The sequence below is a fragment of the Artemia sp. Qi Xiang Cuo genome, chromosome 10 (assembly GCF_049724085.1).
Source record: "Artemia sp. Qi Xiang Cuo chromosome 10, ASM4972408v1, whole genome shotgun sequence".
Classification (NCBI taxonomy): domain Eukaryota; kingdom Metazoa; phylum Arthropoda; class Branchiopoda; order Anostraca; family Artemiidae; genus Artemia; species Artemia sp. Qi Xiang Cuo.
Genome location: NC_142803.1, coordinates 38132575 through 38245106, shown reverse-complemented (window position 1 = coordinate 38245106; position 112532 = coordinate 38132575). Strand labels below are relative to the sequence as shown.

Below are 112532 nucleotides of genomic sequence, written 5' to 3'. Positions count from 1 at the left end.
TTAACATCCATAAATATGAGAAAGTTCCTGTTTTTTCATTCTCACTGACAAAAACCATAAAACAGACATGAATTGCTGTTGACACCCATGAAAAACATCAAATAAATTGACCAACACTCATAACCGTCCAAGAAAACAACCATAAAAGTGAGAAAATTCATGTTTTTTTAAGTGAGAAAATTCCTGTTTTTTCATTCTCACTGAGAAAACCATAAACCACGTGGTCCTCGTGGGAGTATAAGATAGCCTTCTACTCATATAGGGCTTTTATAGAAGGCGTTGTCGTAAAAACTTCAAAACAGGTTCATTCGATTGGAACTTCGAAGGGCTAGTACCCTTTTTAATAGTCGAAAGTGATTGGGGGGCAACAAGCCCCCCCCCCACGCCCGTCATTCCCCCAAACGCATCCAATCAAAATTTTGAGATAACCATTTTGTTCAGCGTAGTTGATTTCCAAATAGAATATAGGTTTTTGAGGAATAAACTCCCTCACAACCCTCAGGGCCAGGGTTTTAGGTTATGCCCTGGGGGAATATAAGGTTTTTATAGAAGGCGTTGTCGTAGAAACTTCAAAAAAGGTTCATTCAATTGGAAATTCAAAGGGCTAGTGCCCATTTTAATAGTCGAAAGTGATTGAAGGGCAACTAGCCCCCCCCCCACGCCCATCATTTCCCCAAACAAATCTAATCAAAATTTAGAGATAGCCATTTCGTTCAGCCTAGTTGATTACCAGATAGAAAAAATGTTTTTGAGGAGGACACTCCCCCATATCCCTCAGGGCAAGGGTTTTAAGTTATGCCCTGGGGTTATATAAGGTTTTTAAAGAAGATATTGTTGTAAAAACTTCAAAAAAAGCTCATTCGATTGGAAATTCAAAGGACTAGTGCTCTTTTTAATAGCCAACAATCATTGGAGTGCAACGAGCCCCCCCCCCCCCACGCCCATCAGTTTCCCAAACACATGCAATCAAAATTTTTATAAAGCTATTTTGTTCAGCGTAGTTGATTTCCAGATATAAAATATGTTTTTGAGGAGGACACTAGTAGAAGAAGGAGTGACAGTACTGACGGGAGTCCATATATGGGCAATGACCCACTTTCAGGGGTGACACAACACGCTCAGTGAATACTGCCAGTACACAATCATTAACCTCCAATGAGTTAGAATCCGTTTACGAACAAGATCACGAACCTCTTTCTAGGTCAATCACCGGTTAGAAATACTAACGGGAAGTGACATCAGACCAGATTTCTTTTGAATTTATGTAATTTCTGTTATATCACAATTCCACCATGAGACATGTTTATAAATCTGGAAGGCTTCATAGAAATTTAAAATATATCGGTGCACAGTTGCCAGAACATAGGAAACGTCAGTTTCCTATGTTCCTAAAATCAGAGTCCAAAGTCTAAGTTTCCTAAAATCAGAGTCGAAAGAAAGATAAAAATAGGCTCAAAATCAATCACATAAACGAGAATATTTAAATAAAGAAGTCATCTCGTTACCCCAAATTTACATGAGGCCAAAAATATGTCTTTTTAGACATTTCCATGTCCCCTCCCCCCTATTTTCATGTTTTTGCAATACCTTAAATTTTGGTATTTATTTACATGTTTTAAATGCAATTAATCTGAATTTTAAGGGGCCGATACCTCAAATTATATTTTGGATGGGTCCGGGTATGATTCGGAAAACAACCAGAAGTTCTAAAAAATAGAGATTAATTATATTTATTTTAGGTTTTAAACTTGTTCCTAGCTTTAGCTGAAAAAACCTTTTCTATTTATTTAATTACATTTCATAAAACTATAAAGCCTTAAGAATCCATTACTTTTGGTAACTTCTTTATTTGAATATTATCGTTTACATGATTGATTTTGAGCCTATTTTTATCTTTCATTCAACTCTGATTTTATTCAAATAGTAATTACAGCTAAGCACAGTTACAAACACGATTCATCTACAAAATAGGTTTGAACCATCAAGGACCCCAATCATCAATGAAACTCACCGCCAAGGACCAAAACCTCCAAAGGTCCCCTACCCCAACCACCAAGGGCCCTCCCATCAACTTTTTGGGCACCCCTCCCCCATTTTTTTATACTTTTTTTGAAGTTTTTTTGAAAAAATTGCAATTTCCACGCTTAATTTGCATGCAATAGATACCGAAAGTTTTATGACTCCTCCCTGCGATGAATTTGACGAATTTTATGACTCCATCCTACAATGAATTCAGAAGCTTTTAGGACTCATCCCCCCTAGCCATAAGTCCTTTTAACCAAAGCACCGAGGACAGTGAAAATAAAATATGTTGTTCAAATGGGTTAATGTATTGTACGCTAATGGGCTATTGAATTGGCTTTTAGCTATCCATGAAAAAGTAACATTGCCTTTTAGGTTACCCCCCTCCAACTTTTTCTCAAAATGAAATGAAATATGCTTGCCACTGTACCAATCATACGCTATGCTTCCTTTTAGACACGATACGGTTTTCCCTATCGTACTCTATGGCGGATTATTGACACCACACGGCTGTGTCACTTGAGAACTAAAGTTACATCAAACAACAACATAGCAGATTATAACATGGATCAAAGTGTAGACTTAGAAATATCTTTCTGTTGTGAGTGTGCTATTTTTAATGGTCACTATCAATACTTCAGTAATTCGTACGAGAGTAATGAAGCAAATTTAGAAATCATGGGAAATGAAATAGAAGAAAACAATCTACGTGAAATGAGAAGGAGAATCTTTGATGAATTGGTGAGAAAGAGGGTAGGCTCATCAGTTTCTGCAGTGGAAGAGAGTGACAATTATCACAAGAAACAATACAGACAATGGAAATCCTCTCCATTACAAGGAAGATCAGGAGCACAGGGAAGCTCTCGCAAAAGGAGGTACAATATAGCAGAAAAGAAAGATATAAAGAAGAGACAAAGACAAGATGGATATCTCTACAGAGGGCACTATCATGGGAGACCACGATGAATTATTTTATGTTGCAGATTCAGAATTCCTAAAGTTGTTCAATAAAGTTAATAATGCATAATAATGTATGAAACATATTTTTATATTAATATTCTACATGTCATTATTTCATTAAAAATATACTATACATTACTTTGTTATATTTCCATTATTTTAGAGTACGCTACCACCACAGACACTTAGAATATCTATTAAAAAGTTGGAGATATATAATATTAACAAACTTGCAATATTTTACAAGCTAAGTTACGTAACAATTTTTATCTTTCATACATAGTTTAAGTTCTGGAAATTAGGAATTACGTAACAATTTCCATGTTTAATTTGCATGCAATAGACACCAAGTGTTTTATGACTCCTCCCCACAATGAATTCTATGGGTTTTATCACTCTCCTACACAATGAATTCAGATGGTTTTAGGACTCCTCCCCCTAGTCATAAGTCTTTCTAACCTTGAGCAAAGATATAAAAGTTTGATGAAGTACTTCTAAGCTCAAATATTACATTAATAGCCTCCAGAATGTTAGGAATATATGACACTGAATTTATTGGTTTGAAAAAATCATCCTATGGTGTTATATTTGAATGTGCATTTTTATTATTGTCAATGGAACTCGAATAAATTGACTGTTATCATTGGATGGTGAACTATAACTTGTTTGATTATGATTAAAGCCTATAGAGTCCTACATTACGCCGTATAAACAGACTGGGATTCTACGATAGAGTGATTACACCATACAATAAAAGTATTCAAGAACTGAAAAATTTTCAGGAAGAAGTCAGTGAAATTTGCAGCTTTTTCGGGGTTGATACACTTTATGTAAAGGGTAATGTACCTACAGATAAAGTTTTAATTCGAAACTGTAATCCTAGGATTCCACTTTTCAATTTAGAAGAACTTAAGTGTCCTAAATTTGAAGGAACTTATCACCATCCTGAAGAGGACGTTAGGTTCTTCGCGCAGTGGTTACCTAGGGACATACCTGATCGTGATAAGTGCATAAGATATGGTGAAAAGTATTCTATATCATGGGATCCTCGTTTGTGGATGTTTAACAGTGAACTTTCATTATTATTTTTATGTAAATATGTATTTTTACAAAATCTTTTTAATATGTTTAAGCAATAAATATCTTAAGCCTCAACCGTCTTTATTCTTTAGACTAGTTCATCGCCATGAAAATTATACTTTCAGATTCAGCGTGTCAGGGAACACACTTTCAGGTTCAGCGCGTTGGAGAACCCTAAATGGTCATCCCTAAAAAAGGTAAATTAACCCTAAAAGGTTTAAGAATTTCTCTGAAATTATACTTTCAGATCTAGCATGTCGGAGAAGTCCAACATTACTTTTCAACTTTATGTATATTCCAACACAGAATTTTCGTAATGAAAAAGAAATATGCTACAGATCAATTCTAATTTTTTTCCAAAGAAAATAAAAAGGTTCCACTTCAGTTCCGATTTTTCTCAAAGAGATGAAAAATTTAAGGTCTGTTCCAAATTTTTTGTAGAAGATAGAAAAATTTATACCTTGATTATGAATATTCGTCATGAAGATAAGGAGCTCCACTTTAATTCTGAGTTTTCTCAAAGAAGTACAAAAATGTTCAAGTTCTCTTCTGAATTTTCTTATAGAAGAGAAAAAGTTAGCTCAATTCTGAATTTTACCAAAGAAGAGTTACAGTTTAAATCTAATTTCATCAAAGAAGATAAAAAAGCCTCCACTTCAGTTCTTAATTTCCCAATGACATAAAAAAATTTAAAACTATGTTCTAAATTTTTCTGTAGAAGATAGGAAAAGCTATACTACGATTGTGAGTATTTTCCACGAAGATAAAAAGTTTCACTTTAATTCTAAGTTTTATCAACGAAGTGAAGGAAAGTTCAAGTTCTCTTCTGAATTTTCTCAATTAAAAAGAAATTAGTTACAGATCGTTTCTAATTTTTTCCAAGAAAATAAAAAGGCTCCACTTCAGTTCTTAATTTCCCAAAGACATAAAACATTTAAAGCTCAGTTCTTAATTTTTCCGTAGAAGATAGAAAAAGTTATACCTTAGTTGTGAATATTTTCCATGAAGATAAAAAGTTCCACTTTAATTCAAAATTTTCTCAATGTAGTGGAGCAAAGTTCAAGTTCTCTTCTGAATTTTCTCAATGAAAAAGAAATTAGTTACAGATGAATTCTAATTTTTTCCATTAAAATAAAAAGGTTCCACTTCAGTTCTGATTTTTCTCAAAGACATGAAAAAATTTAAAGTTCTGTTATAAATTTTTCCTTAGAAGATAGAAAAAAATATACTATGATTGTGAATATTCGCAATGAAGATAAGGAGCTCCATTTAATTCTAAATTTTCTCAACGAAGTGAAGAAAACTTCAAGTTCTCTTCTGAATTTTCTCAATTAAAACGAAATAAGTTACAGATCAGTTCTAATTTTTCCTAAGAAAATAAAAAGGTCCCACTTCAGTTCTGATTCTTCTCAAAGAGATGAATTCTGAATTTTTTCAATGAAAAGAAATCAGTTACAGATCAATTCTAATTTTTTCCAAGAAATAGAAAGGTTCCACCTCAGTTCTGTTTTTTTCCAAAGACATCAAAAAATTTAAAGCTCTGTTCCAAATTTCTGCGTAGAAGATAGGAAAACTTATACTATGATTGTGAATATTTACCATGAAGATAAAAAGTTCCACTTTAATTCTAAGTTTTCTCAACGAAGTGAAGAAAAGTTCAAGTTCTCTTCTGAATTTTCTCGATGAAAAAGAAATAAGTTACAGATCAATTCTATTTTTTCTTGAGAAAATAAAAAGGATCCCACTTCAGTTCCGATTTTTCTCAAAGAGATGAAAAAATTTTAAGTTCTGTTCCAAATTTTTCGTAGAAGATGGAAAAATTTATACTTTGATCGTCAATATTCCCCATGAAGATAAGAAGCTCCACTTTGATTCTGAGTTTTCTCGAAGAAGTGCAAAATGTTCAAGTTCTGTTCTGAATTTTCTTAAAGAAGAGAAAAAGTTAGCTCAATTCTGAATTTTATCAAAGAAGAGTTACAGTTCAATTCTAATTTTTCCAAAGAAAATGAAAAAAAGCTTCTACTTCAGTTCTTAATTTCCCAAAGACATAAAAAATTTATAGTTCCGTTCTAAATTTTTCCGTAAAAGATAGAAAAAGTTATACTATGGTTGTTAATATTTTCCATGAAGATAAAAAGTTCCAGTGTGCGCACGTAACCTAGTCTAAATTCATTGGAAAAATTAAAATTGAACTGTAAATCTTATTTGGTAAAATTCAGAATTGAGCTAACTTTTCTCTTCTTTAAGAAAATTCAGAAGAGAACGTGAACATTTTTGCTAGGAACTTTTTATCTTCGTGTAGAATATTCTCAATCAAAGTATAACTTTTTCTATCTTCTACGGTAAAATTTAGAACAGAACTTTAAATTTTTTCATCTCTTTGAGAAAAATCAGAAAAAATTCAGAAGAGAACTTGAACTTTTCTTCACTTCGTTGAGAAAATTTAGAATTAAAGTTGAACTTTTTATCTTCATGGAAAATATTCACAACCATAGTATAGCTTTTTCTAACCTCTGCGGAAAAATTTAGAACAGAACTTTAAATTTTTTATGTCTTTGGGAAGTTAAGAACTGAAGTAGAAGCTTTTTTCATTTTCTATGGAAGAATTAGAATTGAACTAACTCTTCTTTGGAAAATTCAGAATTGAGCTAACTTTTTCTCTTCTTTAAGAAAATTCAGATGAGAACTTGAGCATTTTTGCACTTTTTCAAGAAAACTCAGAGTTAAAGTGGAGCTCCTTATCTTCATGGGGAGTATTCACGATCAAAGTATAACTTTTTCTATCTTCTACCAAAAATTTGGAACAGAATTTTAAATTTTTTCATCTCTTTGAAAAAAATCTGAACTGAAATGAAACCTTTTTATTTTCTCAGGAAAAAAATAGAATTGATCTGTAACTTATTTCTTCTTCATAGGGAAAATTCAGAAGAGAACTTGAACATTTTTGCACTTCATTGAGAAAATTTAGAATTAAAGCGGAGCTCCTTATCTTCATTATGAATATTCACAATCAATGTATAACTTTTTTCTATCTTCTACGAAAAATTTGGAACAGAACTTTAAATTTTTCATCTCTTTGAGATAAATCAGAACTAAAGTGGAACCTTTTTATTTTCTTTGGAAAAAAATTGGAATTGATCTGTAACTTATTTCTTTTTCATTGAGAAAATTCACAACAGAACTTGAACTTTTCTTCATTTCGTTGACAAAATTTTGAATTAAATGGAGCTCCTTATCTTCATTGCTAATATTCAAAATCATAGCATAACTTTTTCTATCTTCTATGGTAAAATTTAGAAAAGAACTTAGAAAAGAATTTTTTCATTTCTTTGAGAAAAATCAGAACTGAAGTGGAACCTTTTTATTTTAATGGAAAAAATTAGAATTGATCTGTAATTAGTTTCTTTTTCATTGAGAAAATTCAGAAGAGAACTTGAACTTTTCTTCACTTCATTGAGAAAATTTTGAATTAAAGTGGAACTTTTTATCTTCATGGAAAATATTCAAAACTAAGGTATAACTTTTTCTATCTTCTATGGAAAAATTTTGAACAGAACTTTAATTTTTTCATCTCTTTCAGAAAAATCAGAACTTAAGTGAAACCTTTTTATTTTCATGGAAAAAAAATTAGAATTGATCAGTAACTTATTTCTCTTTCATTGAGAAAATTCAGAAGAGAACTTGAACTCTTCTTCACTTCGTTGAGAAAATTTAGAATTAATGTGCAAATTTTTATCTTCATGGAGAATATTCACAATCATAGTATAACTTTTCCTATCTTCCACGGACAAATTTAGAACAGAGCTATAAATTTTTTTAATGTCATTGGGAAATTAAGAACTAAAGTAGAAGCTTTTTTATTTTCATTGGAGAAATTAGAATTGAACGGTAACTCTTCTTTGGTAAAATTCAGAATTGAGCTAACTTTTTGTCTTCTTTAAGAAAATTCAGAAGAGAACTTGAACATTTTTGCACTTCTTTGAGAAAACTCAGAATTAAAGTGGAGCTCCTTATCTTCATGGCGAATATTCACAATCAAGGTATAACTTTTTCAATCTTCTACGAAAATCTTGGAACAGAACTTTAAATTTTTTATCTCTTTGAGACAAATCGGAACTGAAGTGGAACCTGTTTATTTTCTTTGGGAAAAATTAGAATTGATCTGTTGCATATTTCTTTTTCATTTCGAAAATTTGGTGTTGGGATATACATAAAGTTGAAAAGTAATGTTGGACCTCACCGGCATGCTGGATCTGAATGTGTAATTTCAGAGAAATTCTTTAAGCTTTTAGGGTTAACTTACCTTTTTTAGGTATGACCATTTAGGGTTCTCCAATGTGTTGAACCTGAAAGTGTGTCCCTGACATGCTGAATCTGAGAGTATAATTTTCATGGCGATGAACTATTCTAAAGAATAAAGACGGTTGAGGCTTATAGATATTTATTGCTTAAACACATTAAAAATATTTTGAAAAAATACATATTTACATAAAAATAATACTTAAAGTTCACTGTTAAACATCCACAGACGAGGATCCCATGATATAGAACACTTTTTACCATGTCTTATGCACTTATCACGATCGGATATGTCCCTAGGTAACTGTAGCAATAAAGTTTTTCTGGCCATCCTAATAGTGGTAACGAAGATTGATCGCATCAAGTCTAAAATTATACCTTTAAAGCCGTGAAGTTACACCTTATAAGTTCTCCGATAGCGCCGCTTATAGCGCTAAAGATTGTGTCAACTAGGCTAGTACCAGCCTCAATCCATGGGAGAAAATAGAATATGTAGACATACAAACGTTGCCTTTTTTTTCTTGAGTTATCTGGAGATCAGATTCCCTGGGAATGTTACCTTGGAGATTTTTTTTGCGAACTAATTACCTATTATTAGGCTGGATACGGACATATAAAATGAAATAAACACAGATAAAAAAGCAATAGATTTATTGGGACTTACATATTTAGGTGCACAGCAGTGAGTCACTTCAAACGACAACAATGGTGACTGAGATACACCATGAAAGAATTGCCAAGCTTGAATGGCCAAAAAATTCTATCTGAATGGTCCTGATTCTGATTTACGAATCTTTCAAAAAGTGCTTTTACCCCACTAGCAAACGCAGTTCTTTCGTCCTTCGCTGTAGGGACTGGCTTGCGATCGGCTTACGTGGCCCAAAGATGCAAGTCCTTCGTCCAATAATCTTTCTTAACTATTTTTGATGATTTAGGCGTTCAAATGGCTCTTATAGTTTAAACGTCCTGAGAAATATTATGCGTTGCATCTTTTTTATTACTAATTTTCTTAGCGAAATTCGAACCGACTCGTGTCGTGTTTTGACTAATTCTAGAACGCAGGTTTTTTTTTAGCTTATTAATAATTTATACTCTTTAAAGTGGTATTTAAAATAAATTAGGGAAAGTTTAATTTCTGTCCGATTAGTATTTATAAGGACCAAACATCTTTATTATGAACACTTTATATTTTGCTAACGGTACATATCACCCTTCCCATTATTTAATGACTTCCCGCCATTATGACCTGCTTGCCTTTGGGCTTTTGAAATGTTCGCAATTTATTAATTATTTCTTCTACATAATTATTTTATATTTATGTTATGGCCTAATCAGGAGTGCTAAAAATTTTCTCTATTACTTTTATTATTTTATTCTACATCCCTATCTAAAATTCATCTACCGGACTAAGATTATTCATGGTTCTAGGCAAACTACTATACTAAAGATTTTTTTTTGAATTCCCTTTTTACAAGGCTTTTTTTTTGCTGTCTATATGGCACACTACTTTCTATCTAGCTATATTAAATGAATGACATGATAATACTACATCTAATTCTACTTGAACATCTAGCGGTACATACATGAATGATTTATAACACACAATATTATGTTTACCATATTCACTGGTAAAATTAAAACACTTTCACTATTGGGATTTTTGAGTTATCAAAGTTATCAAGAAGTAACATATGTAAATTCTCATCTATTTCATTACCTTTGAGTCCTTAGTGTAGTCAATCCTCCTGTTGTAAATTATTGTCCTTCACTCTTTTCGTCTTGGCAAAATTCTTTAAAGCAGTTACGTTATGGTTTCTTCATGGGACAGTTCAAGGACGATTGTGTTCACACGACAGGCTTTATCTAATTATCAACTGGGAAATGATGCTTCCAACTACAGGTGTGGGAATATGCCATCAGAGTTCATTCTCACCTGCTTTTCGATAGTTCATGAGTTGCCATATCTTTTGCGATACTTTGAGGCACTTAAAGAATGTATTCTGGTATGAAACTGTTCTTATGTGTCTCTCGTAAAATTGTTAGCTCATGGCTTGCGTTTATTAAACTTTGTGGTGATTCCTAGGTTAATCACGGTGGAATTGAAGTTTGGATTTGGACGGGTTGACATCAAACTATAGTGACTCTTTTAACATATTGTCTTTAACTTCAAATATCTTCAATTATCTTCACATGTCATTTAACTTCAAATATCGTTAAATATCGTTTAACTTCAAATATAATCACAATACAGTCAAATGATTCTGGGGTCAATAATGATTATCAAGGGCAATATTTCTGTATTTATATCTTGTACTGATCGATGGGGTTCTCAGAATTAAACTTCAAATTGTCTTTAACTTCAACTTCAAATATTTTCAAATATCCTCAAATATTATTTAACTTCAAATATCGTTATCATCACTATACAGTCAATTGATTCTGGGGTCTATAATGATTATCAAGGGCGATATTTCTGTATTTGTATCTTGTACTGATCAATGGGGTTCTCAGAATTTATGTGACTATATAGTTCGATAATTCGCTGGATACTGAGATTCAAATATAGTGTTACCTGATACGTAATATGGTTCATGGTCGAAGAAATAACGATCAAAGGTAACTGTTGTTTTCGTGGACGAAGCTGGGATGAAAATTGCCTGGAGTGCATGGAGAGTATTCTTCGTTGGTTGAGGTATGATGAAAATAGAGGCTCCTAGGTTGTAACTGCATTGGGCAACTCGTTTTAATGCTCGATATCCGATGTATCAATCTGCTTCTTGTAATAAAAATATCAAAGCAGGATCACACGTTCTTTAAAGTAATTGCTTATAGTAAAATTAAGTCACGTATTGATCGGGTACATGAATTTTTACGCTATGAGACAGAGTTAAATAAACACACCAATGTTAGTACAGAAAACTAAATTTTTTATCGTTTTATTTATAAAAAAGCGCCGCGTTTCTTCTTGGAAAATTCAATACATAGACGTTTCATCTAAATTCTTATAGCCTACGAATGATAGAAAATAGTTATTTTTTAATTTTAAGTATGGTCTCTTATCGTACTTTCTAATATACACTACTACATACACTTTATTTTAACTTCTTTCAACACTTAGTTAATTTTACATTAGATTTAAAATAATCATTTAAACAGAGTTCTTTAAGAGAGCTGCATGGTTAATTTTGAGGTCTAACTTTACAACATGTTTCATGCCTGCATTGTTCACGCCCGTCCGCGCTGTTTAAGACACGCATGTTGCAGTGTCATAACCACACGGTTTTACGTAAACGACACTACAATGAGGGAACAAGACATAACAAGGACGATTGGAGACCTCTATACCCACTCTTTTTCTATTGTCTTCCCTATTTCTTGGCTTAGACGTTCTCATAGGGCTCCGGGTTTAACCTCCGCATTTCAGCTATTTCCCTGTGTTCTTCTCTTGGTTTTCGTCTTCCGAGTCTTAGGCTTTTCCCGTAATTAAAAGTCGATAGGGTTCTTATGGTCAGGGAGGTTGCGAATACGAAACATACGGCCAATAGTATGTTCCACCAGAAATTGGTTGAGAACAATCCGTATCTATTATCCACATACGTTAATCTTTGGTATTCATTTGTAAATAGGGGAATCTGTGAATCTAATGCTTCGCTTATTTTTATAAGCCTTATTGTCCCTTTATTCTTTTCTATTTTTGACCATATCGAGGTTTTTATTTCCTCGTTTTCTATATTGGGAATAGTGTACGACAGGTTGATCGCCGTGAAGTTAGTTATTTTTGGACATATTATCATTGTTCTCGTTGTAATTGACGGCGTTCGGACGGTTGACTCTTTAGTTACGAGTCGACACCCTTGTTTTATGGTTATCGTACCCACATTTTGTAACAGTAATTCTGTTTTGTAACTTGGGTATATTCTTTCTGTATTATTGTAACAAGACAAAGTTCCAACAGTTTCTCTTGGAAGAAAAATCATGATAGTGTACATGAATATGAACAAGATCAGCTCATAATTAGACGCTTCTGCACTGGAAGGTTGTTTTTTTTTTACATCAATCTTTGTTAGGACCTGGGTCGATTTCTTATAGAAAATCCGAGGGAACCGCCAAAACCCAGCAATTTAAACGCTGCGTGGGCTTTGAGTTCCTCCCCAGGCTTCCCACAAAACGTGGTCCATCTATTTAGATTTGATTACACAACTTAATACTGAGTAGGGGATCATTTCCATAGTTCATTTGTAGAATATAAGTTGAATTCCATGGAGGAGTATGAATTCGAAGTATGAATATCATCGATTCACATATAGAATCGATGATATTGACTTCGAAAACACGACCTCGCCTCTCCATGATATAAGTTCCGTTATTGATCTCAATAACTGGGTACATTATAGGTTATCCAACTGATTAATTCACATTTAGAGGAATATAGTTGATTTTCGTAAGGTACCTACTTAGTTGGCAGAATGTGCTACAAATGACCTAAAAATACTGTTTGTCCCCATCGGTCGACCATGAGCTTTCGGCCTTGGGCCTTTCCCCCTGATTGCCTACGTTTTGATATCACTCATATTAGTATTATTTTTTTTTCATTAATATTTACTTGGTTAACTTTACTTGCACACTTTCAAGTTTATTATGGTGGATCACACGTTGATTTTCATAAGGGATTTGAAATTTTTCTTTACATTAATTAGGGATACTTCCATCTGTCAGGTTTTTAACCGTTCTGCCTGACTCTGTCGTTATGTTCTTCTCTGTTTTTTGCGGGGTTTTTTTTCGGTTTTTCTAGCGACATAAGGTCTAACTTTTTGTATTGTTTTTTCAAAAACTCTTGCCCTTTTAATTTCGTTTGTTTCCCTGTGCGGCTACTGAGGTCGGTCTTGATTTTCCTATTTGTTTAGGTACTATAAGGTCTGATTCACCGTCAGACTCTTCAGAACTAGTTTCCGACGAATCCGGATTAGAACTTTTAGAGGTGGCATATTTTGAGGTATCACCTGCCCTTCCTTCGTAAATTTCTACTCCTCTGGAAGTAGAAGGTTTATTCTCTAAGTCCTCGCCTTGAGTTCTCAACTCGGGGGATTTGAACGATTCTTGAGAGCTTTGGGAGGAATCAAGAGTTTTTGTGGGGTTCCTCCCCTGTTTGAAGGTCAAGTCCTCAGGGGGATGGGGCATTTTTTGCACTAAGCTTTCCCTCCATGAAGTCCACTGTTTTGGTTTGACCTTGGACACAGTTATATCAAGATATTGACCTTACTGGTCATCCTTGACAGTTTTATTCTCGGGCAATTACTTTGACTCTTTTTTATGGGGAAATTTATTAAATCCATAGCTTTTCGCAGGTTTGTTTTAGTTGAATCCTTGGGGGGAGTTTTCTTTACAGTAATACCGGGGGTTTCTACAGCTCTGTTTAATTCATCTTGTAAAGACAGGGGCTTTTCTATTGGTGATGCAGGGGAAACCATATCGTCTGGAAATCTTTTGGGGGACAAGGGCTCGAAATTCTATGGGTAAAAAATTGGGTTTTTGGAGATATTGTATAGTCTAATTCTCCTGCGCTCACCGATGAATAACTTTTTGGATCTTTTGGCGTTTTTATTTCAGGAAAAAATCCTGGTATTAGGTTTTTTTTCATTGGAATAACAAGATTTTTCATATCTAAAAATTCTTCAAACTTTTCCTCATTACCGTCATTTTTAAAATAGTCTTCCTAGAACTTAAAGGATCTTAGCTCTGCCAATCTTTATCTAGGGGGCTCATTTTCTGTATCTGACGAATCAGTGGAGGAGGGGTGTGATACCCATCTCTCTGGAAATTTGGCTCTTTTTATTCAGCTAACATGCGTCTTGTAAGTTCTTCCACTATCGGGGTTTTCTATTTTAAAAGTATATTCGTTATCGTACCTTTTGTACTTTTTGGCTTCGTTTTTTAGGTAGACACAGTCTCCTACTTTGAAAACTATACTCCCCTTGACTTTGGGTTGGTTTCAAAGCTCTTGGTTTATGTTACATTTTTCCAGCTCTTGCCTATCTATTTTATAAGTTTTTCTTGTTCTATTTATTATTTTTTGTTTATAATTTTCCGAGCTATTATAATACTGCCGAGATTCAATAATCTCATTATACGGGATTCTAAAATAACGACCAAAAAGTAAATAAAATGGATTGTCCTTGGTTGTTTCTGAATAAGCAGTGTTGATTACGTTAGTTAAATAAGATAAGAATTGTTCCCAGTCGCTCCTATTATTTTTCGTATAAATACTTAATAAGTTTGAAAATATTTTATTCCTATTTTCGATTCTACCATTAGCTTGTTGATGGTACGGAGCTGTCACCATTTTCTCTATATTAATAAAACTCATTAAGTCTTTTGTTACCTTTGAAACAAAATCGCTCCCATTGTCACTCAAAATTTTATTTGGAACGCCATATTGTAAAAATAATTTTGCTAACGCCTTACTAGTGGCATAAGCACCTTGATTTTTTAATGCTTTTGCAAAAGTAAATCCTGAAAAGTGGTCTATAACCGAAAGAATACAAGTATGGCCTCTGCTAGAGACAGGCAAGCCTCCACTTGTTCCGTATAAGTCAAATGAGATAATATCGAAGGGGTACTTTGCTACCGGGATCCTTCCCATTGGAAAATTAAGATAAGCTGGGGGCAATTTTCTTAAGTTACACGTTTGGCATGTACTTACAAATTCTTTAAGTTTTGTCATTGCGGACGGCACGTAAAAGTATTGTTTCAATTTATGGAACGTTTTCATTACCCCTAAATGTCCACCTGTGTCTGAATGAAAATATTCAAATGCTGGCCCTATCAAGTTTTGTGGTAATACAGGTATTATTGAAGTTTGGTTTCTTTTTGTCTCAGCAGTCACGATTCTACATAGTATTTCCTCATCCAGATCATAGTAAAAATTATCTATCTCTTTTCTAAGAGTTTTGAATTTATCCGGTAACGCATTGTCATTCACAAAATAATTAATAAGCGCGGAACACATTTCGTCCTTTTTATGCTTTCTTTTTATATTTTCTAACGACAAGGGACAATAGCTAATCTTATTTTCCTCTACTGCGTGTTTGACTTTGTTTTTCTTACATCCATGTTTGCTCTTAGCATTTATAGCGTTAACTTCATTTTCTTCAGCTTCTGACGGAATATTTTCTGGGTATCTACTCAAAAAGTCTCAAGCTGCGTTTTGTTTACCTTTTAAATGTTCAAATTCGTAATCTAGGTCTTGGATTTTCATAATCCTTCAAGCTAGAATGCCCATGGGGTTTTTAAATGTGCGCAGGTACTGCAAGCTTTTATGGTCTGATCGTAGTATAAATTTTCTACCAATTAAATAATGTCTAAATTTGTCCAAGTGGTGGATAATAGATAATAATTCTAAGTTTGTGGCGGAATAACTACTTTCGCCTTTTGATAAAGTTTTACTCGAATAGCATATAACTTTTTCTATTTGTTTTTGCTTAGGCGTTCCCTCTAGAGGATTAGGGTTTTCTACCGGGATTATTTGCGAAAGAATTGCGCCAATGCCTTTTGAACTAGCATCGGTTGTAACCACAAATTTTCCGTTTTCGAAATCAGGGATTGATAATATTGTTTCAGAAGTGAGTGCCTTTTTGAGACGGTCTAGGGAAGTTTGAGCTTCCTGGGACCAAGTAACATTATGGGAGTTCCTTTTTGTTATTTCCGTGAGGTGTTTCGTAATTTCGGCATAAGTGCGCACGAATTTTCTAAAGTAGCCAGTAAGACTTAAAATTCTCCTTAATTCTTTCATATTTCTGGGGGGCTTGAGGTTTTCAAAACATCTTATTTTATAAGGGTCTGGGGATATCTCTCCTTGGGTTACTACTACTCCTAAAAATTTAATTTAGGTTGAAATAAATATACTTTCTCAGGCCGGCATTTTAAATTGCCCTGTCTGAATTTCTCGAACACCTTAGCTAATATTGCTAAGTGTTGTTCAGTGTTTTCTCCCACGCATATAACATCATCAACAAAATGAATGATATTCTTTAATCCTCTTAACAGGTGTAATAGGGGTCTACATAGCGCGCTTGAACTTGTTTTAAGTCCAAATGGTACCCTTAAGTATTCATATGAACCACATTCAGTTGCTGAAAATGCAGTTTTATGGACATCCTTTTCGGCTATTTTCACTTGGTGGTAGCCTTGGGTAAGGTCCAAAGAAGTAAAAATTTTGTTTTTGCTTGAAATTTAGTCAAGAATTTCATCTATTCTTGGTAGAGGAAATTTATCGCTAACTACTTGTTTGTTAAGGGCTCTCTAATCAAGTACAAGTCCAAGATCACCATTCTTCTTTTCTTCCATGTTCACAGGTACACTAAACAGAATTACACTATGGCATATAATTTAATTTTTTTCTAATTCATGAATCCTATTTTTTAACAACTTTGTGCTTATGTGGCACTCGATATGGCTGTTTTGCTACGGGATTACCAGACGTTAAAATTGAATGTTCGTAAAACGGTACTAGTCCGATTTCCTCTTCAGAAACGGAAAACACAACCTAAAAATTCCATTTCAATTCGTATAATTTGTTCTTGAATTCCATGTCCGTAATACGATTCACATTAAATTTGTTTAAGGATTACGATTTAGTTTGAATGTAGTCGCTCCTTTAGGTGCTGATACTATTACCTAGGATTCTTTTAAAATTTTCCCATGTATTTAAATCATTCTCCGTTAAAACCTGGATTTGAACTAAACAAGTCCCCTTTTTAATTGTATTTTTATAATTTTCATGGTTATTGGTTACCCAAATAAAACCTTCTCCTTTGTCATAAGATATAATCTGTTCCTCGCATAGCAGATTTTCGGTAATTTCAGACGGGGTCGCAAACTATATTTCGCATTTGCTAACCACTGGCTCAATCATCTGTGATATTTGAATTTTTAGCATCGTTTTGGGAGGGACTTTTGTTTTCCTTATCGCGAATCCGTAATATTGCTCTTTATTTTCATTATCTATTAGATTCAAACTGGCGCTATGCTGCGCCATTGCGGCATCTTGTGGCGTCACGTTGGTTTTTACTATGTTTTTCCATAATTCCACTATTTTCTTGATTTCGTTTGACCTGTACTGTCGCATATCTCCTATTTTTATTTTCGCAGATTCAATACCCTTATTTTTTAAATTTACTTCATCTCTGCAATGTTCTTCAGAATAATTAGACAAGTTTCTAATTAGGCCATATCCTTTTTGCGAGACATGAGGTTCAAAATATTGCGACATTATACCGTCAGAAATTTTGTTTACTGTTACATTGTCTTCGTAACCTCTGTTACAATTTCTTAGGGTAGAAATTTCTTCCCCCACCTTAGCCGGATAGACAAGCCTCTCATTTGCTACGTCTAATAGTATTCTATTGGACCTTAAAAAATTTGCGCCTATGATTGCTTCATATTGAAAGTTATCGCATATTATAAAATTTGTCATAAAGGTCCTATTGTCTCTTTTTACGCTTAGGCAAATTGAACCTTTTGCGTCTAATTTATGGCCTGTTACACTAGTCAAATTTGGATTATTAGGGTTCCTCTGTCGCCTAATATGCAGAGGCAACATATTAAATACGCAAGAGTTTATGATACTAATCGTTGCACCGGAGTCAATCAAAGCCTTAAAATAAACATTTTCTACACGAAATCATTAAATATAGGTAACTTGTTATTAATATCACTACAAGACGGCACTACCATCGTTTTGGACCTATTAAATATTGCGGGCACCCTCTGGGTCCAATTTATATTTCTGAGGGGCCTGAAACGTTTCCCTGAAGATTTATTCCATGTGTCGGTGCCTGTAATAGATATTCAGACGTATGAGTTTCCGTAGGCATATCTAATTGATTTACGTCTGTCTGCCTTCGCCATGTATTATTACGGTAAAGTGGATGTCCTGTGTCAGTGCCGCTTGCTGGTGTTCACTGCCAATGCCGTTGGCTTGCAAAATTTTCATTTCCCATCGGCAAATTTTCGTGATTTCTATATTGCATTCTCGCATTATATTGGCTTTGGCGAGTATTTGGGTTTTCAAATCGGTAATTAATTTGTCTGTTGGGGGGAGGGTTATACAAATTTGGTTGGTACGTGTTTTAAGGTACTGATTGGCACAATCCACCCATGCTATAGCCTATTGCACGACCGGTGCTAAAATTTGTTCTTCCGAACAAAAGGTTGCCGTAATTTTGCGTATTACCGACAGCAATTCTTGGTATGCGATTGGGGACATAACGGCACATAAATGCGAACATATGGCCAACACGATTACAATTATAGCACCTTATTATTGTAGGGTTACTTTCTTAATTGGATTGTTTGATAGGCTGAAAACGTACTGTTTTCTGCCTAGCGAGTTCTTGCGTTTTATTTCTTTGTGGTATTGGGGAGTTATCCCTTGAAAAGAAATTGGGGAACGCCTGATCGCTCTTGAAATTTATGTTTGCATTTGAATCACTTGGGCTATTTATTATTGCTTTACTATGATTTACGACCATCGTAATGACTTCGATCAATCGCTCTACCTCCTGAATTGCAAGATCCAACGTCTGAATATTTTTGGATATTACCACTCTATATAGTTTTGGGGGTAGCCCTTGCAAAAAGTTATTTAGAATGACTTTTTCAAACAGTTGCCCCGAACCACTTCCGTATTTTGCCTCTAAAGAAATGCGTATATTATCAAGGTATTCTCTTATATTCTGTGAAAAGTCAAAGCTCCCTGTTCCGTGTTTTAATTTGTTTATGGAACTTGTTTCTATAAACCTATCTTTCAATGCTTTTAACAAGTTATCAACCGTATTTATTGGCAAGTTGGTGTTATTGCCTATGGTACGTTCAATCTGTTTTAGAAAGGTTAAGGCCTGGCCTTTTAATCGTAGTAGGAGCATGTCTTTTAACGCTCCTAAGTCTGTTTTTGTTAGTTGTACAAACTGGTCCAATTGGATATTGAATTCGTCAATATCTGATTGACCATTGTACTCCGGGATAGATTTCGCTATTTCTATATTTTTCGCGATCAATTTCTGCACTATTAATAACTCGTTAAGGTCGTTCGACATATTTTTTTTTTGCGTATTAATCAACGTAAAATAAATTTTATTTTTTCACTTAACCTATTTTGGGGGAGGCTATTATCTCCTATGAGATATCTGAAGGGTTTCCCTGTAGTAGCTTAGCGGCAATAGGCCTAATCACTTTACTTATATGTCTGTATCGTTCCTAATAATTAAATTCAAATTACAAGGTTTTATAGCCTAATTAGTTCGCAAGTTTTCCTCCAATTTCCGACTCGTGCCATTTGTAGCAATAATGGTTTTATGGCCATCCTAATAGTGGTAACGAAGATTGATCGCATCAAGTCTAAAATTATACCTTTAAAGCCGTGAAGTTACACCTTATAAGTTCTCCGATAGCGCCGCTGATAGCACTAAAGATTGTGTCAACTAGGCTAGCGCCGCCCTCAATTAATGGGAGAAAATAGAATATCTAGACATATAAATGTGGCCTCTTTTTTCTTGAGCTATCTGGAGATCCGATTCCCTGGGAACGTTACCTTGGAGATTTTGCGAACTAATTAGCTATCATTAGGCTGGATACGGACATATAAAATGAAATAAACACAGATAAAAAAGCAATAGATTTATTGGGACTTACATATTTGGGTGAACAGCAGTGGGTCACTCCAAACGACAACAATGGTGACCGAGATACAACATGAAAGAATTGCCAAGCTTGAATGGCCAAAAATTCTATCTGAATGGTCTTGATTCTGATTTACGAATACCTTTAAAAAGCACTTTTACCCCACTACCAAACGCGCTTCTTTCGTCCTGCGCTGTAAGGACTGGCTCGCAATTGGCTCACGTGGCCCAAGGATGCGAACCCTTCGTCCAATAATCTTTATTAACTATTTTTGATGATTTAGCCGTTCACACGGCTCTTATAGTTTAAACTTCCTTAGAAATATTGTGCGTAGCATCTTTTTTGTTACTAATTATCTTAGCGAAATTCAAACCGACTAGCGTCGTTGTTTGACTGAAGCTAGAATGCAATTTCTCTTTTTGCTGATTAAGAATTTAGACTCTTGGAAGCGGTATTTAAACTCAATTAGGGGACGTTTAATTTCTGTCCGAATCATCTTTAGAAGGAAAGAATATTTGTATTTTAAATATATCGCATTTTGCTCATGGTACATAACCACTGCGCGAAGAACATAACCTCCTCTTCAGGAGGGTGATAAGTCCCTCTAAATTTAGGACACTTAAACTCTTCTAAATTGAAAAGTGAAATCCTAGGATCACAGTTCCGAATTAAAACTTTATCTGTATGTACATTACCCTTTGCATAAAGTGATTCAACCCCGAAAAAGCTGCAAATTTCACTTACTTCTTCCTGAAGATTTTTCAGTTCTTGAACCCCTTTTATTATATGGTAAAATCACTCTATCGTAGAATCCCAGTCTGTTTGTACGGCGAAATTTAGTACTCCATAGGCTTTTATCATAATCAAACAAGTTATAGTTTAGCATCCAATGATAACAGTCAATTTCTTCAAGTTCCATTGACAATAATAAAAATGCACATTCAAATATAACACCACAGGATGCTTTTATCAAACCAATAAATTATGTGTCAGATAGTCCTAACATTCTGGAGGCTATTAATGTAATATATAGATAATTTTACCAGTTTTACCACTGATGACGGTCACTGTATATGTGACCGAAATATCTGGTATTTTTGTGAATTTCTATCACTGTTATAAAAAACACTGTCTATTAAAAGGATTTTATCCCTATTTGAACTTTTATTTATCGTAATGTAATATATAAGCTGAGAAGTACTTCATCAAACTCTTATATCTTTGCTCAAGGTTAGAAAGACTTATGACTAGGGGGAGGAGTCCTAAGACCATCTGAATTCATTGTGTGGGAGAGTCATAAAACCCATAGAATTCATTGTGGGGAGGAGTCATAAGACTCTCGGTGTCTATTGCATGCAAATGAAACAAGGAAATTGTTACGTAACTCCTAATTTCCAAAACTTAAAACTACGCATGGAACATGAAACTTGTTACTTGACTTAGCTTGTAAAATAATAGATGTTTGTTAATATCATATATCTACAACTTTTTAATAGATATTCTAAGCGTTTGTGGTGCTAGCGTACTCTAAAATAATGGGAATATAACAAAGTAATGTATAGTATATTTTTAATGAAGTAATGACATGTAGAATATTAATATAAAAAAAATGTTTCATATATTATTATACATTATCAGCTTTATTGAACAACTTTAAACATTCTGAATCTGCATCATAAAATAATTCATCATGTTCTCTCATGATAGTGCCCTCTGTAGAAATATCCATCTTGTCTTTGTCTCTTCTTTATATCTTTCTTTTCTGCTATATCTTACCTCCTTTTGTGAGAGCTTCCCTGTGCTCCTGATATTCCTTGTAATGGAGAGGATATCCATTGTCTGTATTGTTTCTTGTGATAATTATCACTCTCTTCCACTGCAGAAACTGATGAGCCTACCCTTTTTCTCACCAATTTATCAAAGATTCTCCTTCTCATTTCATGTAGATTGTCCTCTTCTATTTCATTTCCCATGATTTCTAAATTTGCTTCAATACTCTCATACGAATTACTGAAGTCTTGATAGTGACCATTACAAATAGCACACTCCCAATAAAAAGATATTTATAACTTTACACTTTGATCCATGTTAAATCTGATATGTTTTTGTTTGATGTAACTTTAGTTCTCAAATGATATAGTCGTGTGGATTCGATAATCGACCATAGAGTACCATAGGGAAAACCGTATCGTATCTAAGAGGAAACATAGCGTATGATTGGTACAGTCGCAAGGATATTTCATTTCATTTTGAGAAAAAGTTGGAGGGGGAAAATCTAAAAGGCAATGTTACTTTTCCATGGATAGCTAAAAGCCAATTCAATGACCCATTAGCATACTAAATTCAAACAATACATTAACCCCTTCGAACAACACCCCCCCCCCCCTTTTGGATACCACCTTGATAAGGATGCCGTCTCTGCTTTAAATAAAAAAATTAACTTCTTGTCATCCCTGCTTTCAATAAAAAAAAGTTTCGAGATATTATCATTTAAGTGTAATACCTTCCTACCCCCCCCCCCTCTGGATACCACCTTACTAGGATACCGTCTCAGCTCTACATTAGAAAAATAATTTACTTAATAATTAACTAGGTCATTATATGGTTCAAACAAACACGCAAAATAACGTTAAACAGCTTAGTATTCCTTGAAAAAAATATTGAGGGTATGAGTAAAGGGGTACAAAGACAACAACAAAAATGTTAAAATTATTCAGATATACCTCAAATTATTGGAAAACTTATTCATAGATTCACCGTGGCATTCAATAGGATCCAAAGAACCTAATTAAAAGTGACCACACACATCCGCAACCTGAGGCCAGTAGCCTATGAGAAACTGCAACATACACAAGACACTGACCTAGACCAATTGTGGGGTCCGGGGTCTAACAAAATATTACACTGGGTTCCCAGTGACTATTATATCATTTTCCTCCGTCTCCGCTTCAAATGAAAATAAAAATATATCTTTTTGATATCCCTGCTTTCAATAAAAAAAATTAGGTATTATCATTTAAAAAATGATTGCCCCCTTTCCCCCCCCCCGCCTATTGGCAATAATTTACAATTTATTTATGAATCATATTTTGGAGTAACGTTCGTTTCAATCTTTAATTCCCCAACCTTGTACATAGCTTAGTCTATAGCTAAATGTTGTCTCAATAGAAGGTTTTTTTTGGGGGGGGGGGTTAAAAAAGTTTCAGAAAGAAGATTGTATTTTCTATCAGGCGTTCAACAATTGAGTATTAACTATTAAGAAAATCTTATCTAAAAACATGCAAAAAAAAAAAATCTGCAAACTTACAATTCAGCTGTAGAAACAATCTGTCGGCTGTCAATTTCAAATCCAACTGAAGGCTGAAGCTGTATAGTAGTGAATGCGTTCTATAATTCTATTCAAACTGAAAATAAAATTCTTGACTACGAATGATGTAAGAAATAGCGATTGGGAAACTGCATTCGAAATGATTTAAACTCATCTCATAAAGACGACACTTTTTTTGTCAGCATATGAAGAACTGTGTATATTGCAATTTTGCAATTGCATAATGCATCTGTCTGGTTTTTATGCAAAGTAACAAAAGAGACGAAAATTAATGAACAAGATAGTAGTGAAGAATTATGGTATGCAAAGTAATATTTGGCAGGGAAAGTCACTGGTGATAAATCGCTAAGGGTGACACCGTGATTGCGTGATTTTCGGGGATTCGGGGAACCAAATTTTTTTTTTCAGGGTGACGCATAGATTTTCGGGGAAATACCCGAAAATTCGGGGATAGTACAAGCCCTGCTTGATTTCTAATCTGGAAAATCGAAATACTAAACCACACGAGAAAGAAAAGCTCCGACTTTGCGGTTGACGCAATAAAGAATTGCTGCAAAATTAATTTAAAGTCGACCGAACGCCACCGCCTCTGCCGGTGGCGTTGTGACTTCGGCGGCGGTCAACCGGTCCTCTCGTCCGTGGCGTTCAGTCGATCTGCCGGCGTGGCACCGGGGTTTAGTTAGGGGTATTGTCAACCCTAGAGGTAAAGTTATTTGACCTTTTGACTGTTTCGAACTTAATGGCTCTCCTAAAATGTGTGAAATCAAAGCAGTGTAAATATTACTGGTGGGTGTCAATTTCTTTCAAAAACTCTACTGTTTGCTTTAAAGACTTCTCTGTGGTGATCTTGGCAATTTTTGCCCTGAGGTCAATTTACTCAATTGTATTTGCAGCTTTGGCTCTTATACGCCTTGTAAAAGCTTTATACTTTCTCTACTAGAAGCGGGCAACTGAGCAAGATATGCTCAAAAGGCTGGGAAGGAATCTCGCCAGGTAGAGTTGAATTAACAGAGATATTAAGGAGTTTTTTTCATTTGATATTACTAACTAAAAATTAATTCAAAAAATTCTGAGCAAATGTTGTTATTAAATGTCTTTTAAACGGTAAATAAGAAAATAATGAAAAATTTGGCATTTGAATGGCAAGATGTTGCTTAATTAGTTTATTTTAAAGCGGTCTTTCTTGTTTAAATTTTTAAAACTTCGGGAAAAGGTTTGGATTTGCGTTGTGAAGATATAGAACTAATTTGAAGATAATTAGAGTCAAAACTATTGAAATGATTTCAGCCACGACATTAGCAGTTTTTCTCAATATGAAACGTAAGAGCTATCAATTATTTTATTTGGGTATAAAGAGAGATACTAATTTTGTGGTTTATAAATTCTTAGACAGTTTTTTTTATGATTATATCGGATGTACATCACAATTCTGAAACGAAATCTATTTAATTCAAGAAGGTAAAACGGTACATGATTCGTCAGCTGAAAGTAATCCGTGAATCGAACTCAATTTTTCACTCTTTCAGTCCTTAAGTTAGTTAGTACGAACGGGACGAACAACCAATTTGAAGTTGACATTATTAAGACCTTGAAAGGATTTTCCATCCCTGTATTCATTAAAGAAATTTACTGAGCATCTTTTGCAGGATGTATTTTTGATAATTCTTCTTGAAATTATCTATTCCAGCCTTCCTTTTATATTAAAATATTTGAGGTATTGGCCTCAAAGATATTGCTTTTGTCTTTTAGACAATTCTAGCCGAAATGCAGTGATACTATTTAGGGGAACCCCCAATTCCTCCAGTCTGCTAGATTTTGGAAAACAGCATTTGTGGTATTCTCATTGAAAAAATCGAAAAATTCTCCTCTTGGATTTTAAGAATACCCTCCTTAAAAAAAAAATTAAGAAGTCCTTTCACTCACTTACACTTTCGTTAATTGATATTCCGGCGATCAATCGGTTTGTCTATGGGGGGAGGGGGGTTTTGAGATGAAATAGAACACAGAAGAGGGTGAATATCAGAGAAAATAACAATAATCAGGGGAAATAGCGCTTTTTCTTTTGTCTGTGCTACTGTGATGATCTGTTAAAATAAACCTGATTGACATAAATGTCTTCCCTCTAAGCACTTTTGAGTTTTCTCTTCTAAACTTGGCTTATACTAATGTCTTTTAATAGGCTTGACAAAAAAGGGAGCATTTTGAAAATATTTGTCTAACTCAGGGAAACGCATATGACAGTCGTTACTGTGCTAGCAATGACGATTGTCTTTTGTGTAAAACAATAGCCCAGTTTTGTTTACGCAGCAGCTCTTGTTTGTGCCAAGTTTAACCTGACTATTCATTATTTTTATTGTATGCCTTCTGGTGTCTTGTTTAGATTTTGGTGTGCTACATGATCGTTTGTGTTTTTTCATAGTAAATTACTGTGCAAGTACTTGAAAATACCGGCAGTTTCAAAATATGAACTTTTTTCTCATGTTTTCCCTTCTTCTATCCCATATTTTTGTACAGTCACTATCGGGTGCAAGTTTGATACATTGGGCGGTGCAACTACCCACTCGGCTACTTTCTTTGACAGCATATTATTTCCGAACAGTGTTGACACTCATGCCGCATTTCCCGGCATTACGCCGCGATTCTGAGAGAAATGCCGCATAAAATTTTGATCATGCCGCACGCCGTGATTATGCCGCGAAATGGCTTTTTATACCGCATTTGTTCCCGTATGTAAAATTTGTCCAACTTTAGGTTTCTTATCTTTCGCAAATGTCTTTGTTGCATAAAATAGGGATTTCAAAGACGCGTCCGACTCGTTTCGCGGAAGTCAACTACGGACCTTAATTAATGACCCGTCGGTGACGGCAGCTTGTCCCCTGGGAGGCTAGTGTGTTCGAAGGGGGTTGAGTTATTTTTGCAGGTTTGACGAAACTTCAACGTTTGAGTTTCTCTGTTCATCTCATGACTTCATGACCTCTGTCAGCTCAGCCCAAGTGTTTTCAAGTTAGCAATAAAGACCAGACAGACTTGTCTTATTTAACATGATTTTCTGATGGTATTGATGTCTAGTAGTAACTATATTTAGGTAGCCTTGGCGTCGTAAGAATTGTCATTAGCCAAACTATAGTGGGGGGAGGTATTTATCGACTGACTGGTCATTTTTACCGACTGTTTTATGCAGACAAAAACGACTATTTTTGAGAAAAAACGACTCTGTTGACAAAAACTCGGCTTATTTTAATAAAAACAACTATCTTCAAGAATAAACCTACTGTTTTTAAGAAACTTCTACTGTTTCCAACTAAAAAATTGACTGCTTTCACGAAAAAAAGCGGCACTGCAGTTTGACTCGACTACTTTTTAACGACCGGCCGACAATATTCGGGGGGGGGGACGCCCCGCCTCCCCCCTTGTCGCTATTGCCCGGGATGTAAAAAGGTCCGAAAGAGTTTATTGTGCCAAAAAGTAATGGCCAATCCGTGGGTGGCTTCTATGATTTGTTTTCTGTTTACAAAAATGCGTGTTTTAACTAGTTTCCAGTTCGTTACTTCATCATTTTAAAATTCGAATTCATCATATGGCATCAACGAGAAGTGTAGTTCTTACCGAAAGTTTTGAAAGCCCGATCTCCCTAGAAGAGATCATCACAGTCAGGATGATGAAACAGCTAAGAAATATTATTTTTTTTCGAAATTAGCAATTTCCTTGTTAGCACTTGTCGACTGTGTCCAGCCTTTCTACTCTCCGACGCGGCTGGCTGGACGCAAAATATCTGATAACTGAATGTGCCTCTGTGAAAGTGAAAAACAAGACCAAAGGTTCTATGGGATCCCAAAAAACCACATTGGGTTTTGTCTCCGCTAGATCCAGTCTTCGCCAGACTCCTTGAACATTTTTACTCTTAAACATCTAGAGACAGATTAAGGCCAAATGGCTAATCCTGTGAGGAAACTAAGTTCAGAATTGGATTCAGCATGTTTGTTCACCTTTATAAGTCATATCTATTTTAACGATACTGATCGACATGACCCTGCCTTCTGCCAATTTTCCGGTTTCGCCGAAATTCCGGAGCTACTTGCCTGGCAAAAAATTGAAGCTCAGAAACGAATTTAGTGTATGTCCTTACCCCTATTTCCAACATCTAGTCAACTTCAAATAAAAAATATACGTATAACAAATTATCCGGTTTCAGCAGGACTCCGGACGAAATATATGTCCGGCTAAAAAACGATTGTCATATACGGTTTCAGCATGCCCTCTTACCCCGAAATTGAACATCTTATCAACTTCAAATAAAACTTTGACTTTTAAAAAACTTTCCGGTTTTGGCCGGATTCTGGGTGAATAACTTGTCCGGCGAGAAGATGGTTTTCATTGCCGTGTTCAGCATGTTTTCTTACCCCATAATCGACTATCTCATTAGCTGTTTAAAAATATTTTGTCTGTCCCTTAATTTGAATCCCCACCCCTAAGTGTGGGGCTACAGAGCCCATCTACGAACTCGACCTTTCCCTTGACCCAAAGGATCCTCCCACCGAGTTTCATCAAAATATCTCATTCCCTTCGAAAGTTATCGTGCTTAGGCTACAGACGGACAACTTTTTAATGTCATAGGTATCCCTCCCCTTACGTTTTGGGATCCCGACAAGCAAAACAAAAGAAGTCCAAAACAGATGATAGTTGAACAGGCACCCAAAATGAACAAAACCAAAGGTTTCTGTGGAATCCCAAAATTTAATCTGTGATCCAAACAGTTGGCTCTTGTAGGTATCCTTTCTTCGCTGGACTCCTTAAAGTTGAACTGAAAAGCAAAATTTTGTATGTGTATTTTAAGTGTATACAATGCAATATCGGATTGTGTTAAGAGGAGTTTTGACATTTTACTGTTTTCTCTAGCATGATGTTCAGAATATTTAAGGCCCTGCCCACAGCACTAAGTTCTACTATGACGCAGAAACTTTGAACCCCAATACAAACTCGGCTTTTCAGTGGCCCAATCAAATGAGCTTGGTTAACACTATTCAGTGCGTAAACACCTATTTGTCGTACATCGTTTTCGTCAAGCTTGCAACACAGTTACTAGCTGTAGAGGTACACCAAATCTGACAGAGAATATCACTGTATGGAATTTTATTAATCACAAATATATTCAAGTAATGAATACAACGGATATTTCGGACCGTCTTGGCGAGGGTCCTCGTCAAGCTGTCAAAATTCATAATCAACCTCAAGGTAGGATACTTTCTCTGAAGAGGATCGTTACTGCCGTATCCGTTTAATTCGCTGCTTGAATGTGTGTGTCCAAGTCAGCCAGGGCCCAAGTCATAGCGACGAAGTTACGCATTTTCATTTGGTCTTTCAGCCCTTTTCGGTAAACAAATTTTACTATTCAGATTTAGAAACAGAATTTTTCATTGAGTGGTTTTTGTTGTTGTGTGTTTTATTTTGTACTCTCTCTATTTCTTCCCTTTGATTACTCCACTATCTTAAACCTATATAGTGGGTCATAAATGTTATTAATATATGACAATAGTTGCATTTTTGCAGATACCATGGTATTCGACATACGGTCTAAAGTCGTTTCTGCAGCTACCGTGGTATACGATACCACGGTCAAAAGGCGTTTTTTTCAGTTGTCATGGCATCTGGCCAGCTCCCACGGAAACTGAAATTCATAAATCACGGTCTTGCCGTGGTAACTGCTAGTGGTATCTGAAAAGTTATCTCATTTTCATCAAATTTTCTCAAATTGGTGAGAAAGAAGTTCAGCATAAAGTTATGTAATTAGATATCAGTTTTTCTTTTGGGATGAGTTTTGAAAAGTGCAATTTCGGCAATATAATAGTCGTTTTTGCAGTGGACCGTATATAAGATATAACGGTAAATGTAAAATGACTAGTAGCAGATCCGCAGTTACCATGGTAACAGGGGTATCAGCGAAAACGCAACATCTCTGTGTTTACGTCATAACTACTGTGATTTGACGTCATATCTGCTTTGACGAAACTGATAAAAACTTCCTGAATTACATCTGCCAAATTTCTAACTTCAGGCGGATTTCCGACAAAGGATTTATCCAGAAAAAACAAAGGGTTCTCAGCAGGCTGACGCTGGAAGCAATTAAACTGGTACAGGTTCGTTTCTTCCACCAGCAAGTCAATCCATGAAAGAAAGGACATAATAGCTAAATATTTCTCTTGTTTATAGACCAGATTTGTTACAACATAATGGCAGAAGTGATAGATATCGATCAGGAATATGAGGACGGTGATAAAGACTCGAATGATAGTGCACCCTCCAACAAAAAACCGGGGATCACAAATAAAAGGGCAGACGAAAGATACAAGACTGAGTGGGAAAGAGAATCTGACTTTAATGAATGGTTACGAAAAGAAAAGGTACAGACCGGTAAAACAGTGGATATTTAACTCACTGTCTACTGCAAAAGGGATTCCGTTTGTAAAAAAGGGAAACACGACACAAAAAGGCACAAACAGACCAAAGCTCACGAAGAAAATAAAAGAGCGTGGATAACTTCGTCTTCTAAGACCATGCCATTGAGTCTTCATTTTTCTGGTGATTCAAAAATTGAATCAGCGGCCACTGTTGAAGTGAAGCTAGTGACATTTCTCATTAAGCACGATCTACCCTGTTCACTCTCTGAAGACTTGTGAAAAGTATGCCAGGCCCAGATCTTCTAAGCCAGGCCACTCTTGGTAGAACTAAAGTAACTAATATTACTCGACAAGCGTTGTCCCCTCATTTTCATGAAAAGCTTCTTGAAAACCTGAAAACGAATCTTTTCTCCGTAGTAATTGACGAGACCACAGATTCCTCTGTAGCCGAACAACTTGCTGTTTGTGTCAGCTTTTGTGACGAAGCAATGAATGTGCAGGTAGATTTGCTCGCTCTTGTCGAATACAGTGACGGATCAGCGTCTGGTCTATTCAACCAGCTAGTGAAGGTGATGGATGATGTCAAGAAGGCGGGTGTTCCTCTACAAAACTGGGTCGGATTTTGCTCTAACACAACGAATGCTATGATGGGGATGAACCACTCAGTCAAAACACTTGTTGAAGGGAAATATCCCTGGGTTACAGTTGCGAAATGTGGCTGCCATCTGTGTGCCCTAGTAGCAAGTCATGCTTGCAAAAAATTGTCCAAGAGCCTCAAAGATCTATGTCGGACTGTGTGCAATCACTTCAGGCACAGTGCAAAACGCCAAGATGCATATAGGAAGGAATTTCAAGTCTTTAATCAAGTGGAACAGCACAGATTCCTTGCTTTGGCTCCAACACGCTGGTCGTCCTTTCAAAACTGGGCAGGCCGTCTTCTCGAACAGTGGGATACTCTTACGTTGTACTGGGACTCGTTGGTACCTAATGATCCCTTGCATGCTAATGATAATGTAAGAATGACACTAAACAACCCATACTCGAGGGTTATGATGTTTTTGTCGAGTACGTGTTGGGAGAGCTGAACGAGTTCAACACCAACTTCCAGTCTGAAAAACCCCTATTTCACATCATGAAAACCCAGGTGGAAAAACTTCTTCGGACATTGGCCATCAACTTTATGAAGCCTTTATATGTTAGAACAGTCAACCCTTTTGACATCAATCTTCATGACGAAGTGAACTATCTTCCCGACGAAAATGTCTATATCCGCTACAAAGGGTACGATTTCCTTGTGGGTCTCGAAACGAGAGAAGTTACCAGTGGCCGTTTTGTAGCGGAAAGTCTCCATATTCGTCGCTCCGCGAGGGATTTCTACGTCGAAGCTGTTCAACAAATTCTTGACCGTTTTCCATTCTCTGAAAAGATCTACGACTTGGTACACTTGCTTACACCAAGCTCTAGTTATGAACGGAAAGTTCACAGTCTTCGTCAGTTCTTCGACTACTAAAATTCTGCGCTTTGGAATAAAGCAAAGCTAGAGCAGGAATGGCGGTCTATACCGAGTGTTGCTCTACCTAGTACTGTCGATCTCCCTGACGTAGATAACATGGACATTGTCATGTACTGGTGTCACCTCGTGCAATCGAAATCACCAAATGGTAGTCGGATGTTCCAAATGTCGGGAAAATGGTTCAGTACGTTTTCTCACTCCTTTTCTCAAGCTTTAGTGCCAAACGTCACTTCAGTTGGGTCATGGAATCAAAAACCAATAAGCCAAACCGACTGCGTGCAGTGGCTCTTTTGGCAACACTGAAGACCAAGTGTGGTCTTAAGCGCACTTCTAAAGGAGGGCTTGATTCGGGCAAGTCAGTGCTAGAGCTAAAACCCGGACTAGTCAAGCGTGTACTCAAAGTTAAGGCTAGTGCCTCTTCTCGTGACTGTAACGTTTTGAACCAAAGCATTGTGTATGTTCTGGCCAAAGACATTGTTTGTGACACACGTGAACAGTCTGATTCCGATTAACCTTGTCTGTTTGTCTTGTATTATTTATTTGAAATTAATCTTGTCTGTTTGTCTTGCGTTATATGTCTGAAATTTCCTTCTTGAAGATTTTAATATTGAATTTCACCAAACATTAATAGAAAAAGATTGAGATACGAGAATCTAGTTACCCATTACTTTTTCAATTGGATAGGCTTGAAGACCCAAGGGAAAATCGCTTTTAATTTCTTCCATATTCACTTCATATTCATACGGTTTTCCCACCGTGGACTTTCCCTGGTGTGGTACCTCTGCACTTTTACTTCTGTTGCGTGCTTGACGAAAATGATGAACGACAAATGTGTGTTCACGGACTGAGCTGACCATGCTTACCTTTGACCGCTGAAAAGAAGGATAGAAAGCAGGTTTTTTCTCCAATTTATGACAGATCTTCACCACACTTCAGTTGACACTGAATCAACATTCATATTAAAGCGAGACTTTTCACCCATTCTTTCTCAAAAATACAAAACACAGCTTTTCCGAGAATTTCGGGCATGCCGCAGTTTTTACCGTATTTTGGTTCAAGGATGCCGCGGAAATGCCACTTTTTGACGAGGCCGGAGGCCGAGGAGTGGTACCAGTCGAGTGGCAACACTATTTCTGAAGACAAAACATCTTGAAGGGCAGGAGGGTCTTATGCTTCTAGTCAGTGAAGAAGGGAAAGGAAAATTATCAAAAAATGTAAAATAGCATAAAACAAGGAAAAAGATGGTACTACTCTTTTGTTTTATATTTTTTCCTTAAGAGGAGTCGCACTTATTCGGTGTTACTAAAAATGCTAAAAACTATTTTAAAACAATCACAAATAGGCTAGGTATAGCCTATCAATAGGCCTAATAAAAGTGCATTGCTTCTTTTAACCTCTCTCCCCACTTCCTAATGGATTAAATGTCTGGTAAATTTTTTGTAGTAGACTTAAAAATAAAGTAAACATATCACTTGATGCCTTTTTCATGGTCTTTCCAAACATAATAATCATTTTTGTCAGAAATGAATTTTACCCCCACCCCTATATATTCCAATTTAGGGCATATATTTGCACACTGGGGGGGGGGGGTGTTGGTAAATTTTATTTATGATGTAAATGAGAGGTAGGTTTAAACTTTACCTCCCCCCCCCCTGAATGCAAATATATACCCTGAATTGGTATAGGCCTATACAGGGGTGGGGGTAAAATTCATTTCCAACAAAATGACTATTATATTTGGAAAGAGCATAAAAACGAAATCAACTCGTATGTTTGCTTTATTTGTAAGTCAATAATATGAACTGCAAAAAATTTACCAAAAGTCTTAGGCCCTTCTTTTGGTAAAATTCTACTTTAACCACTTTTGGCTATCTCGGAAAGGGGTCAGGCTAGGAAAATAAAACTTTCAGGGATGGCTCTACAGGCTAAAGTAGCCTATATCCCAGAAAAGTATTTCAAAGGACCTACTTCCACTCCTCCCTCTAGAGGGTACTGACCTTTGATGACTTTTGAAAATCTGTGCGTTATAAAAGTAAAACCTTGCAATATAAATCTTGTGCTTACATAAAGTAAAACAAAACTATTTTCAGCTTCACAACTTTACTCAATCCCAATTTAGGCCATAAAGCTTTAAAGATATGCAAATACATTTCCTAAACTTAAAAAAAAAAACATTGATATGGCTTAAAATTCTGCTCAAAATACAAGAATTGCATCTTCAAAACTATAACTAAAAAAAAAGAGACTAGGCTAATAACTGAAAATTAAGGTAAAATGTTACTTTGTCAAAATTTCAATAGGTATAGACCTGTCATGTAGGCTAGGCAAATTTAAGGGCCCTCTAGAGAGAAGGAGTAGATGTAGGTACTTCAAAATACCTTCCTTGGACATACTGTAGCCTGTAGACCCATCCCTAAAAGTTTCATTTTCCTAACATAACCCCATTCCAAGATAGCCAAAAGTAGCTAAAGTAAAATTGTGCCTTACTTTTTTAGAATTGTGTAAAACATTTTTCTTCCAAGTAATTAGTTAGTAATTTGTAGTGTTTGTCCTCATCTAAAGAAGATGCTAATTATGGAGCAGTCCACATTTCTAATGTATTAATAAAGTGAACAATCCACTTGATGCTATTTTTTATGTTCTTTTTTAATTTAATAGTCACTTTTGTTACAAATTCAATTTTAAGCCCAGTAAAAATTGAACAGATTACGTAATTGATTCGCTAGCACAAGGAGCACACCAGTAAATGTCATTTTTCATGTTATTCATAACTATATAAGTGATTTTTCTTACAAATACCAATTTCAGCCTGTTTTGGACCCTTAAAAATGACGATTTCTTTCTATATTTTTGGTGTGAAAAGGGTTAAAATATTGGTTTCAAACTTATTATTTCAATATAAAATTTATTTTGTTAATATTGTATAATCTGCAAGCATTGATTTGTGAGGATTAAGCTGGATAAAAAATTCAAAACAATTTCTCCATTTTTCCATGTGCCATGCTTCTTCTGTCAGCTTTGATATCTTTTTTTTTTTTTACAAAAAGGCGAAACAGCAGTTTTTAAGTGGCCTAACAGAATAAGAAGAAAACATGGAAGAAATGTTTTGAAATTTTTTTATTCAACTTAATCTTGACAAATCAATGTTTGTGAATTAGGCTAGACAACTTTTACAAAATGGATTTATAATGAAATAATAAGTTAAGTTTGAAACAAATGTCATAACCCACTTTTATATCCAAAAAATAAAGAATTAAAATATTATTTTCAGGGGATTTTACAAGGGCTTAAAATGTAATTTGCAAAAAAAGTAATATATTTAGAAAGTGCATAACAAATGCCCCCTAGTGGTATATTCACATTATTTGTAGGTCAATAATATGAACTACTCAATATTTACCTTAAGCCCTTTTTGGATGCTTGAAAGTGATAGTTTTTTAAAGGAACATGATAATTTTTTCTATTGTTTTGGGTATAAATAGGGTTAAAAGATTGGTTTCAATTTAACTATTTCATTATAAATCAATTTTATAAAAGTTATAAAATGGTTATATACCATTTCACAACTGTCACAACTAAGTTAAATAAAAAATTCAAACAATTCCTCTATGTTTTCTTCTTATTCTGTTAGGCCACTTAAAAACGGCCATTTTGACTAAATGTTGAAAAATATCAAAGCCATCTGAAGAAACATTGCAGATAGAGAAATGGTGAAATTGTTTTGAATTTTTTTTATCCAACTTAATCCCAACAAATCAATGCTTACAGATCATATAGATTTGACAAAATGGATTTATAATCAAATTGTAAGTTTAAAACCAATGTTTAACCTTTTTTAGAAGACCCAAACCCATATTGAACATTGCTCTCAAAACAATAATCTGCACAACCCATATCAAACTCCATGTCAGAAGTAGGTGGCCTAAAAATTGAGCTCTGGTATATATAAAAGATATTATTTATCACAAGATAAAAAAGTGAAGAAATATTTTACTCTGGGCTGTATTTAGGACCATCAAGGGGGGGGGGGGGGTTAAGGGGCAATGCCCCTTATATTTGTTTCCCCTTATATATATATATATATATATATATATATATATATATGTATAAAAGTAACCATGATATTTGGAATTACTAGTGCCCTTTTTAAGAGTCAAAGTGATGAGATGGCAGGTACCCCCCCCCCCACACACACACACACACACAAGGGCGCTGGCAGAAAATTTTTGGGGGGGGGGCGCAGACGCCAAAATAGCAGTGGTGGTTGGGTGACAGGGAATATATTTTAAGATTTTTTGTAGGAATAAGTTTGTTTTTAAATGCCTTTAGGAAAAAACTCCAATAAAAAGAGAAATTAAATAGCATGCAAAATGAAACAAAATAGGCTACAGTAAATTTTAAACAACAAGGATTCCTGGTAAAGAGATCAATTTATTTAATTAAGAATATATTTAATCATTATTATATTTAAGCTTAAAAGAAAATAAAACTCAAATCAAAATTATAGAAAGATTTATTACTTCCATAGATTATAACAGATGTAGACTTGTCTTTTTGCAATTTCCTATGCTTTATAATAGTTTACAGAAAGAGTAGAGATACTAAAAAATCATCCTGCCTGCATAGATGCCATGTTTTGATTTTATAACAGCTGTGTAAAATGTACATCTTTCATACCAGGACAATTCCCCCCCCCCCAAACTTAAATCTCTTATATATTCAGACATTAAAATAAAAATAGAATAGCAAAAGAAAAACATAATTTAAACTTACTATTGAGCTGTCAAATCGAGCCTCTTTCTTTTTATTGTTCTATTCAACTAAATAAAATGAACCAGTTCAAAACAAAATTTTGTCACAAGAGAATCTTACAAAATAGTTTGTGATAAAAAACTGGAAGTAAAAAGTAACTTAGGTCAATATTCACCAAAACTGAAAATGGAATTTTCATGACAATTGCTACACCAGCAGTATTGGCTTTTTTATACTGATTCTAAATATATAAAATTCTTTCAGTTTATTGTTACCCACCCAAAACCAAAAATCTGAGAAATGTGCCTGATTTTTGAAGTAAGGTGAAACACCACCCACAGACCAAGCGATTTTGTTGAAAATCCCTTTATTAGATCCATCATATCAGAGAACCCTACCATAGAAGCTTCAAGCTCCAATTTTCAATGTGTGGAATTTTGCATTTTTTTTTTTCAGAAGAAACATTGTTGATGCATGTTTATTTGTTGTTGTTTTTTTAGGGGTGATTGTATCAAACTAAAGGTCCAAAATAATTAGGAGGGAGCTCATTCAAATGAAAATTCAAAGCTCTTTTTTATGTTACCATACAGATTGGGCCAGGGGAAAGTCTTGTTTTCTGCCATTTTAGGGCACCAAACTATGACTTTACCCCAAAGAGGACAAATTTGGAATGAATTCAAATTCTGAGATGCTAATTGATTTAAAATTATCAATAACTATATTATATGCTTCCCAGTTGTAAAAAAGTAATGCCACACAATGGCAGTACTTAATTCAACCAAGTTGATTTTCTTTATTTTGTAGTGAAATTAGGCTATATTTGAGGATCTGTAATTGCATATCTGCTATAATGAGAAGGGGTGAGTCATTGTTTAGGTGAGGGTAGGGCAGATTCCTAAAAAATTACATTTCATTGGACAAACTACTTACTCTTCACGAGGCTTCATATAAATGTAGAAAGAGGCAGGGGGGAGTAGGAATTAATTAAAATGTTTCTCTATACAGCTAAAATGTTACATTTCCATATCTACAGAAATTACAATAAATAACCGAGTCAAACTCAAAACGAGCAGAAATTAACATAAGTTGGGCACAAAACCCCTATGCCTTCCCAAGGACAGAACAAAATTTCACTTTACTGAAAAAAATACAAATGTTTTTACTTTTATAACTTTAATAAATCAAATAATTTTAATGTTTTTATTACTAAATATTGGTATATGTATATTAAACTGACAATGCACATTCATTTGTATTTTTTCAGTAAAGTGCAAATTATGATTTGGGCTTGGCATGGCATAGGGGTTTGAGCCCAAATAATGTTAAATTCTGCTTGTTTGGAGATTGACTCGTTTATTTATTGTAATTTCTTTTTGTTTTGGGTTTGATTTATTTATCAATGCTGATTTGTGGTAGTTTCAAGCTTGGTAGATTATTCGATTTTATTATCGCTCATTTTTGTTTAATGGAGTGCTTTACTTTTCTTTGAAAAACTTATTTTGTGGAAAGAGTTTTTTTAATTAATTTCTGTTTGTTTTATATTGACATAGTCTTTTCAGAGAAAAAGAAAATAGTACTTTAAATCGTTTCTTTTCTTTAGACTTTGTAGTTTGGCCTGCTATTTTTATACTGGATAAAAATTTTCAGCAATTTTTAAACACATACACCCTTTTAAATATCTGGACACAAAGAGTAATTTTTAATTTAGTTTCATACCTCTTCAGGTTGACCTGATATAGAAAACTTGACACCATTGGCAAAAAAATTTGTTTACTGTCATTGATAGCTTTAATGCACTTACACTATTCTGATTTGGTTAAATTTTAAGAGCAGAAGTAGCCCCGAAAGTTTGAACATAATACCCTCATTTGTTCTTGGGATACTGCTGAGATGCCTTATTGGGAATTAGCATTATCACAGTGCATTTTGATTTAATCTTAAGGCAACATTTAGTTTTTAAACATAATGGGCCAATGGGAGGGTGGGAGAGGAAGGGGGTTAGTTGCCCTCCAATCACTTTTGAATGTTAAAAAGGGCATCAACCCTTTCTATTTTCAATCGAATGAGCCCCTTTCGAAGTTCCCATGACAACTCCTTTGATACAAAGTGCCCTGGTCTAAACAACAACAACAACAACAACAAATATTACTAATCACTTTTGACTATTAAAAAGGGCACTAGCCTTTGAATTTCCAATCAAATTAGCCTTTTTTGAAGTTTCTACGACAACACCTTCTATAAAAACCTTATATGCGCCAAGGGCATAACTTAAAACCCTTACCCTGAGAGTTGTGGGGGAGTGTCCTTCTCAAAAACATATTTTCTATCTGGAAATCAACTAACCTACACTAAACAAAATGGCTATCTAAAAATTTTGATTGGATGTGTTTGGGTGAATGATGGACGTGGGGGGGGGGGCTAGTGGCCCTTCAATCAGTTTTGACTATCAAAAAGGGCACTAGCCCTTTGAATTTCCAATCAGATGAGCCCCTTTTGAAGTTTCTATGACAACGCCTTCTATAAAAACCTTATATACCCCAGGACATAACTTATAACCCTTGCCCTGAGGGTTGTTGGGGAGGGTCCTCTTCAAAAACAGATTTTCTGTCTGGAAATCAACTACGCTGAACAAAATGGCTATATCAAAATTTTGATTGGATGTGTTTGGGGGAATGATGGGCAGGGGGGGGGCTAGTTGCCCTCCAATCCCTTTTCGACTATTAAGAAGGGAACTAGCCCTTTGAATTTCCAATCAAATGAGCCTGTTTTGAAGTTTCTACGGCAACGCTTTCTAATAAATCCTTATATGCCCCCAGGGCATAACTTAAACCCCTTGCCCTGAGGGTAGTGGGGGAGTGTCCTCCTAAAAAACATATTTTCTATCCGGAAATCAACTAGCGTACACTGAACAAAATGGCTATCTCAAAATTCTGATTGGATGTGTTTGGGGGAATGATGGGTGTGGGGGACCAGTTGCCCTCCAATCACTTTCGACTATTAAAAAGGGCACTAGCCCTTTGAATTCCCAATTGAATGAGCCTGTTTTGAAGTTTCTACGACAACGCCTTCTATAAAAACCTTATAAGCCCCCAGGGCACAACTTAAAACCTTTGCCCTGAGGGCTGTGGTGGAGTGTCCTCCTCAAAAACATATTTTCCATCTGGAAATCAACTACGCTGAACAAAATGACTATCTCAAAATTTTGATTGGATGTGTTTGGGGGAATGATTGGCGTGGGGGGGGGCGAGTTGCCCTCCAATCCCTTTCGACTTTTAAACAGGGCACTAGACCTTTGAATTCCCAATCAAATGAGCCTGTTTTGAAGTTTCTATGACAACGCCTTCTATAAAAACCTTATATGCCCCCAGGGCATAACTTAAAACCTTTACCCTGGGTTTTGTGGGGGAGTGTCCTCCTCAAAAATATATTTTCTATCTGGAAATCAACTACTTTGAACAAAATGGCTATCTCACAATTTTGATTGGATGTGTTTGGGGGAATGATGGGCGTGGGGGGGGGGGGGGTGCTAGTTGCCCTTCAATCACTTTCAAGTATTAAAAAGGGCAAACGCCCTTTGAATTTCCAATTGAATGAGCCTGTTTTGAAGTTTCTACGGCAACGCCTTCTTATAACAACCTTTTATGCCCCCAGGGCATATCTTAAAACCCTTGCCCCGAGGGTTTTGGGGGACTGTCCTGCTCAAAAAGATATTTTCTATCTGGAAATCAGCTACGCTGACAAAAGGCCTATCTCAAAATTTTGATTGGATGTGTTTTGGGGAAGGAGGGGCGTGGGGGGGGGCTAGTTGCCCTCCAATCACTTTCGACTATTAAAAAGGGCATTAGCTCTTTAATTTCCAATCTAGTGAGCCCGTTTTGAAGTTTCTACAACAACGCCTTCTATAAAAGCCTTATATGCCCCCAGGGCTTAACTTAAAACCCTTGCCCTGAGGGTTGTGGGGGAGTGTCCTCCTCAAATAACACATTTTCTATCTTGAAATCAACTACGCTGAACAAAATGGCTGTCTCAAAATTTTGATTGGATGTGTTTGGTGGAATGATGGGCGTGGGGGGGGGGCTAGTTGCCCTCCAATCACTTTCAACTATTAAAAAGGGCACTAGCCCTTTTAATTTCCAATCAAATGAGCCTGTTTTGAAGTTTCTATGACAATGCCTTCAATAAAAACCTTATATGCCCCCAGGGCGTAACTTAAAACCCTTGACCTGATGGTTGTGGGGGAGTGTCCTCCTCAAAAACATATTTTATATCTGGAAATCAACTACGCTGAACAAAATGACTAACTCAAAATTTTGTGTGAATATGTTCGGGAGACTCAGGTGCGTGGGGGGGGGGCTAGTTACCCTCCCATCACTTTTGACTATTAAAAGGGGTACTAGCCATTCCAGGTTCTAATCAAATAAACCTTTTTTAAAGTTTCTGCGACAACGCCTTCTATAAAAACCTTATATGCCCCAAGGGTATAACTTAAAACCCTTGTCCTGAGGGTTTTGGGGGAGTGTCCTCCTCAAAAACACATTTCCTATATGGAAATCAACTACGCTGAACAAAATGGCTATCTCAAACTTTCGATTGGATGTGTTTGGGGGAATGATTGGCCTGAGGGGGGGGGGGGGCTAGTTGCCCTCCAATCACTTTTGACTATTAAAAAGGGCACTAGAACTCTCGATTTCTAATCGAATGAACCCCTTTTGAAGTCTCTATGACGACCTATTCTATATGAAGTGCCCTGCTTTAAAGAAAAGAAAAGAATAAACTGTACATTGTCAACATTGATCTTATATGCCCTCAGGGCATAACTTAAAACCCTTGCCCTGGGGGTTGTGAGGGAGTTTTCTCCTCAAAAATATATTTTCTATCTGGAAATCAACTATGCTGAACAAAATGGCCATCTCAAAATTTTGATTGGATGTGTTTGGGGGAATGATGGGCGTGGGGGGGGGGGTGCTAGTTGCCCTCCAATCACTTTCAACTATTAAAAAGGGCACTAGCCACTCCAATTTCCAATCGAATTAGCCCTTTTCGAAGTTTCTACAACAACTCCTTCGATACAAAGTGCCCAGGTATGGAGATAAAAAAAACACATTGTACCCACATCGTTCTTTACTTAGGCAGTGCTAGCGCGTTGCCTATGATACAAAGGGCATTAAGATGAGTCTTTCAGCAGATGTTGAGGAGAGTGTTTGAACTAAATCAGAACATGTTATGCATATATGGGTTGTCAAAAGGGTGTAACTTAGAAATGACTGAGTATATTAATTTGGAATTTTCAGGAAATGATAAGGGAGATGTTTTTGGTCAAATATTGACCAAAAAGGTAATATTTGCATGCTACTACTGCTACTAATACTGCTGATACTACTAGTTCCACAAGTACTATTACTACTACCAGCATTACCACTACACCTGCAGCATCTGTGGCGAGTACTACTAAGGCTGAGGATATTGAAAAAATATCTGAGGAATTGTTGAGGGGAAAGTTGAACTAAATCAAAACAATCAATGTGTATACAGATTACTGATATGGGCATATCAGCAATATATTTGGAATGGCTTATCATATCAAGAGGAAACTTCAGGGGTATCATGAGTGGGATGTTCAGTTGACCAAATGCACCATTTACTACTGCTATTAATGCTGCTGCTACTACTGTTACTACTAATAATTGTACATTGTTACTACTACTACTGTTCCTGCTAGTACCACTAATACTATCAGACTAGTACAATTAAGGCTACATGTATGAAGGTGAAAATTCGACAGAATATTGAGGGGGAATTTGAACTAAATCAAAACACACCATGCAGATGCAGATTGTCAAAAAAGTATATCTCAAGAACTGATTTGGGTATTAAGTTGGAACTGTCAGAGAATGCTTAAAGGGGAAGATCAATTGACAAAAAGGTAATATATGCATGTCACTACTAACACTAATACCACTGCTGCTTTTCTTTATGCTACTACTGTGACTAAACTACTCCAACTACTGCTTCAATTGCAACAACTTGTAAGGCTTAGAGTATTAAGATGAAAAGGGCATCATAATGCTACTACTGCTATTAATACTGCTATTACTACTGCTACTACTACTACCAATACAACACTAACACTGTAACTACTTTTACTACCACCAAAACTACTGTAATAATAGTACTACTAAGGCTAAGTCTATGAAGGGAAAATTTGAGAGAATATTGATGGTAAATTTAAATTAACAAAAGACACTATGTGCATTTGGATTGTCAAAGTAGCTTATCTTAAGAATTGATTTCTGTATTAAGTTGGAACTCTTGGAGAATATGTAAAGGGGAAGATCAATTGACCAAAAGGCAATATGTGCACACTAATACTACTGCTACTGCAACATTTACTAGTTCTACTACTACTATTGCTCTTGCTCCTATCACAACTACTTCTATTGCAACTACTTGCAAGATGGAAATTTCAAGAAGTATATGAAAATACAGGTTATCAAAAGAGCAAATTGACAAAATCATAGTGACAGGTATTTGGATTATGCTGATCTGTTTTAATGTCAAAATAGCTGCTATTAAAAGTATACCTACGGTTAGGAACGTGAAATTTTCAGAAGGTATTTTTGAAAATTTATGTTGCACAGATGACAAACTGCCCTCCATATGCAGGTTATCACATGGGCATATCTGCAATATCTTAGGAACAGTTTTGTGTGTGAAATTAAAACTTACAATTCTTGTTGTGGGGGATGTTGAACTAACCAAAAGACATCATTTGCATCATAATACTACTGCTTCTACTCCTACAACTACTACTTCTATTATTATTACTGCTACTGTTACTACAGCCACTAAAGCTAAGATTACTACTATTAACTCTATTCCTACTGCTACTAGTATAACTAATGGTGCTACTACTACTACTAATAAACCTAAGGGTATTAAGGTGAAAATTTGGGTAATATTATAACTGTATTGAAGTAAATCAAAACACACTATGCCCACATAGGTTGTTCAGAGGATGTATGAGCAATGCTTCAGGGCCAGTTGATGGTATTAAGTTAAAAATGTCACATGTGTTGAAGGGGATGTTGAAAAAAAAGGTGCTATCTGCATACTGCTACTAACGCTGCTACTGCTACTGCAACCATTGCTACTACAAAAGCTAAGGGTGTTAAGGTGAAGCTTTCAAGGAATATTTAGGTGGATGTTGAACTAAATCAAAACAAACTATGATCATGTACATTGTCAATAGAGTGACAAAGTAATATCACAATAACAGCTTACATTATTAAGCTAGACCTTTCAGGGTAAGTTGTGACAGATTTTGAGCAAGTCAGAAGACACTATGTGTATTCCTTTGATACTACTTCTACAGTTACTGTAACTAATGACACTAAGGGCATTAAGTTGAAACGTTTAGGGGGAGTTTCAATTAAACAAAAAAACTATATGCATGAAAGTATTAAAAGGGCATATAAGCGATATAATAGGAAGCACTGCTCTATCACAGCAAGTAATATCATTGATTTTTTATAGGAGCTAATTTGACTGGAAAATCAAAGTTCTAGTACCCTTTTTAAGAGCCAAAAGTGATTGAAGGGTAACCAGCCCTCCACTTTAGCTCACAATTTTCTAAATACTTCCAATCAAAATTTAAGATAGCCATTTTGTTCAGCATAGCTGAACGGTTTTATAACTGTATCTCTAGGGCTATTGTGCATTTCAACCCCTGACAGTTATGCAATTTGCCCATTATGTTCAAAAACTAAATGTTGCCTTAAGATTAAATCAAAAAGCACTGTGTGTATGTTAATTGCCAATTAGGCATCTCAGTAGTATCCCAAGAATGACTGATGGTTATGTTCAAACTTTTGGGGCTACTTTTGCAAGTGTATCCACGCTGTTAAAGAGCATAGATAGATTTTTTTATTATTTTTTTTTGTGTGAATGGTATCAAGTTTTATTTTTGCAACTCCTATTTTTAAATGTTTTCACTTTTATTACTTTAATAAATCAAATATTTTTAACATTTTAATGAATAAATATCAGCATATGTATACTAAACTGATAATGCAAATTCACTTGCATTGTATTTTCAGTAAAGTGCAAATTATGTTCTGGGCTTGGGAAGGCATAGGGGTTTTGAGCCCTACTCATGTTAATTTTTGCTTGTTTTGAGTTTGACTTGGTTATTTATTGTAACCAATTTCTGTTCATTTATGATTTCCTTTACTTATCAATGCTGATTTGTGGTAGTTTTATGCTTGGTAGATTATTTGATTTTATTTTTGCTCATTTTTGGTTTAATGAAGTTCTTTACTTCTCTTTGAAAAGCTTATTTTGTGGAAAAAAAGTTTTTTTTTTAATTAATTGATAGTAAACATTGTGTGAATAAGAAGATTTAACTTTTAACGCCATAGATTTAAAAGAACAGTTTACAAAAGCTATGATCTCATTCTTCAACCTAATGATATTTTCCGATTATTTTTTTTCAGGCAATGGATGTGAGACATGTGTTTCAGAATAAAGTGCAAGTTCACAACTTCACTAAGTGTGTTCTTGATTCAAGTGGCTGCGTTGATCTTAGCTCAATTGTAAACATTTTTAACAGTTCTATAAGTGAACAACAGGCTTGGGCGATATTGTTCCAGGTAAAAATTTTCCATTGCACCGTGTCTTTTTCTTTAATGTGCTGGGCTGGGCTCTATCTTGAAATTCCTAATTTTGATTGGGTCCTTGTGTGTACAAAAGGAATAAAAATGAGGAATTTTTAATTTAACAAAGATAATACAATAAAAATAAAAATGGTGATGAAATAATTAAGAAAAACTAGCATTTCTTGCTATTTGCACTTATCAGGAATGAATTATCTAATTTAAGCATGAAGTGTCATTTTTTCAAGTTTCTTGGATTTATTTGTGCTTTTGAAAACAGTACACATGGCAATGTTTAATTATTTGGATCTTCTACCTAATTAATAGGTTTGACCTTAGAAGCTGTTTTGCCAATGCATCAACATTGAGAGGAAACTAACCAGTTATAGGTACCTACATTGTAACCTAAATTATGCATTGAGTAACAAGCAAATAGAAGTTGCATTTTTGAAAGTGATTATGATTGCCTTTACTTACTTGTACTTGTGTCAGCACACAAGCTATGTAGCTTTCCTTGGCAACAGGATCTGGCAGACTGTTGAGTTCCACAGGCGATGGTCTTGAGTTAATGGGGTGATGATTTTGAGCCATGAAAGGTTCCATATTTGTCCATCCCTCTAGAAATGTCTATTTGGCTTATACAACAAGCCATACGACAAGACAGCCTGGCATTCTGACTTTGAAGTTTTGTTCCTCTGTGGATTTCATTCTTATTCCAAAGCAGCTTTTGCAGCTGTGCAGACACAGCAGCTGTATAGGTGTGTGTGTATAGGTGTGTATGTGTGTGTATAGGTGTATGTTAATAGGTGTGTGTATGTATTGGTGTTTGTGTATACAGGTGTGTGTGTGTATAGGTGTGTGTGTGTGTGTATAGGTGTTTGTATAGGTGTGTGTAGGTATGTATAGGTGTGTGTGTGTGTGTGTGTGTGTGTGTGTGCGTGTGTGTGTGTGTACGTGTGTCTTTATGTGTCTGGTTCTCAGTTTACACTCGTGAAAGGAATAAATTCACTTATTTCCGTCAAAATTTAAGACCACTTGCATCATGGTCTGAATATTCTTATTTAGACTGCTCCAGATGTAACCATTAGATAGAAAAAAAACACTCTGGCTTTGGCATTTCTGACGTGGAATGCGTCAGAAGGTTTGGTTACCCCAACAAAATGTCAACAGGCCAATCACCTTTGTTGACAATCCCTTATTGTTGGGTCCTGGGTCGTCTGTTCAATGAAACGTCCAACAACCCAGAACTTTATAGCAGGCAAATACGAAAGATATTGAAGACATTCTCTTTGTATCCAAAACCCAGCTATTAAGAAAATCCGAAACCCAGCTATTTCCAATCATTAAGAAAAGTCTCTAATGGGGATCTATTAATCCTAGGAGTCGAATTTAATGCTTATGTTGGAAGTCATGAGGCAGCCATGAAATAGCCGTCAAAATATTTGGATTGGGTAACAGATGCAAGGGTGGAAGGAGACTCGTATAGTTTGTCCAGCAGCATAACCTTGTACTGACAAAAACGTTGTTCTAACACAAACCATTCCAGAGGATCACCTGGCGCTCTCAAGACAGGAAACTTCAATCTCAGCTTGACTACCTTCTGATATTGTCCTGGTGACAAAGATCTATATGGAACTGTAGAGCATATTGCGGAGCCAACATGGGGTCAGTGAACGGATCTGATTATATGTTGTTAAAAGCTTACCTAACATTAAAGCTCGCTTTCAGAATGTGAAGGTCATCTCAGACGAGATATGATGTAGCACGTCTTCAGGAAATATCAGTCGCAGTCGATTTCCACATGGAATTAGTCAACCGTTTTTGGCATCCTGTCAACAGACAATGACAAAGGACCCATCAGAGTCAAAATAGAAGATGAGTGGAGAAAAATCAGAGACATCTTAAGAGAGACGCCTGAAGAACTCCTCAAAAGGCGAAAATAGATGTGAAGAAACTGGATCTCAGTTTTTTCACTGCATTTGTCACTGCAGTTGCGAGGTGACAAATTCATTCTTGTAAAATATTCTCGTCTGCTAGCGCAGACTGAATTTCCAAATTATGATTCTATCTGGCATTATTTTTTTCTCTTTCCTCTTAATTTATCGGTGAAATTAAACGAACAGTCTTCAAATGGGAATTCGGCTCTAGTGCCTGCTCTCTCGATCTGAATTTTTAAAATGAAATATCGCGTCGCAGCTCTTTTCTCTCTTTTATTTATCTTTATTTTTGCTGAGGATTCAAGTGGCTACATTGATCTTAGCTCAATTGTAAACATTTTTAACAGTTCTATAAGTGAACAACAGGCTTGGGCCATATTGTTCCAGGTAAAATTTTTCCATTGCACTGTGTCTTTTTCTTTAATGTGCTGGGCTGGGCTCTATCTTTAAATTCCTAATTTTGATTGGCTCCTTGTGTGTACAAAAGGAATAAAAATGAGGAATTTTTAATTTAACAAAGATAATACAAAAAAAAAAATAAAAATGGAGATGAAATAATTCAGAAAAACTAGCATTTCTTGCTATTTGCACTTATCAGGAATGAATTATCTAATTTAAGCATGAAGTGTCATTTTTTCATGTTTCTTGGATTTATTTGTGCATTTGAAAACAGTACACATGGTAATGTTTAATTATTTGGATCTTCTACCTAATTAATAGGTTTGACCTTAGAAGCTGTTTTGCCAATGCATCAACATTGAGAGGAAAGTAACCAGTTATAGGTACCTACATTGTAACCTAAATTATGCAATGAGTAACAAGCAAATAGAAGTTGCATTTTTGAAAGTGATTATGATTGCCTTTGCTTACTTGTACTTGTGTCAGCACATAAGCTATGTAGCTTTCCTTGGCAACAGGATCTGGCAGACTGTTGAGTTCCACAGGCAATGGTCTTGAGTTAAAGGGGTGATGATTTTGAGCCATGAAATGTTCCATATTTGTCCATCCCTCTAGAAATGTCTATTTGGCTTATACAACAAGCCATACGACAAGACAACCGGGCATTCTGACTTTGAAGTTTTGTTCCTCAGTGGATTTCATTCTTATTCTAAAGCAGCTTTTGCAGCTGTGCAGATACAGCAGTATAGGTGTGTGTGTACACACACCTATACACACACACACACCGATACACACACACACCTATACACACACACACACCGATACACACACACACACCTATATACACACACACACCTATACACACACACACAACTAGGTGTTTTTCAAGACATAGGGAAATTTTTCAAGATATAGGGGAGAGGGCCAGTTTGTTGTATTGTCAGTTTTTTTCCATGAAAACAAAAAGAAACTATGTTTTAATGAAAATACCATCTCCCTCCAGTTGAAGCCATTGAGCACGATTCGTTTCTTTTAAAATTTTCTGCTTTGTTCAAATGTCTTCTTGCCTTGTCCAATTGGTTTAGTTGAACTCTCTGTACTGTGCGTGTCTATAATTATTCAATTCTAATAGTTGTAATAGCTTACGAGGGCAGATCTGTGCATTAGAAAAATAATTCGTGGCTTATTGAACGTTCAGGAAATAATTGTTCCCTCACACTACCACGCACCTGTACTATCTTTTTTCATTAATCCTGTTAAAAAGGAACAAAAGCAGAGGAGAAACCTCTTCTTACAATTTTTTTATCCTTTTGAGTGCAATTGATTTTGTTGTAGGCATCAAAAACTTGCAGTAACCTCCTCAAGAGAAACATCGCACTTTTCTTGACCACTGAATTAAAACACATCTTAATAAAAAAAGATGGGACAATCAGTGAAGCTACATTCACTGCTCAAAGTGTCACAATTAGCCAAAGAAGGAGTAACAGTTCACGTTTAAGAGCTATCACAGAAACTGAGCTTGTTTCCTGTCTTGGCAATGCAGTTTACAAAGCACTCGATTTTGGCTGTTCAGAAGAAGAAGAAAGAGATCTTTCCTTGCCCTTAAGTGAACTTCTTGAATTTATCATTTCAGATGGTGAGTAATTATTGTTTCATTCTTAAGGTGTTTCTTGTTGACAGTACAACTACGAGAACCAGATTTTGGTTAACCTGCCTGTAATTCAATTACTGCATAGATTGTTGAATTTACAATTTTACATTAGACTAAGATAATTAAGCTATTGCGTATAAATGTATACAAAAGTCAAATTTAAGTGAAATGATTAAATATTTTTTTAAAATGTGGGCATACTAGCGATGTAAAAGAAAAAAAGTGAAATTTTTAGAGGTAAGGAAATAAATTACGCTTATGAACACAAGGACTACCGTCGATCAAAATGTAGCTTTTAAGTTCCAAGATTTTGCCAATATATCATTTTTACAGACTATTGGATTCATAAGAATTTTGGGAGACCAAACTAGTATGACCTCATTACATACTATCGCTCTTGTCCCCGGGAGGCCTCTATACATCCTACCGCCCCTATTGCAATCTATTCCCCTATAGTCATAATGTTTACTACCGTCCTCCCCTGAGCGTCTTCTATCTGTAGCTATTACAGGTACTACCGAACGCCCCATGCCTACAGTGATACTACCGGTTGCCCCATGCCTACATTAATACTACCAGTCGCCCCATGCCTATATTGATAGTACCGGTCACCCATGCCCTAAATTGATACTACTAGTCGCCCCATGTCTACTTTTAAACTACCCGTCGCCCCATGCGTATATTGATACTTCCGGTCGCCCCAAGCTTACATTGATACTACCAGTCTCCCCATGTCTCCATGAATACTACCAGTAGCTCCATACCTACATTGATGCTACCGATAGCCCTATGCCGACAAGAATTCTACCGGTTGTCCCATGCTCACATTAATAATATCAGTCGCCCTATGACTACATTGATGCTACCGGTCGCTCCATGCCTACACTGATACTACTGGCCGCCTCCTGCCTACATTGATACTTCTGACCCTCCCAATGCAGTCTGTTGGGGGCAATGAACTCTTAATGGAATCGCATACTAGTTGCCGCTATTCCTGTTTTCTTCTTTACCATGTTAACGGTATTTCTGGCAGCTGATTCAGTAAGCCCCATAAAAGTTCCCTATACTCCTATGGGGTCTCGTCGATTTTTGAAGCTTTCGTTTATTGCCTGGGGGCTACCGTTACTTGGTTTTAAAAAAGTATCGAAATTGGGAGGAGTGGGAAGGATCATATCAGTTACAGGATACGAGAAAGAGATATGGGGATTTAAATCGATTAATACGACTTTCAAAATGATGCATTTTTTGCAAATGTATTTTGTTTTTACAAAAACTGTCTTTAATTATTTTTTTTACACTCCAGTTTGAACGTTTTACACACCAGTTTCATGGTAATGAACTTTGGCTTAATACAAATCATGGTTATATGAGGTTTTACTAATTAGCTTTGGTTTAGATCTGCGTGATGATGCCCCCCTTTAGCCAAAACTAAGCCGTACTGATTTAAAGGCACACATTTGAATCATAAAAACGTATTTTCTTTACTTTTTAAGTATAGGATGCCGTTTGAGGTATAAAGGTACATTTTTTCTCAAATCTGAAACCTAAATTTATTAAAACGTTCTTAAAATGTAATTCTCTCTTTAAACTGTATCTCGATAGCTTTCACCATGTTTGGACCATTCAAAACTGAATTTATCGGCTTTAAGAAATCATCTTACGGATTTATATTTGAATATGCATTTTTATTATTGACTGTGGAACATAAAAAAAAGTGACTATCATCATTGGAAATTAAATTATAACATGTATCAACATGATAGTAAACGTGAGTATGCTATATGACACTTTAGGAACCAAAACGGATTTTATGATAGCTGTTACGCCATATAATAAAAGTGGCAAAGAACTGAAGACTGTTAAGTTGTCAATAAACTGAAAGTGCTATCAAAAAAGATATTTGGAGTAAATTGACAAATTTCAGTCCTTCCAGAAGGGTGGTGAAGAGTTTGTATATTCTATTTGTTTTATGCGAATCTTCTTTCTCGAGTAATGGAAAGAATTCCTATAGGGAGAATCATCTTTTCTGAATCTTTTATTTTGCTCTTCGTGACCTCTTTCTATTATTCTGAATCTCCTTTTCCAAGAGCTTTGTTATGCTCTTGACCTTTTTGCTGGTAATGGTGTCCTTTCTTCCATTAGTTTCTTTCTTGGTCAATATAAAGATGAGTTTCTGTCCTTTCTTAGTATTTGTAATGAATTTAGCTCATCTAAGATTTTTCCAGTAATCTTTTTTAAGATTCTCTGCATCCATTCTAGTGCCCATAAGTTCCCTAAGAGCCTCTTCAGAATCGGTGACCTCATGAATAAGACATTTGCAGTTTAGTTTTCAGAAATGAGGATGCATACGCTTAAAATAATCTGATTTCATGGACATTCTCAACCCCCATGTGACACTCCACCCCTCGTGGTTCATCATGGTACCGTCGCAATCCGTGGCATCCTAGTGACACCCCCCCCCCCAAAAAAAAAAATTTACATAAGACGATTTTTGTTCGTAACATTAGTTTTATCTCTTTTTTTAATTTTGCACACTTTGGATTTCATAATATAATATTTGTCATACTCTATCCTGCTTTGTTTGGCAATGCGTTAACTTAACATTTTTAGTATTTAACTTTTGTTCGTAACGTTAGTTTTATCTCTTTTTTTTTATTCGTGCACATTTTGGATTTTATAATATAATATTTGTCATATTCTCTGTTGTGCTTTGTTTGGTAATACTTTAACTTAACATTTTCAGCATTTAACTCTTGTTTGTAACGTTAGTTTTATCTCCTTTTTTTAATTCATGACCTAATATATATCATGATCTCTGTCTTGCTTTGTTTGGTGATGGTTCAATTTACGCATTCAGTATTTAGTTTTTGTTCGTGATGTTAGTTGCATTCTTTTTTTTTAATTCATGCACACTTTGAGTTTTATAACATAGTATTTATCATGCTCTCTGTGATGCTTTGTTTGGTAATGCTTTAACTTAACATTTTCAGTAGTGTTTGTAACATTAGTTTTATCTCTTTTCTTTTCAAAAGTCATAGACACAAGAACGGGATTTGTTTTCAAAAAAAAAAAAAAAAAAAAAAAAAAAAAAAAATTCAAAGTCAGAGGTACATGAATGGGGCGTTTTCAAGAGTCTGAGGCGTGAACGGGATTTTTCGAGAGTCAGTCGGAGTCAGTTAATGCGCCAAATTAACCTAAACTACCCTAATTTAAAAGCGATAAACCTAGCCTAGATTAAAGAAAAAAAATCGATACTGCTGCCACCTATAATTATAGCAGAACAGCTGGCAGTACTAGGGCAATAATTTGAATAGGTTTCAGCACTATGGTGCCAGGGAAGTGTTTCTTGCGAATTCTTCTAAACTTACATAACATCAAAGCGGTGAACCTAACTATCTTTTGGAAACCCAGAGTGGGCACAAATTAAACAAAAGAGATAAAACTAACGTTACGAACAAAAGTTAAATACTAAAAATGCTACGTTAACGCATTACCAAACAAAGCACGACAGAGAGTATGGCAAATATTATGTTATGAATCCCAAACCGCGCACGAATTAAAAAAAAGAGATAAAACAGACGTTGCAAATAAAAGTTAAATTGTGGAAATTTTAAGTTAAAAAAGCATTACCATACAAAGCACGACAGAGAGTATGCCAAATATTAAATTATGAAATCCTAAGTGTGCATGAATTAAAAAAAGAGATAAAACTAATGTTATGAACAAAAGTTCTCTTATCTAGTTAAAAACAATTTCTTGGGGGGGGATCACGAAGTGCTACCGTACCATGATTTTGTTTGGGGGGGGGGGGGGAGGTAAAGGTCGCTTGGAGGTCACGAAGTGCCACCGTACCATGATGAAACACAAGGGGTGTAGTGTCACAGAGAGGTGGGAAGTGTCAATGAAATCAGATTATTATAAGCGTATGCGCCCTGATTTCTGAAAATTAAAAGCAATACGCGGTGTGGCTATTATGCATTTTGTTTTGTTTTTTTGTTTTGTTTTTTGTAACCCCATGATAGAAGGATAGGCGTCGGTAGGGGATAGACCAAATACAAACAGACTGTTTACCTCATACAGACATTTGTTATCAGTTTGCTACAAGTTGACGAATTCGGTTTGAAAAAGAAACTTGTTGTGTATGGACAGTGGCGCCCATAAGCTGAATTCCAGGAGGGGGGATTACCTGGTTTAATTGGCACTTTTAATGCTATATAATAGAAATCTCAAAACAAAAATATAAAAATAGGGCAGCATCATTCAGCCAGGAGGGGCTGGCGCCCCATCTGCCCCCCTCCTCCCCCCCCCCCTTATGGGCGCCCATGTGTATGGATCAACATATTGAAGTAGAAATATCTTTTACTGTGATTGTAGCATCTACAAAGGTCTTATTTATAATATCACCGATTCTGAAGAGGCTCATCCAGTAAATTTCGAACTTATGGTTGATAGAATGGATTCATAGAATCTCAAAAGGATTAGGGAAAATTCTTAGATAAGCTAAATTCTTAGATAAGCTAAATTCATAAGGAACACTGAGAATGGATATAAACTCATCTTTATATTGGCCAAATAAGAACCTAATGGAGGAAAGGGCACCCTTACCTGCCAAAGAAAGCTCAAAAGCACAACGAAGCTCTTGGGAAAGGAGATTCAGCATACTAGAAAGGGTTCACGAAGAGCAAAATAAAAGATCCAGTAAAAGAAAAGTCTCTACAGGAATTCTTCACATTCCTTGAGAAATAATACAGAAGATTCATATAAAAGAAATAGAATAAAAACACCTTCATTATTATTCTAGAATAACTCCAATTGATCAACTTACGCCAAATCTCTTTATTGATAGCTTTTATAAGAATTGTTGGCTTTATATTTGCAATAAATCTGTTTTTCGTATTAATATTGTCTTAGATCTTCGACAAAGCTAGGTTTAGGGTTAAAGAAAACATTTATTTCTTTAAAAGCACATTTTGGTGCCAGAGTGACGATGCGCTAGAGGGCACTGCGGGAGGAGGGGTGTTAGACGGGCGGGGGGACGATATACCTAGATTAGGGTCTTACCTATGACCTAGGATTCTAAACATAAAGACTGGGTAAGCCTAAACATGTTTATTGCTTAAATGTATTCAAAGAAAGAAAAAATATTTGGAAAAAAAACACATTTTCATAAAACAATGCATAAAATATACTACTACCCATCAATACGCGGTGATTCCATGGTATGCATGGCATACTCTTTTTACTGTGTCATATTAACTTATAATGATCAGGTATATTCTTTGTTGAAAACGCTCAAACTTGAGTGTAAAAAAAATGATTGAAGACAGTTTTTGTAAAATTCATTTGCAAAAACTGCGTCCTTTTGATGGTCTTATCAATCGATTTAAATCTTCATGTCTGTTTCTTGTATCCTGTACCTATTCTGACCCTCCACCCCGGTTTTATGCCTTTTTTAAGACCGATTAATAGTAACCCCCTGACTAGGGCCCGACCGATATGAGGGTCAGTGTCATTATCGGATATCGGAAAAAGAATATCAAATATCGCAGAGCTACCAGCTAAGTCTCTATGGTGGAGAGAGCAGCATAGATGAGTCAAATGAAATCAAAGTATATTTGTTATCAATACACACCTGGTGCAGCAATGCTCGAACTGTGTGGTGATTCAAGAACGTACATCTTCTACCAAAACAATTGAAAAGAATACAATAAACCATACCTTTCAGTTTAATTAGTGTTTACTTGTGTGGGTGAATGATCCAAGATTCAATCGGTTAAAACCATGATATGCAGTCAGGGGCACAGCTAAGGGGGAGAGCGGGTGTTGTAAGGTGTGAAGGGGGTTCCAAGGAGCAATACAGAAGATTCATATAAAAGAAATAGAATAAAAACACCTTCATTATTATTCTAGAATAACTCCAATTTATCAACTTACGCCAAATCTCTTTATTGATAGCTTTTATAAGAATTTTTGGCTTTATATTTTCAATAAATCTGTTTTTCGTATTAATATTGTCTTAGATCTTCGACAAAGCTAGGTTTAGGGTTAAAGGAAACATTTATTTCTTTAAAAGCACATTTTGGTGCCAGAGTGACGTTGCGCTAGAGGGCACTGCGGGAGGAGGGGTGTTAGACGGGTGGGGGGGGACGATATACCTAGATTAGGGTCTTACCTATGACCTAGGATTCTAAACATAAAGACTGGGTAAGCCTAAACATGTTTATTGCTTAAATGTATTCAAACAAATAAAAAATATTTGGAAAAAAAACACATTTTCATAAAACAATACATAAAATATACTACTACCCATCAATACGCGGTGATTCCATGGTATGCATGGCATACTCTTTTTACTGTGTCATATTAACCTATAACGATTAGGTATATTCTTTGTTGAAAACGCTCAAACTTGAGTGTAAAAAAATTATTGAAGACAGTTTTTGTCAAATTCATTTGCAAAAAATGCGTCCTTTTGATGGTCTTATCAATCGATTTAAATCTTCATGTCTGTTTCTTGTATCCTGTACCTATTCTGACCCTCCACCCCGTTTTTATGCCTTTTTTAAGACCGATTAATAGTAACCCCCTGACTAGGGCCCGACCGATATGAGGGTCAGTGTCATTATCGGATATCGGAAAAAGAATATCAAATATCGCAGAGCTACCAGCTAAGTCTCTATGGTGGAGAGAGCAGCATAGATGAGTCAAATGAAATCAAAGTATATTTGTTATCAATACACACCTGGTGCAGCAATGCTCGAACTGTGTGGTGATTCAAGAACGTACATCTTCTACCAAAACAATTGAAAAGAATACAATAAACCATACCTTTCAGTTTAATTAGTGTTTACTTGTGTGGGTGAATGATCCAAGATTCAATCGGTTAAAACCATGATATGCAGTCAGGGGCACTGCTAAGGGGGAGAGCGGGTGTTGTAAGGTGTGAAGGGGGTTCCAAAGAGTTCGAAGGTGTCGCCGCGGCATGGCAACACCTTGGAAAATTTACCTGTTCACCTTGGAAACTCAGCTTGTGTGTCCGCATTTGTCGGGATACTGGACGATTTTGTCAACATATTCTTTAAATCCCTCCTCCAAACTGAAAACTATATCTCCGCCCCTATATCCAGTGTACCTAACATTGATTCATTAGTAAGAGTCCATATCATATAAATGTAAAGTTTTCACGTTAATATGTAAATGATTAAAATTCATATTCGTGCTATTGGAATCTGGGTTTTGAATAATCAGTTTCAATAATTATCTTACGCTTCTTTCAATCAGATTTTCACGTATTTATGCTTATGTAACTAAACCAGTTTCTTATTTGTCTTTTTCGCAAACATCCGCCATTTCGTTTGTGTGCCCAAAAGCTGCTGATCAGAAGAGGTAAAGAAAATCAAACAATTCTCGTAAATGGCCTAATTTTTGGAATCCACAATGAATTATCGAGGCCTTTCTTTGGTGTGTAATAGACCGGGGAGAAACATGTGAGTATGAAGATTGCCAGAAAAGGGGAAGGAGGGTTTAAACTTTTGGTAATGTTTTTTTCTGGACGGGAATTTATGGGCAAATTATATCGGTATCGTATCCGTATGATATGGATATATCAGTATCGGTATCGGGCCCCGAAATGTAAATCGGTCGGGCCCTGCCCCTGACAATAAATAAAAGCTATAAAGATCGATCAGGCCCCGTAGGAGTATAGGGAACTTTATGGGGCTTTCTGAAACAGCTGCTGAAAATACCGTTAACATAGTAAAGAAGAAAAACAGAAATAGCAGAAACTAGTACACGAGTCAATCAAAAGTTCATTGCCCCCAACAGAGTGCTTTGGGAGGGCCTCTAGCATCTATGTAGGCATGAGGAGGACCGTAGCATCAATGTAGGTATGAGGAGGACCGTGGTATCAATGTAGGCATGGGGTGACGGGTTATATTCATGGAGGCATGGGATGACGGGTTGTATTCATGGAGGCATGGGGCGACTGGTAGTATCAATGTGGTTATTGGTTGACCGGTAGTATCAATGCAGGCACGGGGTGCATTATAATATTCATGGAGGCATAGGGTGACCGGTAGTATCAGTGTAGGCATAAAGTGACCAGCAGTATCAATGTAGGCATGGGGCGACCGGTAGTACCTGTAATGGATGCAGATAGGGGAAGCTTGGGGGAAGATGGTAGTAAATATGATGACTATAGGGGAATAGATGGCAGCAGCAGGGGGTGGTAGGACGTACTTATAGATGCCATACTACCGACCAACGAAACTCGAACAATATATTTTTCACAGCCGCTTTAGGACTTGTATCATTTTGAAATAAACGTGAATGGGGACTTGTATCCCTTAAATAACGGCTGAAGATTGCTTCCTTCAATTTTCTTGCTGCTAACTTGTAGTCTTTTCTTATAACTTTTCTTTTATGTTTTATGGCATAGAAAAGATGTAATGATAGAGCAGTTAAGCTCCCCAGTGGATTGGGACTAGTCAAAATTCCTATTTTTAGTGCAAAAATTAGGCTTGGCAGGTACATACGATGAAGAGGGGGCTGGATGTAGCCTCCATAGATAGATTGTTTTCCCTTCCTGGATATGAATTTTACTACATTTTTTTTATTTGGCCTCTTTTTTATTTGCTTCATACAGGAAGGTAGTTCGAAAGCTGTTCAGACCAAATTAATTGCCTTTAAAGTTCTTTCTTCTAAATAGATTTTCGAATAATCAGAATTTTGAAAAACAAGTTTCGAATAAATCAGAATTGTGTGTCACACAAAGGATGGCATCGGATTTTGGATATCGTTAGATTGTACAAACTTGAAGAAGGACTGGCAACCACTGAGTAGTCACATCCAAGAACAGCCACACGGCACCTAACCACAGATGTGATAGATGGTATCGATATTAGCCACTTGTCGTGTGCTGATGATATTTTGTTTTTGGACAGTATAGTATTTATTTGTTGTTTTTGGACAGTATAGTATCATTGCAGAATGTAATTAATGTATTACAATCACATCTACGGGAGGTATGATTAGAGATATAACCTACTAAAACAGAATTCTTTGTGGCAAATAATAATAATAATTTCCAGCATCATTCAATTTGGAGGGGGATCACTGAACATTTTTAATAAAAAATCCATTAAATACCTTGGCTTGCCTTTCGACCCGACAGTTAAAGGTACGCGTGAGTTAGTGTTATCCTGTGAATTGGAAAAACTTTGAAATACCTATGGCCTTTTAGTCAGGGCGAAAGGTCTTTTTTATAAACGGCTAAAATTTATAATTCAATGTTTGCACCTCAAGTATTTTTCTTCGCTCCATTTTTGAAGATTTTAAGTAAAAGAGATGGAAAGCGTATCCGCTTGCACTTTTTCCAGTTCTGTAAATGTTTTCTTGGAATCCCACTATTATTCAGAAATAGGTGTATTATCCGGAAATACGGAATATTGAATATCATAGGCGGCGCATTAGCGCTGCCTAAGTGAGGAGCGATATGGGCACAATTTATTCTTCTTTTTTTTTTCTTTTTTTTTTAGACTAGGGCACTTCGTATCGAAAGAGTTGTCATAGAAAGTTCGAAAAGGGCTCATTCGATCGAAAATTGGAAGGGCTTGTTCCCTTTTTAATAGTCGAAAGTGATTGAAGGGCAACTAACATCCCTCCTACGCCCACCATTCCCCCAAACAAATCCAATCAAAATTTCAAGATAGTCATTTTTTTCAAAGTAGTTGAAAGGTCCGGAAATCATATTTTTGAGGATGACACTCCCCCACAGCCCTCAGGGCAAGGGTTGTAAGCTATACCCTGGGGGCATGTAAGGTTTTTTATAGAAAGTGATGTCACAGAAACTTCAAAAAGGGCTCATTCGTTGGAAATTGAAACGGCTAGTGCCCTTTTTAATAGTCGAAAGTCATTGGTGGGCAACTAACCCCCCTCTCACGCCCATCATTTCCCCAAACACATCCAATCAAAATTTTCAGATAGCCATTTTGTTCAACGTAGTTGAAAGTTCTGGAAATTAGGTCTTTGAGGATGACAACCCCTCACAGCCCTCAGGGCAAGGGCTGTAAGTTATGCCCTGGGGGCATATAAGGTGTTAATAGAAAGCGTTGTCGTAGAAACTCCAAAAAGGGCTCATTCGATTGGAAACTGAAAGGGCCAGTGCCCTTTTTAATAGTCGAAGGTGATCGGAAGCAACTAACCCCCCTCTCACGCCCACCATCTCCCCAAACACATCCAATCAAAATTTTGAGATAATCTTTTTGTTCAACGTATTGTAAAGTTTATGAAACTATGTCTTTGAGCATGACAACTCCCTCACAGCCCTCAAGGCAAGGGTTGTAAGTTATGCCCTGGGGTCATATAAGGTGTTTATTGAAAGCATTGTCGTAGAAACTTCAAAAAGAGCTCATTCGATTGGAAATTGAAAGGGCTATTCCCCTTTTAATAGTCGAAAGTGATTGGTGGGCAACTAACCCCCCTCTCACGCCTACTGTTTCCCCAAACACGTCCAATCAAAATTTTGAGAATGGCATTCTGTTCAACGTAGCTGGAAGGTCCGGAAATTATGTTTTTGAGGATGAAACTCCCCCAAAGCTTTCAGGGCAAGGGTCGTAAGCTATGCCTTGGGGGCATATAAGGTTTTTATAGAAAGCGCGGTCATATAAACTTCGGAGGGGGCTCATTGGATTGGTAATCAGCACTTCTAGTGTTCTTTTTAAGAGTCAAAGTGATCGGAGGACAGCTACCCCCCCCCCTCCCCACACACACGTCGTATTGTTCCGAGCTGCATCTAATAGAAATTTTGAGATAGCCATTCTATTCAAAAATAGTCCAACTATCATATAACAAGGCTTTTGGGGTTGAAACAAACCCCAGAGATTAGGGGCAAGGGTTGTAAGTTATGCACAGGGGGTATTTAAGGTTTTTATGAAAGAAATGATTGTTTAACTTTAGAAGAGGCTCATTTGGTTGAAAATTAGAAGTCCTAGTTCCTTTTTAAGCTTACAACCCCTCCATTCATCAAATGCATCTGATTGAAATTATGAGATAGCGATTTTTTCTCAAAATATTCCAAAGAACATATAATAATGTCTCTAGGGATGACACAGCCCCCCAGTGCTCTGGAGATAGGGTTATAAGTTATTTTATGAGTGCATATAAGGTTTTTATTGAATGGGCAGTCGTATAAACATCAGATGGGGCTTGTTTGATTTGAAATTGGACGTTATAGTGCCCTTTTTAAGAGTCAACGTGATTTGAGAACAAACAGCCCCCCCCCCTTCACGCTCAGCATTTGCCTTAACACCTCCAATAAAAATTTGGAGATAAATGGTTTCATTTGGGGATAACAACTTTATTCATCGTAGTTGAAGGTTTTGAAAAATATGTTGGTGAGGAAGACACCCTCCCCCCGCCCCCCTACAGCTCTCAGGAAAAAAGTTGTAAGTTATGCCTTTGGGGTATTTGAGGTTCTTATAAAAAGGGTGGTCGTATATGCTTTGGAGGGACTCATTGGATTGGTCATCAGAAGTTCTAGTGCCCTTTTTAAGAGTCAAAGTGATCAAAGTGCAGCTACCCCCCCCCCTCCCCATACACACACACACAAACATGTCGTGTTTTCCTGAGATGTATCCAATAGATATTTTGAGACAGTTTTTTTATTCAAAATAGTCGAAATATCATGTAACAAGGCTTTTGAGGTTGTAAGAGTCAGAGGGCGAGGGTTGTAAGTTATGCCCCTGGGGCATTTAAGGTTCTTATGGAAGGGATGGTTATATAAACTTTAGAGGTGGCTCATTTGGTTGAAATCGGAAATTCTAGTTCCCTTTTAAGAGTCAATAGTAATGGAGGTCAAGTAGCACCCCAACCCCCTCCCACCCAACAACCTTTCTTTTCAAAAAATGCATTTGATTGAAATTGTGCGATGGCAATTTTGTTTAATATAGTCCAAAGAACATATAACAGTGCTTCCAGTGTTGGCACCACCCCAGAGCCCTGGGGCAAGGACTTTAAGTTATGCCGTAGGATTTGGGACATATAAGGTTCTTTTATGGAATGGGTGGTCGTATTAAGTTCAGATGGATCTCATTTGATTTTAAATTGGAATTTATAGTGCCCTTTTTAAGAGTCAACGTGATTTGAAAGAAACCTCCTCCCCTCCCACGCCTATCATTTCCTATAACAAATATCCAGACAAAGTTTTGAGACATAAATTTTTTCAGCATTATTGAAAGGTTCAGTAATTATGTGTAGCAATAGTTATAGTAGCAGTAGTAGCATTAGTAGCAGTATGCAAATAGCACCTTTTTTTCAACATCCCCTTCAACACACGATGAAATTTTTAACTTAATACCATCAACCGGTCCTGAAGCATTGCTGATACGTCCTCTTGACAACCTATATGTTCATAGTGTGTTTCGTTTCATTTGAATACAGTTACAATTTTGCCCAAAATTTTCACCTTAATACCCTTAGGTTTATTAGTTATAGTAGTAGCACCAGTAAATATGGTAGTAGCAGTAGGAGTACAGTTAATAGTAGTAGTCTTAGTTTTAGTAGCAGTAGTAGTAGTAGCAATAATAGTAATAGTAGCAGCAGTGTAGGAGTAGAAGCATTAGTATTAGGATGCAAATATTTTTTTTGGTTAGTTCAATATCCCTCAAAACAAGCGTTGTAAGTTTTAATTTCACACACAAAACTGTTCCTAAGATATTGCTGATATGCCCTTTTGACAACCTGCATACGGATGGCAGGTTGTCATCAGTACACCAGAACAGAAATCTGAAAATTTTACCTTCATGCCTTCGTAGGTTGTGGATTTTGAGCTAGCCAGAAGACAATGTGTGTGTGTTCATTTAATGCTGCTTCTACGGTTCCTGTAACTAACGATACTAATGGCATTAAGTGGAAACTCTTAAGGAACGTTTAGGAGGAGTTTCAATTAAATGAAAAACCTATATGCATGCAGGTATTAAAAGTGTATGTAAGTAACGTAGAACACATAAGGACATAGGAAGTGATGCTCTATCATAGTCAGTAGTATCATTGAAATACTTGAATGGAGTTAACTTGATTGAAAATTAAAAGTTTTAGAGCCATCTTAAGAGTCAAAAGTGAGTGGAGGGCAATCAGCCCTACTCTTTAGCTCATATTTTTCCAGAAACTTCCAATGAAAATGTTAGGACAATCATTTTGTTCCGCATACTTGAATAGTCTAACAGCTACATATCTAGGGTTATTGGGTAGGTCAACCCCCAACAATTATGTAATTTGCCCAATATGCTTAAACACTAAAGGTTGCTGCAGAATGGAATCAAAAAGTATTGTTTGTAGGCTGTCTAGCAATAAGATATTTCACTTGCGTCCCAAGACCACCCAAGAGCATTAAATTCGAATTTTTGAGATAATCTTTGTAACTGTGTTTGTTCTTAAAAGTGTTGAAAATCAAAAGAATGCGAGTGTATTCCGGCAGTAAAAGAGCGAATATATATTTTTTGGGAATGGTGTTAATTTTTATTTATCAGGGCAACTAGAGCATACATATGACTAAATTCAACACTACTGTGTGTGTCATAATTTTCAAAAGAGTTTATGTTGTTAAAAATTGCTGAAAAAGTTTCTCATGCATGTAAGTAGCAGGCCAAACCAAAAATTCTTAAATGAAAACCGGAAAAATTCTAACTATTATTTTCTTTTTCCCTGAAAAAGACTATGTCAATATAAAACGAACAGAAATTAATTAAAAAAAATACTTTCTTTGCAAAATAAGTTTTTCAAAAAAAGGTAAGAACTCCATTAAACCAAAAATGAACAAAAATAGAATCAAATAATCTACCAAGCATACTTGACTTGACATTTATTTAGCGAAAACATGTACATAAATTTTGTACAAAGGAGAAGAGAGGACTATCATAATGTCCACTTTATCAAAAAATAATAGGAAAAGTATATTACGCTTCTCGCTAACATAGCTCCAAAAAAGAAAGGAAAAATTTATAAGAATAGAACAAAATTTAAAATAAATCTAAAGAAAAAGAAAGCATAACTTAACTATCGACTCACGGAGATAGGGATGGGATTTACTTAACAATTTATAAATAAATCAATCCCCGCTACTGTAGGCTGAAAGGACCATCTTCGTTGCCCGCCTTCAAAGTAATCTCTGTATCATCCGAAAACAATATTGGTAACTCATCACCTGAAGGCATGCAATTTGGAAGATCATTTATATATATCAAAAAAAGTATCGGCCCCAATACAGATCCCTGCGGTACGCCTATATTTTCTAACGGAAAAATATGAGATGATTCTTTACAAACTTGGACTTTAAAACTTCTTTCAGATAAATACGATCTCATTAAATCCAGAGCTATTTCACGGATTCCTATACTTCCAACTTATCAAAAAGAATTGCATGATCTATTGTATCAAAAGCTTTTTTTTTAAATATAGTTGCCGGCAAATAACTATCATCCATAGCATCTGATAAGGAATGATGTAAAGCAGCTCTGTTGATCTACCACTCAAAAAACCAAACTGATTAGGAGAAAAAAACTTATTCTTTACCAGAAATGAAATAAATCTACTTTTTATTATCTTTTCAAAAACTTTAGAAACAGGTGATAAAATTGTAATAGGTCTATAATTGTTTGGATTATCTTTATCACCTTTTCTAAACAAAGGTAAAATTTTGGCTACTTTAGGACAAACTGGGTAAAATCCATTTTTTATACAAGAATTAAAAATATATAAAAGCGGCTGAAGAAGTATACCAGCTAATTCCTTAAACAAAGAAGTCGATATACCATCACACCCTGTCGAAAATCCATTTTTCAAACTAGTAACGGCTATTTGGTACTCCGAGAACCGGATAGGGTACATAAATATAGTCTTATCTACTTTATTTGGTAAATATTTTCTATGATTATGTGTTCCAGCAGAAATTTGATCCACCAGACCATGTCCAACTTTTCTAAAATGGTCAGCAAATGCTTCCGCCATCCCTCTCTCATCAGTTATCTTAACTCCTTCATGACTTGTAATGTGAGATGGAATATTTCTTGTTTTAACATTATTTATTTTTTCATTTATTATTTTCCATGTTTCCCGAGGTGAATACAACTATCACAAATCAGTATCAATAAATAAATGAAGCCCAAAACGAACAGAAATTAAAATAAATATCAGAGTCAAACTCAAAACGAGCAAAAGTTAATATGACTAGGGTTCAAAACCCCTATGCTTTCTAAAGGCTAAAATATAATTTTTACTTTGCTGGAAAAAGTCTTTTAAATGTTTTCACTTTTATAACTTTAAGAAATCAAAAATGAATTAAGATTTTAAGGAATAAATATCAGCATATGTATATTAAAATGATATTCTGGCTTTTAGAAAGCATAGGGGTTTTGAACCCTACTCATATTAATTTCTGCTCGTTTTGAGTTTGACTCTGTTTTATATTTTAATTTCTGTTCTTTTTGGGTTTCATTTATTTATTGATACGGATTTGTGGTAGTTGTATGCTTGGTAGATTATTTGATTTTATTTTTGTTCATTTTTGGTTTAATGGAGTTCTTTACTTTTTTTTGAAAAACTCATTTTGTGGAATTTTTTTTAAATAATTACTGTTAAAACGGATCAACAATACGATCGAGTTCATAGACAATCTAGAGAAAATGGAATCGATTTTTCTCCTTAACTGTCTCGTTTGATGAATAAATAGCTATGTCGCCATAGTTTTAATAAAACTGAGCTGTTTATTATAAGTGTTTATGTTTTATGTATTGTGAGTGTTTTATTGTTATGTATTATCGAGCTATTATGGGCTAATTATTATTTAATCATTGAGCTATTATGAGTTATTTATTGTCTCTTTTTCGTCAGAAGTGTTATTTTGTGGTTTTTAGTTTTCTTTTCGTTTGTTTCTTATCCTCCTCTGTGTACATGCATTTATGTATAGAGAACATAAATCAATTATTATTATTATTAAATGGTGGCTTGTTGAATAATGTATAATTGATCGTAAGTTAGTTGAAGGTTTTAAAGTATAAAAAGTGAAATAATGCAGGACAAATGTATATCAATCTTCTTCATATTAGTAAATTGTGTAATTTTCAAATTTATCACTCATTGTGTTGCAGACGAAGGCGTTGAGCGCCCAGAAACGGATGATGAAGGCATAGAAAGAGACTCAGGGGAATCTGAAGACGAGTTGGGAAATAATTCTTGCACTTTTCAGTACATCATACAGGTGAGGTATTTCAGTTATTGTCTTTTAGAAAAAAAATTCAACAATAGTTTATCTCAATTTCAGTCTTTTAAGTTTCCAAAAAATGGAATTAGAAAATTTGAGAACTCCTTGATCTGAAGGGGCCTCAGTTATTATTTATAATGTTTGTCTTATGACTGTGGCTGCCATTCTTTTTTTCAATCGAAGCGTCTACTGCAATCGAAAATTAGACGCTTTCAGAATCTGTGCCTTGAGAACCAAGGGATTTCTGGTTTTCAGTTACTTTGCCACATTTGGGCTTCCATGAATTCAGTAAGTGGTATGGAGGCACCAAGAATGTCAACATGGCTAGCTCGTCACTTAGGTAGTTTTGGCTGTCAGTCAACGCAAGAAAAGGAAAGTGGAAACAACAATAAGAACGTCCTTTCAGACCTTGCGGTATTTTAGATATGGCATAGTACTACCTGTCCATGGAGAAGGTAGAAAAGAGGGAATCCCACTGCCAATTAGTTTAGCTTTCCAGGAAAGAAATACATACATAACTGTTACTCAGGATTGGACCCCCTCCCCTTTCTCCTTTCTCAGTGGTTGGACGTATGTTCACCGTCGATACCAATTTTAAAAGATATGTGTGCATAAGTGTGCCTAGCCAAAGATTTAGGGGGAGTCGAAGGGTTTTACAGCGGGAAATTATTACTGTCCTAGTCAAGATTAATGTGCCGAAAGTATGCCTCAGGGGTCAGCATAACCCCCGGAGCAACTCTAGTAATGGCCCTAAATTATGTAAATTACCTAATATTCACGTAGAGCTTTTAGTAGAAAAGGTGGGCATGTGTGGTGTTGGTTGTTCAACCAGGTTGAAATTCTAAGGGATCGTCCAGTAGACCAAGATTTCCCTGAGTTTTCGAAAGTTGTATTCCTAAAACAACGCACTCATCCGAGTAAATCAGAAGACTTTATCTAATATGTCTCAGAAATGGCTTTGGAGGTCAAGTTGAAAGTTTCAGGAAGGGTCAGGGTGTCAAGTGGACTTCAAATTTTGACTTGGAGGAAGGGGCAGAGGTAAACCCAAAGACACTTTATACATCCAGGTAATCGGAATAGTATATCTGCAATATCTTGGGAAGGCCTTGCAGGGGGGGGGGTTGAAAATTGCAGGTAATTTTGGAAGAAAGACGGAAGATTTCAAGTTTCGCATTGGGCGAAGGGCAGCTTGAATTATTTGTCTCCAGTCCAAGTAAATGTCTCTGCACTATATATCTCTTAGGGATTAATTAAGACAGACGTCGTGCTGCCGGGTGATCAAACTACCGTACTGCATTATCTGGGGAACAGCTTATTATTATTAGTATTGTCAGACTCGCGAAACTGAGCCGACGCTCATTATCTTCACACCAGAAAAAAAAATAAAAATAAAAGAAAAGCCTTTTTTGGTAGTGTCAGGATGTGGACCATTGTCTCCCATCCCAAAAACCCACCCACCAGCTTCGGATTGGCTTGGCCTGGCAACACTCGCCTTTCAGAAGAGAGAAGAGAGCTATCCACCACTTCCAGTCACCAGCGGCAAGCAGCCGAATAAGAGAACAAGGTACTAACAAGGGAAGGTACATGTGAGAATAGTGTGTTTTTTTTGTGTTTTTTTTAATGCATTGGTTTTCACTAATTTGGCCATCATATTATTTAAAAGTGGGAAGAATTTTATGAGCCCAAAAAAATATTCAGGACAGGCTTCCACGGGTTGCGTGTTGATCAATTCGACTTCGACTTCTCAGAAAAATGCCCTCCCCCTCTCCCAAAAAAAAAACTTGATGGAAGTAAATTCCTCAGTCATGAGACAAAACACAGCAGATTGATCAGAACATTGTACGAAATTTGTCAACTTTTAATGAAACCTACTGAATTTATGCGATTTTAAAATAAAACATGCTTGCTTGCCTTCAAGCTTTATTTACCCGTTGTATCAAATTACGCAGTCTGTGTCAGAGCTGAAGATAAGTGATTGGTTGGATGTTACGGGAAGTTATTAATTAGCCTATACAGGTAGGGATCGTTTCAGACACTTTGAGCTAGAGACATTGAAACAATTTTTGCTTTAGTCGTTGTCCGTCTTTCCTATCCATAGTGTCCGCATAAAGTTTTGGGCGAGTGGACAAACTTGCTAATTTTTTTTAGGGAGAAGGTTCCAAGATTTAAAAAATTGCCAGAGAAAGTGTCAGGAAAGTTTTGCCAGGAAAATGTTATGTATTTAATGAATGTTTCAAAATGTTTACATTTTTCTTTTGCTAAGGTTGGGGGGGCGTATTTGTAACCATTTGTATGTGCTTTAATTTTTTAAGAAGTAATATTTGCCTCTAAAAACGCGCTCGCAGGATGAAGATACATTGGAGGGAATTTAGGAGTACAGTAATTCATTTTTGATAATAGTGTATGATTCAACTGTTGGTTTGGTCCAAGCTCGACAATGTGTTTATTGACATTTTATTAAGAAGAGTTTCGTAGAATCTATCCTTCATATTTTTTATCAAATAGGTTCAAAGTTGGACTGAACTGAAAATCATCCTTATTAATAAATTGAAAGTGAAAATTGACACCATAGCGATATGTATCTTGAATTCCTTAGTCGGGGTAATTATATACTACCTGAGAAGAAATCAGGATCTTTTTCTTAGTTATTTTGTGAATTGAAATTGCAAAGAATGTGTGAAATTAAGTGTGAAAATCGAAACCTGAGCTCCTTTTCTTGTTCTGAAAATGGAAAAGAGGTATGTTTTGCACGAATGTCAAAAAGTTTTAGTTTTTGTTTTATCGATTGCAGTAAAGTCAATTCACAAAACTTTAGGGGGGTTGGGCAAATTTATCTTTTTTTCAATTATTTTGATGAAAATATAAAAAAAGGCATTTTCAATGTAAATATCCCCCAAAAATGGTATTCTTCAAAACCTAGAGGGGAGGGGGGGGCAAAAACAGCATTGGCCACGGTAGACAGAATCCATGCACCTAAAATCATACATTTGCCCACGTATCAGTTCTCGTAAATTTGCTATCTTGTGCTAAATACAAATCACTTTAAATATTTGCGGAGAAAATGCACAAGACAGAAATGTTCACTTTGCATTCTATAGGCGGTGCTAAACACAAAAGTAATTGAAAAAACTAAAAGCTTGACCACACAATCCAGGCAAGCAAGTTTCTGATTTTTGTATCCGTCCCCCCCCCCCATCCTTTAGAAAAATAAGGTGAATTGTACGGAAAATACTGGACAAATGTATCATTTGGAGATTCTTTGAGGAGTGGGGTCCAAAGGACTCATATGCGAATTTTGATGAAGGTTCAGTACTTTAAAAAAAATTTCAATTAGGACTGCCTCTTTTTTGAGAATCTTTACTGAAAACTACCAGAGAAACTATCTAGTAAACGGCATTTTTCCACCCGTTCTAAGTTTCTTCTGATACCAATATGCGCATATAATTCAATAATATGTTAATACTACTAACTACTCACCGCTGCAACAAGCCACCTGAAGCCAACACAGCTACGCACGCTCCTCCTCAGTCCCATTCTATTTAAAGCTTCCCTCTTTAAACCCTTTCAAGAAGTTCACATTTCCCTTAAATCTTTTCTTACGATTTATCGATATATCTGATATATCTATTGCTATCAAAATTCCGTTTTTTAGAGTTTTGGTTACTATTGAGCCCCGTCGCTCCTTATTCACAGTTCGTTAACACGAACTATCTGAAAAGGGTGAACATTCCCTGCACATTAGGTGACTTCTGTATGAAACAAATTACTCAGTATGACGATACTTTTCCGACTTAGAGATGCTGTAGACAGGGCTTCCACTATCCCCGAATTTTTGGGATTTCCCAATCAACGACCTCAAAGATCAACGACATATTGCTTTGGGTACACGTACCTACTCTGACTCATCATTTATCAATGGTGAAATTCGTTCAAACTTGCTTTAGCCTTTGTAAAAAGTGCTAGTGCCCTTGGATCATGGACAAATTCTCCCCATAAATTTGAAATGTCTTTCATCTCTTTCATCTCTTGCATGTAAAGTAAATGGAATTCCACTCTACAATTTATCCTTTGATAAATCATACAGGACCTTATATGAATTGACAGTGCAATCCTTAGATCGAGATTCATAAGTATTTGAAAACGGTATAACCGAAGAAGTGAATGCGAAAACTCATGGTATCATTATATTGAGTTTTTTCGGTACTCAAGATATGACTATTGTCCGAACAGGCACAGTTCGATTAGAGTGTACCTTTGCCGAACCACTCGAGGAGAGTGTTGAATTAGTCTCATTAAATCAGTTTGAAGCTTACTTGAAAATTGCTCCAGATTGTAATGTTCCATCAGACGTGGCACCATGAACGCGAATGAAATAATCAATGTCGTGCGTATCGATCCTTAAATTTTCAATTGGAAAATCGATTACAAAACTCTGGATTTCCTCGATCATATTAAGTTTTAACAATTAAGTGTTAACAGTACCCTTATCATTGTTAACAGTAGCCCATCAAGTGCAAAGACGGGGCATTGGCTATGCATCTTTCAGACAACGAAAAATATTGAATTATTTTATCAGTAGCCATTGTTAACAGTAGCCCATCAAGTGCAAAGACGGGGCATTGGCTATGCATCTTTCAGACAACGAAAAATATTGAATTATTTAATCATCTTGACGTACAGTATACGTTCTACACACCTCACATTAAAAACTTTCGTGAGCAACGTGGAAAATCTATTATTCAAAATTGGACACGAGTACAAGATTTACAAACCAAAAGCTGTGATTTTCTTGCACTATTATATGTTGTTTTCCGACTTCGTAAACAAACTTACAGTGAATTTCTCAATATTTATGGTGACGATCCTCGATTGAACGACTATTTAGTTGAAAATACTCTTTCCTACCTGTACAATATAAATTTTAGTGCCCTAAGAGTGAAATATTTTTAAAATGTTTGTAAATTTGTTTATTAATAAAATGTGTATGTACAAAACACTGTGTCATTTAAATTTCTTCTTCTACGCATAGGTAATCATCGGAAACGACTAATGGCAGCAGCTCGTCAGGATTCAACTTGTATTCATCTTGGCATGCAAAGTCAGAATCACATATCCTACAATATGGTGTAACTTCATTTTTATTATATCTCTTTGTAAAGTCAATAACACTATTCTGATTCTTAATGTAAAATTCACTTGTTTCAATTTGCTTAATTGAAGCTGTCACACACAAAATTTTTCTTATGAAGAATCACTTTCTGTAACAGCCATATAGAAGTCTGTAGGCTTATAATCATAGCAGTCTCTATCTTCACAGCCATGTCGTAAAAACCTGACTCTTTTATTATTCCAGATATTGAAGTGCAGACCAGGTTCTTCTTTCCAAAACAGTTTAAAATCACGACGATACCAGTCTCTTAAAATTAATCTGAAATCACGTTTAGGTTTGTTTTGCAATTATGGCAGGGTAAGTATTTTCCCATTGATCACATTTATCATAGTGACAATTGGAAAACAGGAAATATCTAGCATGAGAGTCACAAATCTCTTCAAGGCAGGAATTACAGTTCTTTAATTTGCACAGCATATCCTCTGTGCAATTTACACGGATTGCATAACCTACACTTTTCATTATAGTCATCAACAAAGTACAAGTACAGTTATCACAGGATGATCAGCTGATCAATGTATACAAGCAAAATGGGCATGTGTAAAATATTCTCGATGTTGACTCTCATCGCCAAAAAGGTTAGGTTATGTTAGGTTAGGAAACTGACTCGCGATCAATAAAATGAATCTCTTCTAAGAGGTGTGACGTCACAAAACTTGTTTAGACATGATTTTTTTTAACTCGATTTTATTTCTTGTTGCCTTACAAAATGGGGCGTCTAAGTAGTAGTTAAAAGGAAAATCACAATATCATATTGTTTTGTCTCAATTAATATATCTATAAACTGAGTAAATACGTTTGACCCGTGACGAAAGATTCATACAATAGTTCAATGACGGAGAATCATTTCTCATTACATCGTTAAGTATTTCTCGAGAAAATATTTTCCTTTGAAGAGATAACTCTTGAAAGTCATCATCTAGAATCAAACACTTTTACAATTTTACAAGATTCTTTAAGATTTTTGTTTCTCAAATCAATCCATTTTTCAATCCCAACTCTCACTGCTGACTTTAGACTAATTAAGATTCTTTCTACTTCAAGAATATTCTTAGAGGAATGGAATCTACTTAAAAAATATCTAACAAGAAAAAACGTTTTCTATTTAGAAACCTTTTATTACACATTTACAGCAACAATATATCACTCACTTACTGATTCAACTTATTGTCCTCGATATATTTTATTATTGCATTTAAAGCAGCTTGGAGTCTATGTATATGTATTATATTAAGTTTTGCTGCAAAGCATAACTGCTCCTCCAATTTGAATTTGCTCAATGATATTACATATCTTCAATACACATCATCCCATTCAAGGCTTAGTCGAGATCCTCTTGTAATTTTTACTGCTACACTTGTCTTTGTATCATTGCTGCTGCTGTTAACACCTGCAATATCAACTTCTAGGGGGTTCTTCAGGGTTACCTCCTATCCTCTCATCTATTTAATCTCTTTCTAAATGCAGCTTTATCAGTTGCTAAAATCACAGAAGGTGCATCCATTGGAGGAAAACTTGTCGACAAATTAGCGTACGCAGACGACATCGTGAGTATTAACAGTCATAAACATCTCCTCCAAACAGGCACAAACAAGATAGTGTCAGCAACCAAAGCCCTTTTGAGGATTACCAACACAACAAAAACGAAATTCATACGGGTATTCAGAGACTTGACACCTAGAGCCATGCACCTAATCGTAGACGGAGAATCAATTGAAAATGCAGAACCTTTTGTCTACCTTGGCAGTCTTTTAACCTCTAACAACGATCGCTCAAAATCGACTAGGTGTAGACTGGGCCTTGCAACCAGCAGCTTCAAGAGCCTATCATTAATTTGGAAAAGTAAATTACTATCAAAACTCTTTAACTCTCTCATAATCCCCATTGCTATGTATACAAGTGAAATGTGGTCAATTAAAGCTAATGACGAAAGGCGAATCTCCGCATTTGAAACAAAATGTCTCCGTCGCATAGCAGGGATCACCTACATCGGCCGAGTATCCAATGAAGACCTCCGTAAACTCCTTCACTGCTCACACACTATCATGGACCGAATTAGAAGTCAGTAAATCTGCCATATCCAACGAATGTCATTAAATCAACTCCTCAAAATCACGTTTGAAGGACGGATACATGGCACACGACCTCGTGGCCGACCCCGCAAGATATGGTACGACAACTTAAATGGCCAGAACCTCCCCCAACTCCTGCGTCTTGCACCAGATAGAACCGAATACCGTCGCCCTATTCAACGACTAGTGAAAAGAGAAGAAGCCCCAATACAGCTACAAAGGTCGGATGGGATATAAGTCAAAGTCAAGATAAAAGAGTATATTCAAACTGTTCTCTCTCTCTGAATTCTATTCTCTCACTTCTAGGAATTACACTGAAAATCCATCCTTATATTGGATCCGGTTGTTATGGTTGGTTGCTAGGCCCTCATAGCTATAGTATCATGTAAGTAGGTCATTGCTCTAGTTTAGGGCATGATCTTTAGAGCCCTTAGGTGTCATGACTAGTTTATGCAACTTGTACTCAAGTATGGCTATATCTTTTCTACTATGGCATGAAGGCTCATCTGGCTGGGGCCTATTTAAAAACCTTCCTATGTGTGCGTTTAAAACAAGGTGTCATTGGAATTCAGGGGCGTGTCTTCCGGAATCCGGAGTGTGTCATGGGAATTCGGAGTGTGTCATGGGAATTCGGGATATGTCATGGGAATCCGGGGTATCGTGGGAGTCCCAGGTATGGGTCTCATGAAATCCACAATGCCCCCACTACTTATTTGTCTTACTTTCTCTTCGCCGACTCAATTTTACGCGTGAACATTTTAAGGGTAATTTTCCGGGGTAAATTTTCCATGGGATTGAATTGTCAAAAGAATCTTTCCTCGAGGAGGGGGTATTATCCGTGGAGGTGGAGTTGAATTTCCTGGCATCATTTAAAAAACGATTAAAGATTAAATAAAAAAAAAGTTTTTTCAACTGAAAGTAAGGAGCAACATTAAAACTTGAAACAAACAGAAATTATTGCGTATATGAGGGGGCTTGCCCCCTCATATACGCAATAGAGTTTCTTTACAGAAGAAACTCTACAATTGAGTTTCTTTACAGAAGACAAAATGCGTTCAAATTTTTTCACTTTTTTTTACTTAAATAAATACAAAAAATTTAAGATTTTAAGGAATAAATATCCATATAGGTATATTAAACTGACAATCCACGGTAATTTTTTTTTTTTTTTTCAGTAAAGCCTAGAAGGCATGGGGGTTGTCAGCCCTACTAATGTTAATTTTTGCTCGTTTTGAGTTTGACTCGGCTATTTATTGTAATTTCTGTTTGTTTCTAGTTTAATTTATTTGTTGGTAGTGATTTGTGGTAGTTTTACGCTTGAAAGATTATTTGACTTTATTTCTGCCCATTTTTGGCTTGATGGAGTTACTTCTCTTTGAAAAACTTAATTTTTGGAAAAAGTTTTTAAATTAATACAAATATAAGGCAATGTCATTCATCCAAGGAGGGGGTCTGGAGCCCCGCCCCCCTTATGGTGGCCCATTGCATTGGCTCATATTTCATATCGTAAAATGTAGCTTTTTTGGGTATATAGCCCACGTTTTTGACTTTATCCATATCCTAAGGCAATTTTGAACATGGCAATACCTCTTACGTAGAGACTTACCTTGAGCTTCTCCCATAGCTTCTAAAACGTATATGCATTTGCTTTTCTAGATTTAAAAACGAGTCTCAGTTTATTCAAAAGTCCTCTGTGTGTTTTTCTATGACTGTCTGAATGATCGTCTTTAAGAGTTAACCCATTCTATTGTTCTGTTTTACAGCAAAGACACAAACTGCAAGCTGATTCTTGGAAAATTTTAGTTTCTAGGACACTAGGAAGCGGGTAAATAAAACTAGATTAGCGTTTCTCCTGGATGCTTTCCTTGTGATTACGGATACTGGACTGCCATCGACTCGGCACCGAGTGCTTCCCTAAATCGTCTCTAAAAGTGTTATAATAACGCTTGAACATTTTAAACGGGGATATGTCTATAACACAGACATTGAACATATACAAATTTCGTATTGGAAAAAGAAATGTTGAAAAACGTGTGTCGGACATTAAACCTGCCTTGCAGCTATTCTTCATGACGATGATGTATGTTTTTGAAAACAGTGTTGCCCTGTTGACGAAACGATCAGTTTATTCGAATTATCCATGTTTATTAACAATATTTACTAAGCGATCATAGGTTTAAAACTCATAAGTAATCACCAAAAAAGTGTGATTATTTCAAAATTTACACTTGATTTTCTTGATTTTTTTATAATGATGAATTGTCCTGAATTAGATTCCTTTAAATAGGCAACAGTCATAACAAAAAAAATCTTTGAGAGAATAACTGAAGACAGACGAGCACAAGCATCGAATTTATCGGTTACCAGAAATTCTTCAGTTGGACTTTTCTACTATATTCCATATGTCTGTGGTCTATAGTTTATATCGAAAATGTGTAATTTTTTTTAGAAATGAATCAATTTAACAACCATGCTTCTTGTACAATTAGAGAAAAACATCACATTCCAAGGAAGACAGGCTCTATGACTAACGTTTATCTATTTGTTCCTTTTTAGGTGTGTGCTCAACAGCTACAGCTAAATTTGAATGCAGCTGACGTCCATTATGCCAACATATGCCGTGCTTATGTATCTGAAGCTTTAGAATTATCTGCATCTTTGGCCCTTTTTCGAGCTGGCTTAGATGACCATACAGATTCACCTCTATGTTCCGAGGAACTGGTAAAGTAGCCTCAGTTAATTACTTATTTATTCTACTGAGCAAGTTGAAAAATAAAATTGACAAGGAAATTAGAATACACCTGAAACTTGACTTGTGTTTCGTGAAGCGAAACTCGTCATAGTGTAGTGACCAAGACACCGCTAAGAGAATGTCAGAGAGAATTACAATCAACGTCAGATATAGGAAACGAGAAGGGGATATATAGAGAGAAGGAATACAAACGGACTTTTCTATCGAGTCAAAAGAAGGATAGTAGATTCTTATGCAATTAAATTGCATCAAGGTTACTGTAAAATTGAAAGGGGTAAAGTAAAAATGATATGGAGAAATAACTGAATTTAAAGGTCTAAAAGATTTCTTAATGTACTGTACATAAACCACTTGCTTACCTCTTCTTTTCGCTCATACTACTTTTTAGATTTTTGAATTTGTAATAATTTTATTATATAGCCTAGACTTGTCAACTCTGTTTAGTTTTAGATCAACCTGTAAAATTGACACAGTCATCTTATCAAACATCTGAGCTGGCTCATTTTCCCCTATTTATTATGGTGAAATGATACTTCTACAAGAGCCAGTGCTCATAGAGCCATTCTGATCCATTTTTAGTACAATCTTGAAATTAGATCAGAGCTGCTTTAGATTTTTTTTTCTTTTAATTTTTAAAGTTAAAAAATTTTGATGTTTCGGAAGTAATAAGAAATACACTACAAGAGTGAGAAAAAAAAAAATAAAATAAAAAAATAAACAAGCGAAAAGGTCCAAAGAAGTGCGACAGTTTGCAACCCTAGCGGTTTATTACCAACATGCCTTGCTTGTAAAATCTAAATTCTGAAACGTCCCTTATGTTTCAATTAATCAAACAGTCAATATCCATGGCATTGCTTTATCTGATGGATACCATACCTGAAAATGGGTGTTTATTTCCTCGAAGATTGTTGTCTTTGACCGTCGAATATCTGAAGATTTGGTCCTCTGAAGTTTAAAGTAATGAACTTCAATGGAATGTTTACCCTCTATATGAAGTTGAACTTAGACGCAGTCTTCCAAGGGTCTCCTGAGGAGGGGATATGGCGTTTGCTGACTTTTGATGAAAAACTGTGTGCAACACAGTTTGGCTTGGCATCAAAAACATTTGATGTTTGGCTTTTTAGTTTTAGCCAACGTATTGTAGCTTATTATTGACTGTGAATGCGATCCAGATCTCACATTATACGCTTGAGACCTATCAACAATCGAAATCGTGGTGTGGAAGCAGGATGAGAAAAGCATTACTGAAAAAGTAGAGAACCTATTTAGGTTCTCTACTTTTCTCTATTTAGGTTCTCTATTTTCTCTATTTAGGTTCTCTATTTTCTCCATTTAGGTTCTCTTTTTTTCTCTATTTATGTTCTCTATTTACAACGTATTTAGGTTAGATGACGTAAAGTAGCTGAATGCCTATTTAGAAGCAGTTGGGCATCAATAACACAAGTGTATAAATTATAAGGGAATTCTGGAGAAAATTAAAATAAATTAATACAGCATTACTTTATTTCGTCATTCTTAGGCTGAAAAATTTTAATACCACCCTTGCAAATTTTTGCAGAAAGACGTGCATGGAAATCCTTATGCTCTTATAAGAGAAAATCCACCTTCTTCTTTCATTCGCCATTGAATTCTACACGGTATAACGTCTAAGCCCTCCTTGAGATCTTTGGAATTTCACATTCCCCGTTTGCTACAGAATTTACTTTGAACTTTTTTTTTGCAGCTTTGAGCATTTTCATCCTTTTCTTCTCCTCTTGGCTAGTAAATGTGCTATTGTTCCGAGGTCCTTTCTATTTTTTGTACAACATTTTGAAAAAATATCCTTGAAGATACTCAAATGAAGGAGATAGGGGTCTGGGTTTTGCCCCCCCCCCCCAAAAAAAAAAATTTCTAGAGTTTCGGAACTTAAACGCAGTCTGAAAAAAAATGATCAGGCAAGGTTTTTTTTTCCAAATCATCGATTTTAAAACAGTCTTTAAGCCTGAATATCTATAGCTACTAAGGGCAGGTTGGACGCCATTTTAATTGCATGAAAACTAGCTAAGGACCCTGTCAAACGAAAGTCATAATAAAGGAAAAGAAAACCGTGGCGTATACTTTTTTTCTTGAGGACCAGATAAAAAATTGGTCCCTTTCTCCCAAATATGAAATTTTAAGTCTCCCCCCCCCACCTAAAAAAAGGCTTTTCCTGAGAGTTCAAACTCAATCCCCGAGTCTTGAGACAAAACTGGCTTTACTTACCAAACAACGTATAAAATTTGGATGGTCACCTTTGGATGGAACTTACTGACTGTATACAATCTCTATAACTACATATAGTGGTTGTCCTTTAGGTGTACAAAACTCATACTTTCTTGTGAGCACAGTAGAAGTAACGTACAGTAGCAAAAAGTACTATACTCTCCCTGGAAGATTTTTGAAACATATCTAAGACCACACAAGCTAAACCACTCTTCATGACCTCACCTTCGCGCACGGGCACTGACAAATGTTTCGATAGAAAACCAAGTAGAAACTGAAACTATGGCTCTGACGGTCTGGGAACTTCCCAAATTGCGCGCTATGACATGTGTGTCATGTTTGGAGAAACATGTTGCCACTGGTATATAGTTATACTGTGCTTGTTTAGTGTCTGAAAACCAACTGTTACCCGCTCTGTAGCATTAACCTACAGTTTTAGGTTAACTCTTGACTAATAAGTGCTGCTGACGCTTATGAATCATATAAAAAAAATGTTTTTGGAAGAATATACACTATTCAGTTGTGTCAGGGCTAAGAAGAATATAAGGAAAAAAAACCGCTGTTGAATGTCCCTTTTCTTTTTATCTAGATAAAATCTTGGATGGACGTAATGCATCAGCTACGGTGTGGCGTTCGACTCCGTCATGTTGAACTTCGAGAAAAAGAACCTCTTACATTTGACTTAACTCCTTATGAGGCTCTAATGGAAGATATAAAGAAAAAACGCTACTGTCTGAACAAAGTTGAGCCCCTCTCATTGAAAAAGGATCCACATGCAGCCTTACTTGAAGTTATTAGAGCAAGACCGCTTTTAAGAAAGGTAAAATTACTAAACTGTGCTTTTATAAATCTGGCTTTTGTCGCCTCACTAATCTAAACAGAACCATTGGTGTTTGTTAACTTATAATTATTTTTCGTTTTTGACAAATCTAGAAATTCTGGTACTTTCAGAAAGCTGAAGTTTATTGCCTCTCAAATTTATGTGTAAAAAATTATATTTATTTTCACTAATACAATTATAAATTAATTATGATATAATAGAAACACTAAAAAAATAAATCCTCTTTCCCTCTTTATTTTATTATTTTTGGACGCGCTATTTTTGTTTGCTGTATTTTAATAATTTCGTTTAATCTTAATTCTGATAATTTTATGTGTTTGACACAATGGTGTGCGTTCACGCTTTTTTAAAGTTAGTTTTTAAGGTTTATATATTGTTTCTGAGTTTTTTTTGTTTTTTTTTTTTGCCTGACGCTATGAGGATATCTGGCTCTCTCAGAGCTTATGGCATTCTTATGAAATAAATTTTATCTCATCTTAGGTTTCGATGAGGGCTTTCTCTTTTTCGCCAAAGCCTATCATGTCCCTTTATAATAGAACCCGATATTTTGTAATTTCGAGATTAATTTTGCACTTTTAGGCTCCCTTTTTTTGCATATTTTTTTGCTTCTTATTTGTGGATTTCAATAAACTTTGTGTTTGGTTCCTGTGCTGGCGTCCTTTTGAAATTTAAAATCGAAGTTGCAGTTTAAAAAACACAAAGAAATGAATATAAAGACGACAAAAAGGTCTATGGCCTATAAATGAAAACGAAGAAAAACAACAAAAATCAAACGAATATTTCGCCCGTATCTAACAGGACGTCTTCAGTGTAGAAAAAAAAAAATATAACTAAAAAAAATACATATATATATATATATATATATATATATATATATAACTAAAATAGATTAACCTAAAATATATCTTTTTGTAAGACAATGAAGATAATTTGAATGAACATTTCGGCCCTATGTCCAAGGGCCGTCCTCAGCAAGACAAAATATATAAAAGAAAAAACACTCACAACAACATGCGACCAATCAAGCCAAAAATAAAAATTTTCAAAGCAGTCCCAGCATCCTTACTTCAGCGAAGTTCAACCAGGACTAATAAAAAGTGAGGTAAAACAAGGCGATTCAATGAGATGAAAGAAAAATAATTTAAAAACACGTTCTTGTTGCTAATCCAGCCTTTTTGGCAGCTAACCTCAAAGGTCTTTTTGTGACCGGCTCTGTGTTAATGTCTATTGTTATTTTTTTTTAATATTTTGTAAGATCATTTTTAATTAAATCTGTGTATAGAGCATTTAGTGTATATTCCCCCAAGTCCCTATTTAAGGAAATATTATTATTAGTCTTAAGTCTGATTTCATTTGCTTCTCGAACTACCTGTTTTATGCCTAGGTCATTGCTAATAAGGGCAGATTCATCGAAAAGTATGTTTTGGCTAGGATTTTCAAACACATGGCTGCCTAAAGCAGAATCAAATGAAACAGTAGAAATATTAGAGAGAGAGAGAGAGAGAGAGAGAGAGATTTATTCTAAACAAACAAACAATTTAACATAAGTTTAGTGGCTTATGCAAGAAGTAAAACTTCTCCAAGGAGGTGGCAAAAATATACTAACATAACAAACCGATAAAAAAACGAAAAAAATAACCTATCTATATCACAGTCCCCAAACAGCACCACAAACCTTACACCTTAAAATTTTAATTAAATTTACTATCATAATAATAATCATCACCCCCAGGAGCCATAAATATTTACCAACATCATTATAAAAAAAAAAAAAAAAAAAAAAAAAAAAATTCATACTTACTAAAAAGCATTCCTTTAATTACTATCTTAAACGAAGAAATATAACCTATATTTTTTATATTCTGATCACGATGGTTCCAACTTCTGATCCCCCTATGAAGCAAAGAAAACATCAATCAGGCCGAAACAACCAGCGAAATATTAATCTCTACAGATGACCTAGTATCATAATCATGGACGGAAGATCTCAGGTTTGCCAAGCTATCAAAACACGCGAGGTTTGTACCCTTCTGAATTCTAAAAATGAATAGAACTGTATATAACTCCCATAATCCGGAAGCTGGTAATATCTTTACACGTTCTTACGCTTTTCGTACTGAATCCCGGGGTTGTAGGCCAATTTAAGAGCCAAACAGCGTTGTTTTGTAGAATTCGTATTGACCGAACAATAGAAGGAAATGTTCCAAGCCAAACGCTACTACAATACAATATATATGGATGGATAAGGGAATAATAAAGAAGGCGCATAACAAAAGGAGGAAAAAAATGCTTAAGTTTTCTCATTATACTCAGGTTACGAGACACAGTTTTACAAACATAATGTACATGGCGCTTGAATGATAAAACATCATCAATATTAGAATTTAGAGCTGTGACAATATCATCTTTATGCTGTTGCATGCGTTTCTCTAAATTCTGGTGTGTTCTACCTACATAGTATTTGCCACAATCGCATAGTCTTTGATAGACCCCTCTTTGGCGAGTCACTGGGGTTTTATCTTTACCAGAATTTAGGGAATTTATGATTGTGAAATTATTGGTAAATACTACATACAGATTATTTTGTGTGCAAACTGTTTTAAGATTTGTAGTGATTTTTGGGATGTAAGGGAGGTAAATTATGTTTGAAGGTTTGTCGGAAATCTCACATGGTAAACAATAATAAATGTTACAGGAGTGTTTTTTCAGTCTACAGTTATTTACGCTGTTAATAAATAAAATAGGATACCCATTTCAAAAAAATATGTCCCTGATAAAGTTTAGTTCTGCTGTGATGTGGGAATTTGAACAAATGTTTATGGCACGATCGACGAGAGGGATTACGACAGCCCTTTTAACTTGTGGGGGGTGGTTTGATTTAAAATGCAAATATCTGTTATTTTGTATCTGTCTTTTTTCTTTTATATATTTACTGGCCGTAGACCCGTTTGTCACCTTTATACTCATTTCTTTGTGTGTTTTTTTTTTTGTCATGGCTGCCAATTCTGCTTTAGATCTTTTATAAGTTGCAGTTTGCTATTTCTGGCACTCTACGAAAACAACAAATCAACAGTGAGTATGATAATATATCACTGAAATGTGGATGTAAGGAGGTCCTTGAGGCTACTTGGGAACCGTATCGATTAAATAATTTTTCACCTCTGGGAAATTTCCTCGTTCTTGTTTCTCCTTTACAAAAACCATGGATACTTCACAGAAAAGGTAACTTTAATTTTTACGACTTCAGGTTTTTGTTCTTAGGGGAAAGAGGTTGGATTTAGTGCATCAACGAAGAATTTGTTCCAAGTCTTATTCATCTAATGATATTATTGACATGTGTTTTTTCCAACACAACGGTCTCAGCAAGTGATGATCCATCCGGTATGCTTTGCATATTGATATACTACCAAGCGTTCTAATCTACATAGATAATTTCGGAGACCACACTGCCTTTCCATGACGAAAAAATTTAAGTTTAAAATACAGATAAAATCTTTTTTAATATACAGTGTATAGAAATTCACAAAAAATACCAGATATTTTGGTAACTGTATACGTGACCGAAATATCTGGTATTTTTTGTGAATTTCTATACACTGTCTATTAAAAAGGATTTTTTCCCTATTTTGGACTTTTATTTTTTCGTTCTAATCTACTTTGTTGAATGTTCAAAGCACCAAAATTAACAATTGGCGTTCCCGATTTTTAAAACTTTTAAATTCTCATGTACCGAAATCAGCAAGTTATTGCCCCGAATTTCGATCCATCAGAATCCGACCGGAGTACCGAAGAACCGACTCCTGCTTTACTGCTTGACTTTTGCTAAAGACTAGACACAAAGCAGATGTGTCAAATTTAGCGGACGAAAGGTGTTGTTTACTGCAGATACATATACTCAAATGACAAGAGACAAATTCCCATCTAAAAAAAATAAGGCAAGGTTCATCCACATGCTCTTGGAAATTTTTTGTGAAAGTGGTGTCAAATTTATTTGTGCAGATGGGAATGTGAATGTAAAGATCGATAATTGTTTGCACGGTTTTCTTCCCTTGTGTTTTTTGACAATTTTATTTTTCATTCCTCCAATTCTCCTTATAACCTTGAGAATAAGATGTTAAAGATGAGAGATGCTAAAGTTAGGAGATGTTAAAGTTGAAAATGGTTTAACTCAAAAAGCTTATTTTAAGCCTTTTATTTCATCCCATTGAATATGACATTCTTTCCCAAGTAGTTTAGATAGACTTTCTATGACAACAGACTATAGACTACCTCTCTATAGACATAGGCTATCTCTGTGTTCATCTAAAGATGTTGAAATAGTATATCGACTCCCCTCTCAACTCCCGAAGAGATTGGTCGCTTAGCCGAACGTGCCACCTCTGAAATACTAGAGACCGTAAATGACATCCTTGGCAGAAAGTTTAAAGATGAAAAACCTTGGATCACTGAAGACATCATACGACTGTAAAAAATAAGTATTCCTTACATCGCGCGAGCGATGTAAGGTATATTTTGAGAAGAAATTAAACCCACAAGTAGTGACGGAACCCAGCATCCTAAGCTGCTTCCCAACCACTAAACGTGCTACCCCGTCCCCCTCCTAATATCTAAGACCAAAGAGTCCATTGAATCACTGAAGTGAGGCAAAGCTTCAGGACCGGGTAGTGTCGCTGCGAAGCTAATAAACGCCGGCTCAAAAGATGTTGTTGACATATGCCACATTGTTACATCAACCACCTGGTCCATTCGATATTCGGTAGTGCAGCAAGGCAAAAATAGTCCCAATCCATGAAAGAGGCTGAAAGTAAGAGCTTGAAACCGGGACATCAGCCTGACAAGCCACCAAACAAGAATCCTGAATAAGATCCTCCTCCGTAGAATCCTAGCAATCGCCGCACCTGTTGTTGGCAAATATCAGGCTGGCTTCCGACCTGTATGATCAACTATTGAACGAATTTTTACTGTGTTTCAGCTGATGGAATGATGATTTAAGTTTAATAGAGAGGTCTATCAACTATTTATTGACTTTCGCCTGGCCTTTGACCTCAAATAGAGGAAAGGTTTGTGGCATATTTTAAAACGCTACGATATTCCAGGGGAAATCATCAGAATAATTAAGAACATGTAAAACCATTTTAAAAGCCAAATACTGATTACCGATGGAATCTGGTGAACTCTTGATAACTTCCGGAATCCTCCAGGGATGAATCCTCTCCTCACGTTTCTCCTCTTCCGTTGAATCCTCTTCCTGGTACCCGCCGAGCATTGGATGAAAATAGATGGGATTCTGCTTGACAAACTAGGTTATGTTGATGATATCGATCAGCTAGTTGTGACCGCCCAAGAACTCTAAAGCCAGGCGGACAACATCTCTCAAGCAACGAAACCGTTTGCGACGCAGATTAATGCAAACAAAACTAAAATCATGGTTACATCACCTCATGGCACTTTCAACCTCCTTTCTATAACAGTTGATGGTAAGCAAGTAGAAACAGTCGATCGATTGCTTTACTTTGGCAGTCGCTTAACGGTTAATAATTGCCACACTACAGACATCAGACACTGCCTTGCCCTCGCTATCTCTAGTTTCAGAAGACTCTCAAAATCCAGCCACCTTTCGAACCATCTGAAAATTTATCTTTTTAATACCCTGATAATACCCAATGCTCTCTATAGGTGTGAATCATTGACGGGGAAAGCCGAAAACCTGTATACCTCTCGCATTTGAAATGAGATGCCTATGCCGGATAGCAAAGATTATCTTCAGTGACCTTGTTACAAATAAAGAAGTCTGAAAAAGTCCCCAGACACGATCCTAAACAAAGTTAGAAGACAGTAACTGCACTGGCTCGGCCATGTAAAGAGAACGAATCCTGCTCTTCTATCCAAGACCTCCTTCGAAGGGACTATTGAAGGACACCGACGACGGGAAGATCTCGCAAGAGGTGGATTGACAACTTTGCAATCCGATTATCTAGAACTGCACCTGACAGAGCAGCATATCGAGTACTGGTCTGTGAAATATCGAAAAGAGTTGTCCCAAAACGCCCAAGAGGATGGACGGGACTTACGTAAAGTAAAGCAAAGCAAGTTACTCCAATTGCTATTCGGATAAATATTTGAATCGTACTTCGGGCCAAGTTTATAAATGCGTATACACTGACATGCTTATATTTCTGGGGTTAATTCTCCTCAAGGTTGATCAAAAGCTCTTCTCCGGGATAGTTCGAGTAGTCTTAAATAGTCTTAGATAGTCATAGATAATCTTGATCAGAAATATTTTTCTAGGCCTCAGGTCCCACCCTCCTCTCTTTCCCTCCCCTCTTTCTCCAGAAAAATATTAAAAGCCCCTTTGAACTTTACGCTGGATATAAATCTTTAGTCATTAATTGTGAGGTGTCATTTACGATCTGGCACAGTTCGCATAGCTCTTAATACAAGGAAAATCACTTTCTAACAATTTCCAGGATTGGATTTCGTTGTCCCCAGGATTGGATTTTTTTTTTTTTTTTTTTTTTTTTTTTTTTTTTTTTTTGATTAAAGGCTTTGAAGTTTAGTTGAAACATTTGTGATTACCTATAAATGTGTAAGCTTAATCGCTAAAATGATCCTTTCAAATAAGCATCAATAGCCTCAATATATGCTTGGGTCAGTGTTAAATACATTTTACCTATTCTTCTACCTATACTCCCCTCTTTAGTTTTTATTATATTCTAATAACTAGTAACAATTTTGATACATTCTACCGGCTTTTCTACATTCTGCCGACTCACGGATTTATTTGTGCTAAAATTTCAATAATATCTGTGAAACGAAAAGTTCAGTTTTAGCAACATCTAAGTGAAAAAGAAATGTAAAGGTTTGGATAGATAGTTCTGTAATCACTTGTTTACAAAAACAAGTAAGAGTTTCAGTTATCGAATTAAAATACGCTTTTGCTAAAAGATGTGTCATCTCCTAATCCAGATCTAATTTCAGAATTTCTGTATATGCCTGATAATCCATTTATTACTGATTTATATAAATTAGGTACGATTGTAGTCGGACAGCGTTACAGATCTAAAGATATCCGTTGAAAAGTCCAAATGGACGTTCAAGAAATGTATCCTAAGTGAAATGTTACATCCACATGGGGTTTCATGTCAATAGTTGTTGTACATTATTGCAGTAATCTCTACCTTATGGTTGCCTAAAAAGCTCTTATAAACAATTATGGAAGATACCCGTGCTGTTTTTTCACGTCTCTCAATAAGTCTTGGAAATGTTCATCAGCCTTTTTTTCTCTTGTTCGCGGCATGACGAATGCTCTCTCTTTATTTTTTTCTTCAATGATCTGTGTGAATTTATTTCTCAAATACATGAATCCATGTTATGTTGTATTCATAGTTTTCAAGAAAAATCTCATAGGACTCAATCATTGGATGTAATGGAGGTAGATACACTTTTTTCAGGTGGAAAAGAGGATTTTTAACCATATTCTCCTCGTGGTCTCTGCTGTCTCACTCCCATATAAAACAGCAGTGCTTTGTTTATCCGACCTGCAAGTCCGTTAGAATTCCCGTTGTGGAGAGGTACTGCTTTTAGACTAAGTTTTCTAAGGCTGCCCTAGCCGAGTAGATGACAAACTGGGGATAAAAATCCTATGTCCTCTGGGACAAGAGTTCAGGTCATGGTGTAGCAAATCCTGTGACTTGGGGTAGGAGTCGGTGGTGTGACTCTGCAAGCTCAGCTGCCGTTACACGTAGAGGTTGAAAGCCGAGCATATATGTCTCTAATCTAATCTATTAACTTTGCTATAATCTATGACCAAGCACTAATCACTTACAAATAAATCATTTAGAGTTTGTCGAAACAGTCACAGCGTCGGTATATTTGAAGTGGAACTTCAAATATACCCATTTGTTATAATTCGACGACAAATCAATTTTACAGGAATTGGAAATGTTCAGGTCTTCAAGGTAAAAATGACTAATTGTTATTTTTGAGATGGAAAAACTTAAACAATTAAGTAATTATAGAATTAATCAAAGTTTGGTAAAGGATCCTTCTTTGAAAGTTTTTTATCCTTTCTTGGTCTTATGATTTTTTTTTTCTAATTTTTGTACTTCTTCTTTTTTATCTCTTTTTTCATCTCCAAAGATATAAGCTTTAAACGTGTAATACTCTCTCTTCAAGCTATCATAGCGTTCTTAAAAGAAAAGCTAACCGCAAACCAAAATTTTATAAACATTTCTCACATCAGATCCAAAACATTTTTCGGAATAGCTAATTTTATCTTTTAACTATTTGCTTCTCTTTTTTCGTCTACAAGGATAGAAGCGTTATAAGTATAAGATAAGATTTATTGAAAAAAAGCCTGCGGGCCATAGCAAAACAGAATACAATCTACAAACAAAGCTCAGAAACAAAATACAACTTTAGATAGTATAAATAAAAAAAAAAGAACAACAAAAAGACAAAAAAAGAAAAGCACCAAGGTTCAACATTTTAACCGACAAACACCAGTCATAATAAAATTCAAAACCGTAACAAGCTATCCCCTCAAACATGGTTCCCTATGTTTAATCCCTAAACGAAGAAACTTACACAACTGTTTAATACCACATGTGCTCCTCTCGGCCATCCGCTCAATTAACCATCATTCACTCCCAAACACTCGCCCAAAACATTCATTCCGCAACTCAGACAGCTCTTCACACTCAGATACAAAGTGAAATAAATTCTCATTCTCACATCCACACTTAGGGCAAAAATAGGGGCTAGCCTAAACTTTCCCAAAAATTTCCTTCTCTCACCTGAATCCAAACTATCCCCTCTTAACTCAACAACAAACTCTTCAAGCCCTCTTTATTCAACCCAAATTTAAAATAAACCTCCTCCCCAGACAGTCTTTAGCTTGGGAGTAAAACCTCAAAGACACAGATTAGTTCTTATGAGCTTGCCACTCTTAGATGTCTTGGTCATTTATGGTTCGCTGGACTTCCTTCCATACTGACACGCTTTCATCTATTGGGCCTTTTCCTAATTCCTTCATTCCACATATCCGAAAGGGCACAAAGGTCCAGTATTTTCTTGACCTGATTTGGTCACGAATCACATCTACCGTCCTTCCTGCTCTCCAAATAAGCTGATTTAAGAAGCTGAGCTCTAGGTAGGCTAATTATTTTCTCTCGAAATTTCACCATTCTAACCAATCTAACACTCCTTAAAGTGAAAAGCCTCTCCTTTCAGCACGACTGAACTAAAGGAATCCTTCAACCCTAAAATTCTCATAAAATATCTTAGCTGAACTACTTCTAACTTAGCTGCTTTAGCAAAACCACAAACCTCAGAACCCTAATGTACACTAGAAGCTACTTTTGTCTGGAACACTCTTTTCTGGATCCTCATGTCAGCTAGCTGATCTAAATTATTCCTCAAAAGTATATTTATTAGCCTATTACCCATTAAATTACAATCATCTACATGCCTAGACATCCCCCCTTAACGCACTAAACTAAACAGCCAAATAAACAAATTCTTCTTCAACCTCTAACATCGTTCCTCCAAAGTTAAAAGCAATCTCAGAATCAACATCTCCTTTGCTTCTAAATACTAATACTACTGACTTCTTAGCGTTCAACCCAAAATCCTTCTTTTCTAAATATTTTTTTATTATATCTAATTGCTTCTGAAGATTATCTCTACTATCTCCCACTAGAGCTATGTCATCCGCGAATAACATACATGATAGCCTAAACCAATCCAAAGATACATAAGAGACTCCATTGCTCTTAATAAAACTATGTAAGTCATTAACAAACGAGGAGAAAAGCATAGGAGATACAGTACATCCTTGTTTCACACCCACATGAGACGTAACCAGCCTAGAAATTTTTCCCATAACCTTCACAACAAACTTCACCCTCCGATACATATCTGCTATTATCGCTACAAAACAAGAAGGTAATCCTATTTCTAACAGACTTTCAATTAACAATTTCCTATTTACCGACTCAAAAGTATTTTTCAGGTCTAAAAATGCTACGAATAGTCGACCATTTTCCCTCTAGCATATTTCCTTCTCAGCGTATCCAAAGTAAAAATATTGTCAATACTTAGCCTGCGCCGGGCTAAGTATTTCCTCCTTATCTACCCAATCTCTTAGCCTAAATTCCAGAACCATATAAAACAATTTACTTACTACATTTCCCATAAAGATAGACCTAAAGTGTTCATGTAACTTTTTATTACCTTTCTTAAAAAGAGATACTGCTACCAAAGTGTCTCATCAGCGAGGCCAACAAGCTTTCTCCGCTGCAAACAAGAAATTTGCGGTCAACATGGGTATTAAAGTTGTCCTTCCTAACCTCAGGGCCTTGGTAGATATACCATCTGTTCCTGGACGCGGATCTCTATTCATCTTTTTCAACTGATCCCAAATTTCTTGTTGAGACACAGGCCTAGCTAAATCGTAACCATTTTGTCTTAAAGGATATGTTGGCGTCCCTTGACCTAACTCTGTATGCTCTGAACCATTTGACTCTTTCGCCCTGATATATTCTGACTCCCAATTTTCAAAATAATCTGGCCACGTCTCAACTGGCGGGACATCTCCTCTTATTTTCGGGCCCTGTTTTGAACATTTAACTACCGACCAAAACTCTCTGAGGTTATTCATACTATAAGCTCTTTGAATTTCTTCATTAATCTCCATCTGCCTCTCTCTCTCTTTAACTCTTTTAACCTTATTGTAATCTGACCTTAATTTCCTATATTCAGCTAGCCTGCGCAAATTCATTTCATGATCCAATGGGTCTGTTGCTTTAAGTAGCCTGAAAACTCTAATTACCTCTTCCCTTGTCTGCCTGCATTTCTCATTGAAAAAACTCTCATCTTTTCTGAGATTACCGAAACAGCTTGATCCAGTTCAGCTAGTTCTGAAAAATTCAAAATCGAATGGCAATCATTCTGAAATTCCTCACTTGCTAGTTCCATTTTAACCAATTCTTCTTTCTCCTTGGCTATCCAAACTGGTTTACGGATCCTTTGCTCGGACGTAGACCTTTCATTTACCCTTTCAGAACGTCGAATACACGCTCTCAGCTTAATACTCACTGGCAAATGGTCAGATCCGACCAACTCTAGGACCCTGAGGTCCGCCGCCCGGGGCCAGAGAAATCAACTACATAAAACATATTCAATTAACCTCGGGATAAACTCACTATAACAAGTAAAATCACCCATACCAAAATATCCTCCCAACCTCCCGTTCATAATTAGTAACCCTTCCTTTTTACAAAAATCTAGTAAATTCCTTCCCCATCTATTTATTTTCCGAGACCTGTCCCTACTTTTCCTAATAGGGAAAACGATGCATTCATTATTCAAACAAACATTCTGACCTGGTTCATTTACAACGGGCTACAGGGGGTAACAGCAATTCCCAGTGAACTTCTCAGCAAAATCCAAAGATAATTAACTTTTCGACAAATTTAGAAGGATATATATATCACAAGTCGAACTAAATCAATGCTGGATCATATATTTGCAATTTCAGTCATATATATATATATATATATATATATATATATATATATAATCCGCTTTTTAGATGTTCACAGTTCACTGAATGAGAACTGAACTATTAGAATTTCTCTTCAAGGCATCGGAGCGATCATTAAGAGATAAGCCACCGCAACCCGTGTCTGTTGTTGAAAAGTTGATGGAGTCAATCAGGACACATGACGTCAAAAGACTTCGAAGGTCACCCTTCAAGGACTGGTCATCGCTACCAAAGACGGCACCCAAAAAGATCGAGTGTGATCTCCGCCTATTTGAAGACGTAAGTCTTATATTGTTGCTCGTCCACCATTTCCCTTAAATATTTAACAGTTTTATTTTGTTAATTCCATTGAAGATAAATAATTGTGTGAAAGAAAACTTTTGTTGCCAAAGGGATGAAGAACTATGTCGTGATAGAGCATACAGAGCAATATAACTACTTAAAGACAAAAATAAACAAGTTGCAGAAGGTAAAAGTGGAGATAATAGGGGTATTATACCGCTTTCTTGGCAACCAAATTCGATTTCGTCAATCTCAAATGGCGATTTCAAAAAAGTTATTGCAACCTGAAAATCCGCCATGCAAAATAGTATTTTTGGACATAGATGGCAGGAGCGTTGTTGATATTTCACGTGAACGTGACATCATTTTCCATAAATAGAAAAATAGATTTCCCTGGTTATTATTCAAGTCTTTAGGACTAGAAACCATGCGTAAAAGAATGGAATTCCAGCTGAAGTATAATTATTAAAGAGTAACTACTTTACTTCCTAAAACCATTAACGTTTTCTTTTATTCGAAAATTGTGTATGACTAGAGACGTATATTGTGACTTCACGCTTTGTATAAGAAAAAAAAAACTACAAAACTAAATTACGAGAAAATGTCAAAAGACTTGCCAAAAGAAGAAGAAAAATATAAAACTGAAATTTTGTATCACTTAATTGATACCAAGAGCACATACGGAGGATTCTAGTTTTCTTAGGTGGGTAGAGATAATAAAAGGAACCATTTGATAATTTGAAAAACTGCCCAGGAATTTGGGAAAATTTGTTAATTCGAGGTAGGGAGAGGGGGGGGTGGTTAGTGGTCCCTGAATAAGACCCCCCCCCCCTGTGTACGTCCCTGTTAAAATAGGGATAGGGAATAAAAATATAGCGAGGAGGAATGATTTTTTTTTTTTTTTAATGGCGAGCACCAAAATTGCCGAAATAACCTGGTATGTATAGTAAAAATGAAAAGAAAAGCAGAGCAAATTACGTGACAAACTGAAAACGTTAACGCATAAAAAGAAGAAAACAAAAGCAAGAAAAAACATAATTTTCGGTAGTTCTGTACAGAAGGAAATGAAGTCATTTAAAGCTTTGGTCTAATTGATTTAAGTTATTTTTTCATTTGTGGTGTGGCAGAAGTTTTTTTGAAAAGTGAAGCAGAAAAAAGAATTTGGTAAAGATATTAATGCTAAATTATTTTGCCTTTTGGTAATTCAAAAGGTGTTATGTAAATTTATGGTCTACTAGGGCTTGTATCCTGCCTCTTTATACTCAGTGCCGTCGATCGGCTAGTCCAGTTCTACCGCATATTTTTCGGTTCTCAATAAAATTAGAAGTTTCTATTACAACCTGCATTATATCTCCCTTTCTAAAATGGAGAAACAGTTTGAAGGCAGAGCTTTTGATATCAAACTTAGTTTCTTGTAATTCGAACACTTCTAAATATATACTTGTACGGATATCCAATTATTAAAAGCAGTTGAAACCTTTGCTCTTATTTGAATTTATTTCATGTAATGCAACGTCTATTAAATTGTTGCTGCCAATCAGGGAGAACAACCAAATCAGTCAAAAAGTTTTTTTTTCTAAGTTTCTATTATATAATCACTAGTGGACAATCAAGCTCTCAGTAATAAAGTAATAAAATATCAGTAAATCAGTAATAAAGCTCTCTTCAAGCAAACTTGGCTATGTAGCGTAACCATAAAAGTAAGATATCAAGTATTATAGTTCTAGTGCTATTTCCTCTGGTATTAGAATATTACGAACGTCCGAATCTGTTTTTCTGCTATCAAGAAACAGTTTACTCTTTTTACTGCCACGATTAAAGAATTTGTGTGATTCGTTGAACAAACTTGATTTAATATTTTACTTGTATTGTTTTTATTTTATATATATATATATATATATATATATATATATATATATATATATATATATATATATATATATATATATATATATATATATATATATATTTATATATATATATATATATATTGCCAACATTAAAGAATTTGCGCGATTCGTTGAACAAATTTTATTTTCCCTTTGTTATTGTCTCTATATATATTAAATTAATTATATATCCATCCCTTAAATATTCCATAAATAATTTTAGAACAATTTGAAGAGGGTTTCGTTCCTTGTAAAGTCGTTTGAATTTCAATGATTTTTTTTTTAACTTTTAATTTCTTTAAACATCTTCCTTAGGGTGAGAGTTATGTCTCTGGAAGCCTTCTCTATTTTTTCCTCAATTTTAGTGTAACAACATTCACTTTTCAAAGCGTATGCTGATTTTAAAGTTTGAAAAGTGTAGAGTTTTTTTGTTACTATGGATTCTCTTTTTCATAGTTCTATTTTATTTTTAGTCTTATTCATAATATATTTTATCTTAGGCAGTCCAGTTCCATGGAAAAAAGAGAAGTGACAAGGTATTTACGGGTTGTGTTGTCTATCAAAAAGCTTGCTTTCGTTTCTTTTTTCTATTGTTTTCTTCATTCTTTCCTGTAATTCCAAATCTAAAATAATTGCTGCATCTCTTTAGTGCTGAGAATTTACAAGTTTTTAATACAGCTTGGACCATTTCGGTTTTACCTTTATTTTAAATGATTTTTTACTTTTTGGCTATTAAATAACGAGCTTCAAAAGACACAGAATGTGCAACAAATACGAAACCAAAATTTAGTCCCAAGCTCTTTGGTTTGTATGTTCTTATCATTTTCTGCTGTTTTCTTTTTATTTTCTGTTGTTCTACGGGAAAGAACTTGCCTTTACACATTTTGCTTTTAATGTTTTTCTAGTGTGCTGTAACTGCTGAAGAATACATTATTAGAAGGTATTAAAAAAAATAACAATAGCCTAGTGAAATGGGAAAAAGTTAAATTGCAAATTACAGTCTCAAAAGTGAGATTTCAGATTGCAAAATGTTACGAATTGAAAAATTCGTCAACGGAGAGAACTGTTTCCTTTATTGATGTCACTATAAACCTGCACTTGAGTGAGCATGTATTTGCACGATTGTCCAGCACCAAGGAAAAACACAATATCCATTGAACAATACAGGTGATAGGCATGGTTATGATTAATATGCATGGTCATATTAATGGGGATGGTCAAGTTCGAACAAAAGAAACATATAGCCCCTATAAAACAGAATATTACTCTCAGGGAAAGACCAAATGCTATCAATCAAGGCTCATCGGAGAGATGCTACCAACCAGTGGCGGGTCTGGCCTTTCCTGCACCCGGGAAAATTTTTGTAATTAGTGCTTTAATGATATCCAGGAATGTCACGTATGGGGGAGGGGGGACGCATTGGGAGGTACCCATTGTTTTCAACCTTCCGGTGAAACAGTGTTAGAATTGGTTTTAGAATTATTTAAATTGTGTTAGAATAAAAATGGATTAGTCCACCAAGCCATAGAAAAGGATATTGTTCTGGGTCAACTGCAGTACTGTCAGTACCCCGGTGAAAAACCTGTCAGTACCTCGAGGACACAAAGACTAAAATATACCGATAAAAAGTTCAACTAGACTGCGAAAATACTGCTGGACAAAAAGTCTCTAGATTTGTTGCTGGAAAAATAATTTCCCAAGAAAGAAAAAAAAATCACGAAGTAGGAATAAATCATTAAAGGTTGCAACTCTGGTTGGCACATACAAAGGGTTCTTTTTTCTTTCATCTTTATTTATTTCAATGGTATTAATCTGTTGTGGCCGTTTTGTCCTTGGTTTTGGGTTGTATGTCATTGAAATTGAATATGAGTTGGCTTTCAGGGAATTTCATTATAAATTTTAGATGGTAAGTGAGGGTTTTTGTAAGGATTTTAGCCGGTTGGCTCGTTATGCTTATTTATCTATTGTTGTTACTATCAACTTATTTTCTTCTTTTACTGTAGAGTGCAATAGTAGTTGTCAAACAATTAGTGGTAATAAACTATAAGTAAGAAGTGAATCGGCTGAATAGTAACCGAAACACTAAAAAAGAGAATCTTAATATCTATAGATGCATCAAAAGGACCAGCTCATTATGCTGATTCCAAATATATAAGATTCATCAAGTTTAGTGTTACCTATAAAAAGCTACGTGCCTGACAAATTTTGCCTGATTTTCGAAATAGGGAGGAAACATCCCCTAAAATTCAAGGAATCCTGATGTCACGCCACCAGATTCAGCGTACCAGAGAACCCCACTATAGAAGTTTCAAGCTCCTATCTGCAAAAATGTGGAATTTTGCTATTTTTGCCATAATACAGATCACGGATGCGTGTTTTTTTTTTTTTTTTTTTTTTTTTTTTTCTCACAGTTGGTTGTATCGAAATAAGGAGAGGGTACATTCAGACGTAAATTAGAAGTTCTAGTGCCCTTTTTAAGTGACCAAAAAGATTGGAGGGCAGCTGGGCCCCCTCCCACGCTCTTTTTTCGCTCAAAATATCTTATCAAAATTTTAAGATAGCCATTTTGCTGATTTTAGTTGAAAGATCCAACAATTATGTCTTTAGGTGTAAAATGACCTCCCCCCACATTCTGTGGGGAGAATCCTGTAAGCTATGAAATTCGTCAATTGTTTACGTAAAGTAATTGTTACTGGGAAGTATACAGACATTCGGGGGGGGGATGTGCTTGGGGTGGAGTTCTATAGGGAGAATCTTCCTTTGGGAGGGAAATTTCTGGGGGGAGGGGAGGGTGAATATTTCATGGAAAATGTTACACTGGGGAGATTTGACAGAGTTCATATACGAAATTCTTTTTAATTGTCTTACATTCTCTTGTCTGCCAAATTTTTCATGTGAAGTTGTTCCGGGAGAATTATCCTGGTGCTTTTTCCCGTTTGTTTTGATTTCCTGGAAATAATTTCCAAGGAAGGGGCATTTCTGGAGTGTTCGAGAAACCAATTAGAGATTAAAGTCTTATTCAAATGAAAGAAAACTAAGGAGAATTTTTCAGGCTGAATAGTCTGCAAGCAATTTTACAGGGAGCGAGGATTCTCATCGAGGATGTCTGGAGGGAACTTGACGGGGGTGCACTTTATGTTGGATGAAATTTCCACGGAGGAGTTTTTCGTGACGAGGAAGGGCATATTTCATAGAGGGTGAGCCAGACTTACCAGCATTATTTTAAAAACGAACAGATATTATTCCATATATGAAGGGTTGCCCCCTCCTCAATACCTTGCTCTTGACACCAAAGTTTGACAGTTTGTACCAATTTTTTAAGAGCGTCTACTGAAACACGGGGACCTTTTAATTAGAATATTAATCTTTTAAAGCAGTACTAGGCACTGTAGCGCAAAGAGCAAGGTAATGCGGAGGGGGCAACCCTTCATTTCTGGAATCAATTTGTCAAAGTTGAAAGGCATGTATTGTTTTAATTGGTCATGTACGGTGAGCCTGCATTAGTTGAAAAACGTTCAGAAGTTAAATAAAAAACAGTTTTTTTTTTAACTGAAAGTAAGGAGCGACATTAAAGCTTAAAAAGGAAAGAAATTATTCTGTATATGAAAGGGGCTGTCCCCTCCTCAACGCCTCGCTCTTTACTCTTAAAGTTTTTATTGTTTTAAAAAGTAGAGTTATGACAAAGAGTGAAACTTTTGCGTGAAGAGTTAGGCGTTGAGGAGGGGATAGCCCTTTTCATATACGGAATAATTTATGCTCGTCTTATGTTTTAATAAACATAAAACGTTTTATGTTTTAATAAAGAAAATCTCAGAGACTTGTGGTAACTTTGGGTTAAACATCCACTTGTTGCTTAGCGCTGAATCGCAGTAGCTGTGATTGAACACCATCTGGGCCAAAAACTGTATTTACTCTTAGACTTTTTGTTTATACAATTGTTCTTCTTTAAGGGGAGAAGAACTCAGAGGAACTGGCTTCTTTTTTAGGAAGACATCAGAATCCCCGCATACGGCATAGTGATTTAGTTTCTGATTAAAGCATTCCTTCCATAACTTGCGTCTTCCCTCATTGAGTATGATAGGATATCTAGTTTTACCTAGCAGGGATGGGTCTGTTAAGTGCTTGTTATTTGGAGGTTCACGGATGGCATTAGATTGCTAGACATTAGATTGTTATGATCGTCGTTGAAAATGTCTTTACATTCTCAGTATTTCTTATTACCGTACTGCTTTATTTATCCTGCCTTATTTTAGTTTTATTTTTTTAAAAAGACGTTTGATGCTTCACGCGTAATTCTGTGGATTACTTTCCAGTTCCTCATTATCCGCCCCCTCTCAGTCCCAAAAAGTAAGTTTTTATAGAAAAATTTACGTTGAAGAATACCTTTCGATTTATACCCTTTTTGTCCTGCTAAGTGCCAAATAATTTTTGTTCTTTTATTATTCCCCTCCCTCCGTTACCAAAGTTGCTCTCAGAAGACACGTCAGTTTTTGCTTGAATAAAAAAAAAACTCTTTAGAGTCTAGTCAGTAAGATGAGACAAAAAATTATCCAATACACTAACTTGTAATGACATGTTACTTGTGTGCCACTAATACCCCCTGAGACAATTTTCAATACAATCCATTCCGGAGTTCCGGCGACGTAACGAGAGTATTCCATCGCAATCTCATTCGTACTAATGTCTTGTCACAATAAAAATTTAGTATTTACTTTTTAAGGCTTTTAGTTTTATGATAAATACAATTTTTCCATTTATCCTTTTGTTGTAGGACTCGGAAGATTCAGACTCGGATTTATATCAAACTGAAGCTACCAAAATACATGAAAGAAAAAATGGACAGTGTATGCTTCTTCGGCCCTCTGAGCTAGAAAACTCATGGTGTAAGTAGGATTTGGTTCTTGTCATATTTAATGCATCAATAGTGACTTTATAAAGAACTGAATGTCTCTCCACTATTTTCTCCTTTTTTTCTTCTTTTCTTAAGGGCTATAAGCCCTTAAAAAAAGGAGTAAAACAAGCACCCTTACCGTATTCTTTTGCCCAGCATTTCGTAACCCCTCATGGCCTTGGATCAAGATTTCCAGATAGTCATATATTTCGATAGTGTGCCATTTATTATAGTGTGTCCATTAATTATGCCTCCAGTGATGAAATGACCCATGCAGTTCTAGAGCCAAGAGTTCAAAATTATGCACACTGCCCATTGTTCATAGGCACGTTTTAAGATAAATAAAAGGTGAGCATGGTTGACCTTAGCTGTCCTGTCGGCTTGGAACTTGTAGGGATATTTTGCGGGTTAAAGAGGACCTGAAAGGGTGTTGGTAAAGGGAAGAGTGTTGGATGGGTTAGAAAACTTTTCTTTTCAGTTTGCTTGAAGTTTTGTTTCATAAGTCTTGGATTAAAGGAAACCCCAGCTCCCAAAGTTAGTTTGCCCGGAAAATAACCAGAAAGATTTTGCCCAAACTACTTAAAAGTGACATCCATGATTAACTAGGCTAAGATGACTGATGTGCAAAAATTCTAGGCTGGTGGCACAAATCCCCAAAAATGGGCCTCTCTCTCTCTCCCTCTCTCTCTCTTCTCTCTCTCTCTCTTTCTCTTTCTGTCTCTCTTTCTTTCTTTCTTTCTTTTTCTTTTTTCTCTCTCTCTCTCTCTGTCTCTCTTCATCTCTTTTTCTGTTTTTCTCCATATCTTCATTCCAATTTCACGGCGGAAGTTTGTATTGTATACCTTTGAAGATAAGTTTTCACTGTAGTTGTACATCTTCTTCTAATGATAATATTGCTTTGCAGATAATTCAAGATTTCAAGATCTAAGAAGGCATAGTGCCATGCCTAGTTTAGGGCACAGCTCTTCCATTAGTAGACCAAGAATGTCATTCCATAACGTAAGTTCTTTTTTTTTATAGCAAAGTGTTTTTGGTGTGAAGGTGCTATTAAGTCCAGTTACGTGCATAGCATGTTTGGAAAAATATCTAGTTTTGGTAACAAAATCTTCTTTTTTTCTTTTTTAGCAACGAATTTGCTTGCTAAAGGTTATGGACAAAAAAATATTATGCAAAAAAAAAAAAAATGGTATGTTGTATTATTCCAAGTTTTCAATACTACTCTGATTACCATTGATCAGCAAAATAGGAGCTAGGGTCCCTTTCGTTTGATTTTAAGCATGATGACACCTTAAGCTACTAGCTCGAGTTTCTGTTTAGGTTCTTAGCCCACCCTCTTTCATGAGAATCAGTTTAAGATCATTGCCTAAAGAATTCTTTATTATTGTTGAGGTTAGCCACCCTTCAGCCAGAGACTAGTCGAATATCACCGAATTATATACCGACTTGAAAAATAAGTTAATAATTTTAATGACAAAAAAGTACAGTGAAGTGCCCTTAATTTGTGTTGGGGTTAGCCACTCTATAGTCTTGAATAGCGTAATTGTCTTGAGACTAGTGAAATATCACCAAATGTTTGTAAGCCTTTGAAAATTCGCTACGTGAAAAGTGATGCTGTTATATATTGTTTTAAAGGCCAGTTATTAGCTGAGTTTGACTAACAATAATTTTAATTCCTTATTTCAGGGTTTCTTTGCAAAGCGACGTCTTTTCAATGATGCTGCTTTGAATCGTAGAGAAGTTAATGGCAATAAATGCTTTATTGCTTTATTGCGCTGTTCAGTTTAATCTTAAGTGGGACAAACACACTGATAAGGTCACTAAGTAAGCTAAGTGTTGTCTACAGCTACTCAAGCTAATGGATAAGTTGAATTGCCCTAAATCTTATACCCTTCGTGCTTTGCACCGTTTATGCGTCTCATTTCGGTATATGCTTGACCCACTTAGTAATATGATTTCACTGAAGAAGTCAGTGACAGAATTGAACATAAGTAAGATAAAATAAGATTTTTTTTTCTCTGAAAAATGTCTATTACAAACCCAAATGGGTCGAATTCGCACTTTAGTGTCAAAAATATAAATATAAGTCGAAATTTTCTTTCCAAAAAGTCAAAACGTTGTAACAACTTGTCAAAACAGTAAAAAACTTGCAGAACTAGAAAAGGAATAAGTAAAATTTAAAAAAAGAACCCCTACTAAATTTGAAAGGTGGTATGCACTATGCTTGTTTTTGGTCTGAAAATAACGAGACCTCTCATCGCACAGAAATGCATTTCCCTAGTCCCGATGATCGGGAAATAATGTGACTTCCAGGAGTTAAAGCATAACCAGTGCCAAAGCTTCGTGCCAGCCTTTACTGAAAGTAAATAATGTGCAATCATCACACCCCTTTGCTCACTTTTCTGTCAAGTGAGTCATGCTATTTTTTTTCAGCTTTATGGATTTCATTTTTATTGCTATATATCCCTGTCTTGATGGAACCAAAAATGTTCGATTTTCGTTTGATCATACCGGAACCAAAGGATATTAGTTTGCACCGCACGATCCCGAACTTCATTCATAGAGACAACTCTTTCTTGACAAATCTTTAAAAAAAGACTAATTAAACCCCTACTCCAAATTGCATACCTAACCGTAACTCGGGCTTTTGATTTCTTCCATTGACCTGGATTTTTTCAAGTTTATTCATTTTTTTTATCAGCCATTCGTGATCTGCTCCAGTGGATTTATTTTGTGCAATATTATGTCCCATAATCGTATGGAATTTTTGAACGGTTTCCGCGGAACTTTAACCATGACTATACGTCACAAATATTATGCTGGAAAACCAAAGCACTGCATCAAAACATAACCCTAATGATCAGTGATACCCACTGATCATATATAAAACTTTTACAAGAAATGAAATAACAGAATTTTATTGGATTCCCTTTGCTCATGTAATTAAGACGTAAGTGGTTTTATAAGACATTTAGTAACCCTAATTAGGCAAGTAGGAGAAGGGCACTTCCCCCGTCGGAAGCGTCGTTGTACCTGCTGGGAGAGCCTCCCTTAAACTGCGGGGATAAGGTTAACCGATGGCTAACGCTTCCCTTGTGTTTTGGGGTGACAGCTGGATCAAGAATGACCGAAAACACTGTGGTTTTAAGTCCGGTGTTGAACTTTATACAGAGGCATATGGAAAAGAAAACGAATAAGGATATTGTTATCAGGCAGTCGGAAGTTTTTCTCAAAGGAAGCTCTGAAAGATGCTATTGATATATGCAAAACAGTGCTCGATAAAGACATTAATCAGAGTCGTAGGGGCTCTCACCCGGCTTTTACCTTTTATGACAATATTTATGAGGCTATGTCGGAAAGGTTTGCAAATGAAGTTCCGCACCTTGTTTTGCCATTCTCGACCCAGCTGACGTTCCCGCCATTCCTGAAGATGTGAGTACGATTGTTGCCTCACCAATTAATAATTGTAAAGCGATGCTAAGTTTTCTTGTAGAGAAGCACGAAACCTCTGCAGTACCGCTCAGAGAACCAGCCACCAATGTGACCATCTCTGCCCTGACCAGAAAGGACTATCCCAGTTGTTTTTGTCAAATCTGCCCGCAAGCTTGAGTGCTAATTCCACCAAGCAAAAGGAGTTTTTCAGGAAAATTGGACCCGCTGATAAAATAGACAGAATCGAACAACGAAAAGACAGGCTGTTTGTACATATGAAAGACGAAACATCCGCAAGTGTTGTCACCTCTGGGGCCCAAGGTGAGCAAAATATCCATAGCAAGGTACTGCGTTGAGAATACCTCGGGATCATTTACGTTGACAAAGATTACGACGTTTCAACTATACCCAACCTAATTAGCGGTGTCTCCCAAACCAAGCGCTTCGGAAATTCCTCAGTTAACCAGCTCACGTTCGCTACTAAGATTGACTTCGATCAAGCTCTCAAGTTTGGAATCAAAGTGGAATACATCATGTTTTCTGTGTCAAAGCCCCTTACAAAGCCGCTGCAGTGTTATAAATGTCAAGGTTTTGGTCATCGTGCAAACCAGTGTCAGAAGGACACTAAATGTAGAAAGTGTGCCGGTGATCATAGTTACTCCGAGCGCACCTTAGATGTGATCAAATGTGCCAACTGCGGATCCAACCATGCAAATTAACGCTTTCGGTGCCCGAACCTGAAAAATGCAGCTTGTGGTACAACTCCAGACCAAGCTGCGCCGAATAACTCAAATGGTAAACCGGCTCGATAAATGGTGAACTACGTGTGTTCTGTCAAAACATAAACGGTGCTAGAGAAAAATTAGCATACTTCAAATAGTGTATGGTGCTTTAGATACTTTAGTATGGTGCTTTTAGTATGGTGCTTTAGATAGATAATAGTATGGTGTTTTTAGTATTTAGGTGCTTTAGTATGGTGCTTTAGATAGATAATAGCACAAGACTGATTACTTCTTCTGATCATCAGTTTTTTATCAGCCCAGCTAAAAGTACTGGGGATCGACCCTCGAGGGGCTTAATGATAGCTGTTAGAAATGAGTATAAATGTAATCTGTTTGAGTCTAATGATCTATGTCTCGCGGTAGAATTTACTGGTTTTATTGCTGTTTGTGTTTATATGCCTACAAATTATAGAAATGACCGATCGAGTCAGAAGTTTGCATCTGCTTGCTCGTCATTGTCGAAATTACTTGAAAGAATAGCTCTTACACGTAAAGCTTGGGTTATTATGGGTGATTTTAATATGGACATTAATGATAATACCGGTGGTAGCACTTCTGATCTCGGTTTCGTGTTTACTGATATAGGGGATCTCCAGCGGCAGATAGTTAAAGTTTCTGACGACTTTCTTTTTAAGTGACCATTCGCATCTTGAGCTTCATCTACCACTCAGTTTTTTTAGACATATTCTCCTTCTACATCCAAGTGGTTCACTAAACATATTTACTTACCAGATGATACTTGATTCGTACTTAGATGAGATAAGGGTTCCGTTTCATTTGCTTTCGCGGGTAAAATCTGACCGGCTTCTCAATTTGAATTGTTATTTGCTTGAATTGGTGCTTAGTATGAAAACGGCTGCATCCGTTGCAGTTCCTTCGGAAAAAATAAAACTGAATACCGTAAGAGAGGCTGGTCAGAATTTCCTGGTTTGAAGGTTGAAAAGTCTCGCCATGTGTTTTGGAGACAAATCTGAGTTTATTGTGAAAGACCACGATCAGGATGGGTTTTCAAAATTATGAAGTCGAGTAAACACCAATATCAAAAGAAGGTGAAATCTTGGAAAAGAAGTCGGGTTAAGGAGCTATCGCGGGAAATAAAAAATAATCCTTGTCCTTTCTTCTTCGAATGAAAAAAAAACAAAAACATATCCGTTCTTCTTTGTCACCACCCGATAGCATTGAAATAAATAAATGGTTTGAACATTTTTCTTCAATTTTTGCGGCTGATCCTCCATCATTAGAAAGTAATTTCCGGGACATTCTGATGCAGCATTTTGATCGACTAAACCAATACAGTAACTGGCTTACTATTACCCCGTCGTGTGTTGAATCTTTTGTTCATCGTCTTCCTTTAGGAAAATCGCATGGGGCAGATGGTATTCAGCCGGAACATCTAAGGTATGGTACCCCTAGACTGTTTAGTCACATAGCTTTATTGTTCCAAGCAATAGGATCGCAACAGTCTGTCCCACAAGGTTTGTGTCAGGGGGTCGTTACCAGCATACATAAGAAGCGGAAAGACCCTAAAAATTGTTCTTCGTACAGACCCACCACTATTTGTTCAGTCCTAGCAAAGTTACTGGAGAAGATACTGTGCCCTATAGTGACAGCGCTGGTGGATGTGGGGGACAATCAGTTCGGTTTCCGGTCCGGTCTCGGTGTTCAGAATGCACATGCGATTTTTATTTCAATTGTTGAAAAGTTTAAGAAACGAAAAACTCCGTTATTTGTCTGCGCAATAGACATATCTAAGGCGTTTGATTCTGTCCTACATTCGCAAGCAGTCCTGTCACTACTAAGGGCAGGAGTTGATCCATTTGTCTGTAAGTGTCTATGGTAATGGTATCGAAAATCTCAAGTAAGAATTCGGTCTGCAGGACAGCTTTCTGGACCTATAGAGATACGTAGAGGTGTTAAACAAGGCTCAGTAATCAGCCCCGTGATATTTTTGATGCTAGTCATCTATCTTACGCAGATGATCTACTTTTGATAAGTGATAATTTAGAATCTTTACAGAAAGCTATTAATGCCGTGTCGTCTGCACTTGGAGATATTGGGCTTACAATAGAGCCGTCTAAGGCTGAATTCGTCGTTTTGAACGACGAAACACTGCCAAATTATGTTGTTGATGTTTGCGGAAAGACAGTTGTCTAAAAGGATACATTTGAGTATCTCGGACTCCGATATGGGAATTCTATCAAAGCTACTAAAAATCTAGTTATTGCGGCACTTAAAGAAAAACTGCGGAGAGCTTAGGGTATGTTAGTACGAACTAAAGGTCAATTTCACAAGATTACGCTCGGTTGTCTCTGTAACGCCATGTTCGCGCCACATGTCTTTTTTTTTCCTTTATGGAATTGCTTTAGTAAAACCGAACGTAACCAAATTTGTTCAAACTTTTTTCGGTATTGCAAATATTTATTGGGAATTCCCATATGGCCCAGAAACTCTTATGTTTCGCAGAGATACCATATTTTGAGGTAAGTAAGAAAATGGATGAGCTGTCTACCCGTTTCATAAGTCAAAACAGAACAGTCTACGACTTCCCATTGGCTAGTATTGTTCAGTAAAATCATGATTTTGATTTCGTTGCTTTTCTCTCTTCCATAGTTATCGCAGTTTAATTTTGTTTTGTAGTGTTGTGTGATTTTTTCGTTCTTTTTTTCTTTTGTTTTTATAACTCCTTCGAGCATTTACAGTGTATTTGTATGAAGGGTTGAAATTAAATTATTTATTATTATTAGTGTTGCAAACAACAGCAAATAAAAATAACATGTTTTAAATCCGGTGTTCTTTTTTTAACACCCTTTATTATATAACTTCAATGTTTTGATCAAGTGGCTTTTTTTTCGTTTTTGGAAGTTAAGTTGGTTTTATTGTCTTTTTTTTAAGTATGAATTGTGAATTATGCTTTTATCCCTATTAAAGTAAGTAAACATTATCTTATCGTAGTTAAAATGGAACTATCGATAAACTTGCGAAGTCAGTTATAAACTTAGAGTCAAATTCTATAATATAATTTAAATTTTGTAAACTGATCTATTTAAAAGCAGATTTGAATGTCAATAGTTTTGATAAAACTTCCTCACAGCCAATGAACTATCATGACACATTAACTTGCAAAAAAAAATAAACAGAAACGGATGAAACCCTACGTAAAGGATAAAAGCATAACTTTACAAACCCAGGGTCTTCATGGTGTGTGGTAGATTATAAATGCTTATATAAAATATGATAATTGTGTTGCAAACGAAACATCGTTTGTTTGGCTGTTTTTGTTTTATTTTTTTTGTCAGGATTAGTGGTTTGTTGCTTAATAGCAGTAAGAGACTAAAATTTTAAACTTTTTAGTTATGGAGATCGTGAAAGGGATGTCAAAAACTCCTCTGGAGTTTGCAATGTATCGAGTAATTTCCCAGAAGCCAAATCATTTCTTTTATATCCTAGTAAATAATTTAGAAACCAAAGAAAACGAATCGTTCCAGCCTCTGAAATTAGACCTAGGAGTATGTGGTGAGAACTTCCTGTGTAAAACATATAATCATCTCTTCAAGAACCTGAGATCAAAAATCTGCGTGTCTATATTTCCAGAATATAGTTCTCTGTAAGTCTCGAAAAAAAAAATTAAATTTTTGCTATGCAACGTTCGATTTTAATCGAATTTTCTGAATATTCGTCTTAGACCTTATTTCCTCCAGTACCTCCATATGCACACAGTAGCCTCAAATCATCCCTCAAGTGAGCCGTTCTGTAGAAGTTCTACTATGGTATGAGACTCGTCTGAAGGGCTCTTTTATAATGTTCATACGTCTTAGGAAGTGTATTCTCTGGTTTTCCTAAGTGACGGGTGGCTCCCGGCCACCGAAGCATTTTTTTAATTCTGTGATTTGGCATGTGAATGATATGTACAAGTTATCGCCATTTTTGTTGTCAGTGTCTAGTTGGCCTGCGTGGGTACGGATCTGTCGTTGCTGACAAGGTCTTTCTAGTAGATCCTTAAGATTCAGCAAAGACAACTATTCTCAAAGGCGTTTCTCCTGCGTCGCATTTAACTTTATATATTTCATTGAGTAATTCATAACATACAAAACGTTGCTCTGGAACAACATGAGTTTTAGCTTCTGCGAGTATACTGTGGATTTTTGGACTCGTAAAAGTTGCTGAAAGACCACGTTGGCTACGGCTATTCTCGCTCGTTGTTGTTTTTCAGAATTGCCATTGGAAGTTAATATATTTCCCAAATACCTAAAGTCTGTCCCCAGCTCAATGTCTTTGGTTCGTAATTGGGCTCCTACGATTGAACTGCTAATTGACATAGCTTTAGACTTGGGCTGTTGATGCGTAATCTGAACTCTCCAGCTGTCTTCAAGAGTTTGTTCTGGAATTCCTGAAGTCTCTGCTGGTTGGCTTCTATGAGCCCTGCATCGTCGGGGAAGTCGACGTCCTGTAGAAGCGTGCTTGCAATTTGGATTATATGTCCAGTTATCTGTCTAATGACCTGCAACTAGGGCGGAGAGAAAAGGAGACGGAACACAACCTTGTTTGACGCCAGTCACCGCTTTTCTGAAATTTAGTATGCATTTAACTCATGGGCGCTAGAATCAAGTTCTTATCAAATAGATCACAAGCAGTCAAATATCAGGATCATTATTCCAATACTCTCCCTATCCACAATGGAGAACCCCAAGGTACTCTCCTAGGTCCCCTGCTTGGTCAACAACCTCGATAAGGATTTTCCTGACAGATATATATTTAGCGATGACCTTTGGTGAAACCTGCTATAAAAATTTAATGAGCAAGCGTGCGAGCATTCTCAATGACTGCACATGATGCTTCGAACTTAGACATGAGATTAAATCCTTCAAATTCTAGGATAATGCCGGCCCACTTCCTTAAGTCCTCGGCCCCTTATCCATAATCCTTTCCCTCCTGAAACTCCTGTGTCTTCCTTTAAATTGTTTGGTGTCAATTTTTTTCTAATTTAAAGTGGAATATACATTTTAGAAATATCATCTACAGAGCTAATGTTTCTATCTCCGTTTTTAAGCTTCAAAATAAACTTGCCGTCCCACCTTCCTATTCTTTGAGAATTTATAGTTTTCTTTGTCCACATCTTGAATATGCTTGTGCAGTTTGGCATCCTGATATCTTCCGGGAAAAATCAGACAAAATCGAATCCATCGATACAATTAGAACCCTGCGAATAATTTTCAAAGAAGGTAAGGTTCCATACTCTCTTCTTCTTAAAAGAAAAAGCTAGGTTGGTTGGGCTTGAGTACAGAAAAGTTAAGTTGTGCCCCCGTTTTTCAAAAAATACAGTAAAAAACCCTCGCACGGAAACATTCCCCCAAGGACACTCCCCGCCCAGATTCCATCCGCCTCGAGTTGTGTCTGGACCCGTCACTATCTTGTTGCCCATTCGCTGCTTTACCTCCAGACATGAAAAAACTCTTGTCCCCTACATTACTGAAAAAGTTAACAAGAACATCCAGATAGTTTCTCTTTTTATTACTTATACAGGTGTTGCCTTTGTTTTGTATATATTCCCTCGTTTTCCTTTTTTTCACATATTTTTTATGAGCCATTTAGATTTTAAATGTATGTTCTAAAATTTACTTTAACTAGGTTTACCTGTTTTTTTATCTATAATTTTTTTTCACTGGGCTGGTGATAAAAAAAAAATCGTAAAATAAACATCTTATTTAGTGATTTAAGAAGCAGGCATAATTTCTTGGGTGTTGTGTTTCGACACCTGCTTAAATCTAACATACTTCCTCTAATAACTTATTTATAGTCGGAAAGTGAGTTGTTCATAAAAGTACAAGAAGGGTTGAATTGCAAATAGTTCGAACCTTCGTATCAGATGTATATCGACATTAAAAAACTGAAACTCCATGTAAATTGTCTGAGTAAAAAAAGATGTACATGTCGAGTTTTTGGGAAATTATCTTAATTTATATTGAAGTATTTGTTGGCCGAAAATAAATTGTTTATCTCTTTGTTAGGAAGTTTTCCAAAACCGCAGAAGCAGCTTTTTGCATTTAACTTTGCCCGAGGTGGTTCACATAAGGACGACTTTGACAAGAGCAGAAATTGAAAAGAAAGTACATCCAAGCATTCGACAAGAGCTATTGAAAGGAAAGGTAAAATGATTTTAGTCCGCTAACTCTGTAGTGTTAGGCTCCTACTGCCAACTTGTTTAAGAAAATTAGGCAAGAAAAACAGGTTTTAATTTCGACAAAGCTGTGAACAAAAATTTAAAACAAAACAACACTTTAATTTAAAAAATCTGAATATTTCGGCCCCACGCCCGGGAGCCTTTCTCAACGGAAAAAAACGCCAATTAATGCCAATTGAATGCAGTGAACCGAAAAATAATTGCCAATGTAATGCAGTGATTGAGTCAAATTGAACATAAAAAAACTTAAACTCTTGATTGTGGCCTATCGTTTTACTAGAGTTCTCATATTTGGGTTTTATTTTCTTTCCCTCATACTATGTAGATTGTGATGCTTTTAATACTGTCGTATTTTGAAACTTCCCCGAGACCAGTGAGAGCTTTACCCGTTCCGGAGTGATCCTTCCAAAGGCATCTTCAACTGAGAGAAGAGGACATAATTATGTAAGGCTATGTCTGGGGAGTAGGATGGCAGATCTGAAAGCTTCAGGTCTTTCTCCTGGATGATGCTGATGATAGCGTGGGTGATCTACACTGTAACGCTGGCATGATGCAAGAATTTCTTGGAGAACGGAAACAGCTTCAATGAGTTCATTGAGGTTGAAAAAGACAGCGAGTGTCATTCTCTTCAGCTACCTGACATAAGGGGCCATGAATGCCCCCTTTTTTCCAAACCCTGCCAGGCCGAGATTGTAGATCTAATCTTTTTCTCTGGTAGTTGCCAATCTTCGAATTGTTCGCCAGTCGAAGACACTGGTCTTCTTTTGCTCTTCAGGTGAAAGGGACAATTCCAACGCGCAGACTACTTGGAATAGTCATCTTAAGTTCAAGAGCCATCTTTCTGACGTCATGTGACCGTGTCCCCCTAAAAACTTTTGGTCTTTTATTACGTGGTTCATCAAGGTCAAAATGGCCGCTTCTGAATTTTTGGAGCTAAGCAGTGAGCATGGTTCGTCAAGGGGAACCTTTGGCAGTTTTTGAATGCATTCAGTGACACTAGTAGAGCCGAAATGGTAAACTACTAGCATATGAAATGCTCTCAAATCAGTCGCTGAGACCTCACCTCAAATGCATGGCTCGCCGAATGGTTTATTCATGTGCCTAATCTCCATCTTGTGAAAAAAAAAATGGAAAAAATAAGAAGATGCGTTTTTAAGTTTAGGCAATGTAATGATTTTTTTCTGAATATTATCCAAAGCCGATTTATATGCTTTTTAGGACTTCTGGATCGACCCAGATAGCCTTAGTGTTTTTTTGTTTTTGTTTGTTTGTCTTTTTCTAAGTTTTAGAAACATCATATCCAATAAATCTATAATATACACAAAAGGTTGTTAAACTGTTATCTTTCTAAAGGAAATACCTAGCCCGATTGAAATATTGTATGGGGTTGATTAAATAGGGTCAAGAATTAATATATTTCTTATCGAAAAATCCCATTTCAATTAAGCTATTAACCCTGGACAATGACATTTGAAGTTATTTGTTTTTACTGCTCTTCCTTCTCTTGTTTTTTAGTTTTTCTAAAGAAGCTTCCTTTCAATTTTCAGCTGCCTTGTATCCAGCTCTGTGCTTGTGTGGCAATTTGGACTACTTTGTTAAATTATGTACATTTATATTCTTTGTAATATGCAGATTTTCGTGGAAATAGTTAGAATTTCTTTCTGTGGTTATATCCAAGAGTAATTAGTTTTTGGGAATGATATTATAAGTTATTAAATTCTCCAAAAACATAAGCTGACTCCCCGTCCCCCCAATTTTTCTGCTGGGTTTTACTAAATTTTAGAATTTTCAGGTTTTTAGCATTTCAATTTGATGCTTGAATTCCTTTGAATTGAGTTGCCTTTATTATTATAATTGACGTTAATCCAATGGATAGATGTTTACTGCAAAACAACTGCAGGACCATGTCGACAAAACAAATAATAAATTAATCATTACTCTCACTGAAGATTACAAAAACATATACAAATTAAAATTGAAAAAAAAAACAAGTCACACCCATTCAAAAATATTTGTAGCACTCAATATATCGCCATTCCCTTATATATTTTTTTATCTCCTTTTCTATATCATCGTGAATGAGCGCAATATTTTTACTATTGAATATGGTTTTCACTATACTAGCAATACCACTCTTTTCAAGGAAAAAGTTTAGTATTTTTAGTTGGTTCTTTTTTCTGATTTGTATTTTTTATTGTCTCAACTTATGAAGGCTATAGTAGCCAGAAATGAGGGTGAAGAACTGGAGTCTAACAGGTCTTTATTTCTATGAAGGTGGTAAACCAAGATTAAGCCAATCGATAAGCAACTCATCTGCCCAATGCTTATCTTTCTATGTTCTGTGTATTGTTATGAATATTTTAAAAAACCCTTATTTTGAAATTTTGTTAAAATTTCTGAATACGGTTGTTTTCTTTTCAGATATGTTACTCCTGTAAAGTTCGCTTTGGACTCTTATTTGGCCCTTGGGCCCAACAATGTCATCTTTGTAAGCAAAAAGTGTGCTCGAAGTGTAGTTTCAGAGCCAACATCCCAGATACCAACTTTCCACAGCTACCTGAGCGGAATCTAATACCTAAGTGTGGAGCATTGCCTAGTATTACTTCCGAAGGTCCAGCTTCCCTGGACTCAGGTTTCAAACTAAGTGAAATTTCCCATTCAGCAGTTGATGATGATATTTGTGGACCTTCCTCGTTTGCAGGACTTGGCGCTCATGATCTGAGGTTGAATAGACGGTTTACAGTTTCGAAAAGCCACTCTCTGCAAATGTCCGTTGTTTGTCGTGAATGTCGTGGATTGTTGCACGACCTTATTGCTTCTGCTAATTAAGTTTGTTCTTTTTTTTTACTTCGGTATTAAAAAAGCTGTGCACCAGAACTCCTGGAAAAAGGTGTGAGTCCATCATATATCCGTAGTTAACGGCTCCATTAAAGAATTCAATCACAATTTTATTTCCTTCCCTCCTTCTCACTGAAATTGTTGTATTAATGACAAATGGAACTGACGACTGGGCAATGTCACCCTATGTCTGAGTACTATTTGTTTGAATTTCCCAAACTTAGCTGTCCTATTTAGATTTATTTCTTTGAAATTATCTAACCCCCAGAAGAATTAGGTCTAAAATCTTTACTGAGGGGGGAGTTACATGGTGATGCATAGTATTTTCCACATAATTCTTTGGCTATTTCTTCCATTTGAACTCCCCCCCCCTCCAAAGAAAAACAATATTAAGTCTCCCGCATTTGTCTGGCAAATAGCAGTTCAGGAAGATTCGTTTCTTTTTTCTTTTGCGTAGTTTTCTGCATAACTATATCTAATTCTGATCACCTTGCAGAATGGACAAATTTTTAAACAATTTCTGTTTATGTAAGACAAATCTGTATAGTAGCCCGTTTGTACTGTTGAAAGGTTCTAAAATCGATTGTAGGTAATGTGTCTCTTCAATGTTTTATCTTACTTCGTTTATTTTAATCGCGTTTTATAGTAATCTGATTCTTGTTACCTTACTGTATGTACAAATATTTAAAATATTCGCTTTGTTTTGTAAGACAAATCTTATTTGTATTTTTGAATGGCTGTAAAACTTATTGTACCCTAAGTTGAGTGTCTGTTGAAAGGTATATTGTACACTTAAATTTAGCACTTTTTTATTGTAGATTAGGATTTGAATTTCGCCTCTTTGTTTTGAAAAAATAGGGGAGAGGTAACTCGTTTTAGCTTGGGACTTACAATTTCAGTTTAAGTTGAAAAAGTAATGTCCTTATAAGACTCGGAGCTGAATTTGTGTGTTTTATTTCAATTGTAAGTCTTCTCTCTCGTTCTCTTCTCTTCACACCTTCTCTCTCTCTCTCTCTCTCTCTCTCTCTCTCTCTCTCTCTCTCTCTCTCTCTCTCTCTCTCTCTCTCTCTCTCTCTCTCTCTCTCTCTCTCTCTCTCCCTACCTCTCTCTCTCCCTCTCTCTATCTCTCTCTCTCTCTCTCTCCCTCTCTCTCTCTCTCTCTCTCTCTCTCTCTCTCTCTCTCTCTCTCTCTCTCTCTCTCTCTCTCTACTCTCTCTCTCTCTCTCTCTCTCTCTCTCTCTCTCTCTCTCTCTCTCTCTCTCTCTCTCTCTCTCTCTTTCTCTCTCTCTCCCTACCTCTCTCTCTCCCTACCTCTCTCTCTCTCCCTACCTCTCTCTCTCTCTCCTCTCTCTCTCTCTCTCTCTCTCTCTCTCTCTCTCTCTCTCTCTCTCTCTCTCTCTCTCTCTCTCTCTCTCTCTCTCTCTCTCTCTCTACCTCCTGTATACCTGACCAGTATAGCTTAGAAATAAGACTCGACTTTAAAATTAAATCTGATTTTGTATTAAGGAATTTTAAGCAGTAACTTCAGCTCGATGAAGTCTTTCTTTTAAGTTAATCAAATTGAATTAGAAAGAAGAATTATCTGCTATTGTATTGTTGTTTATTTTCTGAAGAGCTTTGAAGCTAAAAATTAGTTTCGAGAAAGGGTGGGTGGTAGGTAGGTTTAGTGCCTTAATCATACTTCATAGTTAATCATGTGTCGCCGAAAGTATTTTTATTATGTATCTTCGTTGTTTATTCCATTAATTTGCCATCACTGTCATTCTCGGTCGATTGTTTTGAAGTGCCTTAATTATTTGGAATATTAGAATTATTACGTTTCGAATTAATAAATCATCTTGATATATATTCTAAAGATCGTATCAGAGTTTTGTTAGAGATTTCTCAACTTGAAACTTTAGTTCATATAAACTTTAAATTATTTTACCAATGTTAAAAGTTCTAAGCATGTTCCAGGATGTCAGAATGAAAAGAGAAAGTTAATGTTGTTCTATATTGATTAAACTGCATTTCATTTAGATGTTGCTAAAGCTACAACTGGTTTGATTTACCCTATGCCACCTTGTGGATGACTAAACAAGAGACGAAATTTTCCCATTTATCACAATCACAACCCTCGCCAGTTATGTAACTTATTTGATTTTGTGTCAAATAGGGTTTGTGTAAACTTTCTTTCGTGATTGATAATTGCCCGATGCGTAAAAAAGACCTACTAGAAAGCTATTTGTTGTTGTTGTTTTTTTTTCTGGAAGATATAATATTTTATATACGGAATCAAGATCAATCTTTTCGGTGTATTAAATTAAAAACTTTTTTCCGTTAAAAGCAAAGAGTAATTTTCAAATTAAAAAATAACAGGAATTTAACAATACATGACGGAGGCTTCTCCTAAGCTTTCCTTCCCGGTCTTTACGCTAAAGCTTGGCACGGTCCCCAAAACGCTTGGGACACTTCCCAAAGCTCTTGGCACAGTTCTGCCACGCTTGGCACACGACACCTGATGTACATGATGTCTGAGAGAGAGGGAACCTTGTTAGAGATCAAAAGTAGACAAATTTATGCAGTCATCGAAGACATACCTTTCTGGTATAAAAGTCAAACCATAGCCCGTAATAACTAAAAGTAGAAAAACGCGCTTTGAAAAAACTACCATATGAGAAAAATCGCCATATGTGACTGATTCAGAAATGGTAACTATTATTGC

General features: G+C 35.9%; 1 protein-coding gene across 2 annotated transcripts; it reads left to right on the top strand.

Moving 5' to 3' along the window:
* Positions 1-32422: 32422 nt before the first annotated feature.
* spir (spire type actin nucleation factor) lies at positions 32423-110968 on the top strand. Of its 2 annotated transcripts, XM_089095396.1 has the most exons (12): positions 32423-32517; positions 44518-44673; positions 48348-48648; positions 64806-64915; positions 74717-74881; positions 77743-77973; positions 89639-89818; positions 92211-92246; positions 96482-96593; positions 97506-97600; positions 106818-106955; positions 109412-110968. In XM_089095396.1, the coding sequence occupies exons 1-12, from the start codon at positions 32515-32517 to the stop codon at positions 109817-109819; spliced, it is 1935 nt and encodes a 644-aa protein (XP_088951522.1). In that variant the 5' UTR covers positions 32423-32514; the 3' UTR covers positions 109820-110968. The 2 variants fall into 2 exon arrangements, with proteins under 2 accessions (XP_088951522.1, XP_088951523.1); XM_089095397.1 differs by lacking the exon at positions 92211-92246 and having other exon boundaries at positions 109412-110967.
* The last annotated feature ends 1564 nt before the right edge of the window (positions 110969-112532 follow it).

Bases quoted from the DNA above. Each gene is read 5' to 3' on its own strand.
- spir (XM_089095396.1), top strand. The intron at 64,916-74,716 runs GTGAGGTATTTC...GTTCCTTTTTAG, and splicing joins CTTTTCAGTACATCATACAG to GTGTGTGCTCAACAGCTACA. The intron at 89,819-92,210 runs GTAAGTCTTATA...ATTTTATCTTAG, and splicing joins ATCTCCGCCTATTTGAAGAC to GCAGTCCAGTTCCATGGAAA.